Genomic DNA, 120925 nt, shown 5'->3' on the forward strand with positions numbered 1-120925 from the left:
TTTCTCCAAGTAGATCTGCTCTCAACCCAAACCCATAGCAGAGGGGTACAAAAAGATCAGTGCAAGAAACAAACAAATTAAAAAAAAAAAAATCCAGCAAAGCAAGATGAAACAACCACAAAATCCCCTTCAACAATGTGTGCGTGTGGATTTCCTGCTGTGTCCCAAATCAGCCTGGAGATGATGAAGCATCCTCTGCTTGCCAGCCCTCAAAGGTGCTCTCTTTCATTCCCAGCCACATGGACAGCAGTGGCCGTGTTGTCCCCTGCTTTCTTGGGCTGCTTGAGGAGGAGACACACAGGCAGAGATGCCAACGTCTCTATATATAACCTCTATAACCTCTTCTATAAATGGGGGCCTCTTATTGATGACGGCTCTAATTAGCTCCAACACTGAGTATGGTCTCCAGACCTTGTGAGCTCAGGATCCACCCCAGGTCATGAAAACTTTCTGGTTTCAAAAGAACCTACCAGGACTTGTAAAGTAAGACCCAGACACTGCTTTGCACTGCTCCGATGCCACAGGGGAGTAGTTGCATCAATTCCAGTGGCGCAGTGCCAGATTCACATTGCCATAGGACAGAGCTGAGCCCCAATATTCATTTGTAAAGAATATAAAATTTGTCATGTGTTAACAAAAGCGTACAACTGTTTGGAATAGTCTGGGTTACAAACTAAAAGCCTCTGCAAAAACTGAGAAATACACAAATGAAACCCATAGGCTGCAGCTGGCACTCTACAAATGGCCAAAGCCTTTTTTAACCACTCTAGCTATCAAGCAGGGCCATCTCAAGCTGGAGAAATTTAGGCATGTCTGTACAATGGAAAATAACTTTTTGGTTTATTTTCTCATGCCTGGAGGCAATCATTTTTTATTTTTTCTCAGCTTCTGACCCAGGATGTCCAGTTAGCTCCAATATGTAACTGTGTTTGTGTGTCAAACCTATATTGCAAAGGAACAAAGGCTTCTAAAGGAGAACAAAAGGAAATCAAAGTAATATACTGTACAGATCGCTGTAAAATTGAGCTGTAGTGTAAGAACTTGTGCTTTAGAATTCACTATCAAGGATCTCAAATGTGTATCATATTTATTTATTCTGGTAGGTAAAAAAAAAGAAGAAGAAAAAAAGAAGAGTTTATATTCATTTCCAAAAAGCTGCAGCATGATGCTATGTACCAATTGTGCCAGTCCTGCTTTCTGTAAAATTATTGCCTGTTTTCATACTCCGCTAATAAAAAAGGGGAAAAAAAAAAAATGAGGAAAATTTATTTTTGCACATCCTTCACAAACAAGTACCCAAGTGGATTGGCAGGGTGCAGCTGCGAGCAGGCAGACCTCTTTTGCAGCCGAGTGGTGCCACTGGTAGGCTGTGAGAGGTTTTCAAGCCCCAAAAACCTGGGCTTGGGGCAATGTTTGGGCACTGGTGCCCACATCAAGACCACAGTCCCCTGCCCCATGCCACCACCACATCCCTGCAGATGGTGACAAGTGCCATTGACCACCAGCTGGGGAAGGATGGGATGGCACCAAAAGGCCATCTGCATGGGGACAGAGGAATCAAATTCATTTGGTTGGGGTCACAGCCTCCAGCTGAGGTGGCAATGAAAAGCCCCCTTTGGCTGAAGGACACTGAAGTGTTGGCTACAGCACCTTGGGCAGGGCAAGCACAAGGGGCTGCCCTCTGGTCATCTTCCAGCACAAGACAGGAGACAAAGTCAAAGGAGACAAATGTTCTCAAATGATTAGGGCTTTCCCTAATTTGGGGGATTTTCTATTCCATTTGATGGAAGACCAGTCCCCTTTTCTAGGTCTAGCAAGCCGGGGTGGGCTATGCTTAAAAAGACAGCAGAAAAGCTTTTTCAAAACTCATTTCTCTGTAGTGCTGCTCCCTCAGGGTTTATCAGAACATCGCGTGGATGGTGGAGCTTCTGTCTGAGCAACAAGTTGGTGGTGGTGTCAAGGGCTTTCCATCTTGGCCACAGGTCTAATGTGGTGCCTGACGAAGCTGATGGGAAAAAAAAAAAAAATTGTTCTGAAATTATTGAGATTTTCCTGGAGTGCTCTGTTAATGAAGCTCTTGAAAAAGAATCAAACTATTCAATTTCAGAATGTCTTCCCTACAAACCTGACCAATATGATTTCCTAGATTCCTTCCCAACTGTAGAAAAATTGTATGGGGGGGGGAATGTAGTAGGGAAAAAAGTAATTGGAAAAGAAAAGCAAGAGCATTTGTAATAATGATTAATAACTTTTCTGACATTCTCAAGAAAAATGATTTTCTCTTAGACCAGGCAGAAAGCCAGGAACAACAGGAATATGGACATAGTCTGGGAAGCCCCCTGCCTGCAATATTTTTAGTTCTAATTTCTTTGACCCATTTCCATCAATGCCTTCAAGGACCATTTGATCACATGCACCCAAAATGTGAGTCATTCACAAGTGTCTTAAACCACTACTATTGCTTTTTGTTTCCACAATGAGGGGATGGGCCATGTAAAATCTTATTAATCGCTACGTTTCCATTTTTGGCTTGCTTTGAATATTAAAAACCCTGTGGTAAAGAGAATCTGTGAGCTTTGAGGCTGCTGAATATTTTGCTCAATACCTACAGGCACCCAGCAAGGCTGGAACACTGGTGTCTATGGTACACGACCAGCATCCCTGTGCAATGCCAAGGGGAGTTTGTAACAAGCACCAGGACACAGGGTCAAACTCAGGATGCGTGCATAAATTACCATGAGGCTTCCACAGAAATAGGAGCAGGTCTGCTCTGAGCTGGAGATCAAAGCTCTGGGGGGGTCCAAGTGGCACTCCCACTGATGCATCCCCAAGGGGCAGCATGCACTGTGCTGTACACAATGTGCCCACCTCTGTCACCAGGCTGTGCTTTGGGGAAAATGGTCCATTCCTGCCTCCACTGCGAGGGAAATGAATGGATGAGCTGTGCTCAAGTCCTCTCCTGTCATTACATGCAATTAAGACTTGATTTTGCCTATGGCATAAGATCAACAAGGTAAAATCAAACACCCACTAAAACTGGAAACCAAACTTCCAGGAAGTTCAAGGTGATATTTTGGCCTTAAAAGCCATGTCCGAAAGTTTGTTCCAGAAAAATACAATGTGAGGGGAAAAATAAGATTTGAAAGAGCTCCAGAGCTCAGTATTAACTGCACATGTGGCATTTTGATCCATTTCCATAAAGCATAACATAATATTTGCTAAAGAAGGAGGAGGAGAAGGAAGGGGGAAAAAAAGACCACGGTTAATATTCTGCTTCGGATCCCCCATTTGCTGATTACTCTGCAAGCTGTGTAATTGGGTGTCTCTGGCAATATGATGAAATGTGCCACAAACATCAAAAAACGGTGCTGTATTAAATCTGCTTTTCATAATCTCTTCTCATTTCCCAGACCTGAGACATTTTATTCAATTTCTCCTGACTAAGTTGATATGTAAAGCCATATAAACATATCAATGCAAATAAATACATATATATTTTTCAAACACTCATCGAAATGCACTCGTTACAAAGATTTGCATCAAGAGTCTCTCACAAGGTCATTACCCGAAGTAACTCATTTTTTTAATGTTGCATTGTTTTTAAAAATAGTTTATGGACCTACAGGCCACTTCTTTGTATTTCATTAACCACCCCACCTCTATCTATCATGTTTCAGCCTTATCTTACCTGATTAGAAAATCATTTTCCTGTTTGCATTAAGGGCAAAAATCTATGCAAAGTCCCCATAATGTTATTCAAGCCCTGGCATAGCAGTGCAGATCCTATTACACACTGGGGCTGTCTCTGTTTTCAGGAGCTGCAAGTCCAGAAGGGGCCATGCTGCTCTTTTATTCCAGCCTGCTGCAAGGCACATGTCAGAGAAACCCATCTCGCCTTTGACAACGCAAATATTAAAAACGCCTAAGCGACTTAAATACCTGCAACTTTTGTCCATATAGCACTCGAGGCTTTTGCATACATTTTTCTTGGTGGCTTCAGGATTTGTAGCCCCTTTCTGATGAAGGCTGGCTTTCTGTGCAGCCCTGGGAGATCCTCCAGCTCCATTCCTCTGGTCATTGGCGCAGCCAGCCCAGTGTCCCCAGGCCAGCATGACCCTCACTGCGCTGGAGCCCAACTTCCATGCCATCAGACACAGATGATCCTTTGCCTCTTAATTCCTTAATTCCTTAATTCTTAATTCCTCTAGTGCCAGGATAGCATTCAAGTGAAGGATCCAAGGTAGGACTGCATCTTGCCTATGCTAGGCTTGCTAGGGTAGGCCCAGAGCCCAAAAGGTATTTAGCTGTCTGACTGCCACAGGAATCAGCAAAGTCTGATTCCTTCAAAGCACCTTTCTCCAAACCCTGATTCAGCAAGGACTTGTCTGGTAGGTTCAATCAAGGCCTGCCATCTGTCCCAGTCTCACATCAGCATTGCAGGACTGGGAGCAGGATGTCCTTGCAGCCCTAATATTGCTTGTCTTTCACAAACCTTCACCCCAAATAGTTCTCTGCTGGGTGCCAAGTCCCAGCTCCACTTCTGGAAGCCACCAGGGCAGTGGCTGTGATTGCAGACCTTCAAACCCCTGCTCCCAGAGCATCGACTCTGCAGGGTCAGCGATGCTGAATTTGCAACATCTCAACGAGCCCTCAGCAGGGAATTCAGGGACATAAAGCAGCATTAATTCACCAGCAGCCAGAGGCAGAAAGCATGCACCATCCACCAGCAAGGTACGGATTTCCTTCATTTTGGACTTCTTTCAAACACATTCCCTCTGCATTAGTAAAGCGAAATATCAGAGTTGGATTGCACCGTATCCACAAGAAAACACATGGGAGAACTGATAAACAGGGGTGCAAGGTTGTTTCAATAAACACAGCAAAAGGTCCAATAAAAGATGACGTTGGTAAGATTTTTCATCTCCTTGGAGATCAAACTTCCTCCTTATGTTCTTCAGAGGGACCGTAATGGAAAAACACATCATGGGATGACTGGTTTGCTCTAGGACGTGACCGAGAAATCTGGGTATGTTTATAACAGCCAGCATAAAACAATGTAAATGTAAAAAAATCTTGTTTCCTAAAGTGCATTGTTAGCCAGGGAACTCATCTGCACAGAGCACTGGGAGGCTAAAAGTCCACGGGATATTGGAGATGGGGAAGTGCATGGGGAAGGGATGAGGCTGGAGCTATTCCCTATGACAAGATGCTTCCTCCAGCCCAGGGAGCCCTGCAAAGCAGCAGAACCAGGGGACAATATTTTGGGGAGGCTGCAGGAGGTCATGCTGCCCCAGGCCTGGTCAGGTGAGAGGATAACCAGCCCCCAACAGAGCCAGTTTCTGCTCTCCTTGGAAACTAAAACCTCTCTGTACTTCCACCCTGCCTTATGCTCACCTTGGCCTAGAGGTCTGAGGACCTCTAGGACTGAAGGATGCTTCTCTGTGACAACCTCTTGTGTTGCAGAATTAGGAGCAGCTATAGCTTTCTCCATCAGTTTGCGCAATGATGCAGCTCAGATGAAGGAAACTGAAGAATACAGAAAATATTGGGTCTGAAATAAGATTGTGAAAAGGTTGGGCACCCATGAGGTCATTTCACCATCAGGAAGCCCTGGTGAGGCACCTGCTCTTCCCAGAATTACTTTGGAGCCAGGATTTTTGCACAGCAAACTTAACTTTACGCCACCCCTTATTACAAAGGCAGCTGCCAGCACAATTTAATCAAATCACAAGTGCAATATTTATGCTAATTTACCCATTCTTTCTTTTTTATGGAGTCAGTTAATAGGTCACAAGCACCACAAAGGCTGTGTGAGTTAAGCCAAGTGGCCCATCTCCATGGCTTGGGGCCCACAGCCTGGGTGGCTGTCAGGGACAGGAGACCATTTCTCCAAGGACTTCACAAAAAGGAGCAGAAAAAAACAAAGCAGGTCTGAAAACAGCTTAAAACCTCCACCCGGGTGTTCATATCTGCCCAGGGAAACATGTGGGAAAAAGTGAAATCCACCGTGTTACCCTGTGAAAAACATTGCTGATGGATTTCCGTGTGTACAGACTTGTTCTTTGGTTAAAAAATGAACTTTCTCCTATAACAAGATAAATCACTTGCCTGGTGGAAGTGGCTCGGCTCCCTTCAGCTTGTGGTTGTTAAAGGCAAAAAAACACAACCCAAAAGTTATGCTTCAGCTTCAGTTTTGCTTCCTGTCGCCAAAAAAAAAAAATCTCACTTGACACCCACCCTAGCCTTCTCCCTTCCCCGAATGAAATTGGGAACTTTTAAACTCCTTGTGATTGCCCTGTGGAGACCACCAAAGACGAAATCCTTCCCTTGGAGAGATTACCTGCCACCAACGGACCCGCTGAGGAATTAAGGACATATTTATTGAAGGGAGAAGCGTTACGGTTCCTCAGCATCCGCCCCACTCCACCCCAGCCCTCTCCCCCAGCTAAGCCACCTAGCATGTTTGCCTAACCTCCCCGTAACAGGCACCTTGAAGGAAAAAAAAAAAAAAGAAATCCTTCTGATCCGCTCTGAAACATGAGATATCTCTCAGCCCTCAATAACATCTTAATTTCCTCTCCCCGCTCTCTGTGCTGGAGACGATTGCTCGGGCAGGAATGTTTCTGAAGTAAGACAAAAAAAATTACATTGGCGGGGAACAACGGAGGGGAGACCTGATGGAGCAGAAGAAGTGAATTAGTTTTGCCTTTGGAGACACCCACAGAGAAAAGAAAGGTGTCTGAGGTGCCTCAAAGTAATTCCTCCTTGCACAGAGCTCCTCTAACTGGCTTAAACAAAGGGAGATAAGTGACGTGCTTCTGATTTTGGCCACGCTTCCCCAGGTCTGTTTGTTTGCTTTGCCCCCACCTGTGTTTTCAGGTCCCTCCACCTCCCAGGGTGATTTCGACCTTGGCTTCCCACCAAGAAGAGGGGAAGTGGCCACATTTTTGGTGCTGCCTACAAGAAGATGCTGTGGGCTGTGGGCAGGGTGCTCAGCACCCCCGGGGGATCCAAACCAGCACGTGGGGCTGCGGGGGTAAGCAAAGGGAAATGGGAAAGCAGGGAATGGAGGGGAGGTTTTGTGTAAGGAATATGGAAGGGTTGATATCCCAAACAGCAAGAGTGTTATCTAAATACTTTATAGGTCCAAACAGATTAGCACATATTTTTTTTCCCCATTTCAGATCATTTTTAACTGAAAAAGTGTTTCTATCCAAGTGTTTCATTTTAGCATTAAGCAGAGCATTGCTGGTGGACCATTTTTTCAAACAAAATCTGAAAAAAATTGCTGTGCTCCTGCCAAATAATAATAATAATAATACACCCTCTATTTGCCTTCACAAAGCAAAATGTTGAAGCTAAGCCCTTGGAGCTTGCTGCCGAATGAAGACCTCTGCTCGGCTGCTCCAGTTGGCACTCAGAGCACCACTTTTTGGCACATCTCGCAGGGGACAAGGGGCTGCTATCTGGTGAACCTTCAGACTGCCAGGGCCAACAAAAGCGAGCACGGCTCTCTTTTCTTAAGGATGAAGTGGAACACACACCAGCCAGGGCGCCTTGCACATTGAAAAATTCCTGTGCTGTCACGCTTAACTAATAAATCGTTGAACTATGTAAACAGGGCCAGGGATGCTAGTTATTTATTTATTTGCTTGAAAGGAAAAGCAACTTGTCTGCAGGTTGCTTGCCAAGTGCATGTCAAGCAGTGGGGGGAAGAAAAATCAACAACAAAGGAGTTTAAAGACTAAATATTAAGAACCCCAAATTGGGTGAAAATTGCTTTCTGACAGATATCACCTATTGCAAACGAGACAGAAATACAAGTAATCTTGTAAAATGAAAGCCAAGGACAGACTTGTACCTGCCTTAGATGAATAAGTATCCCATTATCTTGAAGAATGAGGGCCTCGGGCTGTGATTATGCCACTATTGTATTCTAAACAGCATGGTTTGTCAAATGGGATAAATCCTAGCAAAATCAAATAAAAAAAAGGGGGATCCAATTTGAAGCTCAGCACACAATTTATTATTTTGTTTAATGCCACCCTCTCGGTGTTACTGATTATTGGGCAAATAGCGCCGTGTTTAAGCATGTGTTTAGAGCCTCCTGTCCCACTTGCAGGCTCCCAGCTGTCACCCTGACTGTCACCCTGTGCCAGCTGTTGGCTGCTGCCTGTAGCCACCGCCAAGCTCAGCAAACCCAGCCAGGCTGGCCATGGTACAGGCCAGCAACACATGGAAATAATTCAACATTTGGGTTTTGTTCTATTTGGATGAGTCCTGAGGTGACTTTGAGTGATGCAATGGACAGTGCCTTGTAGCACCTTGGCAGTACCAAACCAAACTGAAGCTAGTGGCAGGCACTTTTGTCATTCATTTATGAGGTGGAAGGAAGTTTCCCACTGCTCTTGCTCTGTTTTATGGGTCTGGGGTAACAGCCCATATCCCAGTGATTGCTGAAAAGGTTTCTCCTCTTTCAAAGCTACTTTCCCTTATTTTATTATGTCACAACCTTAGTTAAAAAAAGGAAAGGAGATGCAAAGGGCCAATGAGATTACACACATCATTGAGTGTTATAGAATAAATACTTGATAATGCTTTATCTGCTGGAGTCACTGGGTGGGACTGGACACGAACACTGGAAGAAGTTGCTTAGAGAAGCTGTGGATGCCCCATCCCTGGAAGTGTTCATGGCCAGGTTGGATGGGGCTTTGGGCAACCTGGTCTAGTGGGTGGCACCCCATGGCCTTTAGGGTCCCTGCCAACCCAAACCATTCTGTGATTCTGCAACATGATGATTGTAAGGAGTAAGGAGCCAAACCCATTCCTGCTTTGGATTCAGTTGGCTTCCAAAAGCTGTGCTGGTCACCTGGAAAACCCCATGGAGAGCTGCCCGTCTCCCCATTGCTCTTTGGCAGTGGTGTTCGAGAAAAGATGGTACAACTACAGCCAAGTGTGAAATGGAGAGAAGGAGCAGGCTTGGTCGTGGGCACATCCACAGGGAGTAGCTTGCTGGTACAGGTGCATTGATGTGGCTCCTACCCTGACACACCTGGACAGAGCTACTGCAGTTTGTTGGCATGGTTTTGAAGATGCTCTGAGTTCCCCAACTGTGAGAACAACCTAAGGACTCTGCCTTCAACCTGCAAAATCTGTACATCATGTTTTCATCTGTATAAACCCCTCACCTTCCACAAGGAGTTGTCTTTCATATTCTAATACTTAAAATGACTGAGCATTACTGGAAGTGTGAGTTTTAGGTGTGGAAATACCACAGTTTGTCAGCTTCTTGGGGCAGGAGCTCTTCCAGCACACAAGCAGATCGTGCACACAACAAGGGCTGACCACAGCAGGGAGCGGCGTGATGAAGCTGAGGAGCAGGAGCAAAGAATGATGGATTTAAAGAGTCAAAATAAGAGCGGGCATATTTTATTTAGGCAAAGTTCCAACTGAAATCAATAAGAACTACAGAATGTAGCCTTGTAGTTGGACTTGAAAGCGCTATTTGTTAAGGACTATGAAAAATGGAGGAATTTTTAAAATCTAATTTATTTCACACCATTTTGTGTGGGCTGTTTAACTTCATTGAACCTCATTGCTTTTGGACATGGCAATGTCATTCATTCTCTGTTTCACTTCAGTTTCACAGTATTGCCAGCCATGAGCAACAAAATAGTTACTCTTGAATCCCTAAAATAATTAAAGAGATTTTGTCATATAAAGAACTCTTTGACTTCAGTGTTCAGCTGTCTAATTTCTGGAAACCAAAAGGGAGAAACTCATTTAAAAGCCAAGATGGCCCCATATTCACTGGGCTCCAGGAATTAGGCTTAAGCACCTTTGATTTTTATCCCTCTCACTCCCAAGAAACTGAATTCTGGGGAAGAAATTGTTCCTGCTGGATTTTTAATGCTTCCACTGAGCACTTTTTAGTCAACATGTCTCCTAACAAAGTTTTCCTGAAACTTTAAAACAAGCAAAGGCTGCAGAAAAGGCTCAGTACCTTGTTATAGAATAACTAGCTACATGTGGTCATGATCCAGAAAGCTAATTTTCTCCTTTTCCCGGCTATTTTGATCAGCCCAGAAATGGCATTACCTGCACGTCTTCCAACACAAACCAGGAGCGATGGCAAGGCTTCTGTTTGCTTTGTGCAGAACAAGTAAAAAACATTCCACACCCACACTGTCTAAATACATTAACCAGACAAAACCCAGATTTCCCTAAATAAATCTGAATATCTTACCAGAATCGCTTCTTTTCTACCAGGCTTCTGCTGGAACAAACATGATAGAGAGGACCGATGTGGCACACCCAGTGTGTCATGGTTTGGGGAAGGTGAGCACCCTGACACCTTCAAAATCTTCCCCATTATCAGGTCCTAACCTTTAAAAAGGGTATGAGCAACTTACAGGTGGCAGCAGGAAAAGCCTGTGTGCCCCTAGCTTTCTGCAATGAGACAGGAGCGTTTCCCGGGGGAACTTAATCCCAGTTGATCCCACAGCCCAGGCAAGCTCAGTGCGTTTGCATTTTTTTTTGTTTTACGTGAAAGTGTCTTCAAAAGTTGACAGTTAACTTGAAGCAAGTATTTTTGCTTCTATCAGTTTGCAAAATACATTTCTTGATTTTGTTGTTGTTTTCATTTTGTTTTGTTTTGTTTTTCCTTCTTATTTCCACAGTCTTCTGCTTTGCTGGAACTTCTGTTTCTTCACATCTGGAACAGTAAGAAGCAAGTCCCAAATATTAATAAAATAAATAAAATAAAATAAAATAAAATAAAATAAAATAAAATAAAATAAAATAAAATAAAATAAAATAAAATAAAATAAAATAAAATAAAATAAAATAAAATTAAAATAAAATAAAATAAAATAAAATAAAAAACCCTCAAATGCCTAGTGAAAGCCATGAAATCACATGCAAAATAATAATAATAATAGAACAATAATAATAATAAATTAAAAAATCAAGAAGTTGTGCTCAGGACTTTCCAAAGGGAATACGCTCACTTTACACAGAATTTTGCACCTTAAAACCTGCCTGCCACCTCACCATTAACCACCACCACCTTTTTTTATTTCTCCTTCCCCCTGCCTGCAGGGAGGGAAGCTTGCAGCCCCCAGAGCAGGCAGCAGCCCCCCAAGCCCCCTCCCAGCCCAGCGCCCACCTCCCCACTGCGGGCGGTGATTGTGCTCCCACCACCGCGCTGAGAACCCCGTGCGGAGGGGAGGGAGGAGAATCCAAAGGGGCTCTGGCACCCCGGCCCGATAAGAAACTTTAGTCCCATTCAGCGGCTGACAGCCGCTTGTAGAATATGATCTTAATCCTGTTTCCAACATTCTTTCGCCGTTCGGCCCCCCCTATTCCAGGCTGTATTCTTCTGCCTGCCGCTTTAGCAAATCCCCCAAATAGAATTACTGGGGGAGATAAACATCAAAGGGAATCCAAGAAATCTACAGTAGGTTCACACAGTGGGGGAAAGAGGGGCAGGTGGGGGCTGGTGGAAAGGGCTGCCTCTCCCCTCGCCCTCCGTCCCTTGCTGGTTGCATTCCTAAGGGCTGCCTCACTATCACTCTGCAGAGCGGCCCCACAAACCTGCTTGGCAGCGTGATACTTCTAGGATTTGTTTTTATCCTGCTTGAGTTTTGTTTGTTTGTTTGTTTCCTGGAAAACTGGAGATGTCCTCCAAAGATCCCTTCCCACACAAATTATTGCTCTAAATACTCTGATTCAAGAGGAACCGTCTTACAGAACCACCACTTGCAGCTTGGGAGATTTGGACTTAACTTTAGGAATTTCTGACGTTGATGGTGGTACAGCCCAAGGGCAGGACACCAGGGGTGGTGGCGGTGGTGGGTGTCTCCATCCTTGGAGGCTTTCAAAACTTGGCCAGACACAGCCACGGCCAGCCTGGTGTTAGCAACAGCCTTGCTGCTGACAGGTCCTGCATTTGGAGAGTCCAGAGAAGCCCCAGCACAACCCAAGGATGTCCCTCAGTTACTCATGGGCCAAATGTTTAAAAAGCAGTTTTATTCTGAAGAAAAAAAAAAAATATATATATATATATATATATATTAATTAATAAAAAATAAAATGGTTTGAAGAAAACGCTTCACATTCTTAGTTCTGGTTTTCCTGTTTGTCAAAGGAGGCTGAAAACCCTGGTATGCTCATTGATGCTCAATGTTCCCAGCTCACCAGATTTACCCCAAGACTCGGGAGTCCAGCCAGATTGCAGTATACCGTCACCTGTTATCAGGGTATCAGCCTTGGCAGAGGCTTTCCAACTCTTCTGTCACGCAATTGTATGTCAAAGCTTGTTTTAGTCAATGTACAAAACCTCTGAATCTAGCACACTGATGAAAAGGGCCACCTTACAACAGTTATTTTGCTTCCTCTTAACACATGTTGTGGTTTTGGCATCTCGCCTCTGCAGAGAAAGATGAGGGGGAGGAAGAGGCATTCCTCAATTTCATCACATCCAGCAAGGGGAAAAAAAAAATCACAAAAGCCTGTGCCATTTTCAGCTTACACAACTGCTGCCACAGATTTTCAGTTAACTGCTTGACTGTAGCTGTATGGTAACCATGAGGTACTTTTACAACCATGAACAACCCTGACAGAGCATGTAGGATGTGGGGATGCATCTTCTCTTTACTTGTCTCTGGCTAGACCTGAAATTGGAAAGCATCTCTGGTTTTGAGCGCCACTTCAAGGAAGATGTCTATTAGGTGGAGAGAGTCCAGAAAAAAATAATGAGAATAAGTGGAAAATATTATCCATAAAGAAAACTAGGAATATTGATGTTGTGGTACCTGGAGAGAAAAAAGCAAATGGAGTTTCAGACAAGCTACATGAGGAACAGGCTGCTAAAGAGCAGGAACTACTTTCTTCACTCTCATCTCCTCAGAAACCAGAGCAAGTCCCAGGCTAAGGAATTTATTGTTTGAATTTTGCAATCAAAATTTGTTTGTCATTTGTTTTTATGCCCTGTGAGAAGTTCTTAGGTCTCATATCTTGTTGGGATATGCTCTCTCTCCCACGTTATTTGATATGTTGGGAATAGCTATTCACTTCTCACACTTTGTGTGGCCTGGAGACTCAGATATTGCCAGACCGTTCCCAAATCTCTGTTTCCAGATTCATAATCTAGTCTGTCACCCTGCACATCACAAGCCAAAGGACTTCACTGAAATAACTCCCCCTTGAAACTGGGAATCATTTCTCCAGCCTGAATTCTGCCAAGAAGGACAGGCTTCCCCCACTTCACCTTCAGCAAACTGTTACTGTGGTTAATTACCATCCCATGTTAATCTCTCTATGAGATCCTGTCTCATCCTAAGGCTCACACCTCCTTCTCGAGTTCCTTGAGATTTCACCCCTGATTGCTGATGGCATCCATTGTCCTGCTGATTATAAAAAGCTCAGCTAGATCAGTTGCACGGGGAGGCTTAAGTGTTTCCAAGACCATAATGAAAATTCCTTTCTGTAGAAACTGTGACCCAGACATGAAACCCAACCCTCAGTGGGAGACTTCTAATTTCATAGGAGACAAAAGCCAAGCACACTAAAAAGAAAATAAAAATTGTCACTGGCTTGGAGAATGGGGAATTATCATTCAGGTATGAAGTGCTTCATCGCCCTCCACCCATGGCTTTGTTTGGGGCTGAGGTTTTGTTGTTATTCTTGGGATTTATTTTAAATCAACAGAGTGAGTTTGGGAATACTTTGTGTCTGCCCTGTCTGGACAGTGGGACAACTGAGAAGTTGGGCTGTTTTCAGGATCCAAGGCACTTTTCTAGTTTCATCCTGTAAGTGTTTATTAGGACTAGGGGCTTAATTTGGTGAAGATCTGGGAGATTTAGAGGGCCATATGGGACAAGAAGTGCATTTGTCTCCAGTGACAAGGTCACAGCAGCCTTTCAGACCATGAGTCTTTCCGGCTCACCCCATGCAGCTCTGCCTGATCGTTCACCCTGGCTCTGTCCAGGGACGCTGAGCCCTAACGTGCCCATCCTGGTGGCAAACATCCAAGGCTCCTTTTATCCAGAGACATTCCTCATCAAGCATCACTCCTAGGGACTCCACCAAGTGGGGTGGCCACCACACATCACCCACGAGATGGTGCCTCTAGGCAGAGACCTACTGTGGGGAGCACATCTTATCCACAGGGATGAGGTGTTCAGCCACCTCAACTGTTAGTCCCATTTGTCATTTTTCAGCACCACAATCTCCATCACACAGAAAAGAGTGAGAATATCCATGTATAACTCATTGTTTGATTTCATCCATGACAGCGTTAGCTATGATTTACATTTAAGTAGAAAAACATTCCCACGGGGGCTGAGCCTAGGGGGTAAAATAGCCCCCAGAAATCCTCAGTCCCATGTTCCTGGCGTGTAAGGAGAAGGTATATGTCCATGTTACATGTACTTGTATCTGATTTATTGAGGTAGGTGTGATATCAGGAAGCCAGGAATGTATTAAGAGGATAAAAATCACCATATGGTCTCCATCTGAGCAATGACCAGGCAGGGACAGGGGCCCTCAGGGGACATTGACACCCTTCTACCCACAAGTAGACCTACAGCCCATGGGAGAGAAGCAGGGAGTCTGTAGCAGTGAAACCAGTTTAGGAGATGCACAGGCAAAGTCAGGATTTGTTGTTAGTGCAATTCAGATCAAAGAGCCATGACCTCTGACATCTCCCACCCCACGGGTCATGGTGAGCTTAATAATGACCATGAGGAACCAGAGAAGCAGCACGGTGGTACAGTCCCCATACCAACACCATGGTTTCGTTTTTAAGAGTCGTGGTGTAGCTTTTTTCCATGAAGTTCCCTAATGATCATCCTATTATATCCATTATCAAGCAGGGCAAACAAGACTGTGCCCGTATCAAAGTGCTGTAGAAATGGGTTACAAATCTGGTCAACCAGCAGGTCCAACACAAGAGATTCCTTGGTATGGCCAGGGTCAGGACTGATTCTGCAAGCTCAGGCTCTGGCTACACCACATCCATGTCTGGATGAGTCCCAGGGTGCTCCAACATTCCTGCTCCCCTTTTTCCAGAGCCTGGGTTTCCAAATAGCCCAACAGGATGGTTGGGGAGCAAGACTACATGCCATGCAGTGGGCTGAGAGCTGCAAGGATGTCCTTGTGCCTGGGAGGCTCGCAGCCTTTCTCCATACCAGCCCATTGCAAAATCAGCTTCTGGGAGGACTGCTTCTCATTTATTTCTCTTGGGCCCATCCATGCTTCCCCCATTAATCCTGCCAAATTTAAGTCGGTTCTTAAAACAGTTTCAATTAAATGGCTTTTCAATCAGTTTGATCAAAAGTGCTCCTGCCAGAAGTACGGCACACCCGTGTAAGCAGGAATTTCCTGCAGGACAGCTACTTTCTGAAAAAAAAAAGAGTTTGGATTTTCTCTTGGAAAATGATCAGCTCAAAACAGAACTATGTGGCCTCGTAGCCAACATTTTCCTTTTTATTTCTTCCAGAATTTGGAGTAGACGCTCCCCCTCCCCCTAAAATTTCATTCTCATCAAAATATTTCATGGAGAAAAAGCAAACCAAAAGCACTCTGCCCTGGCTCAGAGTTCAAACGCGTGAGGATTTTCACACAGCCCAGACCTGGGGCTTGAAAACGCTCTGCCTTCTGGCAAAGCCCATTCAGCAACATAGCTCAGAGTGCCCACATTTGTCCAAGGCACACCTCCAACCAGCTTAACACCAGGGGAGCTACCCTCGTTCTGATAATTTCCAATACGGATCTGCTGAGGCTTTGTTTTCCAGTGATTTTCTTTTTCCCTTTTATTTTTTCTTAGCAGTGACTATCTGAGGGACATACTTTCAGGGCTGGCTCTTTCCCCCTTTCCCAGCCTCCAGACGACCACGTCTTGATTCGATGCTCCTCTTGTTTTCCCCTTGCTCGCCACACACCAGCCCAGAGGATCGCTGTGAATTATTCAAGCTACGATGGAGCGCCCGGCGTTTGTTCACCAGACCAGATGGATGCGAGATAGACGAGCCAGGCTGCGCGCCTCCCTGCTCCTAATGCTGGGAGATTAGATGGGGAAGCCAGATAGCCCGGGTTTGGAAGCAAGCAAATGAGCAACCCTAAATACCTTCCTAGACCCGGTGACCGTAAGTCCTTGGCGGTGGCTGGTCCTTGTGGGATAATGCCAGGAATAGGCATATTAAGCACATGAATGTCAAGTCCTAATTCATCTCTTTAATGTTGTACAGTAGCAGGACTGTACCCCCCTGCTGCGGTGTAATTTCACGCTGAGGAGTCTGATGGGGCTTCCTGCAGACTGATCCTTTATGGATCAGAAAACTCACTTTCCCTTTGTGTTAGAGGGCCTGGAGATTATCTTATTAACCTCCTCCCTGCCAGAGCAAACTAAGCACCAGGCTCTGCCTCTTCTGAGGACTCCTATTTGTGTGTCTTTCCCCCTCCTATCGGTTCACATTGCAGAGGTGAAGAACATTAAAAAGCCAACTCACTGCCAGCAGGTCTAGCACTTATGTGAGCAGATGGGCTGGTTTGCATTTTCTTGGCTGAGATGCGACACTCGCCTTGCTTGAACTCTGCATCAGTTCAAACAGCATGGGGCGTCCACATTAGGGTTCCTGTGTCCCCCTTCCTGATTCTTCTTCTCTCCTCTCCCTCCCCCAATACAGGTGATGTTAAAACTCCTTCAGAGCAGTGCCCTGCAGACACCACCAGACCCAGAGCTGCAAGCTCTGCCGCAGGAGCAGGTTTGCCTTGGGCACTGAGCTTCATGCAGACTCCTTCCCTTCCAACTTCTTGGTCCAGCAAAGCATTTGAGGCTGCCAAAACCTGCACCAAGCATTGCCAGAGTCAAACCAAGCCAGCCCTTAGGCAATTTGCAGGAACATCAGGCAGCCTGGTGGAGGGCTTGGCTCAGGGGATGCCATGGTCCAGCAAGACACGGCAGGGACTGGCCAGGACATCCCTGTTCCTCCTGAGAAGGTCAGGAAGGGCTGCAGGACGGAGGCAAAAACCCCAACAAGTTCTCAGGGACTCCTCAGATGGGAGATTTTCCAATCAGAGGAGACAAAAGCCTTCTGCTTTCACCTCCCTGAATGATGCCAAAGGGCCACCCTGTAGCCACGTCCCAGCGTGTAACAGGGGATGATAGTTTATAATCTCATTTTCTGGGCTGGCTGCCCTTCTGGTGCCCCTCATGCTCCATGTAAATCATCCGGAGTCTGATTTCTTTGGCTCACAGGACTGTTTTCCCTCATCTGCTTCTAACAGGCTCCTGGATGAGAAGGAAAATTGTCAGCAAAGCCGTCCTGGTCCCAGGACAGTCCCACCAGCACACCTGAGGGTCGGCCTTGTGTGGATGCAGCACTGCAGCTGGGGCAGGATTCCCATCCTCACACAGTTTTGGCATAATGGGAGCTCCCTTCCAGCTGCCCTCGGTGAATTTCAATTATTTTTTTTTTAGGATATTGTTCATAACTGCTCGTGTAGTGGCAAGCCACAGACCCCGCGGCAAGTTTCGCCACCACCACGGGCCTTCTTGCAGCTCATGAAAAATAACCTACTTTTTATCTGCAGAAAATAGCATCGCCTGGGTCTTATCACGGCAAATTCTTTAACAGCTCTCCAAGCATTGAATAGTCCTTACCTGTCTATAAGCCCCCAACTACAGCCACTGCTGCCCCGTCCCTCCAGCAGGGACAGAGCTGCCCCTCACCTCACTGCAGGGCATCCTGCATCCATCCCTGGATGCTGCTATGTCAGGAGCTGGTTTTAAGAATTTTATCAATAATAGGGGTGGTTGGGTTTTCTTTTCTAATGGAGAGAGCAGAGTTAAAATCTATTAGTTTAGTTGTGATGGTATTCTCGTTTTTGTTTTATTTTTCCATAGGAAAGAAAAAAACGCTTCACTTCTTTCTACCCCAGCTTTGGTTAAGGTACAGCAATATGGAAAAAGGACAGCAGCTGAAACCTTTTTCCTTCCTTTCTTCTTTCCTTCCTTCCTGTCTTCCTTCCTTTCTTCCTTCCTGTCTTTTTTTCCTGCAAACAACCTGCTTAAGAAGGACCCTGGGGGAAATGTGCAACTCAAACCCTTTATTTCTGCATTTTCTGTCTGACAACTCTCTCCTCTGCCCACGTGAGCTGGGTCAGGTTTGGCTTGGGCTTGGGGCCTTTATGCTCTTTCCAGCCAAGGATTTGAAGGTGACAGGGGAGGCTTTTGAAGCTGTGTGGGGTCCTTAGGTCCTGTGGGATGGAAAGCACAACCTGCAGCTGAGAGGCGGCACTCCGAGCTGCAGAAGCAGAGCTGAAGCCGTTCAATAGCAGAGATGGGTGCAGGTTACAGCAAAGTAAACAGGAAGGGAGGTGTAAGGGTGGCTCATGTGTGTGCTGAGCTGCTCATTTGCTGCTGCTGGATGCAGATCCTGCCTCGCTGAGCAGCAGGTGTGGAGCTGCAGGTCCCCTGCCCAGGCAGCAGCGGGCAGGAAGAAGGGGACAAGCAGTGAAGGCAGCATCCCTGCAGCATCCCCAGGGAGCTCCAGTGCAGGCTTCACCCCGCAAAGGGGGAGATTTTCAGTGTGAATAGATGCAAAGCCCCCTGTTCTGCCTGGCATGGTGGGTTTCCCTGAGACTCAGCCCCTGGCTCAGGACCCTTTCCAATCCGCCAGCCGCCAGATCCCCGAGCAGCAGGGAGGGCTGTTTGTTCAGACCTCTGTGGGTTAGGCAGCTCAGGCTTTATTCGTGAGCTTGGATAGGTCCCCGAATGAAAATCCAATCATATTTTAAGCAGAACGAGTTCCCATGAAAGTCATTTCCAAACCGCCTGGCTCACCCTACCTGTCGGCTGGATCCTCCATCCCCGCCGGGCTAAGCCTGGTGTAACAGCACTGCTCCTGGTGGTGTTACTCCCCGGAGCAGAGTCCGGCCCGCGGGACAGCACCCGCTCCTCCTGTCTTAATGAACACCTAAAGGGACGAGAGGCTTCCGAGCAGCAACCCTCCGGTCAGGAAGTTCTCCAAAGCAGCTCGGAGAAATAATACTTTATTCCTGGCGGTGCGAAGAACTGATAGGGACTGGCTAAGAAGGGTTCATGCAAATACTCCCGAATTAAGCTCCGTCTGAAGTGAGAAAGGGAAGATGATAAACACACCAGGCATTAAAACTGCAAAATATGCTTTGCAGGCATGAAACCGGAGGAGTAACAAAACTATCTGACATCACATTAAACAGCGAAGCATTTCTTATTCTCAGGGCTGCAGTTACCTAAAACCAGAGTCCCATTAAAGAGTCCTAACTATTATTTACATTTCTAAATCTTAAAACCATTAACAAAAGCCACTTAATTCAATTACTTTCCCTGGGCGCCGATGTTATTACATTATTGTCACGAAGCCGAGTTCGGCTCTGAGTTTCTCTTTTTTTTTTTTTTAATTCATTCCGCTTTTCTCCGCTCCGAGAGCCTCCCCCACCTCCTCGCCTCCCTCTCCCCCGATGTCATTGTGTAGAACTAATGGGGTAAACTGAAATGGTATCTGTCCTCATTGACAGGTTTATGAGAATTTAATAAAGCGTGGCGCGGATAAAATGAGATATTACAAGGCCACACAAAGCTGATTGACTTCTCCACGTCAGCATTTTTATTCGGTTATTTATTTATTTCTTCCCAACGCAGGGGTGATCTCGCTAGGCCAGGGGAGAGAAGAAGGGGAGGACAAGGCAGGGGGGTCCGAAGGGCTGATCAATCGATCCACCTGCTCCCTGTGAGCATGGGCCTCAGTGCTTTGGGGTTTTCTGCTTCAGGAAGGGGACAAGTGAGGGCCATCCCCACTCAGCATTGGTGCCATGCGAGCCGTGTGTCTGTACAGGTGTGAGATTGGAGATGGTGATAAAACGGGCCCTCTGCACCCACCCCAGACCCAGAGCACACAGGGAGGTTTATGTCAATCGACAAAGGGCAATCACAACCCAAATTGGGACTCTGAGGGTCCCCGAGGGGATGCCACCCACCAGCTCCAGCAAGGTGCCTGCTCTGTGCCTCAATTTCCACTCCTGCCCCATGCCCATCCTGTCTGTGTAAATGGGAATTGCAGAACACCCCCAGGTCTGCACAGACCAAACCTTCCCTCCAGGACTTCTGAGGAAATCAGTGGGTGTATTTAAGTGTGTTTGCTTTCATCCCATGGCACACAGAGCTGGAAATTCGGTCGGTGCGGTAACTGGCTGGCTGGCTCCCTCTCCTGGCCTCTTCAGAAGCAAAGCTCAGTAAGAAATTAAAATAAATAAAATAAAATAAAATAAAATAAAATAAAATAAAATAAAATAAAATAAAATAAAATAAAATAAAATAAAATAAAATAAAATAAAATAAAATAAAATAAAATAAAATAAAATAAACCCCACTTAAATTTTGATCCCAAACAGTGGAATAATTTTTGTTTGGAGGAAGGCTGTCAGGATGGAACTTGGGGCTGCTCCTGTTAGACTCAAAACCTGGCTTCACACACAAATAAGTGCAACCGTGTCTGCAACACTCAGTCAGAGTGGGTGGCAGAGACTTCTCTGCTGATCCCAAAGCGCAGGCAGTGTGCTGGATTTGAGGCACGATCCTGGGCACTAGAATAAATCCTCGTGGCAGTGATGCTGTAGGTCTCTGAGCACTGACAGATTTCAGGATCAAGCCCTGCTGAGATATTCTGCTTGGCACAAACAGCCAGGTTGAGACAGACCAACAGCAAATCTTCCTTCATTGTATAAGAGCACTTAAAACCGCGTGAAATCAGAGTTCCTCCCCCAAAGAGCTTGAGCTGTCCCATCAACAAATGAGCCAGAAAAGAGCCTTCTGCTCCTTTCAGTGCCCTTTGCAAATCGAGGGCACACTGCAGGTTTTTAGGGCGCAAAAGCCCCCGGGCACCAGGTTTCCACCAGGACAGCAGCTCAATCCTGCTCTCTGGTGGCTCACACCCGAAAGGCCAAACGCAACCAGCAGCGGTATCTTTCGAGCACCCCTTCCAGTCTGTTCCCCGATTTTTTTCTTATTTTTTAAAAATTAATTTAGCTCATTATACAGCTCAGAAGGCAGCTTTTCAAAAAAAGGTGGAGATCATCAAAAGTGATGATAGTGGGAGGGTCTCACGGGCTCCATAGAGGGGCTGCAACCTACCCCAACTCATTTAAAAGCCTCCTCCAAAATCCTTTGCACCACGGGAAGCATCCTGCTGCTCTGCACAGACTGCTCACAGCCCCTTCAACAGCCTTCCCAGGGCTGAGCCTGCCTACGAGCATCCTCCCAGTGCCGTGTCTCCTTGCTGAAGGGCCACAAGGTGCAGAGCAAGCACTTCTTGCAAAGTTCCTCACCCCATCCCCACCGAGATATTTATTTTCTGCCAGCCCCACTGATGTGGCAGCACAACACACTCATTCAGAGGGCAGGGCAGGAGGAGATGTCCCTTTTGGGGGTACCACCTCTGCTGTCCCCACCACCACCATCTCCCAGAGCTGGGCAACCACCGCTTGAGACCCCAGCTCTGGTTTTATCAATCCAACACACCATGAGGCAGCATCCATGAAGCCTGGGCTCCCCCCTGGCTGTTCTGAGAAGCATTTGATCATCTTCTCCATGCTGGCTTCAACCTGTAAAGTTCTCAGCACAGAGATGACCCCCCGGTCTTCCCTCTATAATGCACATTAACGAAGGGGCCAAACTTGACCACCCTTCGCCAACTTTTCTGCTCTCAGTCCCAAAGCATGAGAGATGCTCAGCGTGAAAATGTTTGCAAATCTTTGGCAGTATCCGCAACAGCCCCATATCTCCTGCTCTCTTTCTGTCTCCGAGCTGCTGGAGTAATTACAGTGTAGCAGTGCCAGCACGAGGCATTTCTGCTGATGAATGCACTCAATCTAAGCACAGTTTTATGTATCATTAATTCCTTTAGCATTCAAAAAAATAACTTTTTTGATGGCAGATAATACTGTAATCACTCACAATTGCCAATACAATTATCTTCATTCAGCTGTGTAAAACAACTACAGGAGTAATTTTAGGCACTAAAATTTTCTCTCAATTTTTTTTTCTTCCTTATTTTTTAATGTTCACAAGCTGTTTGGACTTGGGTTGCTGTAACATAAACACTACAAGAAATTAATCCCCATCCCCCCATTTTTGTAAAGAGGAGGTTTTCAGAGCCTGAGCCCAGTGCTTGCAAGGTGCATTTTTTGCTTAGGGTGTTTTAAACAATCCTAGGGGGCTCTGAAAAGGTTCTTCCCATCCTGGGGACCCCACTGCTAGGACCTGCTCGACTTTTCCTTACTATCCATCAAGCAACCATGCAACAGCTGCTCCACATTCAATACAGCACAGCTGATGAAGTGAGAACCACTTACCAAAATCCTGTGCCCTGTTCTAGCTAGAATAATTTGGCACACGAAATGGATGCCCCTGTGCCCATTTATTATTGTGCTTGCCCACCTGAAAGTCACCTGGGCTGGGATTCAGCCCTGAGAGAGCAGCACTCCACAAGGCCAGAGGGAATACCTACCACTAAGGATGTTTCTTCTTCCAGCAGGAATCAGCTGCTCTCCTGTGGGAAATATTTCCTGTAGGAAACATTTTCAGGAATCTCACTGGAGCCTGGCAAGAACCCCAGAGCCGGTCTGAACCCAGCTGGCTGCAGAGGGAGCAGAGCAGCAGAATTTCTGATCAGGGCAGCAAAATTTGCTATCAGGGAAAACCTCTAGTGGGCAGGAGTCCAATGTGAGCTGAGCCCCAGCTGCTCACAGTGTCCCCAGGACACTGGCCAACGCCACAGAGCAACCCTTTCTTCTGGTTTCTGATTTCCTGGCCACGTTGCAGGTAGCAGATGCACAATTCACCTTCTGGTTGACTTCCAAGGTGTTGGCATGGAAGCAGAGAACAGAAGACAAAGGGCAGTCACCTCTCTGGGCCATGAAGGCCACCTTCCTGGGCTTATTTTTTAAGATCATGTTAGCAAAAAGAGAAAACCCACTACTAGCTTCTGGGAGATTCTCTGCAGTTTCCCATTTGACCCCAAAAGTGCTCCACCTCAGGCGTTCCCTCTGCAGGCCCCTTTGAAGAACATCAGGAGCTGAACACTTCCCCTGGAGGGCTATGGCTGATCCATCAGCCTGAAGCTGATCACTATTGTTTTTAAAAACCTCCCGGAGCTAAACCAAGTGTGACCATGGCAAATCTTTTGCAAAACACGCCTGGGGTTACCTGGGCACAGCTTAGTGAGGAACAGGCTTCCTCGTGCTCAGTCCGGACAATATTCCTGCAACCAACAGCTGGTGTTTGTTCAGCTTTGGATGAACCTCATCCAAGGCCCACAGCAGGACTTTTTTCCTCCCTGGTTAGTGAGCTAAGTGCTGTAAATGTAAATGCTGGACCTGCCTGCAGGGGGGCAGGCCCTGGAGGGAGCTGGCAGCTGGTGGCAGAAGCAGGTTGTTAACCGCTGGGAAGCCGCTGAGGAGCACTGGGGTGAAATGGGAGAGTGGAAGCGTATCAATTCTTGGCTGGAGAGAGCACAGTTGCTTATTCTGACACGAAGGGCAGCAAACGAAGTCAGCCAAGGACAGCAAACAGGAGGTGTTGCTTCCTCCAGCACGTGGATAAATTGTGGCTCTCCCCGCTGCAGGACACTGAGTGCCAGAAGGGGATTGCTTCACCCGAGAAGTATCTGCACACGCACAGAGCTATTTATTAGTCACTGAAGCCCAACCTCTGCCTTGAGAAGCCAGAGATCTCCCTCCAGGCGCCAGGAGATGGCGTAGGAAAAACATTCCTGGGTGTTTACTATGGCCCTGGTGCCTGCTGTCAGAGGGACTGGGGCTCGCTGCTCCTCCAGCCTGCGCTGGGCCTGCCGAGCTCGTGTGATGTGTGATGGCTGGGAGAACAACACCTTTCTGCCCCTCCTGTGGGAAACACGGGGTGATAACATCGCTGGGACACGGTGATACCGCCCGTCTGCATGCTGGGTGGTGGGGGCAATGGGGACACAGGCTGCGCTTCTCCACCTGCCTTGCCCAAAGGCTCCAGCCCTGCCAGGCAGCGGGGGAGATGCAGGGGCAGGAGCATGTTAAAATCCCATATTAAAATATTTCAAGTGCACCTGTTTTCGCAGCCTGCAAACATCCTTATTTCGGCGCTTATTCCGGCTGCCAAGAAGTGAGGCTGGTGCTGCAGAGGAGGGTGTGCCGGCTGCAGCACGAGCAGCAGGGAGGAGCAGAGAGCTGTCAGGGTGTTCGCCTTCATCCTCCCTGCAAGGGCAACCCCACCATGCCTGCTTCCCTCTGAGCAGTCTGTGCATGGGACTGCAGTGCCCTTGGAGCTCCCTTTGCTCTGTGATCCTCCGAGCCCCATGGTCTGAAATAGGGGGGGGAGGGAAATGAAAGGGAAAGAATGAAAGAAAGCAGGGTGGGGAGACCCAAACAGGCTCTGGGAAATAAAGGTTATTCTTGCATGTAATTTGCTTGACCCAGATAAACAGAGAGCTGCTTGTCCTCGAAACGAGAGCAAGAGGCTGTCAGCGATGAGTTAAGAGAGCTGAGTATTCCCAAGGCTTCTACACCCGTCAGCAAAGCTGGTGCCAGGACTCTGTACACACAAGGCATTGCTCACCACGAGAAGCCCAAAGGCTGAAGTGTAGCAGGTGGCCTGAGCAACAACAGGAGGAAAAATTAGGTTTGGGGCCACGCAGCCCTCCGTGGTGTTTCCTAGCTCGGCACTGCATCTGCCAGGGGTGGCTCAGGCACAGCAGGATCCTGCTGGGAGGCAGCAGGGAGATCCCAAACCCTTCCCAGCAGGTTTTCCACGAGAGCGTGAAATATTCGGGCATGAACTTTTTTTTGCAGACGGTGAGGATTTTTAAAGTCAGACCCCACGGAAGGCTGGAGAGAAAGCAATTTTAAGGGAGTTTCCCTGAAAAGTGAGCGCAGGGCCCCAGCGAGCACTTGTCTGCGGGTGTTTTCCACTTTGCAGGCTGCGGCAAAGCAGAGCACAGCCACACACCCGTGCTGTGCCCAGGATGAAGCGGGCTGGCCGGGAGGTTTCTTCTCTGTTTTTCTTTTTTCCCTCGCCCAGCTGCCTGGCTGCGGGGAACACGGAGGAGCCAGGCATCGCTCCTCCGATGTGCCCAGCCAAGTTTATTCCCCGAGAGCCGACAAATCCCAGCGCAGCACTTAAGACAACCGCAAATCCCAAGCTCGAAGCCACACCGGGAGAAAGACAAACCCCAGCGAGCCTTTATCAGAAAGAGCCCACCCACCAGCAGGGAGCGAGGGACGCCTTCTCAGCTTCTTATCCCTTTCTCTCCCAACCCTCCAACCTTTCCCTTTTTGCCAAACCTCCTCCTCCCAGCCCGTGCGGTGCCTCGAAGCGGTTAACTCCCTCCCGAGCCCGTCCAACGCTCGGCTGCCGGCCGCTCCTCCCCGGGGCTCTGCCTCCCCGTTCCCCGCCTCCCCGGTGGCCGGAGGCAGCCCCGGGAGCCGGCGGGGAGGGAGCGCGGTGCCCCCGGGGCCGTGCCCAGCATGCGGCCGGCGCCGCGCTCCCTGCCCGCGCTGCTCTGCTGCTGCTCCGCCGGGCTGCTGCTGCTGCTGCTGCGATGGAGGCGCTGGAAAGGGCTCTGGGAGAAAGTGGAGGCGGCCCGGCAGAGGCAGGAGGAAGGCTTGGACAGGATGGACAAGGCTGTGAGAAGCTTTCGGGAGCAGGTGGGTGCAAGGAGCCGCGCTGGGCGATCCAGCGGGGAGGGTGAAGGTGGGCGCTGGGTCGGCGCCCCCGAGCTAAATGGGGTGGGGATGGATCCTGCAGGGTGTAAAGGGGGGCAGGTGGGTGGTATTTCTGCAGGGTATGGGCAGGTGCTGGTGTGCAGCTCGCTGCAGAGGCTGTGTTTTGCCTGGGAGCGAGGCGGGATCCTGATTTCTCATCTGAAGTTATCATTTTCTTTTTGACCACGTGTGCCCACACCCCCCGGAAAGGCAGCGATCCCCTGCAGCGGGAGCCCCGCTGGGGAGCATAGCGAGGACGGGAGGAGGCAAGGCGTTATGGGGTCGTGTGGTGGGGGATAACAGGCGGCGGTGCAGGAGTCAGCAAAAAGAAACGCAGGCAGTGAGAGGAGGAAAATTCCAGCCTGTCATTTAAAAGTGCTATTTCTGCTTCCACCTCTTCCGCCATGGCAAGACAGTCAGCCCGATTGTTAAGGAGGCTGTAGGAAGTGGCAGAGGTGACGTTTTGTACCAGAGGCCAAAGTCCAGCGGCACAGCCAGGAGGAATGGGGAGCTGCTCGTGCCGAGGCAGGCTGCCATAAATCCAGCTCAAGCGTGCCGTTCCCTCTGCGGTCCCACTGAGCTGCCCGGCTTGTGGTTCAAGAGGGCTCGCTCGGGTTCAGCGCCCAGCTTGAGGGATGCGTATGATGCACTTGTGTGCTGTTTAGTAGATGGCAGGGAAATTTCTGCCAGCCCAAAATGAACTCTCTGCTGTCAGCTGAGGCTCTCGCTGGCGTGCGCCTCCCGGTTTGGTCATTTGGTGGTGCCAGGGGAAGAGCTGCCTGTTTTCCTGCCTCACTGGAGCAATATCGAATAATATAGCCAATTCCCACTGGAGTTCAGCACTGCAGCAGCTCCTCCAGGCCCCGCCGAGACCTGTCTGAACAAGGCTGGAGAAAGGCTTTCTGCAGGGGCTGAGTAATACCGGTCTGGCCGGGAAGACAAGGCTCTAAAACACTTGGGCTTCTGCTGGCCCTGCAGGTTTCCTTCCATGCTCCCTAGCACTGGGGCAGGAGCAGGACTCCAGTCTTGGGGCAAATATTGCATTTGACCACTAAACAGCAGGCACTTTTAGGATGGGATACACTGGGCACTACTGGGGGAGGAAGAGCCAGCAGCAGTGTGTCATTCCCTGCTCATCATTTCCCTTAGCATCCCTCGGTGAACATGGTGTCCATCCTCTCTCTGTCTCTGCCGGAGCTTTCCAGGAAAATCCGGGATGGTTCCCTCCCTCCAGAGCACGTCTTCTACGCCTACCTGAGCAAGGTGAGGAGTGAGGGCAGCAGGGCAGGGTCTTGCCCAATGTTAGGGCTGGTTCTCCTGGCAGAAGCCCAGCACAAGGTTCAAATGCTGGTTCGAGCCTGGTTCAGACACTGCTGAGCTGTCACTACTTGGGGAGGTTGTAGAGTGCTGCTGTTGTCCCCCCATCATTTCCAAATGGGTTGGCAAACCTCAAAGATTCAGTGTGTGCTTCCATTCTCTAGCCAAAGTGCCCTGATCACCTCCTGGGTTTGCACCTTGGGGTTATCACTTTATGCCACCCTACAAGCATGATCAAGAAAACAGCCTTTTGTAATCTGCTGTGCTGAGTGCCTCTATCCATCATGCCCCAGCTGGTGCTGTGGCCTTCCTGTGTCCAGACAATGGTTTGGGGTTTGGCACAAATTCTTCTTGGAAAAGACCAAAAAGGCCTGCCCTGATGCCAGCTGCCCATGGGGAGGTGGAGAAGCAGGGAGAGGCAGGTGTGCTTTGCAGAACAGAAAGTGCTTGTGCAACGCTGCAGGCTGCGTCTCACCCATGGCTTTGCCTGCTTCCCCCAAGGCCCTCCAGATCACCAGAGAAACCAACTGCATCACAGAGTACATGCAGGAGAGTGAGACCCAGCTCCAGCAAGCCAGGCCACCGGGGAAGCCGGGTTTGCTTTATGGGGTGCCTGTCAGCATCAAGGACTCCATCAACTGCCAGGTACCAGGAGCACAATACCGCGCGTATCCTGAGATCCCTGGGGTTTAAATCTGGTGGTGGGGGGAGGTTTAACCTCAGTGTCTGGCTGGACTTTGTGATAGCTGATGGCAAGTAATAGGATTTTCTGCCCATCTCCCATACAAGCCAACGGAGAAGGCTGGTTAGGTTTTATTACCACCACACCATGTGGTGTGTACGTTCTGGATGTGTTGCTGGAGGTGCATGCACGTGTTTCTAGATTTAGATAAAAATACTGGGGGCAGGGAAAGTTGCAGTCCTTGATCTGTGAACCTGGTTGTACTCTGCTCCCAGGGCCATGACTCCACGTTAGGGTTCGTGAAAAACATCAACCAGCCCATGGCCGAGGACAGCGTGCTGGTGCAGGTGCTCAAGAGACAAGGGGCAATTCCCTTTGTGAAAACCAATGTCCCCCAGTCCCTCATCAGGTACGTGAGAGGCCCAGGTGCCCCCTCCCCATTCCTGCAGGAACGGCAGCTCTCCCTCCCTCCTCTCCATCAAGGGCTTCTATCAAGTCTAATTCTCACTTCCCACCTCTTTTTCAAGAACAACACCCAATCCACATTCCTAGCGTCTTTAAGTTTTAAGGCTACTCAGAACAATCATTCATTCTGGTTTGAAATAAAGAAAGAGAAGAGGAGAATAATTGCTGCCTTTCTTTCTTGTGCTGGCTGGTTTTGAAGCCACCTTTAAAAAAAAAAAAATCTAGTTAACCCCTTAGTGGCAGTTCTGTCACTATACAGTACCAATATAAATGTACCCAAAACTTCCTGCTGTGTCTGCCAAGACCACTCGCGACACCACTGGCGTGGGATGAGGTGAGGTGTGCTCCCCTGGGCAGCCGCTCTGCTCGTGTCCCCCTGCCCTGCCAAACGACCTTTGGTAGAGCAGCTCCAAGGACAGCTATTGCCCAAGCCCTACGAAGTGCCTTGCCTTTCTTAACCGTGACAGGGCAACGACTGACCGTGTTTTTAAAAAGCCACACAGAGGGGTTGCCCCGGGGATTATCAGATTTTGCAAGTCACTTTTTTTGTCACACTTTTTTTTTCACACAGATTTTGCAAGTCAAAAAAAACTTCTCAAGTTTCTTTTTTTGAAGTGTGGGGTCCACATCAGCAGATGTCTGCATTTCCCTCATTTGCACACTCTCTGTCTCTCTAGCTTTGACTGCAAAAACTTAATCTTCGGTCAGACGTTCAACCCCCTGCTCTACACCAGGACCCCCGGAGGCTCCTCGGGAGGAGAAGGGGCACTTGTAGGAGGAGGTGGGTCCATCCTGGGCTTTGGGACAGATGTAGGAGGGAGTCTGCGTTTCCCCGCTGCCTTCTGTGGGATCTGTGCGCTCAAACCCACTGGGAACAGACTCAGGTACTTTGAGTAATGCTGCAACCTCTCTGGGTGAGACCCCACGGTCTGCTCTGTCGGGATGCTCGGGCTGCTGTGGGCAAGGGGAAAGCTGGGAGGTAGCGGGAAGGGTTCACTTCTCCCTCCTGCCCAGACATCTTCTGAGGACTGAAGCACCAGTTCCCCCAGAACAAAAACAGAGGAAATCTCCCCACCTGCACGCTGGGGACAGGGGGGAGCAGTTGTTCCTGACTGACCAGACATAAACCATTCTGGCTTAGTTTGGGTCTCCCTTGGGCTTCCCCTTGACCTCTCCTTCTGCCAGCATCTGCGAAAGGAGGGCAGTGGTTTCATGAGCACTTCCTGCTGCTTGAAGCCTTGTCCTTCTCTGAAAACTCAGCTGCTGTCTTTTTGTCTCTTTGCAGCAAAAAAGGAGTCATTTCTGGTATCCCTGGGCAGAAGTCAGGTAGGAACTGATGGTTGCCTTCCAGGGAGGGGAGAAAGGCAGGGCTGGGAAGGACCTCGAGCTGGCTATGGGGTTCCGTCTCCAGGACATGCAGAGAGGGAAGCAGGTTCCTTTTCAGGGACTCTTTCAGAGAGCTACCCCAATAGCACAGTTCCTGAGAAACGTGCTGATGTGTGCAAGAGCTGAGAGGAGCAGCTTGTGTAAGACATAAACCCAGATCCACCCTGTAACCCTCAGGGTGCTGTGCTGCCTGCCCCAGCCTGGTGGGAGGTGGGGTTAGTGGTCAGGGGGGGATGTTCTGGTGCTGTGATTGATAAAGCTTTTTGCTCACTTTGTAAGGCATGCAATGGAGATGTCAGGGCGCATATCAATGGACAACAACCATGGGCCTGTTGGTGGGAAGGGACCTGTAAGCATCCCAGCCCCATTCTCAGAAGGGAGCTGTTGCTAACACTAGGCTAAGTCAAAGCGATGCTGAGAGGTCCTGCTTTCATACAGGACACGCTCCGTGTAAGCCATAATCAACCCTTAGCCATAATCACACTCTTCTGGTCTCCTCCAGTGGTCGCAGCAGTGGGGCCGATGGCCAAAGACGTGGAGAGCCTGGCGCTGTGCATGCGAGCACTCCTGTGTGAGGACATGTTCAGCCTGGACAGCACGGTGCCCCCCCTTCCCTTCAATGAAGAGGTAAAGGACCTGAGAGGGGCTGAAGGGCTGTGAATAAAGCTGCTGTTCCTTTAGCTCGTAACGCTGGTGGCCCTGTGGGACATGCCAGCCTGCCACGTGGCATGTTGGTGAGGCAAGTGCTGCTTTCCAGGCCTGCAGCATGGGTGTATGGCTGGCTCCCGACACAGCTGAAATCCTTCCAGCTGGAGCTTTTCCTTGCTCCGCAGGTGTATTCCAGCACACAGCCTCTCCGCATAGGCTACTACGAAACCGATTTCTTCACCATGCCCAGCCCTGCCATGAGACGTGCCGTTCGGGAGACGAAGAAGCTTTTGGAGGATGCTGGCCACACGGTAGGATGCTGCACGAATCCAACTGTCATGCTCAATCTGTGCTTCCCTGGCACCATGTGCATTTATTCACGGCCAGGCCAAGAAGCACATTGTGTTGGCTGCTGTACAAACCAGGTCCTGAGGCTGTCTCCTCAGGGAGCTTTCAGTCGTGATCTGACAGTGCTGGTCTGAGCCTCAGGGAGCACCTCTGCTGGGTGGCTGTGATCAGCTGGTGTCCAAGTATTTCTGTAGTCTCTTCTCAAGCCCATTTCACCTCTTCTGTATGATGGCCCTTGGCAAGCAGTGCCACAGGTGCACTGCACACTGCATAGGAAGCCACCTCCTGATTGTGTATGTGGAAACAAGGACCTAGGGAGAAAAAAGGCAGCTGCAGGTGACAGCTCTCCTGTAGCCCAGTGGTCAGACCCTTTCCTAGCACCTCAGTTTTTTCCTCTCCCCCATTTCAGCAAGTGAGCTGCTGTTTATGAGGCACCGTGGTGGCTGCACGCCCTCCCCTGCCCTCACAAAAGGATGAGGAGGGAAGCAAGGAGCACAGACTCCTGCTCTCTGTCCTCCCCTGCTGGTTTTGGAGAGACCTTTGTGCCCTGGGGCTGTTCAGGTGATGATGGTGGCAGAGCCCACCTGTATCTTTTGACAAATCAGTGACTGCTCAGAGGGAAAACTGAATTTTCAGGGAAGGATGAATGGAGAGGGCTCATGGCAGGACTCCTCAGCCCTTGCAGGAAGGAGCCCAGAAGCCCATGATGGCTTCTCCCATGCAGCTTGGTTGTGCTTGCACCGACACCTTTTCTGTCGTCCTTCCAGCTGGTTCCCTTTGAAATCACGAACGTGGACTACGTGACTTACAACTTCTGCGTCAGAGGAATGTTTGCAGACGGGTGCACCTCCTTCCTCAAGAAGTTGTAAGTGCAGCCCAGGATTGTTTGTGTGATTGGTGCCTCTCTGGGAAAGCCCTCGCCAGGGAGGCTGGCCGGTGTCTGGGTACGGGTAGCAGATCCGCTGGATACAGACAGTGGCTGATATGCAGAGGGATTTACTGGGGAGCTTACATTCAGTTGAACCTTGGGGCCATTTGGGACTGTTATCAGCCCCGACAGATCAAAGGAAACTGGGTGCTGATAGCCTATAAATACCACGGAAATCTGGGGAGCTGAGAGGAATGGAGAAAACCTTTTTGTCACTTAGGTATGCTGTTCGAGGGGTTGGTCCTCTGCAAGAGATCCACTGTAATTGCTTCCCAACACTGCTCAGCTAAACATCCTCTTCTCTTTCAGTGAAGGGGAGCTCGAGAGAGGCAGCATGGGGACATTCTTCTGGTTGGCGAAGTTACCAAACTGCCTGAAAACTCTCGTGTCCTGGATTACCAAACCCTTTGTAAGGCCCACTTCTTCCTACCATAATTGTAGTCAAGCAATAGGTGTCTCCTGTTGCAGTAAGATTTTACAAGAGGGAATTCTTTAAGCTTTGCTTCCTGGCTGTGTTTTGACACATCTCCAAACCCAAGAGATGCTGTTTCTGTTCCCCCTCTTCCCTTTTTGGGGAAAATCCACACGTCCTGCCTCAGCACCGAGCCAACAGCTTGCATTTGTGATAGAGCTGTCTGAGAGAGCAGAGCTGGGATTAATGTAAGGTATTTTCTTTATCACTTCCTCAGGTGCCTCGATTGTCAAATATCATAAGAAGTATGAGAACAAAGTGAGTAAACCTTAGCCTAACCAAATGTGAAGATTTGGGTTTCTCCTCTGGAGCGTGGCAGTGTGTGCTACATTAGGGATACTTCCCTAGCTGCATGCATCTGTGGAAATGCAAGGCAGAAAATACAAGGGTGGGAGCAAACTGAGAGCTGTTTATGTCAGCCTCATAACCCTGAAGGGTTTGGCCAACTGTTCTGGTACTGAGGATGGGAATAAGGGTGGGGACTCACAGCCTGTTGCTTATGAACTGGATGAAGCCTGTGGGAAGGAAATATGCTGGCAGCTTTGGTTAATGCATCTTTCATGCAATGACGTAGGGGCCCCAGAGGGTAAATGAGAGGTAAATGAACAGGGAAGGAGGCTTGCTCTTCCTTGCTGCAATGCTGATGTTGGGCAGTTAGGGGTGAGAAAGTACTTAAATCGTGTAGTAGAGAGGGTGTGTTTTGTGCTGTGCCGCTATGACACAGTACGTCTGTCTTCATGGTCAAGGATCAGGCTGTCTTTCATTGGCTTTGCTTCCTTTTTCAGCACAGTGGATGAACTCTGGGGTCTTCACCACGAAATTGAGGTAAAGTACTGCAATTTGGGCTTAGATAGTTCTTTTGTTTTATTTCTAGAAACAAGTTTCAGTGCTCACCAGCATTAGGAGATGACCAAGTTGCTGATGTGAAGTAGGAACACGTGTCACTCCTGAGCAGATCTCTCTTGGCTGTGCAAGTTTTCAGCACACTTAAAGATTAGAACAACAGCAATTCATGCATTCACAGTCCTTAATCAGGCCTGAATTTTTTTCTTGTACACCTGGAAATGTAGGCCAGCAGCTGCAGCACCATTTCTATTCTGTTTTTCTCAGAAAAAAGCCCTTATCACAGCTTGCCCCTGCACTCCCCGCCTCCAGTTTTAGCAGGGGATAGGCTGCTTTGTCCACTGGGAGGACTGCTGGCTGAGCAGCGAAGGGTTGGTGGGTTTTAGCAGGGTCAGGCCTGATACAGCTCACCCCACAACTCCTGGGGAAGGGCCAGGAGCCCAGCGGGGAGCCCAAGAAGAGCCTCAGCACCGGGGCAGCACATCCACCCCACTGACCACCGGTGTGTTTGCTCCTCAGGAGTCTTGCCACCAGTTCATCGCCCAGTGGAAGAAGCTGAACCTGGATGTCATGCTTTGTCCCATGCTGGGCCCAGCTCTCGGTATCGGCTACCCTGGGAAGCTCTCAGGTAGGAGAAGGAAGCTCTCAGGCAGTGGCCAGTGGTGGGAAGAGCTCCAGCCCGTGGGGTGCACCCAGGAAAACCAGCCTGGTGTCTGCAGGAGCCAAGGGGCCGCTTTCCATCCTGCAGCCACTGCCTTCCCAGTGCACACAGCCGTTAGCTGGAGGTGGCGTTGGGTGTTTGCCCTGAACTGAACTCCTTCTCTCCCGCAGTGGCAGTCAGCTACACCATGCTCTACAACTCCCTGGACTTCCCGGCCGGGGTCGTCCCCGTCACGATGGTGACAGACGAGGACGAGAAGGAGCTGAAGGGCTACCAGGGGTACTTCCGAGACTGGTGGGACCGGACCCTGGCAAAAGTAAGTCATGTCACATCCCTTTGAGGGCACGAGCATCCCCACCCCACCCCAGGATGCCTCCCTGCCCTCTCCCCACTGTGTTTTTGCCACAGGCTTTTCATGGCAGCGTGGGGATGCCCGTGGCCGTGCAGTGCGTGGCCTTGCCGTGGCAGGAGGAGCTGTGCCTGCGCTTCATGAAGGAGGTGGAGACGCTCACCCTGAAGAAAAACCAGCTCGTCTGAGTCCCCATGCTTGCTGAGAGCAGGATCTGGGCTAGCAGAGGTGCAGGCTGTCCTCTCGTCCAGCCCACCCGCAGGACAAGCGTTCCTGCCTGCGAGGTGGCACTGATGGCTGGAGTGGCTGCCAGCCGTGGGACGCACGGGGAAAGCGAGACGAGCTCTGCTTCGGTGGAGCACTTCCAACAATTGTCCTAATACAGTATTTTTTTTTTTTGTCAGTGGAAAGTCTGTTATTTCAGGTGTGTGTTTGTGTGGACGTTTGGGGTGGAATTGAGCAATCCTCTGAACACCACCCAGGGAAGTGCAAGAACATTTTCCTGTTACAAAACGGGGACACTGAGGCACGGGGACTGGTTTTGTCCAACATGCCCAGACTCCTACTGACAGTGCCATAGGGAAAAGGTTTGTCCCCGTAGTTCTCAGCTCCACAGAAGCTCCCTGAGGAAGAAATTAAGTGTTTTCCCTGCCACACACCAGCAATTGGAGGTCAAAACTGAGCCTGCAGCCTCTGGAAAGCAGGGAGGGAGCTGGATTGCTTCCCACACGGGGGACTGCTGACACCCTGCCAGCACGGGTGAGCACCAAGGGGAAATCTGGAGTGTGTAGCAACTCCCCAGTCCCATAGACACCTATGTTGCTTTCCACAGAGCAGAGGTATAAATTGCTTCATCCCAGTGCATTGCACTTACCAAGCAGCATGCCAGGCTCTGCTGCACAGAGGGAGCCAGGGCAGGTTTCCAGCGAGGTTCCCCAGCCGCTGGCAGGCACCTCACCAGGATCTGCTGCTGCTCCCCGCAGGTTTCCAAGGGTGCCTGAGAAAGGGGCTCCACAATGCAAAAGCGTCTTCCCAGAGCAGCAGTTCCCAAAGAGATCATAGCCAAAGCTTTGACAGGAAAAGGTATGGGTGTTTTTGTTTTGTTTTTAAATGTGTTATTGTTTAAACCGGAATAATGCAAAAAACAGTTTGTTTTTTTCAAGGGCTGGGCAAAGAGTTTACCCTGGCCTGTCCAGGACCCTGATTCTCTATCCGAAGGCTTTAAAAAAGGAGTAAGAGAGGAAAGGGGTGTGTGTGGGGGAACTCCAGGCATCCCAGGACTGAGTGCTATGTAACTGGTAGCTCCAGAGGATATTGGACTGAGTTTTTCACCAGTTGTAGGCAATCACTGCCCACACAGAAAAAGCTGGACAGGGATTTTCTGTTTGCATTTTAAAATCCAAGCCTGGGGGAGATTGTCCCAGGAGAGGCAATGCCAGGTGCTGGCCTGAGCTGGCTGGATGCAGCCCACAGCCCCAAACAGCCAGGAGCTGCATTGCCTCATTAGTTTAATCAGTCTCTCCTTGGCGTAGAGGTGGGCAGGGTACAGGAGTCCAAGCGATGGAGATGCCAGTGGACCTGAACCAGTAAACACTCCTCTGGAAGCCCCGAGCAAAGACCTCCAGCGAGCTGTGCCCACTGCCAAGGATCAGTGCCAAGGAACAGTGCGCAGTACGGGGCTGAGGCTGCTGCATGGTTTTAGGGGTGTTTTAGGACTTGAGGTGGCCAAAAAGGGAGGTCGTGGCCACCAGAGTGGCTTTCAGCCCCCAAACAAGACCCCTTCATCAGAGAGCACTAATTACCCAGGACACAGCCTCCTTACAAGCTCTGCTGTCCTACTGCCTGCAGCAGAGGCACGATCCTACACACCTGGCAATGCCGCCTTGAATCTTGGCAATGAACTTTCAGAGCCATCCCCCATCCCTTTCCCAGGGGCTTGCAGACCCTTGTGTTTTGAGAGATGCTTGATTTTCCAACCCCCTCTATCCTCATGCACTCCTTGGGAGTGTTCCTATAGCTATGGAGTACCTGTTGTGAGGGGCAGCTCCTGGGGCTGACGTGATTGCATGGTCCAGCTCCTTTGCCTCGTGCTGCCTGAAGGATGGCTTAGAAACTGGGGAGTACATGGGATGCTGGGCCCGTCAGAGGGGATTTCTATGGTATGGGTTGCCAAAAGGTTTGTCGAAGAGGCTTGACTTGGAAATGACACAGAGCAGTCATACTCCTTGGAGACATCTTCAGATAGCTCCATCCAGACTGCCTTTCCGGAGGCACCATATCTTGCTTGTGCCTAACCTTCACTCCAGCCCCTTCGTCCTCCCGAGCTCCCTGCTCTCTGAAAGATGTGATTTCACTCCCTGCCCTCTGATCGATGTGATTTCACTCCCTGCACCAGGTCCCCCAGGGCAAGCAGGGCTCTGTTGTCCCAGGCTCAGAGGGCTGCACATGCTGCTGCCAGGGGAAGAGTGATGACAGCTGGGCGCTTCTAGTTAATGTGCTTAACTGCTAATGAATTATTAGTTGTGGGGAAAGCCCAGACCTGGCTTTTGCAGACGTTCAGCCCCATTAATCAGCTCTGTCTGCTCCGTGTAGGAGCAGCCAGTGGCCTGGGGAGCTACAGCCTTGGGGACATCCCTCCAAACCCAGAGTGATCCGAGCACACTGCTTGCAGCCCGACCCACAGTGGGCAGGCAGACCCTTTCAAAGTCCATGGTCTAAAAAGTCCATTGCTGGACTTTGTTAATGCAATGCTATCTCAGAGCTGATCTTGCACAGGAGGCAACCGAGAGATCTGCATACATCAGCTCTCCTTAGGAGAAGGGGGGAGAGCCAGGCGCCTGTAGCTGACCCAGAATAGGAAGGACTGGGGGAGAAATTATGACCCAGGAGCGACTGTGGCAGGTCCTAGACCCATCATGGGCAGATCCTCGCATCCTCTCAGCCTTGCTCTGCGGTTCAGCTGCAGCCATTGTGCTGCTGAAACGGCTGGGGCACAGAAGGATCCAGCAGAAGATGGAAGAGGCACGGAGAGCACGGGATCTGGCCCTGGAACAAATGGAGAAGGCAGCTCGCAGGTTTAAACAAGAGGTAATTTGGGGGAGAGTGTGTGTGGAGGGAAGGGAATGTATCTTGGGTAACTGAAGAAAATGGGGAGTCCTAATCAATGCCTCTTTGAATAATGGTGAGGGCAAGAGCAGGGATGTGCATGTTTTGGATCATCACCAACCTTTTCTGATAGTCACCGCGCTGTATTGTCACCGAAAAGCCCCAAATGGTAAAGGCAGCATAAAGGAGGTATTTCTTAATACTGGCCTGTTGTGGGAATCCTAAGGGTGAATGCGGGATCCAAGCTGGGGACGCTCTGAATCATGTCACCAGCTAAGAAAGTGTTCCCAGACCTCCCTATGCCCTTTTCTCCTCTCCCGTTGCTCCTGCCAAGCCTTTCTGCTCCTATCCTCCTCACTCTGCCACTCGATAGGAACCTGTCCACCCCATCACCCTCAAAGTACAGGTCCCTCCAGCTTCTGCACATCAGTGACCAAAGGCCACTTCACTCTGCCCACCTAGATTTTAGGAGGTTCAGTCCTTGGGTTCAGGATTTGCCTTAAACCCCAAATAAACACTAGCTGCTTTTTTTTTCTTGGGAAGGGGCAGGGGGAGGTTGCAAAGAGGCCACACACTTTTTTTTCCCCCAAGTTAATGATAAATTTTGTAAAACTTTAGCTGGCTTAGCCGCCATCCAAAGCATTGTCTATTAATTAGGGTGGGGCCATGCAGGAGAGTAAACAAAAACAGGTCAGACCTCTCAAACCTCTTACAGATTCATGCAACTCTCTGGTCAAGAGGCAGCTTTCTGCCTGTTTTGGATCTATTTTTACGAAGCGAGACTCTGCAAATTCCCCATCAGCAAATTCCCCGCTCCAGTAGACAGAGTGCTATGCAGCAGGTCTGCATTTCTACGGGGAGTGTCTTTTAAAAAATCTCTGTTCAAGGTCACTGCTGGGCAGATGTTAGAACCGGGGATTCACAACCTCAACACCAGCCTTTTCGGTCATGTCCATCCCTCTGTGCTGAATTTCTTACCCTTTGCAGAACCCAGGCACCCAGACCGCACACATCCTCTCGCTGCCCATGGTGGAGCTGGCGGAGAAGCTGAAGGAGGGGTCCCTGTCCCCGGAGAGCGTCCTTTACTCCTACATGGGCAAAGTGAGTGAAATGTACAGCGTTCAGGGCTCTTCTGCTGAGGCAGCAGAAGGGGCTTTCAAACTGAAAACCAGCCCATTTTCTGGGAGAAGCAGCAAGGCCGGAGATCACAATTTGTCAATGCTGAGATGGATGAAGAGTGGCTTGTGGGTGAATGAGTAGAACAGGGATCCAGGGCAGAAAATGATCCCAGAAATAAATATCTAAAGTTTATGTGTAAGGTCTGAATGCTGGAGGTTTGAGGACATTGAATACTCATCTTGAAAACTCAATTTAAATGCTGTTTCCTTCCTTCCACCTACTCACTTGCTTCTCTGGAGAGGCTTTGGAGGTGACTCAGGAGGTGAACTGTGTGATAGACTTCATTCATGGCTGTGAGGATCAGCTCCAGAAAGTGAAGAAGCAGAAGGAGAAGGGGCTGCTCTATGGCATTCCCGTCAGCATCAAGGACCACATTAACTGCAAGGTACATCCCTAATACCCTTATCCTTGGTCTGGAGCTGGGAACAGAGCAGGATGTCCAGTCCTCTGCCCTCATACAAGGAATCCAGCCTGATCATTTTAATCTCATCGCTACTAGCCAAAAGTTCCCTCAGGCAAGGATGTTCTGGACTATTTATTTGTGGGGTCAGCAAACCTGTCTTCTGACAAAAAAACAGTTTTCTTGGAAAATTCCTAACTTGCGGTGATCTGGTTTCCCTCAGGTAGGAAAGATCCATTCTGGCTGTGAGAAAAGTTAGGTGGGAGCTTTGTCACAGGAGGTGTCAGGGCTTATGTCTGTAGTTGTTACAGCTCTGAACAGCATCTGTCCTGGTAGCTAAAGAACTGTGCTTCCCGTCCCCAAGGGCCACGTCTCCTCTGGTGGGCTGGTGAAACTTCTGGGCCAAGTGAAGGAAGAAGACAGTGTCATCGTCCAGGTTCTAAAGAGCCAGGGGGCAATCCCCTTCGTGAAAACCAACATCCCTCAGACAATGATAAAGTAATCTTGTGTTTGCCTTTCCGAAAACACTGTGTCATGCAGCTCTGTGATCTAAGGGTGGGTGGGGCCCACATGCATATGCTCCCACTCTTGTCCAAACTAATCATGCACTGTGAATTAATTGCCTCCTTACTTTAATCTGAGTCATTCTATCCTCGGTCTTCCTGCAAAATACTACAGGGACATTATATCTCTTATATTTGATGCCTCTTTCTTCATAAACTAACTGTCCCAACAAATCTGCTTCACACTGATCCTACCCTCCAGGATTAATTCCACACTCATCCCTGTGCAGATGCTCTGTGCCTTGCATTTATGGTTTGCAGAGGCAGAAGTACCTCACTCACCTGCTGGTTTTCCCTCTCCCCAGCTATGACTGCAGCAATCTGATTTTCGGCCAGACCCTGAACCCCCTCAACCACCAGAAAACCCCCGGAGGCTCCTCAGGAGGGGAGGGAGCTCTGATCGCAGGGGGAGGCTCCATCCTGGGCATCGGCTCAGATGTGGCTGGCAGCATCCGCCTGCCATCCAGCTTCTGCGGGCTGTGCGGGCTCAAACCCACAGGCAACAGGATCAGGTACAGCCTAACTTCTGTCCCTTTCTCCACCCACTGTGGAAGCTGAAGTGTCCCCCACCATGCATAATCCTACACAACAGATGTCCGTGTTTTCCTCCAGGTTTAAGTTACCAAATTAATCTGCCTGCTCCTTTTCATCAGCTAGGACTAAGGACTCTGTTGATGATCTCCATGACACATGATGACCTCCAACTGTTAACGCAATAAAGACTTAATTTATGAGTCACAGTCGGGAAACTGAAGGGAAATGCTGCAGGAACATCTACTTTTTAGATACTTTCCAGCCCTAGCATTGTTTGTAAGAGTTCTCTCTGTATCAGAGCTGGTTTACTCCCACGTGAGGAATTTCATGCACCAGGGAAAGAAGATAATAGCAACTATCTCTAAACCCTAGCAGCTCACAGCCCCTGAAAGTCTTCATTGTCTAGAAAGTGTCAAGTCTTTGTGGGACCTTTCGTTCTCTTGTATGTTGCCTGGGGAGAATTAGGAAGTCTGCAGCCCAGCATGGTGACTTGCCTCAAAGCAAGAGCTGCTCCTAATCTGTTTCTTCCATTACGTTCCTAGCAAACTGGGTGTGGTTTCTCCTATCACAGGAATGTACTCAGGTAAGTCCATCCAGATGATACATTGCTACTGTCAAACCTTCACTTCTTGCATCTCCTTCCGTTGCTGTGATGCCAGCTCAGTGTGCTTGCTCAGTTATGTGTTTCGCAACCAATTTAGACAGGTAATCTATTAGACCAGAGCCTGCCTCATGCTATTACATTTTTGCACCATTTATTCTGTTCTGGATTGTGATTGGGGTTAACCTCATCACAGCAGAACTGAAGCAACAGATGTTCAGTTCAGGCAGTGCAGTGCATAACAGTGAGAAATGGGAGATGTGCATCTCAAAGGCCTGGAATATTTCACTGGATGGTTTGAAGACTCTGCTGGCCTCAGTTGCTGCCAGGCGGTATTGCTGTTGGCAGTATGGCTGCAGTTCGTGCTCCTCTTGAGTGGGACTTGTGCCTGCAGAAGCCTGGCCCAGAAGGTCAACCTCAGTAGGTGGCACTAGGCCTCTGCTCTGAGACTTAGGGGCTGTTGCTGCTGGGCTTTCTTGCTCACTTCTTGCACAGACATTGCCTTCATTCCACATTCCTCTTCCCTGACCTGAATTAAACTGCTCTCTGCTGAGTCACCACCAGTTACTAGAAGAGAGCTCCAGGCCCATCTGCCTGCAGTGATGGGATCTTTGTGCTTGCAGTGACAGGGACGCTGGGGCCGATGGCGAGAGATGTGGACAGCCTGGCCCTCTGCATGAAGGCACTGCTCTGTGATGAGATGTTCCGGCTGGATCCCACCTTGCCCCCCATCCCCTTTGATGACGAGGTAAAGCTCAGAGCCACTGTGATGCCTCCATTTGCCCATCACGAAAGTGAGATTTTGGGAGATTCACAACTGGTTTAATGTCTCAAGATAGTGAAGGACCTAGAGAGGCAAGTCTGCTTTGGAACTGAGGGGCCCCACATGAGCAACCACAAGAAGCCACACAGCTGGCTTGCCCTGATGAGACCTGCTTGATACTGACCCCTTACCCAGCAATAGCCAGGACAAGTTTGCTGGCTCCATCCTGGCCCAGTTTCTAAAGAAGCTGTTTTTGTTCTGATCAGAGAAACACCTCTCACTCTTTTAATGAGAGTCTGGTTTAACAGTCACTGACTTAAGAAATCATTGCCCTTTTCTGTTAGCTCTCTATTTCTACCATCTGATTGCTGCTTTCTGGCTCAGGTCCTAAGATCATAGTGTCCTTCAGTTGTCCCTGATATATGGACAATACAGACCAGTCAATTACCCTCAAGGAACAGGCTGTAGCCAAGTGAATTGTTCAGATGTTATCACATCTCCTATCTCAAAGTTGGGACAAGTTCACATGGCAGGACGTAGTGTCTTTCTGACCACACCAAGACCACTGCTGAAGCTCTGTCTTCTGGTCAACAGTGCTTTCCACCAGCCCTATTACTCCTGTCATTCCTCCAACTCAGGACACCTCAGATGCTGCCTTCCTGAGCCCTAGAATGGTCTAATCTGGTACATCTCACATGTCAAGCAATGGCTCCTCTCCTCACAGGTTTACACCAGTTCAAAGCCACTCCGGATTGGGTATTATGAAGGAGATGGCTACTTCCAGCCCTCACCCAGCATGAAACGGGCCATTCAGGAGACCAGAAAGCTCCTCCAGGAAGTGGGGCATACGGTGAGTTTTTATGCCTGTGGTTACCAGGAGCTGCTGTCCTTCTGCTTCTTACAGAATTCGGACAAGTCATTTCCCATCTCCTTTTTCACTGCCCATCAAATAAAGCCATTCCTCCCTGTCAAAATGCAATTGTCTGTTTCCCAAACCAAAGTGATCTCGCTTATGTTTCTGGCCTAGCAGACAGGAAAATCACCTTCAGATTCAGAGTTCACCTCCAAGTCTGTCTTCTTTAAAGCAGTGTGGGGCATGTTTTTTTCCCATCATGTTTGGTGTCCCCATAAATATCAAACTCACAGCAGCCTCCATAACCCCTCAGCTGCTGAATACAGTTTACAGATTTCTTGGTTGGTAAGGGTTTTGGAGCAGTTGACCTGCAAATAGACCCTTTCTAGCCTAAATTATACTGTGATTCCACTGATGGCAATTTGTATATGGGTGCTGCTCCAGTAATTAGTATAAATTAAAAGTATTTGGTGTTTTGAAGCCTCTAGATATTCTTCTCTAAGGAGTGGAGAAGAGGAGCCCATGCCAAGTCACATCATAAATAAGTGCTAATGCCTTGGAGACAGGAGAGGACAGCTGGCAGATGGCAGCAGCCCAGGTCCCTCTGAAAATGCAGAGTGGCACAGCCCCTACTGCAAGATCCCCACCTCCATCCTGCTCTGCAGCCCTAGGCACTGGGAGCAGCTGGTGGGTGGCCCATAGTCACGGTGCCCAGCTGTTTCTGGCACGTTGCTCCACAATTGTGTGAGCCCCAGGGGAACCTGAGGCGAAAGACAGTGGTGTGAGCTGCCCAGAGGTGACCTACCATGTCCCTTGTGCTTGAGAAGGCATCACAGTGGTAGGCTGCAACCCAGCATGACCCAGGCAGGGGTGCAAAACTGCTGGCCACACATTCCTGCTGTGTTACACCTTCCCACCACTTCCCACTCATCTCATTGTTGAGTCAGGAATGTTTAAAGAGGGCTCTGTGAATCATTTGTCTTTCTTGCATCCTGAACGCGGATGGTTTTCCTGCAGCTTACTCCCTTTGCACCGCCCAAGATTGACTACGTGGTAGATGAGCTGTTCACCAGAGGGATTTTCTCGGATGGTGCTGCTCACCTGGTAGACTGCTTGTGAGTAAATCCCGCTTGCTTTCAGTGCTGGCCCTGGGACTTGACACTATATGGCCGGTGGATGCATTCAGAGTGTTTTTATTCCTGTGGGTGTGTACTAAAGAGTGGGCAGCACAGGAGCTATTTTTGGAAGGGTAAAATTAACATGGGCAGCAGCTAGTTCAAGAGGGTAGGTCATACATGTATGCGTCAGTAACCCTGTGCAGTAATAACATGCCGTGTGTCCACAGTGCTCTGGCACTGCGTTTTTATGCAGTTAGCTTTTGGTGCAGGGGAAACACCACACACTGTAGGACTTCCCCTGGAGGTGGGTTAGACCTGGAGGGCAGCTCACTCCTCCTAAGCAGGAATAAAATCAGATGAGACAGATCGTGGGTGAGGATAAAGACAGGGAGATTGCTTACTGATCACCATCATGTACTGTGTTTTTGCCCTTTCTCACGTACACATTCAGAAAAGCACCACCAGTGTTGTTGAGGGGCCCAGCCATGCCCTGAAGTGGGCTGGTGGAGCTGGCCAATACCAGCATGGGGCAGCCCCGGTCTCTCCTCACAGAGCACCAGGCAGCTCTCCCTCCACACACCACAGTGGGTGCTGAGGCCATCCCTCTGCTCTGTTTCAAGGACATCTACCACAAACATCTACCACTTGGCTCAGGGGTAGCGTTGGCCATCCCCATATCAGGTACCCTCTGGCACAGGTTGCTGTTCCTCACCACCCCTTCACTCTCTGCCCTTCCAGCAAAGGAGACATCGTGGATCCCAACCTCAAATCCCAGTTCAATACTTACAGGCTTCCTGCTCTGGTGAAAAGGATCTTGGCTATCATTCTGAAACCCATTGTAAGTATGAGGACATTTTGTCTGTGTTATAGGAGTTGTGCAAGGTGGGAAAGCTTCCACGTGAAGGGTGGTGGGCTGCTCCACTCAGAGCTTTGCTGCTTCGTGGCAAAAGTCTGATGGTTTTCAAAGAAAAATATACTGAAGTAAACTTAGTCCCTAAGCAAGGATCTAAACAGCATCTCCACATCCAGGAGATGCTCTCCAGGGCTAGCAGTGTTGTCTAGAGCCTTATTTCCATGGGTTGTTGTGATTGAATGTATAAATTAATGTTGGAATAAAACCACCTCATTGGAAACTACCTGTTCTTCAGAGCCACTTCTGCTAGGACAAGAAGTGTGCTCAAAATACAGTGTCATGGTAGCCTATGTCATGCTGGCATGCCAGCAGCATATTTTAGATGCACTGTTGTTGACTAATCCCAGATTTTTCCTCTTCCCTCTGAAAGTACCCACGAATTGCTCGGGATCTCAACGCTCTCTGTGGAGTGGGGTAAGTGGCATTAAAATAGCTCTAAAGGAAGGGATGTACATGAATATGTTCACTGGGTTTGTGGCATCTATCTAGATGTTAACTTGCTGGACAAATCCCCGTCATGAGGCTGTGCAGCACAGGCTAAGCCTGCATGAATGCACGCTGCCTCAGCACCACCTGGGCTCAGCATGGTGTTATCCAGGGCTATGCAGCCAGAGATTATTTTAAGAGCTCATCTTGGCAGGGCTTGGAAGTCTCAGCACAGGCAGATACAGGCTGTTTTCCTCAGTGTCAGGGGAATTCTGGTACCCAGAGCAGCATGTACCAACATGATGGAGAGGTATCTGCATGTGGATGCAGTATGGTGTGAAATACAGACATCTATGAGAGAGGCAAGAGAAAAAAAATAAAAAATAATAATAATAAAAAAAAAAAAAACAACTGCTGAGAGCAGCTGAATGTAAAAGACCACCATGATTTTTGTCGAGGTGCCAGAACAAGTGGAAGCATGGTGGTAAGCTCTTGTGGTGTACCTGTAAATACTTGTGAATCTGTGCAATCATCTAGGTGATACTATAGCTTCTTCCAAGAACAGTCAAACAGTTTCCATAAAAGTGGGCTAGAAGCGTATTTTTAAAAATGTTTTCTGTTGCTACAGTCCCATTGCTGATTAATTCTGCCACCTTTCCAGGTCTGCCAAAAACCTCTGGGATCAGCATGCAGCAGTAGCGGTAAGATGATTTCTTTTACCTTACTAAGTATAGTGATATCCCTAAAATTTCTGAGCAGTTGCTTTCAGCTCTGTGATTGATTTGGTGTTAGAAATTGATCATGAGGAAATAAAATGGCTGGGCTTTTCTTTGAAATTCAGTCTTTACAAAAAGCGGTAAGAGCTCAAGACAATAGATAGTCATGTGGATGTCTCTGCTTCCTGGAATATAGGGAAGAAAAATTATCCAGTGCCCTGCATTTTCTAAGCAGAAAGAGCATAAAAACAACCACTGAAGATGAGGCTTCATTTTTAATGCTTTCCATCTCTTGGTGTAAATCCTTCATTTTAGACATTAGGTGCTATTATCATCAGTTAAAACCATGCTTGAGCAGAGATGCTCAAGCAGAGATGCTGGGAGTGTGTTATGGTTTAACAGGTTGGGCCACTAAGCACCACACAGCTGCTCACTCACTCCCTGCTGCAGAATGTGGGAAAGAACTGAAAAAGCTACAAGTGAAACAACTCACGGATTGAAATAAAGTTATTTTAATAAGGAAAAAAAAAATAAAAGTAAAAGCGATGCAAAACATTATTGCTTGCCACCAGCCAACTGGTGCCCAGTTGTTGAGCAACAACAGCAGCCCCCCTGCCAACTCCCCCCTGTATTTGTTGTTCCATATGGCACACACGCTATGGGACACCCCCCTGGCCAGCTTGGGCCAGCTGTCCCAGCTGTGTCCCCTCCCAGCTCCTTGGGCACCCCCAGCCCCTCGCTGGCAGGGCAGTGTGAGAAGCTGGGAAGGCCTTGGCTCTGTGCAAGCACTGCTCTGCAACGACTGAAACATCAGTGTGCTGTCAACATTATTTTCGTTCTAAATCTAAAACATGGCACAATACCAGCTGCTATGAAGAAAATTAACTCTGGCCCAGCCAAAACCAGGACAGAGTAAAAAAACGCATTTGTGAACAATTTGGCTCAGGTGTATTTTGTATGAACTCGTTCTAGTTCAGGAATAAAGGACAGGAAGCATTGTCCTGGACAACTGAGTCCAACACTGCTCACAAACCAATCATATTCCTCTTCAAAGCTAGTTGGATTTTGCACCTGTATTTATTTTATTTGGCCATCTCCTCTCTTCCCGCTCTGATAATTGTAAAGCTTTGTATTTCCCTTGTTTATTCACTTGCAGTTTATTCTCATTTTATTCCCGTCCTTGAGATTAAATAACACCTCTCCTCTCTGGTATTTTCCACTGCCTCCCTTGTCCTTGATCTATTTATAGAGAGCAGTTGTATCCCCGTTCAGCTGGTGTTTTGCAAGGCTGAAGAAGCCGAGCTGTTTTAGTGTCTCCCCACAAGCCAGGATCCATGTTCCCTGTTCCTCACAACCCTTCCTAGAGAACAAACACAGCCCCAGAGTGCACCATGCAGCTTCCATCAATGTCGGTCACGAGATGGAAGTGCATGCTCACTTGCAGCAGGTCTGACAGACCATAGATCATAAGAAAAACTTCTGTAAACCAGCCTGGGCTGATGGGAGTATTTGGAAGGAAAAGGTCTGATTGCTCAGTGTTGGATTTTTCTTTTTATTTTTTAAGGTGAAAACAGATCATCCTTCCAGCACTCCTATCCCTTTACTGCTTCCCCCCCCAAAAAAATAAAAATTTAAATTTAAAAAAAATCTCAAAAAGCTTTGTCAACCGCAATGATATTTCAGATTGTTTTGCTTTAGCAAAACCATTATTCACAGTTTCTACTGCAAGCAAATGCTGATCCAAAAATTTTGGCTAGCTACCAGCTTTCCTTTCAGAAAAAAAATGAGATTAGCTGCATTGACTGTATTTCCTGGAAACCCTTTCTTTTGTCAAACTTTCAGCAGGAAGGATCTCAGACTGCTGGTGGAATTTGAGGTCAGATAAAAAATAGCCTGGTGGTCAGGGCTTTCATAAATGATGTGAGAGACCCTTGTACAGAAAAGTTGGGGTAAGATTGCACAGAACAGGGTCTGGAACATGGGACAAATGTGTCCTATAACCAGGGTAGGCTGCGGAAGTAGCCACACTGGTCTGTCTGTATCTATTTACTAAGAGAAAGTGGAACAGCTCTTTTGAGGGTAGATTCATTCATTGCCTGATGTTCAGCAAAGGTGTAGAAATCCAAAATGCAAATCTAGTTCTCTCTTGGATGTGCAGTACAAACCCAAAGCTGTGACTCCTACATCCTAGAGGAGAAGACTACAGGCTTACCTAACCATCTCTTGCTGCTTCTTTTTCTTACCTATAACCCAATGCAGAATGAAAGCAGGTTTTGTGAAAATATTTGGAATTCATGTCTTCTATCCAAGTTTCTTCTACCAAAATAACAAAGCTTTTAGGAAATGGATTTTTTAGTGAGCTGAACATGATTCTTTGTATTACTGTTGATTTCCATTCAATCAAATCTGAAGATAAAACTGTACATAAGAAGGATTTGGTTAATACTCAAAGGAATCAACTCTGAAATGCCCACATAGCACCATGTCTAGGTCTGAGCAGGACATGGTATTCTGCCAGAAAACCTAGAGTTGGAAGAACAAAACCCATTGGCTCTTTCAAAGCACAGCTCAGATTTGATTTGATTTTTCACTTTTATCCAAGCAGGGGTTTTTTTGTCCTTTTTCCATGCTGTAGGCGTTGATCTGCCACTGCTGTCCAACAAACATTGTTCATCATCCGCTCTGTCTTTCCCTCTAGGTTTACCGTACCGAGTTCATTGCTAAATGGAGAAAGCAAAGACTGGATGTGATTCTCTGTCCTGCACTGGGTCCAGCCTTTAACCATGGCTATGCTGGGAAGCTGTTTGGTAATCTTCACTGAGATGTCTCTAGATGCATCCACAGTGGTGTTTACGGGCACAGCAGGAGCAAGATATTTTGGTCTCATTAACATTCCCCAAGCCATGTGCAGTGCCTGCTCTTCCTTCCAGGGAAGATAGCAAAGGGACGTCTCCTCTGGGTGGGCCTCCCCATGCCCCCACCCCATCTGAGCTGCAGATGTTTGGATTACTATGGAACAGCATTAAGTGACTCATCTGTCCCAGCCATTACTGGGTGACATTCCCTTGTATCATCTGTCCTGCAAAGTGCTTGTGAGGATAGTTGTTAGAGTTCTGGCTGCCCTTAGCACCAGAGCAGGCTCTTCTGACTGTGGTTATCTATGTTCTCCAAGACTTTAAAAATAGCAGAAAGACTAAGTTGCCTCTGACTTGCAGAAAGAGGCAATCTAATAGCTTCCTGCTGTCAGGGTCCTCCAGCCCTCTGAGATCCAAAATGCCCAAGATGGTGGTGTACTCCCAGACCTGGACATCTGGATTATCTTGAAAAGATAGCCAGGGTTTTTCTCTGGGCTATGGTTGACATAGATTCAGACTTTGTCACAGACCTAATCTCCACCGTGACTGACAGGTGAAGTCATGGGGCTCACTCTGATTTCAACAGCCGTGCAGCCCTCAAACTTCCCCACCAAAAGTCCCTTTAAAAACAGCACGTTCCCTTTTAAAACAGCACGTTTTCATTGTCTCTTTAGGTCCAGCAACTCCAGTTCAAAATCCCTTTAAACCAAATCGTCACCTGAAAGTCCTTGCTGTCCCAGCACCCTTAAATTTTGCCATTGTGCATGCTCTGTGTGATCTTTTCCAGCTGCAACCTCCTATACCAACTTATACAATGTCTTAAACTTCCCTGCTGGAGTGGTGCCTGTCAGCACAGTCACAAAAGCTGATGAAGAAGAACTGAAGCATTACCGAGGGCACTACGGGGACCCTTGGGATAAGAGGCTGAAAGAGGTGAGCAAGGAAAGAGCTTAAGTCTTAGCAGAAGGCTATGACTGGCACAGTGGCACATTGTCCCATATCTTCTCTCTATCTCATAATGAGAGTGGAAACTTCTTTAGTGATGTGGTTGCATATAACGTGTTACCACCCTGAATGTGGTACAGATAAGCTGGTGTACACCAGCCTGCCAACTGTCCCCTTGCATATCTTTCTTCGACTTTCTTTCTTTACTGCCAAAAGACAGCATTTTCTTCTTGTGCAACACCTTGGGTGCTCTGACTCAACACCACACTTATTTTTTTTACAGGCTGTGGAAGGAGCTGTGGGGCTGCCTGTGGCTGTCCAATGTGTGGCTTTGCCGTGGCAGGAGGAGCTGTGCCTGCGGTTCATGAAGGAGGTGGAGACACTGTCCCGTGGCACAAGGAGAAATGTGTGATTTATCAGGATCTGCCTCCATGATAACTTTTAATTCCCTGTCCTCCTCTCCAGTCACCTTCTACCTAATGCACAAAGCAAAGTAGATAGCGAGCTGCAGACTCTGAACCACCATTTCAATAAAATGACAATAAATGCTCTTTAAAAAAAGTCAGCAAAATCTCATCTCTGTCCAAACTGTTTGTTAAATTGGGACAAAAGTAAAAGAAAGAAATGAGAGTTCACGTTGGACCAAAGGAGTCCAATAACTGTAGTGAAGCTATATTTGTTGTATGACATGAGGCTGAAAAGGTGTTTACGTCATTATTTTGCTTCCAATAGTGGGAGTAGCAGATGTTTGTGGAAGAGTGTAACCTACTAAGTGTAGGATTCTTTCTTTAGCTGTGCCACAGCGAAAAGCTATCACAGCTATCTTGGCTTAGATACTTTTTGGCAAAAACTTGTAGTCAGCCCATCAGTGTTAATAGCTGCCAAGAAAGCTGTCCCTCATGAACCTGTTGGCTCCCTTTTTAAAGTTGTTACTTCTGTTGGTCTCCACACCATCGAACGGCAGTGGGCTTTACAGTTTAATTGGTCAGTGTGTAGTGGAAAGCTTCATTTTCCTTGTTAAAGCATATGCAATCTGAAGTGGTTACTAATCTTCCTCTGCCCCTTGTTCCTCATTGTTTCTTCCAGTTAAGCAATGGGAAAATGAGGTTGTTTTTTGTTGATGCTTATTTGTTTTTTTAATTTATTTGTTTTGTTTTTAATTGCTTGTAAGCACATAAGGAAACAATTCAATAATTTCTGTGGCTATTTTTAGGCCATTTGCACTTTTGGTACTTCCAGCTTTACTGTGAAAATTGTGTGCTGTTTCTTGTTCGTTGCACTCCAGGTGGATGAAGAGGCTGGGAGGGAAGGTGCAAGCAATGAAGGGAAGCAAAAAGCTTTGAATAAGCAAGTGTGTCTGGAAACATGACATCAACCTGAGTGATGATCCGTGCCTGCTCCAAGCCTGCATGTCTCTCCAGGTTACAGGGGCTGGAGATGGTACTTGCTAACAGGAAGAGAGGCACAAGGCCAAGGGGCAATACAACTCCTGTTATTTATCTGCCATCAGCCCTAGAGCCTCCTCGGGACTGCACAGGGATGCTGTGGTTGTCCAGCAGCCTCACATGCTCACAAGTGGGAAGATGGGAGCTCACTGCTGAAATAACCTGGCTAGGAAGGGCACCGAGCGATCTGGACAAGCGCAGACCTTGTTTTGCAAGGAAGGGATGTTGTCCTGTGCTCCTGTATCCCTCCCTGTCAGTGCAAGGCTGAACGAAGCAAAGGGGTGCTGTTCCTAAAAGGACTTTCCGCCAATATTTGCTTTTTGCTTTCCAGCTACTCTCTGTGGGTGGCTCTGAAAAGGCCTTACTGTTCCTCCCACTCTCCCCTCTCCAGCTTCCAGCCAGACACTAGACCCCAGGATCCAGCAGTGTTAGCAGCCGTTCCCAGGACCCATCACCCAAAGGGCAGGGTCACCACCATGCAGCAGCCCTGCCTGAAGCTGAGACAGCCCCAAGGGTGCTCTCAGACATGGTCTGCGGCTCAGTTGGAGCCCTTCTGGTGCTGAAGCAGATGAGGTGAAGACAAGGTCCAGAAGAAGATGGAAGAGGCTTGGGGGAGAGAAAATCTGGGTTTGGATCAGATGCAGATGGCTACTCAGGAATTTAAGGAGCATAAGGAAAAGCAGAGATGCTGAGAGAAGGCTGGCGAGTTTAGGCACTGAAACTCAAGGAGGGAAAGGCCTTTTGTAGGGCATAACCTTATGTCTGCAGGAGACTTCTTCCAGGGCTGGAGAGAGGATGTCAGCTCCCTCCTGCTCCCATGGGCACAGTCACTGTGCTTCAAACCTTTCTGCAGGCAGCTCAGGCTGTGCTGCCCTCAGAGAGCTGCACTGCCTGTTTGCACTGTGTTTGCCCAGCCTCCTGGCACCAACTAAAGTCCAGACTCTGGTCTGTCTCAAAGAATTAGGTGGAAATGCTGCTTAAGCCAGGACTTTGTTCCCACTAGTTGCCAGTTCTGCTTATCTCCAGCACTGTATCTTGGCTGTAGTCTTTGCTTTGATCATTTTTCCTCCTCCTGATTTTAATAAGGACTTAAGCCTGCTAAATTTTCTCTTCAGTTTGGAGGGTAGACTTTATCTAGTTGCAACATCATGAGCAAATAAACTCTCCAGAAGAACTGATAGGAGCCGAATATACATTGTTTAGACACGTCACTGGTCTCTTATAATACCCAAAGCAGGCAGAACCATCTGTGGTGTAACATAACAGAAAGTGGCAGGGGATATTAGAGACATTGAGGCCCCCCGGATCCTAGGATTACTTAACAAACAGGGTTCATGGGAGGAGGTAGTTGAAGTAACCAAAAGCAAATGTTTGGAAATAGGTGGCATGAAAGCACTTTATCGTAAGGAGGTTCATCCTTGAAACACAAATGGAAAATGTGAGAATTATGACTGGGCCATCCTTCACTCTGAAACAGCTGTTTCATCTTTCCAAGCATGATTTCAATCTGCTCTTTTTTTTTTCTCCCTCTTTTTTTTTTTTTTTTCTTTTTTTCCACCTGCTTGCACAGGATGAGACAGACCAATGGAAAGCCAGACTTCTCTGGCATCTCTGTAACTGGAGAAGTAAGTAGGATCCATAAAACCCACTTTCCTATGAAAAGGCCCAAGGAGAACAGTGGTTTCACCCATAGAACTGAGAAACCTGTAGGGATGGTCTGGAGAGAAAGCAGGCAAACCCTGCTATCAGAGGAGTGAGGGTTGGTATGGGACATTTCTCTCCCCATCCTATTGAAGCTTATTCAGGGAGAGCCAACAGGGTCCTGGCTGAGTAACATGACACAGGGACGATAGAGACACCTCTCAGATGATCTTCTCGGTTGTTGGAAAAGTGCAGATTGAATAATGGGAAGTTTCTGATAGGCTGTTTTGTCTGGAATTAAGTTGTCTCTTTTTATGAAAGTCTTATGATTTCAATAAATATTTCTGGGTGAAATGAGTCAGAAACTGGAGAGTGCCCAGAAAGTACTTATTCAGCCCTGAGTCAGTCGGAACAACTTCTGCAGAGGGGACCAGCCCATTTTCCTGTGACTTCAGCAACTTCTGAAGTACCTTTAAAGTTGTTTCCGAACAACGTAGTTAACACACTTCATTTTGTAAATTGTTTGAAAAAGCACATCAGAGCATTTGGATCCATAAAAACACGTATATGGGATATAATTCTTGAGGTTCATTCTTTGTCATTTACATCCAAATGGAGTCAAAGCTGACCTGACTTTAATAATAATAATAATAATAATAAATATTATCAATTTTGAGGGAAGACAATTTAATTATAGAAAGATTCTAATGGAAACCAGCCTGCTTGAGAACTGAAGGTGTTGTGTGGAGTGTGATAAAAGTGAGACAGTGTGGTTTTGCCTCTGCAAGTTGAGCTTTGCTGGGGACAGGCGTGGACAGACTGGGTTGGTCCAACTGCCTACTTCTGTGGTGGTCCAAAGTGAAGGAAATGTGGATGTCACAGTGAAATCCCAGATCAGCTGCCTCTTCTTGTTAAAGGGTCTTGGCTTTCATTTTAACTCCACTGGTGAACTTAATTAAACTGGGAAGTTAGTTTGCATCCCATCTTAACCTCCAAAATGGATTTATCTACATAGGAAGTTAATCTGGATTTGAGGGGAGTGCAGATCTGGAGCAGAACAGCCACTCTCATTCATATGGGTATCAATCCTCTTCTGAAGTTGTCACACCCAGGAACACCATACCCACATGCATTTTAAAGATAAACCTCTTTTGACAAAGTATTTCATTGGTGCAAATCAGCCAAACTCCATCTGGGTCCACAGAAATAGGAGAAGTAATAATGGTGCCATCTGCCCTAGGGGTCAGATGAGTACTGAAGGGATGGGGATTCTTTCCTTTCTGTTTTGCCTCCAGTCCATGACCCATTTAACTATAATTTCTATTAGTTTCCCTGCATTGCCCAAGATCTAAAAGCCCCAGGTGGAGTCAGGTAAGTGTTTTTATCTTTCTATACCAGTATAACAGCAAAAGGAGGAAACTGTGGAAAGGACAGGAAGGGAAATCAGTTAGGTGATTATCTGAAAACCTATCTCTTCTGTGTCACCAACACAGAGCGTGAGGCAGCAGGTCAGTGATGCAGTAAAAAAATATAAATGTATCTGGAGACTGCGTGATGGGACTGGATCAACTTTGCCTCCTTTAAGCTGATGCAGCTGGGACAATATCTAGAACAGCGTTCAAAACTGAGAGAGGTAGATGCCATTGGAAAGCCAGGATCTAGGATGTTCCCCCTTTTGGCATCAGGGTGTTATCTCAGTAGTGCTGAGGAGAGTCCTGGGATTTGGGTGTAGTTTCTTCATCCAATTTTGAGAACCTAACAGAGGTACAATGAGAATCTGTGGTTCTGAGTTAAAGTGTAAGGAAAGTGCTTGGCAATAAATGAGGCACGATACTGTGGGACTACCTGTGTCCCATCTGAGCACAGCCACAACCACTTTGATATTGTGACCTTGGACCTAGATTGAGTCAGGTCATAAAAATATTGCGGAAACATTGAACTTGGCCTTGGTTGTTTATCATCAGTGCAGTGTGGAGGAATGAACACAGCACTGTGAGTCAGGCAGGCAGGCTCCCCTGCTAGGGACCTGAGGTTTGAATTGTGACATTCTGCAGGACATTACCTGCCTCCGTTTCCCCATGAGAAGAGTGGTCTCTCTCAGCAGACTTTTCTCTGAAGCACCCCTTGCTCCCCTTTGCCTAGTCATAGGTCCACACAAAGCCTCCCTCACCCCAACCCAGCCCATTCGCCTTCAAGTAGCTGCTCCCTTCATTGTTTTGGCTGGGCAAGGGTTATTTTTCTTCCTAGTAGCTGGTATGGTGCTGTGTTTTGGATTTAGGATGAGAACGATGCTAAACACATACCAATGTGCTAAAACTAATCGGGGACACAGCTGGGGCAGCCGGCCCAGACTGGCCAGAGGGATGTGCTGCACCATATAACACCATGCAGAACAATACAACTGGGGGGTGTTTTCCACCAACCCTGCCATTCGGGTACCTTCCACGATGTACAGTTCTGCTACACCCCAGACGGGCTGCTCTCCAGCCTTCAGGGTCTGAGATCTGATCGGGCAGGGCCTGCTCATACTCACCCTTTATGCCTGCTGCCCACTGCCAACAGAGGATTGATTTAACGTTAGTTAATCTTAAACCATAGCTGAGCCAAGGAAAAAGCTAATCCACTGCAGAGATCAAAGGTTACACCCCCCCAGCAACCCCTGGAAAGCTCAGATAGGCTTTTCTCCAGCTGCTGTATTTATAAGATAAAGTGACTGGCAAGTAGTCAAACTCAGCTTCCTTGCCATGTTCTGATGTGGGATTGTTGAGGTTGAGGAGCAGCAGGTGCCGATCGCTCCCACAACGATGTGCCAGCAGCAGCACCGCACCAACCGACTCCCTGATTCCCAACCATGAGCTGAGGAAGTTTTTGAGAAAGGGAAGAAAATATCCTAATCCTCCTGAATGCTGGTTTTGCCGTAAAACAAAATAAAGTCTAAAGACCTGCACAAGAGATCCAGTTTTTATAAATAAAATGGCAAGAGGGACGTCATCAAATCCTAATGGACGTGATCAACAAAATAACAGCTACCTCCCCAGCAGATAACAAACAGGAAACCCAAACTTTCCTAGGTGTTTTTCCTACAGGTTTTTGGAGAATGCACATTCCAAACTACAGTCTGTTTGCAAGCCCTCTCTATTGAGAAGCCTTTGAATAAATTAAACAGGAAATAGTTCATACAGAAGCCCTTGGCCCAGTCCAAGCAGGACAAGAAATAAAACTGCTTTTTACGCCATAACTGGGGAGAAAGGTCCCACCTGGAGCCTCTGGCAGAAAGCACCAGGAGAGACTCGAGCTCAGCCCCTAGGGTTTTGGAATAGGGGAAAGAATGGATCTGAGGCCCGCTACACGCAGAGACTGGCAGCAGATGAAGGGGTTCGAGCTGCTTCAGAAGTGGTTGGTGCTGAAGCACAGCTCCTCCTGGCACCCCAATGCTGGGATGGGTGTTCAAAGGGAAGGTCCCCTCCGCACATCACACAGCTGATGCTGCATGGTGTACGTGGGTCACATTGATCCCACAGGGGTTCAGATAGGAAACCCCGGTCACCCAGGAATCTTGGAAGTGATCAGAGCTGCCTGCCAGGTTAAACTACAACAGGACTCTAATTTCACATGGCTTTTGGAGTGCCTCTACAGCCCAAACTCTACTCAGAAGGTGCAAACCAGGCTTCGATTTTGAAACCACCCCATCCCTCTGGGTGGATTCAGCCCTCACCCCCCTCCAGTGGCTCTTCACTGCCTGTGTCCCCACTGCAGGCTGTGTCAGCACTGTGGGGCTGCCCATGGCCAGGCAGTGCATGGCCTTGCCGTGACCAGAGGAGCTGTGCCTCTGGCTCATGACAGAGGCAAAAACACCAGTCCATCGATAAGGAAAGGGGCTTCCTCAGCAGCATCCGGACACCCGGAAGCACAGCTGTGCTTGCTAATAAAACCACCTTCTGAAATCCTGAGCTGGTTTGGACACAGCTGGCTTTGTCTCTGTTAAACATTTGCAGAATGTCTAAAGGGCAGGAGCAGAGCACGGGACCCGGTGCGCAGGCGGATGTGGGAAGTCCATGCCCCGATGCCTGCCAGCACAGGGAAAAAACTCCCACATCCGCTCAGCCCATCGCAGGGTCGTGTTGCTGTCGCATACACAAAGAGCTCACCTCTGACTCAGGAAGCCTTTGCATGGGTCCCAAGAGGCTGGGAGAGGATTTGGGTATTGATGTGGGCTGACCCTGTTCGCATGCACCTTCCTGAGGCACCTGCCCTAGCAAGCACCGTGCAGCAGGAGCTGGGGGCACTGCAGACATGTCCCCGTGCTGCTGCTCTCAGAAAAGGAGCAGTTCACTGAGGAGGCATCCTCTGAGCAAGGATTCCACTAAAAGAAAGCACAGAAAGTGGCCTGCTTAATTTGTTACCGCCTAGCTAATTGCCATCAACTCCAGACTATTTCTTAGAGGATGTCAAAGCCAATTTTCTCCACAGCCCCTCATACATTTCCCCAATTAAAAACAAAGAGAACTCTCCCTGCTGACACCAGTTTGAAGAGGAAACAGTGAACTTGTCTTAGAGCTAATGATGGACATGACAGTGGATGGCAACTTAAGCATTAGAGACTGTCCAGCCCTCGTGGGAGAAGGCTCCACCTTCCTTTCCATACCCAGTTCCACACCTTGTTGGAGCAAGATCAGATTCTGAGCTTCTGGCAATCGAGTGCAACCTTGTGAAATTTTGTAATGCACAATCCCCAGCAGCCACCTAACAACCTTTTCCAAGATGAGACCCATAGGAGGACCCGCCAGCCAAAACTGGATGACCATGCCAGACCATGGCATTGGTTTTGGGGCTGATGTTGGCCGGGCTCTTGCCTTCAGCTCAGAGCACAGTTCTTGTGTGCTTGTAGTGAGAGGCGTCTGTGCTGGAAGGACCTCAGCAGTGGCCGTCTCAATATCTGATGGGAATATTTTGCTTCTGGATTGCAGTGTTGTGGGATTTTCTGCTCCTAAAGCAATAACCACATGCTCTGTCATGGGGTGGACCCACCTCTCCTGGTTCGTGCAGGCATTGTGGCAGAGCTGAGCCCTATCTCACGGGCCTCCTGAAACTGCCTGTGGCTGCTGTGGTGGATGAGTGGGTACCCCACAGCCACGCATCCTCTCGTCATACTGTCCTCATTCCTGTGCAAGGAAACCTTGAGAGTTCAAGCTGTTTTTTCCCCTTCTTCCATTGTCCTCCTAGGCTACACAGGAAACAGGAGTGAAGCTATTTCCTTGCTTCTTTTGACCAGCTGATCCCCCAGCCCTTCCTCCCCACCAGAGAACTTCCCACAGTCCGGAGAGCCTGTATAAACCCAATACAGCCCAGGGTTCACTGGCTGTGCAAACTTAACCTTTTGCCTTTCTCCATCAATCATTCCCCACTTCATGCCCCCGTGAAGCCATCTCTTGCAGGGGTCAGCTTTGGATTTATAAACTACTTGCTGAGCTGAGACGCTGGTGCTGGAAGGAGCAGACCTGGGGAGGCAGGGAAGCTCTCTGCCTTGCTTCTCTTTCTCCCTCCATCCTCAGAGATCAGAGGGTCGAGCAAAATTATCCAGCAACAGCTGAGACAGCTCCTGCCAGAGCCAGAAGTGGCTCCTGCTGCTGCCCTCGGCCTTCTCTGTGGCTCAGCGGTGGCCGTGGTAGTCTGGAAGTGGCTGGGTGAAAGGCAGATCCAGCAGAAAATGGAAGAGGCTCAGAGGACCCGGGAGGAAGGTGTGAAGAAAATGGCAGAGGCTGTCCGGCAGTTCAGGGAGCAGGTAACCCATCCCTGGGGTAGGCTGAGTCCCACCAGTGTGTCTTCTGACGTTGTTCTTCAGCTCCTGCTGCTAGCTTTTGTCACAGAGAGCCCAGGGGAGATGTTCCAGCAGCCTTCACCAAGGGGAAAGGCTGCCTTGGGAGGAAGGGAGATCACTGCTTTTCTCGAGCTGTAAGATGTGGTGGGAGCCTACAGCCAGGGAGATGTGAATTACACACTGGAAGAGGTTATGGGCAACAAAGGTGATGAAGCACTGGATTTTAATCAATTCAGATCTTCTCGATCTTTAGGGATCTATAAATATCTCTCGCCTCTATGTGTAGAAGCAAAAAAGCTTTTTCTCTTCCTAACTCTTAAGTTTATACATCCATCCACACCCCTCTGTCTTTGGCTCTAAAACCTGCCTTCTAGATAGCTCTTGGAGAGTCTTCAAAGGAATAAGTTTCACCAGGATTCCCAGCAAGTGAGGCCTCCCGGCCCACCAATCTGCCCAGAAGATACTTGGCCTAACTTAACACTAATGAGGCACAGGGCACTTAACTTCTCCTGTGAGCAACCAGAACACAACACGGGGATGAATGAGGCAGGCACCCAACCAGCATGGATGTGGCCCCAATTCCTGCAGTTCAGCAGCACTCATTTCTAACCCTCCTTTCCCCCCTGCTCTGTTTGCTTCTGCGTTTGTGCTGGTTCAGCCAGATCATGTCTACACAGGTAATGCATTTGGAGACAAATCAAAGCAACCACAGTGATATATATCTTTACAGTCTTTTTTCTTAAAACTTTAAAAATACATATTTATATATATATACATTAGAAAAATGGTGTCTCTGAGAACTGCCAGTTGTGTTCACCTAAGCAGAGTTCACCCACCTGTGAGTCTTTATTGATTTCTTTAGTTTGCTTGGCCTGAGCTATTAGGTGTTTATTGCCACCCCAGGTTGATGCCAGGGCTGTCAGCGCAGTGCCTGTACCCATACCAAGGGATGAATGGCCAGCCTGAGACTTGTGTGCAAGGACTTTGGTACCTTTAAGGCACAAGTTGGACTCAGTGATCCTTGTGGGTCCTTTCCAACTCAGGGCATTCGTCTAACCAGGTTGGTTTGCTCAGATGAGATTAACTCTGAGTCAATGGATAAGTCCCACAGTGTGGGAAGGGAGGCTCAGATGTGATTGTGAGTGTCCCTCACTGCAATGGATGCATGAAGGTCTTCTACACTCAGGTGAAGCAATCATCAGTTCAGAGTCTGAGCCCCCACATGCGTGATCTGCCTTTCTGGCAAGCTCTGTTGTTAACGCTGGCAAAATACAAGGGACTTATCTCCTATGAGACATGGCACAGACCCCTGCCATGGGTACCTGGAGATGCTGTCCTGCCATTCTTCCTCATCATCATCTTTCAGGTCCCCATTGCGCAGACAGATACCATCCTGTCCCTACCCCTGCTGGAACTTGCTGGGAGACTACAGGAAGGGTCCTTGTCCCCCAAGACCGTCCTCTACACCTACATAGAGAAGGTGAGTGCTGTGTGCAGCATGAAGGGCTGTTCTGCTTGCTTTGGAGTATGGGCTGGTGACTGAGAAGACTTGTTGGAGCTGCTGATTATAGCAAGTCTTTAATCCAGCAGATATCGGAGGAAAGATATGAAAGGACAGGAATACCTCTTACTCCTGGGTCGTGCTCATAATGAGATAGCCATCTGAGATGGTCTGAGCTAGGATGCTCTGGGAGGGGTTACCACTACTACTTGCTTCGAAGATCCAGATAGTTATTGAATGCAGTTATATCATTAAGATGTTCTTAACTAACACCTCTTCCTCTGTGTGTCTGGCAAAGGCCCTGGAAGTGACCCAGCAGACAAACTGTGTGCGACATTTTATCCCAGAGTGTGAGGAGCAGCTCCAGGAAATACAAGGGCAGAAGGAGAAGGGGCTTCTCTACGGCATCCCTGTCAGCATCAAGGACCACATTGGCCACAAGGTGCTTCCCTTTGCTCCCCTGAAGCATCCCATCATGAGCCAGGCTGGGTGGCGATGTGGGGGGACACAGAGGGTGGGGAAGGGGCCCGATCCCTCCTTTGCTTATACCGCAGGAAGCCTGGCTGGGCCTGGGGCTGTGGCCCCACATCTCATTGCAGCTGCAGCCCTGGCAGTTAGGAGCTGCTGATCCCCTCACATGAGGTGCGTGGATCTGGTGGGTGCTTTCTTTGAACTGAGTTAGGCCAGACAGAGTCACTGAAAGGGCAGATTTCAGTGACTCCACTCGTGCTGGTGGGAGCAGACTCGGCATTGATCTCACAAGCAGTCCTCCTGCCAGAAGATAAATCCTGAGCAAAGGGCCCCAGCTGCACATCTGTTGCAGGGCCTCCATCAATGAAAAACCAAATGATTTCTCCTCTGATACATGGGTGAGCACAAGCTGGGCTATGTGGTATTTTGAGCCATAAGTTGGACTTAGGCTTCAGGGTTTGCTGTATGATTGATAGGAACAGGGCTCAGCTTCCAAAAACTCACTGGCAGCAGGAACCATTAACCTTGAATTCCTGCAGACCTGTAGCTTGTCCGTTGAGCCCTTTAGCAAAACAAGACCCAGGTACCAGAGCTAACTGAAAAAGGACCACAGGTTCCAAAGCAGCCTTAACCCTGTAAGTGCATAGCAGTCCTCTGCTAAGGATGGAAGGAGAGGGAGTGCTTGGCCCTTCATGAAGAGGAATAGATTAGTACTCCCCAAGGGGGACAGCAGATCTTCCTTCCAAAACTGCAGGGGAACCGTGCTGACCCTGTCCACTGTCCCTTCTCCTCTCTGCAGGGGCAACTGTCAACTTGTGGGCTTGTGCAATACCTGGGCACTCCAGAGCAGGAGGACAGCGTCCTAGTCAAGGTTTTGAAGAGACAGGGGGCCATCCCATTCGCTAAGACCAACGTGCCGCAATCCCTCTTCAAGTAACATAAATCATTAGAAATCTCTCCTCTGGCTGTGCTCCTGAAACCAAAACCCATCCTTTAGGTCATGGACAGGCCCCTTCCTGTCTCCTAAGATGTTTCGCAGATGAGTCCCTCTTCCATTAGCTGTCACCCATCTCAGTTGAACTGAAAATGGCTTTTCTGTAAGATGAAGGGGAAAAAAACACCGTGACATAAGAAAAACTAAGTGCACTTGTGCATGGGAAGTGGGGGCTCATAGGAATGAGCCTTGTCCCAAAGGGTATATGGGGTGGACGGAGGGGTTGGCTATGCTGCATAAGCCCAGTGCAAGAGAGAGACGACAAAGTAAAGGTGCTAGACTCTTCCAGACAGCTTGTTTGCTGGCTTTCTCTTCAGCTATGACTGCAGCAATACCATCTTTGGCCAGACCCTGAACCCCCTCAACCACCAGAAGACCCCCGGAGGCTCCTCAGGAGGGGAGGGAGCTCTGATCGCAGGGGGAGGCTCCATCCTGGGCATCGGCTCGGACGTTGGTGGCAGCATCCGCCTGCCATCCAGCTTCTGCGGGCTGTGCGGGCTCAAACCCACGGCCAAAAGGCTCAGGTAGGTGCAGAGATCTGCCCTTCCCACTCTGCAAGGAGCCTGCAAACCCACTCTGCTCCTTCCCAAGGCACAACATGTCCCTCTGAGCTCACACCTACCTTGTGCCCTACCCACCGTGTTCAGGGAGGGCTCAACACACGGATGGGTCTGCTGTCTGGTCACACAGGACAGCGTGTCCTTGGTGAGGAAATGGGAATTCAGACCTGCCTGAGAGTCAGTCCCTAAATCTCTGAAAGTAAATAAAGGGAAAACCTAACTTATAAATTAGAGACAGAGAGAAAATTCTTTGGACCATACAGTCAAGTTGCCCTCAAGCTGCAGTTTTGGAGGGACGGATGCTAATTGCCAAATTCAGCAGAAGGATGATGTACACAGCAAGTATTTGAGGGAAAAACAAGACAGTTTCATAAATGCTGGCTTGCTTTGCTCAAAACCTTTCCCAAGAGGCAATATTGCTAGGTTCTGCCTGGAAACAGCAGTGCTTTCACTGTAAAACTGACCTGGAATTTAAAAAGAAAGAGGGGCTAAGGTGGTTCAATAACTCCAAGATGGAACATTTTTGGTTAAACTACAACTAAGAGTTGTTGTGGTTTAGATTTTTTATTTATTTTTAATTTCACAAAAATTTTCTGTTTTACTCAGCTCAGATCAAATACTTTTAATAATTTATTTCTGGTTCAGGTCCTGAATGGAAGATCACAATGCTCTATTCAGATGTATTGAGAATATCTCCCTCTTACTGGAATTACAACATACTTTTTTTTTTTTTTTTTCTTTTTACGCAGCCTGTCTGGAGTGAATGGCCCAGTCAGTGGGATCCTGTCAGGTATGTGAATTTCAATTTTTTTTTATATTTTTTTTTTCTATATGCTGTGACAAGCAGGAAGAGTGGAATGTGGTGGCTTTGTAGGGCAGGATGAGACTCTGGCCTGGGTTCAACAAGCCCCAGTGCAGACTGCCATGGCTCCTGGGGGTCACCTCAGAGAAGTTATATCACCTCTAAGGTTTTAAGTCATCCTCTAGACCTGAGAAAGGCCTGAGGCAGCCAAGACCTGTGTGGAAGCCACCTAAAACACCCCACCTCATTGCTTGATGGTTCCTTGCAGTCACTGTGGCCATGTGGAGGGACAGACCAGTGCTTGGCACACTCCTTTGCTTATTATGGACATTTCCTCTTGTCCCATACCAGTTCCCTCTGCGCTGGGGCCGATGGCGAGAGATGTGGACAGCCTGGCCCTCTGCATGAAGGCACTGCTCTGTGATGAGATGTTCCGGCTGGACCCCACCGTGCCCCCCATCCCCTTCAACGAGGAGGTGAGCCTGGTCCTTAACAGTCCTACATGCCTCAAGGATCCAGTTAGCTTTATAGTCCTGGTTTCTAGTAACTGGCTAGATCTCTTTGAGGGCACGATTCATAATTATCAGGGGAAATAAAATGGTGAGCAAAAATAAGCAGTAATTATTTCCATTCTCTCAACTGGAGTGTGGTTTATCTGACTGAAAGACCCCAGCAAAGGGTGGGGAGGAAGGCAATGTCAGACTGGTGTCTCCTTTGCTCCAGGTGTACTCAAGCTCTGCTCCTCTGCGGGTCGGGTACTACGACACCGACGGCTTCTTCCTGCTGCCTCCTTGCATGCGCAGGGCGGTGCGTGAGACCAGGGAGGCTCTGCAGGCAGCAGGGCACACGGTGAGCACCACCACCCCACACTTGTCCCCACAGGGCGACCCCAGCTTTGCCCCTTCCTGCTGTAATCAACCTTCAGAAGCTGAACAGAGCCACCAGGCCCAGCTGTGGGATAAATAACAGAGGCGCTATCTTAAATTACCATGGCACTGAGGGGAGAGTGGTTGCCTGGAACAGGGGGGAGGAGGAATGAGGAGGTCTCAGATCTGAGCCAAACAGCTGCCAGGGACAAATAATCATATGGAGAGATGGCTAAAGGGCTGAAATGGGCCCCTCCACCAGTGTGTGGAGCCCAGGGAGGCTTCTGCTCTGCCTGTGAATATATCCCCAGTCAGGCCTTGGAAATTATTCACATCCTCAGGCTGCCAAATGATTTTGTGTTTTGGTGCAGCTGGTGCCCTTTTCTCCACTTCGGATCCAGTATGTCATGAATGAACTGTTTCTGAAGACATTTTTTGCTGATGGAGGCCGTGCTTGGTTGGATGAGTTGTAAGTAGGAGCCCTCTGGCAGGAGTGCTCTAAAACACCCCTATCCCCATGCCCCTGAGCACAACACACAGGCACAGCTCCTCTCACACCCCAAACAGGAGATATTTGGGTTTCTGAGAAAGGGCAAACAGCTCCTCTGGCATGATCCCCTCCTCTTGTCATCTCTCAGCACAGGAAATATTGTAGATCCAAGCTTAAAACCACAGGTGACTTGCTACAAGATCCCAAGGCTGGTGAAGAAGCTGCTGGCTCTGATTCTTAAACCTCTGGTGAGTTCCTGGCCTCCAGCTCAAAGCAGAGAGGTGTCAGCAAGGCCCTGAGATGCTTAGAAGTGTGATGGTGCTGGGAGCCACCTCTAACTGCAAACACGGGGATTTTAGGCCAAGGCACATGCTGTCACTTTGGAAGGTCTTTTGTAGAGCCCTGATGGGGTTTATCCAGTGCAAAGGGAAATGAGAAGAGGACCAGCAAAGAGCTGTAAAGAATAATGCAGAACCCACAGCAAGTGGTTCTTCAGATGCTGTATCTAGTGGTGCCCAGTTTCCTACAGATTTATGCGTTGGGATTAGTACAGCAGGCGAACTCAAGTTTGAAGCTCTATCCCTGCTTTGAGGCCTTCCAAAGAGCACACCTTCACAGTGATTCCTGGTGATTAATAAGAGCTGATCTGCACTGCGGCCCCATTTGTACAATAAACATCCTCTCGTCCTGCATCCTCCGGTTTTCACTGCCCTTCTCTCCAGTTGGGTTGTTCTCAGCTAACAGGATCAAAAATGTAGCAGTGTGTGGGAGGCAACCAAAATGCTTGCAGAAATCTTGTTTCTATGAGACACCGAGGGAAAAAAAAAAAAAAAAAAAAAAAAAAAGTTTGATTTATCAGAAATAAGTGTCTTGGTTCAGGTCAGTGCATTCCTCTGTGAGTAGGAAATAGTGAGCTGTAAGGAAAAGGAAAAAAAAAAAAAAAAAAGAAAAAGAAAAAAAAAAGGAAAAAGAAAAAAAAAAAAAAAGGAAAAAGAAAAAAAAAAAAAAAGGAGAACCAACAACAAGAAGTTGGAAGCCAAGCAAAATGAGAACCATGTGGAGCATTCTTAAGCAATGTTATTGACCCTTAGCGCAGCAGCCCCATAGAGTCAGGGCACGAGCAGAGGTTTCCTGGGATGGCACAAATTACTGCACCCTCACACCATGCCCCTAACGAGAATCATTTGCCTTTCCAGTTTCCCCGCCTGGCTGACTATCTGAATGCCTTGTGTGGAATGAGGTAAGACAGCACTGTCCCAAGGGATGCTCATGGAAATGAACTATGTTTTCTCCTCTAAGTGTCCACGATGGAGTGGGGGGCACCAGGTTCACAACAGGCTTTCTGCAGGAGGTTTCTCTGTCCTGGACAAAGCTTCAGCCTTAGGAAAAGGTCTCCCCACTTCCCTAGTGTTACACTGCCCCTAGTGTTACTCTGAAAGGATTAAGGGACTTGGACAAGGTCGTACAGGAAGCTTGTGGCAGAGATAAGCACTCAATCCAGACTCACAAGAGAAACCTTCTCTCTTCCATTTCCAGACATTTGTTGCTTAACAGCTTGGCTAAATGCCTAAGGAAACTTCAGAGAAATTGAGGAAGATGTATTGTTTCAAATAATTGCTAAAATCACTGAGGCTTATCAACCTGGAGGATTATTTAAGCAGTTTCCCCTCTTCTTAAAGCTTAAAAAAACGTTACTATGATTTCCGCTTGCAGGTCAGTGAATGAATTGTGGAATCAACAGCATCAAATAGAGGTATGTTTTGAGGGCTTTTCTCTCAGGCATCATGCTATGAGTTGAGGCATTATGGTGTCAGTTTGGCAGAGAGGAGGAGGGTCGGTACTTAACAAAGGGGTTATGCAGTGGGGTGCTGGGGAAAAGACAAGGGGAGAGGCACAAAAGAGAGGTAAGAATGGACTAGTTGGGCTTTTTGGTTCAGGACTTCATGGGTTACAATGCTCACGCCCAAATGCCCACATTCATTGGTCCCAGAGCAATAAAGGCTGTCCTGAAAGCAAGTCTGGCTGAAGAGGAACCTTGCCAGTTCCATAATTTGGCCATGTGCTGTGGAGGCAGACACCTGCACATAGTGTGGGTCTCCCTTTGGGGGTATCTGCACTACAGGCTGCAAGAGAAGAGTCCATGACACCAATCTGTCCAGATAGCACTGCAACCCAGCTGGGGTTCCTCCATGGGGCAGACACGCTGTAACCAGCCCTTCCTCTGCCTTGCCTCTGCTCTGGTGCACAGCCATTCCACAGCCTGGTGCATGCCCCAGAGAATCCGAGGTGTTCCAGGTGTGGACATGGCCTCAATGTCATCTCCCCTCTCCTCCCACAGGCATACCGCTCGCAGTTCATCACCCAGTGGAGGGAACTCCAGCTGGACGTCGTGCTGTGCCCTGTCCTAGGGCCTGCCTTCACCGTGGGATTCCCAGGGAAACTCCTCCGTAAGTGAGCCTGGGACCTTCCTGGGAGGGGAGAGGAGCACCGTGGAGCTTCACCACCAAAGCATTTTATGGGCATTAGGAAGGAAAAATAACTGCCATAAAGCTTGGCAGACACCTGGCTGAGGTGGATCTGGTGGCAGTTGTTTCTTGCAGTAGGACTGGGACTCAGGGATGACCAGCCCTGGGCAGTTTTGCCTCCCAAAAGCAGCTGATTCTCAGGGGCTTCAAGGAACACGTCTGAAACTGAGTCTGTAGCTGCCTGTGTTGTCTGTTTTGCTTCTCTCAGCTGCTGTCTCTTCCACGATGCTGTACAACGTCTTGAACTTCCCCGCTGGGGTCGTGCCCGTCAGCGTGGTGACAGAAGCTGACGAGGAAGAACTGAAGCATTACCAAGGATGCTACGATGACTCCTGGGACAGGACACTGAAACAGGTACGTGACGTGGAAAGTGGTGGAGCAGACTTCTGGTGGATATTCAGGGTAAGTGTTGCTGAAATCCGTGGTTCCTAAATGTCTGTCAATATGGGCACAGTGCAAAAAAAAGCACTTCTTGAGTTCCACCAGGTAACCCCTCGCTGTGTCCCCTCTGCAGGCTGTGGCAGGAGCCGTGGGGCTGCCCGTGGCCGTGCAGTGCGTGGCCTTGCCGTGGCAGGAGGAGCTGTGCCTGCGCTTCATGAAGGAGGTGGAGACGCTCAGCCGCAGGATGGGAGCAGCGTAGCCTCTCCAGTCCCAGCTCTGCAGGGCCAGAGGCAGCCGAGATGCAAACAGGGCGGCTCTGCATCAGTTTCCCCTTTTGCAATCCGAAGGGCATAGATTCCAGCAAGGAGGGAAGGAGGAAAGAGAACACATTTCCTGCCCTTCTTCCTGCTGACAAGCACAGATCCTGTAAAGGACACAGCAGTTTCCTCAGTAGTCATTAAAAGGACTGCAAATCTGCCTCGCTGTCCTCTGTCTTGGCTGAGACGCTGCTGGATTCACCTCTATAAACAGCTCAGCAGCTGAGGCAGAGACCAAAACATCAGCATAAATCCTCCAGCACTTCATCATACAAACCCTTCACAACACCAAACTCCTTTGTTGAAAGGAAACCCTGCCTTGCCTGCATCACATTCTTCCTTGGAAGAAAAATGAGAATATCTGAAGACTCCAGATGGACAATGCAGCTTCACATATTATCCTGCCGTCTGTCCCCCACCTCTCCTGCTGCTCATTCTCCTTTCTCCCTGTTTGCCCCAGTAAGCTGATAGGGCTGAAGACAACCAGTTCCTTTTGCTGCATTACTGACTGTGCAGTGTTCCCCACCAGCACACTCTGCAGCCACACTGGCACTCGTGATGTGATGCAGAGGGCTAGAATGTCTAATGTTGGGTTCAAATGATCAAAAATCTATGAAGTGCACCTCCCTGAAACAATGGGTATGGGTGGGAGCTACCCTCAGCAGTATTTTCTTGCTGGCACTGGATGTAAGCATGGGCTATTCTGCTGAGGCTAACAGCCCTGCTGGGAATACAGCGGTGTCTCTCTACCCCCTCCATCACTATTTTACTTGAAAAAAAATAATAAAATACAGGTATTAAGCAAATGTTATTGTAAACTTGAGTAACCCTCTGCTGACGGATGAGATCATATGAGTGCACGGTTATTCCTCAAAATCATGCAGCTCCCCACTGGACATTAAGTGGCATCTAGCACCCATGGCAGTGCTCACACCTCTCTGTCTGTGGGAGATGGAAACAGTCACTTGCCTCTCCACAGCACTAAGCTGTTTCCACCAGCAGCTATCAAGCACCACAGGTGTATTTTCAAGCCCAGTGAAGCAGCATTCTTAAGAACCTCTTCTTTAAGGACCTCAGGCTGCTTTTTCTAACAGCAGAGAGCTGATAAGCAGAGACAGATTATGCAGATGGTGAGATCTGGGGCAGAAAGCCTGAGATCCCCAGATGGTGTTTATTATCCTGAACCTGCTCATGTAGCACAGAAGCAGTCAGATGCAAGGGAGAAAACAACATCTGCACAGCACCATTTATCCTGTTCTGAGACAGATGAACTGTTCCATCTGATTGAGACCTCTCTTTCCTAGATTAAAGTCCTCAAACAGACAAACAGGCAGTAGACTCCACAGCAGGTCTTTCTCATTTATTCTCTGTCTGCAGTAAAAAGACTTCCTTAGAGATATTTTAATACAAAAAATAAATATCAAGTAGTTTTTCTTTCCCTGGAAATGTAGGGTATTTCATTACAGCCAGCAACGGGGAAGCAAGTTCCAATTGAGATGGCCCAAAGATGTACAATGAGGAAGCTGGAGCTGCCCAAGAGCCAAAATCTGCCACCCCTTCTATGCTCGGTGTAACTTGCAGAAATAGATAGGTCCAAAGTTGGCTGTGAGGTGAGGAAGAACGAGCTCCCCCAGCCGGCAATCTGAGGAGAAAGAAAATGTGTCCTGGAAGAGTGTGCGGAAGTGGCTCAAGTCCTCGGCGTGGGTCGTGATGTTGAACTGGGTTTCTGCAATTTCTATCGCTCTCTCGATCACGTATTCGTTCTGCAGCGGGGAGAGGGAGCACGTAGAATACACCACGTCTCCTCCTGGCTTGGTAGCAAGGATCCCAGAACTAGGGGATGAAGAACAAACACACCGTCACAGGAGGAACAGGACAGTGCAGGACACTGGCACTGAAATCAGGAAGCCAACACACAGCACATATGAGGTGGGGAGAGCTTTGTACAGGTACACACAAAGTAAGAAGAGGTTTCAGTGCTGACAGGAACGAGAGCCGCTGTTGTAACACAGATAACAACAAAACAGTGTCAAGCTCACTCACATCAGCAGCTGCAGCTGCAGCATCGGCAACATCTGACGCTCCTTGGTTCTCCTTCTGTGGAAGATGTTGTTGTCTGTCTCCATCACAGAGTGCCTGTCTGTTGTGCAGGGCACGTCCACGAGGACCTGCAGCAGCAGAGATCCTGCATCATTTTTGGCCTCAGATTGAGCTCGGTCACCCAGCACCTCACCCAACACCTCCAACCCTGCCATGCTCCAGGTAATAAAGCAAAACTCCTGAGGGGACACCTCCTGGTTTAACAAATCCTCCTCCCCCAAGCAGAACAAACCACTAAGGGGCCAGCACAGCCTACCAGGCTCCTGCCTGTCAGGGGAATGGGTACGGGTTGAGAAACAAGAAGCAACCATCTAAGTTTCATATCTAACCCCTTGCAAGTGAAGAATTAGGATGGGATATTTACGGATCATACAGACAGATAAAGGTACAGCTCAGGATGCCCATACTCACCAGATGCTGCAGAAGGGTATAACTAGAGGAAATACTGCTCTGTATGTGGCTTAGTCTCAGCTTTTCAGGCTGTGCAAGACTATACAATTATACTGTTGGATGAGCTGCTGTCTTCCTCTGAAACACGAGGAAACTAAAATAGCTGGGCTAATCTTCACCGGTTTTCAATCACTTACCTTATGGAAAGTTCCACCTTCCAGCTCTGCCCAGTCCCTTCCGTCGTACGACGTGACACTCACGGCTTCCCTGACATTTTTGGGAACGTAGCTACTGAGAATCTGGTACAATCTCTTTGTGCGGGAAACGGAGACGTCGTTGGCTGCCAGATGCCCTGGGGCGAGAGGAGAAAACAGCATGCTGAGAAATTCACTCTGGAAAAAAACACACATTATTCCCAACTCTTATAACCACAAAAGATTAACAGGCAGACAGGCAGCGCCACATACCACAGCACTCTTTCCCATCCCAGTTTTACTCGACAGCCCCTTCGCTTACCACAAGCCCCAGTCTGCAGCAGAGCCAGAGTCTTGCCACCTGGAGCTGCACAGAGATCAAGGACGAAGTCATCCGGCTGCACGTTGAGGGCCAAAACGGGCAGGAGGGATGCTGCATCCATCAGATAGTAGCTGAGGAGCCCCAGAGAGTCTGGCCTGGAAACCACCATTACAGAAAAGCAAGAAAGTGAGGGAACAAAACAACTGGAGGGTAGGAGGGACACATACAAAAGAAGCTGGTGCTAACACCCCGACAGTGGCAATGGCAACTCTGGTTTGTCCTAGGAATGGTCAATAAAATATTATTAAAGGCCTAGCTGGGGATAGTCTGGCACCTCTCAAAGCCAACTAAAATTGTTAGTTTTTTTTTCAAAAATGCAACTTCTTTAGCTAGTTGTATCTCGTGTGCTACATCTGGTTGATATCAGTGCAAAGAAAACAGGAAAACCATCTCACCAAGCAGGACGAAAGCGCGTGATGTCCCCCCTGGGGAAGGTGTAGCACTTGATGTTGGAGCCGATGGGGGCAGGTGGTGGCGGTGGTGTCGGCGTCCCTGCCGGTGTCACCGTCCTGCCTCCACCATGCCCCTCCTGGGGCACGCTCTCCCCCTTCTCCACTCCTACTTCTGAGCCCTGCAGCAAACTCTGCGCCTTTCTGGCAGCTTCGGAAATGAAATCGGCGGCGTTGTGCAGCTCCAGCTCCTGGGCGACGTGGTCGGCGGAGGCGAAGCTGTTGAGCAGGGCGCCGTACTTCTGCTCGCACAGCAGCGCGGCGCGCACGGCCGGCCAGCGCTCCCCCAGCTGCGGGCTGTAGCTGGCGTCGAAGTGGTGCAGCGCCAGCCGCGTGGCGGGGATGCGGGGCGCCGTGGCAGCCTGGGGAAGAAGATTTTGGGGTGTGTGTGAACAGATGAAATCTCCAAGAGGCAAAATCCCCAACATCGCGGTGACCTCCAGCCACTGCGCTTCACTCGGTGATCTCTCTGCTGCCATGCAAGGAGGGGATGGGCTGCAGGGAAGAGGGGAGCAGCGAGCATGCAGAAGGGTGGGGAGGAAGGAAGATAAAGGGGAGCAGCAGGGATAAAAGGGGGTGCTGGAGGGCTGAGGGGGGGGAAAGCCAAACTACACGGTGCCCGGGGAGCGGCGGCGCCCTCACCCACTTCTCCTTGTGGCGGTGCCGCCGCGGCGCCGCGCCCAGCCCCGGGGTCCCCAAACCCCATCGCAGCAGCGGCAGCAGCGGCCGCCCCCCCAAAACCATGGCCCCGAGACCCCCCCACAACCCACGGGCACCTTCCGGGGCGGGCCCGGTACCGGCAGCGGGCGGGCGGAGCGCCGGGAGGCGGCCGCAGCCGCACGGGGGCGGCAGCGGGATGGGGATGGGGATGGGGGAGCCCCCCTGCAGCAGGGTGACGGCCACATGCTTGCAAATCCTGCACCTCCGGGGAAATGGAGAGGGAATAAAGTTGTGCTAGGGTTAGAGAGGTGCTGGGGTTAAGCTCTGTTTGGGTGCGTTAGGGGCTGAGCTCGGGATCCGTCAGAGAAAGGGTGATGCATTTTGGAGGCGATGTTGTGAGAGCTGAGGAAGCATTTGCTACACACCTAAACATCGCTGTTCGTTCCCTGCTCCTAAATATCCTACCCCGAAGGGAAACAGCGTGATTTCATGAGTTGGGCTCAGTGATCCTTGCAGGTCCCTTCCAGCTCAGGACATCCCGCAATTTATGAACGCGACCCCACTGCCCCAGGCTGGTGCTTACCGATGATGCCACCTCACCATGCAGCAGTGCCCAAGTCCCCAGTGCACCACTCAGGCATCGTTCCCTGTTCCTGCACTCGGTATTAGGGGGAACCACCACCCTGCCTGTCTGCAACCCCATGGTCAGTCATACTGGGACAGTGGGACAGGACACAGAGCTGACCACAGCAGAAGCTTCTCCAACCTCTGCTAGCAACCCCTGAGGAGCAGCTGCCAGTTATCCCCAAAGGCTCATGAAACAGAAATGGCTTCACCTCACAGCTTTCTGAGGATGAGAGTCAGGTATCAAGTTTGGGAATAATTAGCACTAATGAAAAAAAAAAAAAAAACTGTCTGAAAAAAAAAATACTTCAAATTTTTAAGTAATTCTATTTAGCTGTTCAAGAATGTTACAAAAATCATGTTTCTTTCCTATAAAAAGTCAACCTTTCATGCTTTTCCTCCGGAAGGCAGCATTTTTGCAAAAAATGGTTTAGTCACAACTTACCAAGTAAACAACACTGGTCTTGTGGGGCTCAGAAATGTCTTTGTGGCTTCAACAAATTCTTATCTATCACAGCAGCCACTGGTCACTGAGCCTGCACAAGGAAATTCCCACAAGTGAGGAAAAGTCTCCCCATGGACACACAGGTGGGCTCTGACCCCCACTCATTTCATCTTAATCCAGTACCAGTACAAGTGAGAACCAGAGACTAAGAAATAAACCAAGAGCATTTCCACAGGAACTTTGAATGTTTATTATGGAAAATTACAGAACATCAGCATGGGTTTTCTGTAGCTGCACATCGTGCATGAGAACAGATGCAGTGACATGCTGGCAATCGGTCACTGCCAGAAAGCTGCTCCGCTTTTACTTCACATTGACAATAAACAGGCAGGAAGCAGAACTGTGAATCCATGAACCGACGAGAGCTTTCTGTCAGATTATGGAAGCAGATGGACAATCGCTCCAGTGTTCATTTCAGCTTGGTAAAGAGCTTGTGAGCAACCTGAAAGGGAAGACAAAGCACACAGTGACTGATAGTTCCTCTTCAAAAGGGCTGGAAGTCAACAGGGTTTTACCGCCCGTCTCTTGGTTTTCTGGGCCCTCTTGCAAGAAGTCATTCCAGAGAACTAGTGAGATTTCTTACAAAGCTGCACCTCAGATGAAAAGGGGTTAAATTGGGAAAAGCAAATACAATACTGAGATAGCAAAGTGCCACCTGCATGGCAGAAACATTGTTTGACATTATTGTTTAGTAATCTACAGAATTTAAGCTGGATCTGCTGTAGCAAGTAGGAGAAACGTTTAATAAGAAAAAGCACCGACATTCACAGCTTTTTGGAGATTTTGGCATGACTCGAGAGCTACCGAGCATCACGCTTTCACGCTCAGGAGCCTGTCTGAGGGCCGGCCTGCTGTGCACTTACGCAGTGGTCCCTGGCGTGCAGGAAATCGAAGAGCTCCTCGGTGCACTGCTCCTCCGTCTGGGACCTGGAGGACACCCTGGCATCGCACAGCTCCAGCCGCTCCCTCGCCTTGGCACACTTCTCCGTCTGCTCGCAGTGCTCCCGCAGGGTGGTCAGGGGGTCCTGGGGGGGACACACAGGGGCTGTGCTGAGCACGGGGAGCCCCGCACCGAGCCCCTCACGGCTCGGACCCAGCTGTGAGGCGAGGCGAGGGGCCCTCAGCCCCGACTTACCACCAGCTCCTCCTCCTCCTCCTCCTGCGGGCAGAGCACAGCACAGCCGTTAGCGACACGAACGGGCACCGAGACGTTTTTTGCCCCATCCCCATCCCGTCCCCGCTCACCTCAGGCTCCCCTCCGCGCCCGGCAGCTCCGTGCAGCCCCATGGCGGCCCCGAAGGACTTCCCACGGTCACCGCCGCCCGCCCCGGCAGCGGAAACGTCCCCGCAGCGCCCTGCGCCCTCCCCGCCCCTCTTCAGCGCTTCCCCTCCCAAAATGGCAGCCGCCATATCCCCTCTTCACAACATGCCCCTCGCTTTTCCCCTCGCTGCTCCTCGCAGCCGCCGGGAGCGGTTTGACAGCGGGGCTGCCCTCAGGGACCCGAGGCCGGGGCCACCATGGCCGCCGTTCCCCTGCTCCCCCTTTCCCGCCTTGACCTCCCCAAGATGGCCGCCCGCCGCCTCCCCTCTCAAAATGGCGGCGGCGCGGCCCGCCCCCGCCCCAAGATGGCGGCGCGGCGCGGGGCTATGGCGGCGGAGGGGCCGAGCAGCCTCCTGGCGCTCAGCGCCGCGGCCGTGAGCCGCAGCATGGCGGCCCTGGAGCCCGATGTGTGGGGTAAGGAGGCGAGGGGAGGTAGCGGCATCAGGCACGGGAGCGGGGCGGAGGGCCGGGGGCCGGTCCTTCAGCTGCCGTCGTCTCCTTCTCGCTCTCCGCAGCGCTGCCCGGGCACCTCCTGAGGGGGCTCCTGCCGCTGCTCTCCGTCTTCCGTCTGGAGAGAGCCGAGGCCGCCGCGCGGAGAGCAGGTGCGGCCGGTGGGGATGGGGGGGGGATCGGGGGACCCCCAAAATTAAGCCGGTGGGGAGAGGGTTCCTCGCCCCGGCTCGGAGGGGGGGATCCCAAATGGCAGGGATCCCCCTCACGGACCCCAAAGTGTAGGGATCCCCCCCCCCGACTGACCCCAAACTGTAGAGATACCCCTCAAAGGACCCCAAACTGTAGGGACTCCCTTCATGGGACCCCAAAACCGTAGGGACCCCACACACACACACACTGACCCCAAAGCTGTAGGGACTTCCCTCATGGACCCCAATTTGTAGGGAGCTCCCCCTCATGGAACCCCAAACTGTAGGGACAGCTTCACGCTGCCCAACCAGACAGGGATACCCCTGTCAGGAGGCATGATCCCAAGCTGGAGTACCCCTAACTTTTAAATCCCACTGTCTTTACCTCCTCACATTCAACCTAAGGACCACAAAACACCTTCCTTGTCCTTGCCCGAACCCCTTTTCCCTCAGCTTCCCCCTCAGACAAGCACCGAGGGGCTGAGCTCTGCAGCAGGATTTGTAGCTGGTAAGAAGAGGTGATATGTTTGTGTTTGTGGGTTTTTTATAGGGCTCTCCACGCAGCCCGTCTGGCGCAAGCTGTGGGATGACGTGATGAAAACCAGGCCCCCCAACTCGGAGGTGAGGGAAGCGGCAGGGCACTGATGTCCCGATTCTGCTGTCTGCTGAAGGGTTTCGCTCTGGAGCGTGCTGCTGCTCCTGGTCACTGCTGGCATTTACGTATAGGTGTTTGTAGAGCTCAGAGACGTGGCCCTGGTACAGAAATCATTTGGGGAAACAGTTTATAATGGGACACACAGCGTACGCAGCCTTGATTTCACACCAGTGAGTGTGCTGAAGAAATAAACTCTGTCTTTTCAGATGCAATTCTTAGGGAAACAGAAGATAAAAGCCAGTATCTCCTGTCACACTCACACCTACGCTTGCAAAAATGTGCTGATGTATTAGAAGGTGCTGGAAAACCCTGACAGAAGAGAGTGAGTTTGAAAGAATTGTTTTGTGTACGAAAACTAAAGTTCCATCAATTCAGGATCACAAAAGGATGGTCAACAACCAACTTGTGTAGCCTATAAATAGACACTTGGGAAGAAAATTCCCAAGTTTTGGTTTCAAAACACTGAAATATATTTAAATTAAGCCAAAAGCAGAATGAAAAGATAGTGACAAGAGCAATTCAGTTTTTGAACAATTAACACGGGGGGAAAAAAAATGGATGGAAAGAAAAGGATGCTGAAAGCTAGGAATACAATCTGAGTTGTGCTAGCAGTAGTGTTGTTGGACACTGTTTACCAGTGTAGCAGACAGCAATAATTTGATTTAAACAGAATAAAAGAAATTATGCCTGAGTTTTTGTTAGCGTGGCGCTGTTCAGGAGTTTTTATCCTGGTTGACTCTGAGGTAATTTCATTGCAGAGTATAACCTGCTGGAGGAAGAAGTTCCTTGAAACGTTCTTCTCAAATGTCCTTCACGGTGTCTTGGATGTTTCCTCTGACTGGCGCCTCAACGACCATCATTTCTCACCACTGCTCCACAGTTCACCACACGTCACGCAGCTCACCCTGTGCAACATGCTGCAGGGCGCCGTGGAGCTCACTGCTGAGCACAACCAAAAAGTGCTCGAGAACCTGGCCCACTCCCTGCGGATCCTGAAGTTCCAGCACCTCCTCTCCTCAGACCAGTCCGTCAGGCATTCACTGGTTTTACTTCTTCACCGGCTGATTCACCATGGCTCAGTCAGCCAGTTGTCCATATATTCCTGGCCTGTTCCTGACACGGTTCTTCTCGTTCTCATTTTGAGCATGAGCGCTGGCTTTTGGCGGTCAGGAAATGCTCTTGCCTATCGCAGCAGCCCGTGTGGCCTTTGCAGAGAGGAGGGCAATGCCCAAAGCCAGGGGTCAACACGAGAGCAACCAGAGAGGGAGTGGAGCGATGGGGAGAACCTGAAGGGATCCTGCGGGGCTCTGAAGGAGGCTGATGTGCAGGTGGAGGGGGATGGACAGGGAGCTGGCCCTGGCCAGAACTCCGGCCTCTCCAGACTGAGCTGTCCTCTGCAAAACCGAGCGTGCGAGGAGGCAAGCAGCAAGGTGTCCTGTGACCACGCCAGCATGCAAGGAGGGTCTTCTTGCTGCTCCAAACAGCTGTCCTGTCACCCGGTCCTTCGAAAGTCTCGCAGACGGCTGAAATCTGCAGTAGGGAAGAAACGCCGCTGCCTCAGACGCAGCAGGGGACTGTGTGCTGACCCGGATGACCTGTATGATTTTGTTTTTACTGTTGCTAGAGAAGACAGTTCAGGACTACTTGACAAAAACAGCATCGCAGAGGGAGAAAACGCTGGGAACTGGACTAGTTCCTCCAGTGGATATCCATGCTCTGGCAATGCTGGCTGTAAGAAAAGAGGAGGATCTGCTGGGATCTTTCCTCTGAAAACTGCTCCCCGCTTCCGAAGTGTGTCCACACTTGAATTGTGCTCCATCCCTTTGACTGGGGACATGTGTCGGACTCTGAGTAACCTGCTAAGCTCCTGGGTGTCTTTAGAAAACCTGGTTCTGTCTTACAACGGTTAGTGGTGCGGACAGGACGCTTCCTTCCAGCTGCTGTCTAAGGGTCTGACTTACTGCTCAGGCTTACCCTGATCTTATTTGTACTGGAAGGGGCAGTATTGGTTCCTGATCTTGAGAATGGCATTGGTAGAGAAGTTTAATGAGAGGGAGGACTTGTTTGAGGGCAAGAGGAGTAAGAGAGGACCCTTTATTTGTCAGAGGAAATGGTGCTGAGATGAAAGCATGGAACTGCAAAAACATAGCACATCGGGGTGGAGAAAAGAGAGGTGCAACATAAGCCCAGTAGGATCACAAGGGCAGATGGGGTGGCCAGGAAACAAAACAGAAGATGAACCAAAGCCTGGTCAGATACCAGCTACACTTTCCTGGTGGGGAAGTGAGGTGGGCCCTGAGCCTGCCAGTTTTTCCAGGCTGGTGGATTCCCCTGTATGCAGTCAGTGCTGTAACTTAACCTGTGGATAGGGCGTACCTAGGAGGAACCCCCTGGCAGTTTGTGAGTTTAGCCTTTGACTGCAGTAGCTTGGCTGGACAAGTTGAGCTGAAAGCTCTGCTGTTGGTGGAGCTCCAGCTGAGCGTGCGTGGTGCCTCTGCGCAGGCACATCTAACTCCTCTCTGTACAAACGCTGTTCCAGGCCTGGGTGCGAACATCTTCTGCATCCTCTCGGGGCTCCGGGCCCTTTCCCGACACCCGGACTGCCGCCTCCACGTGCTGCGCGTGAGCGACGTCTTCTCCCACATGCCCTGCATGGAGCTCGTTCGCTGCATCCTCAGCACCCTTCCCCAGCTCCACACACTCTCCGTCAGCTTCGACCTCAAGAACCAGCTGGAGGGGAACGGCCCAGAGGGGAATCCAAGCTGCAGTGATGCAGAAATCCCAGGTAGGAAACAGATCCTGAGCGATGCACAGGATGTGGCAGGCAGATAAGAGTTGTCTTGACATACAAGAATTGAGCTCTGCATTGTCACAGTGGCGTGTAATTAAGTGATTACAGCCTCACCTTCCTGATTCAGGTGGTGGTGGTGGTGTGCACCTCATCATTTCCAGTCTGTGATGCTCTCTGTGGAGCCAGAGTTTTGGACAAAGCACCTTAATGCCACACCAGCCTGCCACAACATTGGCTTTGTACAAGACCAGACCCAACATGCCCAGCAGCCCACAGGGAGCATATCCCACCAGATCTTTAAATTGTTCAGGAGCTTCTGCTGTGCCCATGCCACTGACTGTGAGGCTTCAAGACTTATGACTTTTAAGAAGAGGGCAAGCTTCTCTTGATGGTCACAGCACCAGAGGAGATGGTAGTGCTGTACAAGCTTCTGAGTAAGTCAGGGAGCTGCAGCAGGGTGTTCTCAGCTCACAGGTCTCTCGTCACCCTTATTAGCTCCTGAACAAACAGGGTAAAACTAGTAACTAACCCCTGAGTCAGTATGGAGTGGGGTCAGTGAACGTTGTGGTCTGGGAAGAAACTACAGGTTTGTGCATAAAGGGTGGCCTTTTCTCAAGGACTGTTTCACTGCCAGAACACAGCAGGAATTGGTGGTCTTGCAGGATTCCTGAAATGAGGGGTTTATATTACCACAGGCCTGAGTTCCCATATGGTGCTATGGGGCCAGCACTTGCCACCAACCTAAATGAGACACGTCAGGCACACGGATCCTTGGTTGCCCCGGGACCTAGCTGCGTTGAAGACAGGTACTCCAGACCAAGCTCTTTTATCGTTGTTTGTTTTTCTTGCCTTAGAGAGCTGCCTGGAGCAGCTGGAGATCCGATTCCCCAGGGAACCTCTGCACACCATGTTCCTGCTGCCAGTGCTTAAGGCTTCAAAGTCCCTCCAGCAGTTGTCTCTTGACAGCGCCACGCTGCCCTCTTCCCAGGAGCTCGGGCTCCTTTTGCAGGCACTTAAAGGTACTCTGCTATCCCGCAGGTAGCTTAACTGTGACACAGAGCAGTTCCTTGCTGTGCTCTTCCATCCTAGGAGTGGCTGCTTGCTTTTTAGTTGGCTCAGACTCTGCCAGAGCCTGTTACAGCTTCCTCTTGCTGGCAGTTCTGCTGGGTGAAGCTTCAGTCTAGAAGCAGTTTGGCTGCATTTGTGGGACTCTGCTCACAAACTGCTAGGGAACACCCAGCAGCAGTCCTGAGGTGCTCAGGTGCCTGAACCTCCTGTATCTAAACTCTGGGCTTTTGCCACGTCCATGTCTTGCCAGTCTTTTTAACATGGAACCAGTTCAGGTGGGTGCGTGGCTTCAGTGTGAACATCCTTGGAGTCATGAGAAAAGGAAGTGGGTGTCAGCCAGCCCCTTTTCTGTGCTGAGCTCATGAATGCTCTGCACAACAGGATGGTTTCTTTTTAATTATCCACAATCCAGCACAGTTTATCCACTGCCGAGTAGTTTGTGGGTGTTAGCTGGTTTTTGGGTCAGATTCTTTTTATCCTAAGGCCGTGCAGTACTTGACCTGAGAACTCATTTTGTTTTCAGAGTGCAATCCAAGCTTGAAGAAGCTGAGCTTTCACGATGTGAACCTGGCTGACCACCAAAAAGAAGTTCTGCTTTTGCTTCAGGATCCCGTCTTGCAAGGTACAGCAAGCTCCTGGGCCTTGGTGCCACAGCTGGCTGTTTTGGTTGGCTGGCTGATGTTTAAGAAATGATCTTCAGAAGGTTTGGCCAAACGTCAGTGTCCCAGGAGCAGAGCTGTAGATGCTGGCAGAAGGGGAATGTGTTGGGTTCTATGTGCCAGCAGGGCAGAGAGGATCAACTGCAAAGTTAGCCTGTGCTGCAAAGAGGTCTTAGCTGTAAAAAAAGGCTTTTAACCTGCAGAAGACATCAGCCTTTAACTGGGTCAGCTGGCAAAGCCACCTCCCTGGTGCAGTGACTGCTATCTTCACGTGACAGAACAGCAGTGATGTCGTGTGGTCTGCTGCCAGGGAAGCTTTGTTCTTGCACATGGAGCTATATGCAGGATGTAATTAAGGAATAATGAAGCACACAGGGAGTTACTAACGTGTGGTGTCAATCCATTTCTTCTGTAGAAATCTCATTCTCTTTCTGCCGGCTGTTTGAAAGCTGCACTGCTGAGTTTCTGACGGAAATCATCAATACAGTGAAGAGAAATTCATCTTTGAAGAGCCTCAGACTGCCGGGGAATCGCCTTGGTGAGTGTTGTGGATGTTGGTCATGACCTTGGACCAGCTCTCCTGGAGGTAGCTTCAGGTTGGAGTTAGAACCATTCCTAGCTGGTGCCAAACTTAACAGATGTGTGAGCAGAGTCAGCTTAGTCACCATTAGCTCATAAAATGAGGGGGCTGAGAACTTTTTTTTTTTTTTTTTTTCAGTAGCACTCAGCAATGCACCAGGAGTCTTGGTGCTACAGGGACATTACAGTTATTTTTCTCTGTAGCTAAAGCACGTATCAGCAGGAGTTCAGATCTGCTGAATGCTGATCTGCTTCAGCCTCTGACAGGAATGGATACACCAGCAGATGCACTACTTTTCATCCAGAACCACAGATTTTACCCAACTTTGGGCCTTAAAAGCTTTAAAAACTCATTAGGCACTGGAGGGGTAGGAACTAGTAAAGGTTATTTTAAAGAAGTAGAACCAAACCTACAGCAGGAATTGCCTTTATGGATTACAGACCACAAGAAATGTTTGAGAAATGAATTTCACGTCCACCCAAAATATTGTTTTCTGATCTTTTAATGAAATAAAACAGGAAAGCTTGGGAGCACCTGAAATGCACTTAATTGTCAAGGTTTGTGTTTAAGCCTCTGCTTTTGTCTGTTTCAAAACACAGCTGAATTTTAACTTGCAAAACAAAAACCAGGATTTTTTTCTAGTAAAACAACCTGTCCCATAAGCAAACATTTCTAGCACCTCGAATACTGTTTGGGGGCTGAACTCACTTGGGGACAAACTGAAGATAAGTCCTTTGTGTTGTCAATGCATCTTCAAAGCCACCTTTCTGCACTGCTCCCACCCCCAAAACGCTTTAAATATTGAGGATCATTCCCAGTTTGCATCTAACAGTTGCGTTTCTCCCTTCTTAGGGAATCACAGGCTGGTTGCCCTGGCAGACATTTTCTCTGAAGATTCCTCCTCTTCTCTTTGCCAGCTGGACGTCAGGTATTCTGCTGCTCTTAACACACTGTACTTATTGTTTCAGGAAGTCCAGGAAAAGCCCAAGCAGGGTTTTGTTCCTTCCTTAAGGGAATGTGTGCACAAGAAAAGCTTAAAGAATGCTGCACTGTGGCTAGAGAATGGGCACTTAGAACCTCAGAGATCTCCAGTGTCTCTGAGGCCAGGCCATACTCCCTGAGGGGTTGCCCTGCACATTTATAAATGAGTCAGGCTCCATCTTCAAAGCAGCTTTCATTTTTTTGCTCCCCTGGGAGACTGCTGCATCCCCTCCTTGCTCTGAAGGTTAGAACTGATGGATCTACATACATCTATTCACAGGCATCAGCATGAACAGCTCTGTTCCCACCACCCCAGCACAGGGAGTGAGCGCTGTCATTGCCCCTCTCAGATCCTATGAATGCCTCTGCATTCCTTTCATCATCTTTGTTCTCAACCTGAACTGCTCTTTTTTTTTGAGCCTGAATGGCCCTAAACAGAGGCAGTAACCTGCACTACTGTGTTTATTTTTTAAACTGACATTAAGGGATCATTCCTACTTTATACTGTAGAAGGAAGCTGTATTTTACACTGAAACATCCTCTCATCCTTGCATGAGTAATTACTAGAGGGGGCAAGTGATTTAAACTGCTCAAATTGCAGCCTAGACTCTTAATGAGTTTTTCGTCCTCCTTTTCCTGGAAAGCTCAAACTGCATTAAACCTGATGGGCTCCTGGAATTCACCAAGAAGCTAGAAGGCCACATCCAGCAGAGAGGGGGACGGATTCAATTCACCCACCTCCGCCTCTTTCAAAATTGGCTGGATCAGGATGCTGAGACAGCTCAAGAAGCCCTTCGGCGTCTCAAAGCAGTGTGCAGCGTGGTCAATGACTCGTGGGACTCTTCCCAGGCCTTTGCTGACTACATCAGTGTCATGTGATGGACACAAGAAGAGAAGACAGATCAGCTTGAACTTGATCAGTTCTGTCCATGGCCAGTAAGACTTAACACAGGTAGGGTTTTCTTTCCGTGGTTCAACCAAGGTGAAGCTGTCTTGTTGCTTTTCTGTTCCTTTGAAGAAGAGGTGCCACAGCAAAGCAATAGAGGTGGCCATTTGTGTCAACAGCTGTATTTCCAGTTTGTCTGTCAGTTCCAGTTTTAGACTTTAAATGGGATAGATGCATCAAATAAGCTTCTGTGACATCCCGCAGATCTCTGGACAAGCAGTTATTTATTTCACTGGAGTTTTGTACAAATTCCATGTTGGTTCAGCCAATATCTCATTAATAAATATCTCAGTCCTTCAAAACAGCAGAAACTTTCTAGACATGGACCCTGACAACTTGATCTAGGTTACCCTGCTTTTGAGCAGGGGGGTTGGACAGAATGACAGCCTCAGCCAGTGTGATTCCTGAAATAGGAACTCCTCCCTCCACTTCAAATTAGTAATTTAAAAAAGCTAAATAAAGCTCTCACATTTGAGCTTTTGTTTGGAAAATTTTACTTCTTAAGAAAATTAAACAGCAAGCTGCTTTGTATATAATTTGCAATCATTTATCAAGGTGTCTGGGAAAAGAATTCTTCTTGCCTCTACTCCATATCTGCACTCATTTTTCAGGAGTTTTGAATAGTTTGTTTTGTAACATTTTTATAATAAAAATAGAATTAAGACCCATCATGTATCATGTGTGTGAATTTTATTACTGGATAGTAATAAATTAAAACACTCTGCTAGATCTGGGGATCCCACCCATAATAAAGCAAGTGGTTTTAGAAATGGATTGACCTTAATTGAGCCTGATTTTCTACTGCCTGCGTGTTCTCTCAGGCAAGATGCTCAACATAAAAGCAGAGGGTTTTTACAGACCCTTTTGTTCCTGAGTAATCACCACGGTTCACATTTCATGGCAGAAATGGATCCCGCATGTTTTTCCCCCTGCAGCTTTGAGTAACAGCTATCAGTGGAAAAAATGTGACTGCACCTGGAGTGCTCTAAACCTGCAGGCTTACCACAAAGCTGAAGGCAGGACTTTGAGCAGAAGGCGTATACCGTCAGCATGAGAACCAGCACTGAATCCGTGATCAAGCGCACAAGGTCCAGTTATTCCCAGTGCGCTGCTTCTCAGGCATAAAATACAGCAGCAGAGAAAAAGCCCTGAACTCATTGCTGTTGCAGCAGACACTGACCAGTGCTAAGGGCCTTCCAGCCTCTCAGAAACCACGCTGTTCTGCTATCCCACAGCTGTGTAACAAATGTTTGTGTAACAAACCAGCATGTACTGCTATCCACTGCCCCTTTCCTTGAAAGGGATTAACGTGCCCCCACAGGGGGACAGTAACCTGTTAGGGAATTCCTCGCTGCTCCTCATGGGAGTGGTGGTGAAAGGTGAAGGTGACGGCAGCATCCCACACAGCCTTCAGCACGGAGTCCTGCAGCCCCCGCTTGTCAGCGCAGTGCTTCCACTGCGAGAGGTCAGAGGTGCAGTCAGAGCCCTCTGGAGGGGGCCGGACCTGGTGGCCGTTCACGCAGCGACGACACTTGATCCTGGAACAGAGGCAGCGCAAGGTCAGTGCAAGGTTCCTCAGCTTGTTTGGCTTATGGGTTGTTTAAAAATGCAGCCCAGTTACGTCTGGATTGCCTCTCATCTGCAACCCTCTGACTGGACTATCAGACAGCATCAATTACTGCTGTGCTTCATTTAGACTCACAACCGAACTCTGGCATGGGTGAAAGAGATGGAAGCATTTTGGAAAACCTCTAGTTTGGTTTCTAATGGTGCTGCTCCCTGCGTTTAGCTCTGTAGAAATGAGCCAGCAGGGGCCACAGTTAAGTTCGAGATGTGTTTCCCTTGAAACGTGAGGAATGTTTAGAGCCAATCCCAAACGAACATCCCTGCTACTAACACATCTTTAGCATCGTGTCAAGCACCATGTCAAACCTCCTGAGCTCAGGAGAGCACGCCCTGCTCCAGACTGCTCCATCCTGGCTCCTGCCACAGCCACTGGGTTGTGCTCAGGCTGTCCAGGAGATGCCAGGTTGAACAGCTGCACAAGGGAAAGGAACAGCAGCAGTCCTGCCAGCAAGGCTTGGTGCCACACAGACAAGACACTTACACAGAGCTAAGCTTCGAGTCAGCTTAAAACTAATCCTCTTCACTTCCTGCTTGAATTAAGTCTTATTAACCTTCCCAGTGAAGCATTTTCCTGCACTGTCATCTTTCTGGTAGCTACACCACCACAGGTCTTGGGGGCTGGGGATACAGAAGGAAGGGCAGACAATGGAGCATAGGATTTTTGCCTGCTCAGAGCAGCACTTGGGTTGGCCTCCTGAGCTCTTAGCAGACAGAAAGCACTGGCAGCAGAATTGGGCAAACCATAAAGAGAAGGAATGGCAAGGAAGGACCGAGCTGGGCTCCACCAACTTGGAACAGTTCTGATCAATCCCTCTTTCTCAGTATTTCACAGCCTCCAAACAAAGGCAGCTAACAAGATAGCTTGCTCACTCATCAAGCAAACGCAGCTCTTCTAACATAAAAGTAGGAAGACAGCACGGAACTGCTAATCTCCAGGTGGTTAACAGCTTCAGAAACAGACACTTGAGGCTCTCCCTCTCTGAGCTTCTTCCTGCTGCCTGTAGCAGCACTGAATCAGTAGAATAAAGTGAGGAGTTCTTTGCTGACCCCCTGTGTTACCCCTTATACCACCAGTATACTCACTTGTCATGGGTGTCACTGGTGGTGGTCTCATTCAACGTGAACAGCTCCTTGAGCTCCCCGAGCGAGAAGTGCCTCTCTACATCCTGCTCTTCATCCACCACACAGCTGCTGAGTGCCTTCTTGTGGGTCTGGCGCTGGAATATCTTCTCTTCTATGGTCCCTGTCTACAGAAAAGAAGGTCAGAGTTGAAGCACAGTTGGGATGCTAGGGGAGGAGACGACATTGGGAAGTGTCACAGAGCAAAAGGCAATCAGACATAAGCTGCTGGGACCACTGAGTGCCTTGCCAGACCAGTACGGATGTGAGGCACGTGTTATCAGCTGTACTCTGACCGTGTCCCATGTGGTTACTGATCTAACCCAACTCTGCTTCTCTTGTCTTTCTCTGTGGCTACAGAAGTGGATCCCACTGGGATACAGATGAGGAAGAGGTGGAACTGCCCCTTGTGTCTGGAGCTCACACACTGCACCAGGTGATGTTGATGGGAAGAAAGGGAAAGCGCCTCCTAACAGAGCTGCCAACATACAGAACTTGCACAGCACAAGCCTTCAAGTCATGAAACAACAACCCTGGTGACAGCCCAGGCCACTGAGGTCAAGGCAAAAGTTTGCTCCCCAGTTCCTGCCCAGCCTAAAATTCCTGCGAGCAGCTTTCCTTTCTAGCACTTGCCCAGTTCATCACGAACATCCTTGCCAGAGGAGGCTCAGTAGTATGGGAGCTAACAGCAGCACTGTTTGGTAGGATCAGTTGGTAAGCTACAGGACAAGACATGGGAGAGCCATGAAATGACTAGCATTGCTTAGCATCGCCTGCTTGGACTGGAGCACTCTCACAGTCAGATGCTCCAGGGGCCAGATGACAAAAACCAAAAAGCAGCAAGAGCTGGCCCTGGGTCAGAAGAGCATCAGCAGTGTTTGCTGATTCACCCACACACAGATCAATCCCACGCTGTGTCTGGAGGGAGATGACTACTTCTAAAGCAGATGTACATGGAAGTCAGTATGTTACATTTTTAAAGCAAAAAATAAGAGGAAAAACATTTGTTTTGCAAGCAAATGTAATACAGAGGTAGGGAGGGGTTAGGTCAGATTTGCAGACACATTTGGTAGTCCTAAAAGCAAAGGAGCTGCCTGCTTCCAGGTGCAACCAGGTCAGAGAAAAAGTAGAACACCATAAGGAAGAAAAGGGCAAAGAACATCTATTTTGTCAAAATAAAATAACTATTCATCAAGGAACACAAGTTCACAGAAGAGGTCATCCTGAACAAGATGAAGTGAAGGTTAATGGAGAGGTAAAGGTGAACGAGGGCATAGAGAAGACTTTTCTGAAGAGTAATCACTGACACTCCCATACAAATTGTTCCAGCAGTGGCATTAAATCTTAGTCTGGGCTGGCACCAAGGACCCCACAGGGAGGAGGTGAGAAGATGAACTCACCGAAAGCAGCCGATAGATGTAGCACATCTTCTTCTGGCCGTCCCGCCACACACGAGCCATGGCCTGTTCATCGTTAGCAGGATTCCAGTCTGGGTCAAACATAACCAGCCTGTTCGCCCCGATCAAATTCAAACCGCAGCCGCCTGCTTTGCTGCTTAGCATGAAGATAAACTCAGGGCTCTGGGGAGAAAGGGAGGCTTGGATTAAACAACAGAGGCAGCTTCACCGTACTCACAGCTCTAAGAACTGGCACATCTGCCCACATCTGGCAGGTTCTACTTACTGAGGGGCTGTTGAATCGCTCCACAATCTTCGCTCTCTTTTTAATGGACATGGTGCCATCCAGCCGGACGTATAAATACCTAGAATATACAATGTTTGCTACCATCTGACAGCTGTGACCTTTAGAGCATCCCACTTAGACAAAAATCTTCCCCAAACTGCCTTCTAACAAGGGCCTAGGCTTTAGAAGCTTTTGCATCAGGCTAGAGCTTTTCTGCTGAGTGACCCCAGTAGCAAGAGCACAAGCCACATTAGTTCCAATTCCAGAACATCTGAGGTACGTGACAGGTCAAAAGTTCCTGCTGACAGAAGCTTTAAAAATAGGCAGTTTCTTTTACAGTGTAAGCTTCATGTACAATTTTGCAGGATTAGACAAATGAAACCCAGAGACAAACCTTCTGCTCCTGCAGAGCTTTTCAAATAGGTCCAATGTCTGAGTGTAGTTAGACACTAAAACCACCTTGTCATTACTGGTGCTTTTTGTAACTGCAAGGATGTAGTCCAAAACCAGCATCTTTCCTGGATAAAAAGAAAGAAGAAAGCAAGCTAGAAAAGAAGTTCTAAAATTCCTGACCTTGGAGGGTCACTTGAGAGGACACTACACTCTTCATGGTTGCGTGTTAGGCAGCACATTTGCACTGCTGAGCTCCACAGTACCTGAAAGCTGGGGCTCCACAGATTTGGTGCTGTAGCCAGCAGGGAACAAATCCAAGGCTCCCATAAATCCTTCTTCTTCTTCCACACACTTATCATAAATAAGGGCAGGGTCTAGAAGACAAACAGAGCTCAGAGTCTGTGGAATGCACAGAGACACAAAAAAACACCAGTGTAAAAAAGACAACAAGCCCATTACACCAGTGGAAGAACTCACGATTGCAGAGCTTCTTCAGGGAAGTGATGGAAGAGAGAGATGACACACTGATCTTGCCCTCCTTCAGCTCCTCCACTGGCTTGGCTTGCTTCAGGAAGTTCTTGTAAAGCTCAGCCTGCAGAGGTGTCAGCCTGAAACAGAGTAAGAGCCCTGCAGTCACCCTGTCCCCAAACCAACACCTCTCCTCCTCCATCTACACAGTGGCTTCATTTTAGCTCTAGCACCCCTTTTTAGCTACAGCCCAGACAGCCTAGAACTGCCTCTGATACTGGTGGTGGATTGCTGCTATCTCTGCCCAGAGCTGAGAAAGCAGCTCACAGATACTCAGCGTAGCCCAGGGCTCTGCTCCACACAGCTGCCCAAAGCAGGCCGGTCACCTTGCAAAACCCCCAGCTGTGGATTGTCCATCCCTGCTTCAGGAATTGCAAATGGTGTCAATCTTATTCCCGAGGGTAGCAGTCAGCACAAGCACAGAAGTCACTGCTTTTTGCAGCTTTTTAATCCTTCTTGTTGCTCCCTCACTCAGGGCATAAGCTTTCTGGTACCTGCAGCAGACCACCTGCTCTATCTTCACTGGCAGGTATTTGGAGAGAATGTCCGAAGTCCTTCGGATTAAACACCTGCAAAGAAGAAAACAAAGATCAGATAAGATGCACAACAAAACCTTGTTTTATCAGTATTTTTCCTCATGAGCTCAACACAAAGCTTTGACATCTTATCTCTAGAAGTCTGTGACAATCCAACGCATGGCAGAAGCTGGACACCCACCACCCACTAAGCGGCTTCATCAGCCCACACTACAGAAGCCAGGACAGCCCACTACCTCTGCCAGGCTCCCAGCCTCATGAGATTTGGAGGAATCAAGCATAATCACACCTAAGAAAGCCCAGTCACTTTGCAGAGAAGTTCAGCTCTTCCTCAAACTACCAACAGCATTATCAACTCACATGGCACCAGATCAATGGCATGGACAGCAAACAGGGAAAGGATTTAACCATCACACAACAGACAGAGCCCAAAGCAGTCAGCTCCTCCGGTAACTCAGTAGCCATCCTCTGCCAAGATGGATTCATTGTCTGGCCCACAACACGAGCTCACAGCATATCCTCTAGGGCTCTGGAAATGCCCCATGGAATAGTTCTACCATACTTCAGAAAAGATGGCATGGACTAGAAAAAGTGCTGAACTGAACAACCAGAATTTAAAAAGTGCAGAAACCCAGTTCTGCCAGGAAATATTAAAAATATGATGTTACAAAATCCACAGAAGAAAAGACAGCAGGGATATATCACAGCTCTGAAATCTGTCAAAGGTTGTTAAAGAAAGGAATAATCTCGTCTCCAAACCCATAATCAGTAGGATGAAAAGTCACAGGCTTAAACTGCAGTTAGGAAGATTTAGGTTACACATTAAGAGCATTTTCTAACCGCAAAGACAGTGATGCCCTGGAAAAAGTGTCGTGAGCAATTTGTGAGGTCTCTGGTGCTGAGTGGAAATTAAGTTATGGGATGCTTTAGGTCTACCACCCTCTGCCTTGGTACAGCAAGATGGATTAGAAGCCTTCTGCAGGGCATTCCAGCCTATGATTCCACATATCTTTGGATCACTACCTCGTCTGTAAATCCAACCAATTCACCTTGCAATTCACGCATTTCGTTTTCCTTGTTTGTATATTATGATTGTTACACAATAAAGGAAAGGACACAGACCTCAACACAGCCAGGCACAAGCATTCCTGAACACACTTTGACACCACATGTGGATCAGCTAAAGAAAAAATGCACCTCAAGAAAGAATAAGCTCTTCTCCTAGCCTTTTCTTTCTCTCAAGTCTTCTGCAGGCTGACCCGAGTCAAGGCCATGGCTGTCTCTATAGAGAGGCTATACTGTGTGAAATTCAATTTACCATGACTGTGAGCAGCTAGACTGTATTTGTAATGGGTGCAAAAGCTAAGATTAAAAAAAAAGAAAAAAATGATGATGATAGTACCGCTAAGAATTCAGAAGAGTATCTAGTAAGAGAACTGCCAGCAGATGTGGACACACTGGTTGTATTCATCAACATAAAACAAACCAGATTTAAGTACATACTAAAAATCAGACAAGTAAGATTGCATTTTGCTTGACAAAGGTGCTACCTAGGGATCAAAAGGTACGTCTCTGATGCTATTATCCTAATCCCATTAGCCCTACAGAGCAAACAGCTATGAAAGTACAAGCTGGACTCTTCTGTGACTTGGGCATCACCAGCAAGCTAAGCAACACTGCACACACTGTCTGCTACTCACAGCTGGGTCAGGTGGATCTGCAGGCTGACCCCATCTACGCTGTAGTTCTGTTAATGCAAATGAAAGGATGCTACCTGACTGTTCAGGCACCAAGAGAAAACCAAAACATAAGAGCCAAATCACGAGTCAGTATCTGAGTACATTTGCTCGGGGGTGACTGCAGCTAACTGTGCCATTTCAGTGTGCTGCTTTTCAGACTAAAGATACATGTCACATAGATTCTTAGGCAATAAACACTTGCACAATCACTTACTGAATAGACTTAACTGGCAAGGGAATTTGTTACAGCTACAACTTTAATTTGGGAACGTATCCATGCACCAAGGGTTTATGCAAAAGCTCTAGAAAGAGAAGAGGGATGAAGTTCACCTGTTCACGATGCTGATCAGCTCTTTAAGCCTCTCTTCTCCTTTTTGTCGCTCAGCATCACTTGCATCTGCATCTCTGCCTTTCAAGATGGGTAATTCAAAATGTCTTTTAAATTCCTGTGCAGTCCCTGCACAAACAGAGATGAAAAGGTGACAACTCCTACCAAATAACCTTTGATCAGTACCCCCACAGCGCCAGTTATCATACCATAAAGCATGTGGCCCAGCAGATAAAACAAACTCTTGCCCCATCAGTGTGATTTGGTTTTTGTTCTATCCAGGGAAGATTCAAACAAGGCAGGCAAATCTGTACAACAGCAGATTATTTTCTATTGTAACAACACTGCACTGCCAAAGCTAATAAAAGTTTAGTTAAACCCAAGTCCCATCAGGCACATACTGATTTGCTCACATTCCAACTACAGTTTTACTCCCAGAGTTTATCCTTGCAAATAACAGCGCAGACATTACGTGTCTGTTTCAAAATTATTTGTCATCAGTTCCTTGTTACTGCTCACAGGCTGAAAGTGGGAAAGTGACCACTGCATGCATACAGCTCTGACAGCACTGCTTAGAGTATTAGCCTCATCTCAGACAGAAAGAAGTGCAAGTACAGGGAGACTAGTTTTGCCCAAAGCACAAGTCAAGGGGCAAAATATTTTATTAAAAAATAAAAAATGAAGCACATGGAAATAACACATGCCACAACATATACTGTATCACCATGCTCTAGTCAATTCAAACTCCTATGCCAGATGGGTACAGGGACAGCAGGAGGAAGCTGTCTTCCAGGCCACCTCTGTACTCAATGCAAAAAACATGTCACGTCAAACCCTGCTCTGGACAGAGCCTCCCCCACAAAGGCATCATTCCTGGCCTAGATTGCTACTTTGCTATCGCCTTTGAGCGTTGTGGGGAGTATTGTTACAAGCTGGCTCTTCCAGCTCAGCAACTCCTGCAGTATCTCCAAACACTTATCAGAAACTCCTAGCCTAAGTGGACACATTGGCTGACCAGTATAGCTACTTAAGATCAGCCATGTAGTACTCAGGGTCACGTATCATCTTACCTTAATCATTAATAATCCCTCTCAAACTGTTTGATTCAAATACTTTAAACTGAAACAGAGCTCTAATCACATACAGCCTCTTGACAAGAGGATCTTGACCTAGACTTTTCTAGACTCAAACTGAAGGAGAATTAAGACTCCAGTCTGCAGGTGACCTTTCCTCTCACCGATGTCTTGCTTGCTGCTCTCACCAGTAATCAGGGGAGGCCTTGCCAGCAACCTCCTCCTTCCTCATGTCTCACACGTTTGTATTTCTTACCTAGGATGCCGGAATTAACGAAGTGCACCAGGCTGAAATATTCAAGCAAGTCATTCTGAATGGGGGTGCCTGAGATGAGGACTCGCCGAGGTGTGTTTAAGCTGTTGAGAGCCTGGTATGTTTGGTTTTCAGAGTTCTTCAGTCTGTGGCCCTTTGAAAAAAGACAACACAAATGCAACTGATAAATCTAGTGGTCGTGATGGGAAGCAGCTTAAAGACACTTATCAGGACTGACATGTCATGATTGTTACAATCTGCCTCATAGCTTGTCCCATTCCTGTAACAGAGTAAGTGTTTTACATGTATTCAGCCGTTGTGACACACATCTTTTAAAGGCAAGAGCCTGGTGGGAAACCTGAAGTCACTGTGATGAAACACGGCATTTCCATTACAATATTCCCAGACTAGGGACATCTGAGTCACCCCCAGGTGAAAGCACCTTCCATGACAATGCTGACAATTGCGAGCTCCGAGAATTGTTTCCCAATCAAAGCCAAGGACACTTCCAGTTACCAGCATCAGGCACTGAACTCTTGGCCTTGCATCATCCAAGGTCAAGATCATCAAGTCGTTCACACCATCTATACTCAGAACTCCCAGGCCTTTCCACCCTAATAAAAGGGGTTCTGCATCAACAGCCAGTAATCCAAATATGGGCCCCATTTCCCAATCCAAAAAGGGGATGAGGCAGAAAACAAATTGCTCTACACCAGTGTTTCACAGCCTGTGTTCCACGGCCTGGAAGAACTGGGAGGTAAAATGAAAAATGACTTTCAGGAAAAAGAAAAAAACAGGATTAAGAAAGAAAACGTCTACAAATACATGAGCAAATTAAAAAAAAAAAAAAAAACACACAGAAGTGGAACAAATCTTTTTTTCTTGCTTTGATTTGAAGTCTGCTTCATTTTCCACAAACTGTTACTGTACATACACTCTGTATGTACACACTTGGAACTGCTGAGGCCTCTGATTCCCAAAGGAATGACAAACAAAGCCCCTGCAAAACCCTACGAGACAGCTAGGAAAAGCAGTTCTATTAGCATCTGAGTGTTTTGATGTAGGACAAAGCCTACGTGGAGAGATGCTTGTTACAGGAGCCAGGTTACTTCAGAGACAAGTATTTATTGGGAACACAGGGAAGATGCAGAGCCAAGGACCTGCATTCCCAGCAACCCAGCTGCTGGCCTGCCCCAGGGGCACGGGGAGGTGGAGGCAGTCACAGAATCAGTGCCTAAAAGGCAGATGCAAGTTGTCTGAGTCCTGAGGGCACTTTACATTCCTCACAGCAGTTCCAGCACATACAGAACCAAACCACCGGGTGGCGCCACTTTGTAACAAATCTCTAACTGCCCACAGAGCGAAGAGAGCTGGCTGAGGGCCCCAGCTTTATCATCTCAGGGAGGCAGAGGGCATTTGCTTTTCTTCAGAATCTCTTTGCCCCTCACTAACTGTGAGCATAAATATGTAATGATAGAGGAAAAAACTCCATTTCAGCCATATGAAAACACAGCTTGAGGACTCAGGCTTGGCAAAGCTGGAGCCAGCAGCCAGCAAGCAGGGAGTCAGGCAAGGTCTGCTTGTTCTTGAACAAGCAGCACCTGAGGTACCTCCCAGATCTCCTCCCTCTGCTGCAAGCAGTAGGCTCCACAGAGGGGAAAAGAGTCCTGCCATGGGGGAACCCTTCAAACTCCCCCACAAGCACAGAAACAAGCCTTCTGAGCTTGTGACTCCAAAGAGCAGGGCACTCCTACTCCCCCTATGCCAAGGGAACCTTGGGAAACAGGACTGCTGGTTAACTGGCTCTCCTCAGGTCCTGACCCTAATTCCATGAGCTGTCCGTTGTCCCCTGGAGAAGCACAACAGCACCTTATTACCCCGTCCTCAGCAGGATTCAAGCCTGGACAAAGAGCCTTAGAATATAGAGATTTGGGATGTTACAGCTAGAGCAGCAAAGCGGCCTAGCAGTCAGGGAGTAGGGAAAAGAGTGAATAAAACCTGGGTTCAACAACTGACTTGATGCACGGCCCTCAATCTGAGCAAAAGGGACCATGACAGATACCTTCCTCCACATCACAACTTGAGACTGCCAGACAAGGGGCTGAGGGCAGCCAATATGACACACAAAAGCATGCTGAAACCATTTACCTCAGGAGTCTCCAGCCCAACTTCTTGCTCAAAACATAGCCAAGTTAAAAATTAGTGGGTAGAACATAAAGCTCAATCACATCCCACCTTTTCAGAAGCAAGATTTGTCCTAATCTCAAGAAAACATCAGGAATGTGTTCTCCTTAGAAACTCCCCCATACCTCATCACATATGACCAGCCCAACACTGCCCTTCTGTAGGGCCTCAGCATGAAGTCGAAAGGTCTCATAGGAGATGATCAGGATGGGTGAAGGCACTCGCACACCACGCTGGTTCATAAAGCCAACTGTGAGTGGAAAGGGAGAAAAGGAGAAAGGATTAAAACAGAAAAAGGGTCCAAACTCTGCAGTCAAAATCAATCCTTTTGCACTAAAAAACTAGGAAAACCTTTCCATTTGTTTCAATGCTGCTGAACCCTGACAAAGAGCTGGTTCCTCTGTAGGCATCCTTTCCACCCACATATAGCAATGACACTTCCCCCATAACTGCTCCCATTTCCAACCCCTTCCCACCTCTGCCCAGTCCTGTCCTAGATTCTGTCTGGAGCAAAGACAACACACAGGAACTGCCCTGTCTTAATCACACGGCTGGACTTGGGTTATTGCAAAAGAGCAAGCATTATCAAACAGGCAGTGACCCTATCTAAACATGGTACAAGGAAATTTTCATCAGTCTCCAGAGCTCTACTGACAGCTCACAGCTGCTGTAGGCTTCTTCCAACAGAAGGTTTTGACCTAAGCCAGCCAACCGCACCATTTGTAAACATTTCTGTACCTAGTTTGTGGTCAATTTCTTCTTTGGAGCCTCCGTCAATGGCCAGTGGCTGGATCCTTCCCCCCAGCCATTTCTCTACTTCATTGTACCAGTTTCTGACCAGGCTGGAGGGAGACACCACCATGGCTTTCTCAATTTCAGGCTTGCAGTCTGGACTCTGCCGGAGAAGCGTCCACATGAGAGTGATGCACTGCAGGGTTTTGCCCAGCCCCATCTCGTCTGCCATGATACAGCCATGACTACCAGGGATCCGCCGGCTCGTCACGCACTCCCAGAGGAATTTCACTCCCTGCCATGAAATTGTTCTGTTAGAGCAGGACGAGGACAGCCACAGAATGACAACTTCATTACAGCTTTATTACTGCATTGCACAGGACTGATATTACAGCAAACAACGTATCCGTGTAGCACGTCCCAGGGGATGTACAGCACTCTAATGAGACAGAGGGAAATCACCCAAGACACAGCTAAAATTCAGCCCCACCTGGTCTGAGGAAACGTTACTGCTGCTGACAATTCGTAACATGCACACAATTTCAGTACGTTTTTACTGTGTAGTTATAACTAGCTCCCTAACTTGAATTCCCCAACATTTCTACCCTTGGCCAGGCTAGCTAGGCCCAGGCCATCAGCTAACCTGCATCAATGAACGCAAATATATGTTAAGCATCTTAACAGCACCCAATGGAGCGCCCAGTCTTGTTTCTACTCCCTGATTAACTCTCAGAATACCCTCAGCAACCCTCAAGCCTTCTGCCTAGAAGCACGGAACCACTATGACTCACCTTGGGACTCAAAGTCCAAAGCAGATTTAGCTTCAGAAAAGGAACAGAGCTGAGGTTATAGCTCATGTCACGTGGTAGAAGAGCTCAGCCCGTTTGCTAGGCTTTGACACATAACCAGGACAGATAAAAGGGGAAAAAAAAAAAAAAAAAAAAGACTCTGCAAACTGTTCTATCATGTGATGATAGAGAATTAAAGAAAACCTGGGGCATTGTCCTGGCAATGAGCAAGCTCCCTGCGCTGTCAACTGAGCAGGGAGTGACAGACAACTTCAACACACCGACAAATTCACGCCTGTACTTTCCACTGTTCGGGACCAGAAGACAGACCACTTGCAAGTCATTTTCTTCCTTTCTCAGGCTCTTAAGAGCATTGAAGCTTATTAAGTAATTGTTCAACTGGTTCAAATATACTGCTGACCAAAAAAATGGAAAAAATTGGCTGGGGAACCAGTTCGGTAACCTCCCAGCAACAAGGCAAATTACTTGACAAGGAGCAAAGCTGTACCACAGGCTGGGAGCATCAGCTGAAAAAGCAGCACAGGAATCTCAGCAGGCAACGACTGATCAGTCGGACTAGAACAGAGTCTGCTTTTTGAGCAGCTGTCAAAAAACAGACAATGCGCTTAGGACACCAACGTAACTATCAGTACCTGACAAAAAAGCCAGCAGGCAGGATCTTACCCAAACAGAGTGCCTCCAGCTATATAGCCAAAGGCCAGCATTATGATGGGTCATGGGTTCAGCACCAACTCTGAGACAAAAGAACAACCCAGGAGCAGCCTACAGCGCTCTCAGAGCCATCTGAAGATCTCCCATGCAGGGAGACAACAGGCTTGACCTGCTTAGCCTGAAGATCAGCAATAACAGCTTCCACCAGTGCTGCCTCTAGGCTTAAAGGATATTATACTGCATCTGTGATGAATCTCAAACTCTGCAGATATCTACACTAGATATTTGGGGATTAGCTTTAGCTTCAATATTGTGATGTTCCACATTTTATGGCATAAGATGTTTTTAAGCGCTCTCCACCTGTAAATTCCAAGTCTCCCTAGGTCACTGATGGCTCACAAGCACAAAGGACGCACAGGACTGTTGTAACACTCCCAGCACAGCCTCTTGCATAATGCAGGACACAATATTTACACCATACAGGCCTCTAAGATGATGGTTAAAACAAGCATTTCACTTTGTTTTTGTAACAGACTAAAGTCTGTTGTCCCACGCTGCTAGTTTGTGAGGGCTGTGCAGACCTCACAGTTGGTGAGCAACAATTACAGCAGAGGGACTACAGCTTTCGGAAATGCACCAAGTCCTCCAGCCATACTCTCATGTCCTGGTAGAAAACTTACTTCTCTCTGATGAGGCCGTAAAACACGGCTGAGGACAGGATCCACCACAACATGGACAGGTACTTTGTCCCTGCAGGAGAGAGTCAAGAAAGATGACAGTATGATTACTTCACTCGGCACAGCATGTGTTTAGGTTTTGTTTTTTCTTTAAGTCTCACTGCTATTCTGAGGACTCCTCAGTGGCATAAAGGAAACAACTACCAAAGAAAGTGAAAAAAGGATGAATTCAGTTTTGAGAACAGAGTTGCACAGGCCTCATCTACTATCTAAAGTGTCCGTGCCCTAGAACAAGGGCAGAACATTATTCAGAAAGGCATTTAAAAGTCATTATTTTTTTCCTTGTCTCAATAAGAATACTGTAATTGCATTACTGGAGAGACCTAATCAGGGAACACCCCCTTCTGTCTACAAATATCCCAGCTGACAGCCTTTTAAAAGTTACAATGGCACAGAAGGAACTATGGCAGAATAAAAACCATTAGGCAGCCTAACATCTGACTGTCAGCCATCTCCTTTTTGCTGTCTCCATACACTGATGTTTCCTGAGCCACAAGATTTTCTAAACAGCTTCTACATGTGTGCACCTGCATTCCCTGCAACAGGTTTTAATGTTTGATGAGTGGGAGATCAAACAGGCTGTGGAAGAAGGGAAACAATCTGGCATGGGTGTATGCCTTCCTTTGACTGTTGCCATACCTGAAGCAACTCAGAGGGAGAATACTTGGAACCCAGCTTGCCTCGATGTCCAGATCCCAGCTCAGACAAAAACAGGAAGAAAGCACGCAAACCTACATGTGCAAAGAGGTCAGAGCTAAAGCGTTTGCACAGGTGATGACTCACTTGTCTATTTTCAGCTGTTCGTGGGCACTCAGCGGTGGGGGCTCATATAGAACCAGAGCTCCTTCCTCAAAAGGGTCATGGAGAGGACTCCTCAGCCCTGCCCGTTTGATGCCCAGCGCCCGCAAGCCCGTTGGCCCTGAAAGCAAACAAAGGCACAACTCAAAGAACTTCTTCCAGAAGAAAGCAGAGCCTTGCAGAAGTGTCTGATTAAGTTTGGAAACGGTGGATTAACTGGGTGCAGTGCTAAAGTGGAGAAGACAACAGTTGCAGACTGCAAATCCACGAGGGCACTTGTTTGGCAGCACTCTGCCTGCACACAGCAGGTAGCTCTGCAAAGATGCAGAGGCGAAGATGGAGCAGTGGCACTGCCCACACTGGGTGCAGCAGATGCCAGCTATGCTGGCATACAATAGGACAAAGTAACTTGCAAGGTGACTGACACTGTCACACCAGATCAGAGCCACAAACAGGCACAATGCTTCCCTCTGGGCACCACAGATGCTCCTAGTACTTAAAGGTGGCTGTTTCTCTTTTTTGAAAGACTAGCAGGATTCAAGCTTCAGCAGCTCAAAAAATACGTTTCCATGTACATTGTATGTACTGGGACAGAGCCTCTTTTTGTATCCTCTAATCCAAGCTCAGCAAGAGCTTTATCTTTTGCACAATGTCAAGAAGAAACTTAGACATTAAGAAGTTCTACAGTGTTACAGTTAGAACCATACTGCTGTTACGTAAGCAAGGATATTATTTTACTCTCCGCTGAGCAATAGCAGATGTTTGGCATTGTAGCCAATCTCTCAGAAAAGTTAAAAAAAAATAAAATAAAATAAAATAAAATAGGAGGAGTCCATTTTCCTAGTGTTATATTTTGATTGTAGTTTTGGAATTGAGATTAACATAGAAAGAACACAGACAAATCACTTCTCCTGTCGAAATTCAGCTCAAAGACATCTGAGACAATTATGCTCCCAGGATTGATTTTGCTTGGGAAAGAATCAAGTGGAATCAATTCCCCTACTGCTTGCAAAATGGGAGCGTATCACAAGTTGAGACAACGATGCCTCCCCATCAAGAAAGGGTAAAGGAAGCAATCTCCACTCCCAGTTAAGAGAGGAAGCCAACAGTCACAGAAATCAGCTTTTACAGTTATAGGTCCACTACAGTCTCCTGATAATTCTGCTTTTCCTACAAGCTAAGAACTATGTCAAACAAACTCTTCCAGGGCCGCTCATTTAATATGCAGCCTGGCTGAACATGCCTCCAGACATATTTTATAACTAACGTGTGAGTGACACTGACTGACCCATCTTTCAAAATTTCAGCTGGATAGCGAAGGGAAAGAAGGGGTCAAGAAAAGCTCCTTTTGTTTCTGAGATCTTCCGATCCCTGATTCAAAACCAGCTGAGGCTTTCAAGTTCAAAACTACCCTTGCTTTGAAGATCACCTTGAGACTCAGCACACCAAGCAAAGTTGAAAGAACTTTCTTTTTCACCCTAGCCTTCTGTCTGTTTGTACCATCAGGGTATTATTTAGGTGATAAATTTCCATGGATTAGAATTCATCTTGCTTTTGTATTTGCAATGTGGCATACAACCTCTTGGCACTACATCAAATACATAACCATAAGAATACAAAATCCAGTTCTGAAATGCAGGATTATCCAAACTAAACACAAGTAAGAAATACGAAGACTTTGTTAATACTGGTGTATTTTTCTTTTGGAGTTAACTCAGAGTTTTTGGAACACATGCATCATTCCAAACGAAAAAGAAACACCCACACAGTAATCCCCACAGACATATTTGACAGGCCAGAGCATTACCTATTTTACTGGAGTCAGAGAACACAGACAATCCTTATACCTCCTCATCTTACCTTTATAATTTGGAATGGGGATTCTGAAGGGTTTGGATAAAATGCTGCGGATAAAAGCCTCCTAAGAATTCAAAAAGAAAACATGCTTCAGAAGTTTGAAATCAGAGATTGGTCAAGACAGCAAGCTCAAAATGTTTTTTGAGAACTCAGTTTTGCCAAGTGTTGAGAGTCCCTCTACTCAATCTTCTCAAGCTCCAACCCCAACTATTTTCAAAAATATCCAAAAGGAAGAAAGTAACAGAACAGCACAACTTCTCCACCAGCACCTCCGCTTCTCAAAGCTGTTTTCCTTTGGGTTTTCCAACACATGAAACTGACTTTCTTGACTCCGTCTTCTTAAATCCACTGTCATTACTCACTTCTTTAAATCCTCCCTAACCTCAGTAATGCAGTCAGGCAATTAACACCTGCAAAGGGGCTGTGTTCCATCAGTGGAAGCCCAGAGAGCATAGAGCAAGCAGACAGCACCTGAGACGTGCGCATGGAAAGCCAGCCACGTATCTCAGCACAGTCCTTCACCAAGGCCCTACAGAACTCTTATAAAAGTTTTCCAGTGTAGTAAGTACCCCCACTACATCTCCTTCAGCACGACATGACTGGAACAAGCAGAGGTCCCTCCTAAAAACCACGCAGGGCTTCTGTAACACCTCTGAATGTTACATATAATTGGGATTATATGGGTCCATAGAAGTCCCTGTGCTCCCCATACACAACCCAGGCCAGCAGCACACCCACTCACATGCTGACTGCTATCCATGCAGCGGGGCCCGTTGGTCAGCTGAGCCAGGGGCTTACGGAAGGGCGACCTGTAGCATTCCCTGCTCTCCGTCTCACCACCAGCCTTCCTTCTCTTCTGAGCCTGAAAAAAACAAAAACAAGACAAAACTTGAGGGGCGTCTGGCAAGACAGATGTGCCACTGTCACGCTCGGTGAGCGCCCAACCACACAGAAACCCCACAGCTGGCTGAGCTGACCCCATCGCCACCACTCACCTCAGCTGCCAACGGACAGCACCAGGGTCACCAGACCCTACAGACAAGGCTGTGACCCCCTCCTCATCACAAAACAGGCCCCAGACCCCACAAAAGCATCCCCCAGACCTCAAAAAGCCCCCCCAAACCCCACAAAAGGCAACTTTGCCCATACCAAGCCCCACCCCACAGCCCCCCGAGGCTCCCCCACGACTAGCAGGCGCCCCCCCTGACTGAAACCCGCCCCAAATCCGCCCGGCTCCGCCACCTTTCCCTCACACAGCGGGGGGAAGGCGACCCCTGAGGGGAAGGGTTGGGGGGGGGGGGTCGCCCCTCACTCACCGCCGGCGGGGCCGGCTGCCAGCCTTCCTCCTCCTCATCATCCTCGCCGCCCGCCTTCCTCTTGGCCAGCTGGCTGGGGGCCAGGCTCCTGCGCTGCAAGAGAGGGGCAGGGGGTGAATCGTGAGGGGGGCGCCGGGGCTGTGGTGGCCGCGCTCCCCCTCCTCCATCCACCCCCCCCCCCCCACTCACCATCGCCTCACGGAGAGGGGGGGAAGGGGGGGGGGGGGGGCGCGGAGCGTTGGGCGCGCGCCGTCCCCGAGGCGGGAAAAGCGCGGGCGCGCTGTGGCGCCGCCCCCGCCCCCGGCAGGGCGCTAGGCGCGGCCGAGCGAGCGCCGAGCGGCATCGAGCAGCTCGGTGTGCTGTGGGGGGGGTGGGCTGCTGACAGACTGACAGACAGACAGACTGACTGACAGACAGACTGGCCAAGGAGGGCTGGGGAGGGGCGGCTGCCCTCCCTTTATAACCCTGTTGAGAAATAAAGTGCCGATTCCGCGCCGTTTCGTCTCTTAGTTGTCCTTCTGGCCATGCAGGAGAGACCAGGCTCTGTGAAATGAGCCGAATTTTGTTGTTGTTTTGAAGCATAACAGCAAAAAGCCAAATTTGCTCTGTAATTCAGTTAGTCAGCTGTAGACAGGGCCACCACCACCCTGTGCAGGAAATCCCACCTGGAGCAAAACATGGCCTTCAGGGCAGTCTAACAAACATTTAAACAGGTAACACACCCTCAGCATAGCTCTTAGAAGAAATTTGTCTTTCCTTCCTCCTCCTAAGATGAAAAGGAAAAGAGGGGAGAAGGATGATTTCCCATTTATTGATTGTTTCACTGGTAAACTTGAGAAATAAATACAAAAACTTTGGTCACGGTTGCACAGCTGACCTTAAATATCAAGAAACACAAGAAGCCCCTTTGGTAGTATCCCCACTTCACATTACCTAATAAACTGAATAGAAAAATAGTAAATATCTATGTGAATACATTTATTCACCCTTAAGGCATGGACCATAAAGCAAATCAGATATAAAACAAAGCTAAATTCTTGCAGCTCCAGGACATCTGAGGTGGAGGAGGGCAAGGACTGCCTGCAGCCATTTACACCAGCTGAAGATCTGGTACCTTGATTTAAAAGAAAAAAAAAAAAAAGTTCAAAACCATTTGTCAGTATTTATTCCAGAAGTGCTTTCAGAGCTCAGTGACAAATGTTAGATGTTGCAATTATTGTTTCGCTGGGCAGAGAGTGGTTCTATAGGAAGGTAATGGCTATTTTTCCTGGCATGAATAATATTCACATTAATCGCCTTCCTCACCGTGGCTTAGGGAGCAATTCTGCCTTGTGCTTTTTGCCTGCTATGGGAACAGACACATTTTCTGGCCTAGGCAGTATGGATCAATAATAAGAGGAAGGGGAGGCAAAATGCTCTTGCCTGCTCTGTGTAGAGAACTGCTCCAGCAGCAAGAAAGGTCTCAGCCATCCTACATCCAGCACTGAACAGCTGAGTCCTATGATGGCTTTTCTTTGCTAACCATTCATGGAAAGGCCCAGAGGGAAATCTGGGGAGATGCTAACATCTGAGCACAGTGGTAGGCTCACTCATAAGGGAGCCACACCACAAGCCTGGAGCAAGGCGGGCAGGTGTGTGGGACAAGCCCTTATGCTGGGTACAAACACTCTTTTCCACTCTTCTCTCCAAACTATCACCTTCAGGCAGAGCTTAAGTCATCCTCTCTTTTCCCTGCCTAATTACACAATTTACTCCTTCTCTGGTTGTAATCAGCTCCCATTTATACAGCCCTGAGAGATCACAGGATAATCACCAGGGGGAATAACCCTGCGATTTCCCCTGCTGCCTCTGCAGAAGTCCCTCCAGTGAGAGGGGGGGGTGCCAAACTCCTTCCTCAGGGACTCTGCAGGGTTAGCCTGGCGTCCCTCTTCTCCCTCCTGGTCCCTATCCCACCCAGTCCCAGGTGGATGCAGTGACTCTCCAATGACTCCCCCAGCTTGTGGGATCTTCCTTTTTAAATTCTGCGTAAACACTTTTTTTTTTCTTTCTTTCCCTAAGGCTCTTTCATTTTGCTCTGGAGTTAAGAAATGCCTAGCAGGAATCAGGGTCTCATATTTTTTTCTCAGCTCTTTGCAGGCACCAGGCAATGAGGACAGGTTCTCCCCAAGAGAGCTGACAGCCTCCTCTCCCCTCAGGAGAGCTTGTGAACCCAGGGACTGGCCAAGAACAGCATGAGGGAGAGGTAATGTGACAAAATGTCTCCTGATGGAAGCAAGCCTCAGACCTCATCTAACAGCTTCAGCCATTCTGCAACAAAAAACAGGCAAAAACCTGTCATCATGCTAAGGAGAGCAAAGCTGTAGCTTTAGCAAAATTAAACAGTGCCATGTGGATCTTCTTAGGTGAAGCTCTGAAGGGATCAGGGCTGCAGGATCAGGACCCCAGCCCACCGGTATAGTTTGGACATACTCAGCTGGGAAAGTAATTAGAAAGTAATTAAATATCCCCAGTTAATTCCTGAACAAACCACAAGAGGGAAACTGAGTACGGTCATACCAAGTTGCTGTCAGCTGGAGTTGTAATCCCATTTCATCACTGTCAGAGGCAGCTCAAATGCCCTTCCACCAAAGCCACTTACTGAGAGAGAGGAAACATTAAGTGCTTTAAAAATATTCACTTCAGGGAGAGAAAAATCCTGTTCCTTTCCTGAGGTCGGATGCCGCTCACCATGCAGCCGGGCTGCACGCTGAGTGCCGGATGGAGGCAGCGGTTCAGCAGCAAGGACCCAGCGCTGCAGCCGCTTTTGGCACATTTGCATGAATATCACCCAAAAGAAAATTGAATATCGAGCCCAGATTGGTTCAGGCTGGGTGGCTGGCATGGTTCACGCCTCGGCTGTCTGCCTGCTGAGCTGCCCCAGCGATGAGCACTGGGCTGGGGCTACACCTGCAGTGCAGCACCCATTGTACAGGTGGGAACAGCCAAGGCACAGCCCTGGTGCCCCCCAGTTTGGGGGCACAGTTGTGCAGCTGCTGCCTGCTTTGATCTCGAATCCCTTTGCCACCACGTATGAGATTTCATGGTGCCTTTCGATTCATTTATGACTGCTGTCCTTTTGGCCCAAGTGGTACCTAATCCTTATTACTGCTAGAGGAGAAAAAAAATAAATCTCTGCTAATCTCCTTTATTTAAAAAAAAAAAAAAAAAAAAAAAAAAAAACTATTTTCTTAAAGCAGAAAAGGCAGATGGAACAGGGAGATCTGGGGCTGAGAAATGTCCACAGGCATTTCTCCAGCGAGCTCTGAGCCCCAGAAATGCTGCACTCCCCACTCCCATGGGTTTGGGGCTTCCCTCTCCAAATCCCTCGTTGTCTCTGTGGTGGAAAGCAAGCCGACCACCCCTCCACCGTGCTGAGCCACATGCCATGGCAGGGGAGCCATGAGGTGGAGAGGGGGCTGGGTGGCCTCCAGGAAAAGCAACAACCTCCTCCAGGGAGGAGAGCCCGGGGCAAAGCCCTGGGCTTTCTTCTTGCACTTTGTTGCTGCATCCAGCACTGCTTGCGGCTCTGGCCCTAATTTGGCACAAAGCAGCTGATTCCTTTGCAGGTTCATGATGCTGGCTCACAAAGCAAGAGACCCCCTCAGAGCCCCCAGGACACTGCTCCACTCCGTGGGACCACTTTCAGGAACCAGTCCTCCATTCACAAGGAAGGCTGTCCCTACCAGGGACTTCCCCCCACATTCACTTTTGCTTCAAGGTTGTTGTTTTTTTCCCCAAGAAATATTTTTATGTGCGCACAAATCTGACTCAGGTTTTGAATCAGCTCAAAACATTTCGTTTGATGCAAAGCAAAATGTTGTATTTTGTTTACAAGCTAATTAGCCAGTCTTATCTCCCTCACCTTTACAAGCACAGGCAAGCCAACAGCACAACCTGCAAACGTTAAAAAGGCTGGATTTAGGAAACATCATACGCAAGCTGTGTTGGCACTTCCAAAAACACATCCCTCAATTCTCAAAAGGAAGAGGGGAGGCTGAAATGACTTCCCAAATTCAGCTTGATTTTGCAAATTGGCTTAGCCCTGCTGAAGGCCCCTTTTTTCAAGAAATTTACAATCAGTTGCAATTTTCCTTGCCAAGCTCAGACACTTACAGAGCACTCAGAGAGCTGCAGAACAAACCCATGGGCAAATCTCAGCCTTACGAACCAGACCCTGGTCCCACTGGGTCCCCTGCGACCCCACATCACCACCACCAGAGATCTTTGGGGCTGTGTTCAGGATGCTGCCCGTGGGTACGAATGCACCTCTACGTGAGTCCCAGTGCAGGACCAGGACTGAAATGAGTCCTGCAACCATCTTAACAGCTTCTACCTCCAAAATATCACAAGTGTGAAAGCTGAAAGACAGAATACTCATGAATGCATAGTATATATATATATGTACATGCTTACTTTCTAGGTAGGTAATCTGCTAGGTTTTACAGGACAGACAGAGCATCGTTTTGCTCAGCCAGGTGCTCTGGGGCTGAAAAGGGAAGTGCCACCCCCAGCTACTCGTCACTGCTTTCCCCAGCTGCTGTGCCTTGCCTTGGAAGAGCCCGTCCTCTGGCAGGAGGCAAAACATTATCCTCCCTGCCCCGTTATTAAATCTCAACAGAATTACAAATAAAAATAAAAATAAAATCTGGCTTCTATAAGCAATGGCGCAGGACAGAGGAAACATCATTTCATTGGGGCAATTAGCACAGGCTAATTAAACCCTAGTCTTCTGATCAGGCTCTGCTGATTAAGTTGGTTGCAGACACTCTGGATTATATTAACAAAATGAATCAGTTAATTACACGACAATCAATAAGAACCAAAAAGTAGGACAAGCAATTTGCCTTTAAATGACCATCTAAATTCATCACCATGATGCGTGTTTGTAAATGTTAAGGAAAGGGGCAGACACGATGGATCTCTTAGACGCTAAGATAATCATTTCTGATAGCTGCTATTCACAAAAAGCAGGGAATTTACAGCATCTCCCTGAAAAAAAAAAAAAAAAAAAAAAAAAGTAATTATTTTCTATAATAGTTTACAAAGCAAGGAGGGCACAAACAAACACAGCTACTGGGGAAAAAAATACAAACAAACAACTCAGCTACTGGGAAAAAAAAAAAAAAAAAAAAAAAAAAAAAAAAAAAAAAAAACCCTACCTTCACAAACTTAGTCCTTTAATAAACTGAAAGTCTTCATTTGGAGTTGTGACCTAAAATGATCAGCATTGCTTTGAAGCAGAGACATTGTGGTCTTGAATGATTATCTGACTTAGAGCTCCCATCCAAATTGAAAACCTTAGTGAAGTGGAAGCTGGAAAATGACATTGTTAAAGAAGCAATTTTGCCCTGAAAAGCTTAAAGCCTGAATGGAAGGACTTAAAAAAATAAAGAGGAAAAAACTATTCTGTGAAAAGAAATATATATATATATATATATATCTGTTGTTCTCATTTGGCAGAGTTCAAAACAGGCAGACCATGAGGGATTCTGAGCATTTGTAATGAGTGCTTTTAATCATTAAAAAAAAAAAATAAAAAGCTTGATCAAGATGGCTATTGAGAATTTCTTCTCTCTGAAAGCTGCTTTTCAGTCAAGCTAAAAAGCAGTAACATTTTCAAGAAAAAAAAAAAAAAAAACAGTGAAAATGTCATAAAAAATGAAACATCTGACAAGCATGACAATCTCCCCAACCTTGAAAAAAAGGGAATTGGGTATTTTATTTTTGACTCTTTGCTTTATGCTTTTGGCTGCCAGGATAATGCAGAATTAGGAAGGTGACTTTTCCTTCTTCCTGGAGACCTCGGGAGCAGAAAGATGAGCCTCACCCAAAATCGTGCCTGTTATCACCGTCTCAGGTGGGTGAGGGGAGACCTCTGGAGGTCTCTGTTCCAAACTCATGCTCAAAGCAGGGCCAGCATCAAAACTTGTTTGCTTTGGGCTCTGAAGACTCCAAGGTTGGGTGCTGCAGCACCTCCCACCACCCCTGATCTCAGGCAGAGGAATTGCACCCAACTTTTCTGCCTCCAGCATCAGTGCCCTGACAGGTGCCCCTCGCTGCCCTGAGATGGCCACGGCAGAACAAAAGCAGGGGCTGCACACTTAGAGGCATCTCCAGTCACAAGGGAAAGAGCCTCAAGAGCTTTTTGAAGGCTCTGGTCCATGGCCTTCAGTAGGACATGAGAAGTGGAGAGCAGGTGCTCTCCAAACCAGCCCCTTCCAACCAGCCGTGCTGTGGACACTCAGCCCCACCACAAGCCGGCCTCCAAGCCATTCTCCAAAACTGCCATACCTGGTTTCTCTTCCAGCTTTGTTTTCTCCCCTTTCAGTCTGCTAGCAGCTGTGTTTCTGAGGGCACAGCGGTCACTTACCAGTCCCTGCAGCACTAAAACAAAGAGGCAGAGCTGCAAAGCCACAGACTGGCCTGCCAAGCAGGGAATCTTCCACATTTGTGGGCAATCCCTTGCCACGTGCCATTTGGTGTATCTCACACAGGGAGCAGATCAAGCTACCAGGGGACCTTCAGCTCTAAAACCTGCTAAAAGACTGAAACTGCCCAGGAAGAGAGTGGATGGCTGCGAGAGGGCTCAGCAGCAGCTCTCCAGGTTCCTGTGATTGCTTTCCCAAAGCCTCTCAAGCTGTCTGCTGAGGTGGAGCCTGCAGAGAGTTGAGGCAAATACCTTTCATCTTTTTTAAGCTCCGTTTCTGAAGGAAGCAGAATGCTGCTGCTTTTCTCCTTTTTTCTTCCTAATAACTTTTAAATCCTTTGGCTGCTCGCACCAGGTTTTTCACAGGGGGGCTGGAATAAACAGGCAGCCGGGGAGAGGAGGGAGAAGCTCTGCTAGTGCAAAGTGCCTCTCGTTGACAGTCACATGAAACATCTCATCCTCTGAGCAGAGCCAGGCCTCCAGGATAACTCCGTGGGCAATGGGCTGCTCTGGCTCAGCCGGCTGAGTCCCAGGCAAGTTGTTCTGCTTCATGGAAGGGCTTTGCAGCTTAAAGAAGCAGGCAGAAAGAGCTGATTTGTAGCATGGAAGGAGGTCGTGCCCAGAGCTTCTTCAGTAAGGAGCTGCTTCAGCCACCCCACGTGCACCTGCTAAAGAGTTGCAGCCCAAGGAGATAGAGGTTAGAAATTAAGGAAGACCTTGCCAGGAGGAAAAATAATTCTGTCTGGCAGGGAGGGCGTTCCACCTTTCTTAAGAAAAAGTAATACACCCTTCTTTTAGGGCTATGCTTTGGGTGCAGGTAACCCCTACACCTTTCCTGACTTAATTTCTAATGTCCAACCTAATTTCTACTTCTCTGTAAGAAAGCCACTGTCCTTGAGAAGACCACCAGTAGGTTTATGCACTGCCTGAAGTAGATGGGCAACAAACAGACCTGAAAAGAGAGGGTGACAGTGTGACAGATTTTAGGGTGTGCATGGTGCTGCACAAAGCCCAAGGACAAGCCCTGTCCCATTGCTCCAGACAATAAGGATGCTGCAAATTCCAGGTGGTAATTCATGCCTACATTAATGCCAAAATTGATGTATGTGCTGGACATCTACCAATGCTCCTCTGAACATTGAGAAGAAGGCTTTTCTTCTTCAAAGGCATCCTTGTTCTCCTTGGAGAGTCTGCTTTGAAGGCACAAGGACCCTGAAGTCAGGTGATTGTGCCACACAGTCACATCAGCAAACCTGGCACGTTTGTGTGCAGAAAAGAAAAAAAAAAAAAAAAAAAAAAAAAAAAAAAAAAAAAAAAAAAAACTTGATCACTACTTGCATTTTACCTTAACTAAATCCGCCTTGATCTCACAAAACCCTGGGTGCTTGAGTACAAAGGCACGAGTTCAAAGAGACAGCAAGAAGATAATCTGAAAGCAAAAGGAAGCTCTTCAGGAAGTTGGGAAGAAGTAATTAGAAAGCACTGCTATTCCAAAGCTTCAAAATAAATGACATCAAGTCAGCCATTATATACTCACTAACCTAAGAGCATCCTCTTCTCCTGTCAGTCAAGAAAAAACAAGCCTGTAGACCCATGGGATTGCAAAGGCAGGAGCTGGGGCTCCTCGCCACCCTGCTCAAGCAGGCAAAGACAAACACTGCAGGTGAGGCAGGGACCAGAGGCTTTTTGGGTTTAATTGTGCTTCTCCATCCCCGCCACCATCAGTGTCCACTGTGAACTCCATGAGCTCCATGAGCTTCAGCATTCAGTAGCAAACGTCCCATTTTCATGATTTCCATCCAAAATGTGCTGGCTTTTCAGTTCAGTATATTAATTATTATTTCATTTCACCTTCAGAAACCATAGCTTGGCCTAGGAAGCCTGGTGACAAATCAGAGGATACCTCTGTATCTTCCAGCCCCAGTTAAAGGTAACACCAGAGCTGCATTCAGGATCCTATTGCTTCAAAACTGCAGCAGGTTCCCTGGACTGGTCACACAATTCTTCCCTCTCTAGCCTCCCAGCTGTACCACACCACTAATCATTGCACAATTTCTGTCCTCTCAGACTGAAAGCTCCGGGGGCTATCCAAGGACACCACGCAGGAGGAGCCCCTCCATCAGACAACCAGGGGCTGACGTGCTTAAGCTGAATGCAGACAAGGCTGGCAGCGAGGGATGGCATCTTTTATCAGGAAAATTGATCCACAGAAGTGAAGAGGAGCAGTTTTGTCTCCAGCAGGCAACATCAATACACACATATGGGTGCAGAGCTAGCATTTCTCCCGCAGCATTTCACCATCCCCCTTCCACATCCCTCCCTACCCCTCACAACTGGTCAGATCCCTGCTCCTACAGCCCCATGTGCTGGTGGTGCAAACCCCAAACCCCTTTCCCATGCCAGGAGGATTGTGGAGGTGCTGAGCAGGCTCCCAAGGTGCTCAGAAGATGCCCACATGAGCGTGTGGTGCCGCTCTCTGCTGTCAGCAAAGCTCCACGAGCCTCCCAGGCTGGGGCTGCCGGCAGCAGTAGGAGCTCAGTCCCCTGCCATAAGCACTGATCCCTCCTAAACCCCAAAGTGATTGCATTAATCAGTTTGCTCCGAAGTAGGCCATGCTGAATGTGTTTGAGCCGGGCTGATAAAATAGGGAGAGGAAGAAGCGCAAGGAGATTAGAAAGGAATCGTGCTTAATTTGGGAACGTCTCTGAAGATTTATTCCAAAGCATGAAAGCCACGGGGAACGCTCCCGCCCGGAGATTAAAGATGCTCTGACTCACGTCTCCGAGGCCTGACAAAAGCCTATTCAGGAGCACTGCCTGCAGCCACAAGACAGGGGATACAGTTTTCCCAAAGCATTTCAGTTTGCGACAGAAAGAAAAGAGGAGATTTCATTAGTTTCACCACATAACACGAGACACGATGGTGCCCAGTGCTCCCACAGCTGGCTGTAGATCCCTGCCCTTTTGTGGGCCTGAGGGGAACCACAGGCAGCAGCTGGGCACAGCTTCTGAATCCCCACTTTCTGGTGTTTCCTATCGCTTTTGGCCTCCAAAGAAAAGCAGAGCAGAGCCAGGAGAAGGCAACCAGAAAGAAACAGGGTGAGCATCACCCCGTGCCTGCTGTGCCCCCTCACGTCACCAAATTTCACAGAAAATAAATGCATCGGGTACATGGGTGGTGCTGAGGCCTCAGCATCTCTTCCCCTGCAAGCACATGAAGTCTGTGCCAGCTCCAAGGGAAAGAAGGTGGCACCTGCAAAAGGGTGGGTGTAGAAACTGGTCTGGCATTTTCTCCTTCTCTTTGAACTTGGGAGCGATGGGATGGCATCCATAGGGACCTGTGGTGTTGCTGCCGACAGACTGCCCGTGCTGCAGGGCCCTTTGTGGTGCTGGTGTAACCAAGGATGAGCAGCACAGCTCCAGGGCATTGGCATGAAGGAATCAACACTTGGCTGACGCAGGGACAACTTGAACATCCCCTGTTGCAATCACTGTAAGCACAGCCCTGTGTTTTTGCTCACAAGGGCTTTTTGGTGGATAACCCAGTGAAGAGCTTGTGGCTGATCCTATTAGCACCAACACCATCGGGGTGAAGGCTAAGATGGGCTACAGCACCTTTAGCTGCATTTGGGAGGTGGCAGCTCATGTTTGGGCCTGTGGCTGCCCATGCCTCCATGCACAGGACCACACAGCAGGTACTACAGCTCAGGGCATGGGATACCAGCAAGCAGGAGAGCAGACGTGGCACCGTGCTGCCTCCACGTGAGATGTTCCCCTGCATGGCAGTGCGGCAGGTTGTCCTCAGCACAGCATTACAGACGGTCCTTTCTGAGCAGCTGCGATTGCTGCTCCTTGTTCTGTTCTCCAAGACAGCTGGAGCTGAGACAAGTCCGGCACTGTCTGAGCCTCTGCAGAGTTTGTTTTGATCTTGCTGCTGATGGGGAAGGACAGCCAGAGCCTGCTGAACAGAAAAGGCTGTGTACCAGCTCTCAGCGTCCAGGTAATTGTACTCATCTTCCATCCATCATCCTGGGAATGGCAGGCTCTGTTGCAGGACCTAATGCCCTTTATGCCATTTCTTTCATGGAACGAGCTTGAAATTGATTTTGAAACAGAAGCAAGAGCCTGTATCAATTTTCCCTTGGAGGTGTGACAGTGTGTCTGCCTTCTGCCAGGTTACTTTATTTTTGTTCTCTGCTGTGCGTGTGTTCCCCTCCCTTTATTCACCGAGACAGGTAGAAAGGATCCCATTTTTCTGCAGTCAGGCTGCTGGGGGAGAGGAGATGACTGATAACACGGGACAGGAGAACGACAGCCACCCACACACTTCACGCCGTGTCCATCACCATCACCCTCACCAGCTTTGTTTGCCATGGGAAAAGTTCAAGGAGGAGGTCTGAGGCAGATCTGTTCTCTGTAGCTCAGTCAGGCCTTTCCAAATCACAAAATCTAGCTGCCAAATTGTGGAAGGAAATCAAGTTTAAAGGCTAATGCACAAGGGGCTTTAAAAGCTGCAAGGGGACCCCATTAAAAGGCACCCACAGGTTTCTAAGCAGTGCAGGGTCGTAGGACTGCTTTTTGGTGTCATTCTTGAGCCTCTGAGGTTCATGCTTCAAAACTTGTCTCTCTAACAAATGAACCTGTAATGATAACATGCAAGGAAGTGACAGGCATGTTCACAGGACTGCTTTTGTGCAGGCGTGGAGCAACATTATGAACTCAAGATGAAGCCTGAGGTGGAACTCGACCCTACGAATCCCTAACAGAAGAAAAGTGCATCCTCCAGTTGTCAACAGAATCAAAAATCAGAAGGATTTATTTGTGTTTGTCTGCTTTTTTGTTTGTTTGTTTTTCTTCCAGATCTGTTTTGGATTAAATACTAACAGAGCAATCAAGATTTCCCCCATGCTTAAGCAGAAACCTTATAACCATCTGATCTTGAAGATTCCTGTTAGCAGCACACTGTCAATCACCAAACACAGCTTCCAGATCTGGTTCAGTGGCAGCTTGAGGTACTGCCAACTGCTATGGACCTGGTATGGTTTTCATGGCCCTTCATTGGACACACTCAATGTGGTGTCCACCAGGAATCCCAGGCCCTTTTCTGCCAGGCTGCTTTCCAGCTGGGTGTCCCCTGGTGTGTCCTGCTGTCCTATTCCTCCCCAAGTGCAGGACCTTCTCCTTCTCCTTGTTGAACTTTATAAGGTTCCTGGCAGCCCATTTTTCCAACTTGTCCTGGATGGCAGCACGACCTGCTGGTGTATCAGCCACTCCTTCCAGTTCTGCAGCATCAGCAAACTTGCCGAGGGTACATCATCCACATAATTTATAAAGATGTTGAACATGATTGGGCCAATATTGACCCCTGGGATACACTGCTAATTGCTGGCCTTCAGCTGGACTCACACCAGTGACCACCACCCTCTGGGCATGGCCATTCACCCGGTTTTCAATGCACCCCACTCCCTGCTCATATACAGCAGTGGAGATTTCTTCTTTTTGTCTGCAAAACCATTGTTGTGCTTCACTGTCCTTTTTTTTTATTATTTATTTATTTTTTTCCTGCCTCGCTGCCTTTTGAAACTGACTTTCAAACAGTCCATATTGGCACCTGGTGAGACCTTGTTGCCACGTACAGAGGGGAGCAGGGAGAGGTGTTGTTTTTCATGATTTGCTCCGTCACCGAAGGAAACAGCAGCCTTGTAGCACAGGCTTCTTCATCGCTGTTTCATGTCCGTGCATCTGAACTTCTTGTTTTCAGATTGCTCCGTGGCTGGCTTTAACAGTGGTTGATTGAGAGGTCTCAGCACGGTTCTCGTGGAATACCCACAGAGCAGATGGAAATGTTCTCAGTGAGGCATTCATGCATATGCAATTGGTACAGAGGAAAACATCTCAGATCTCACTGCTGCTGCCAGCAGTGCTGCGTGTCAGCTGCTGGATGGACTCGTAATCGGGTACTTATTGGGCAGTGTCAGACAGCAGCACAGGTAAAAATCTCCCCAAGTCACGTAAAAATGCGATTGATGGTTCTGGTAGAAAACCTTCAAATGTTGTAAATATTGAGATGGCTTATTTTGTCACCAGGTGTTGAAATCCTGACAAAATGCTTGAGAAAAAAATAAGTATATCCTTTGATAATCAATATTTTGATCAGCTTTTACAAAAGAGTGTGATTAATAATTGCAAAGGACGTCTTCCTACTTGAGCGGGCCTTTATAATTTCTGGAATCATATGGGTAAACAAGACCACCAGCACTTTCAGAAAGAGCAGGGGTTATATGGCTGAAAATGGACACAAAGCTGTGTTATGATTAGAGGGTCATGCTTTTGGTTCCCTCATGTTAGGAGAAATGAGGCAGCGAGGAAACCAAGCAGCAAGTGCTCCCTCACCAGCTGGAAATATGCTGTGCCTGGTGCACCTGCCCGGCATGAACACATATGGATTTATACTGGGCTGAGTGAAGTGAGGCCCTATTTTCAAAATTACAAAAAAAATTCCTTTTTATTTGTAACACAATAAACCAGCTGTCCTCTCTCATCTTCCCTTCTTAATTTATCTTTTTTTATTAATTATATTTTTAAAATCATGTTTGCCATCAGTCACGTCCATTCTCTAACTCTCATCCTTGATCCAGACCATCCCTCCATTGACCACAAACAACCTATGGTGAAAAGTCGGGTGTTCTCAACAAGACCCCAAAGCCATAAATGTTTTGTTTTGTTAGAAATTGAGTTTTTCTGGACCTTCCACGTGCAGGCACAAGTTTCTGTAACTGCTGTCCTGCAGCCCGTGAAACGCTGAATGGCCAAGCAGAAAGGCAGCGGGCTCAGGCAGCGCTTGCATTGATTAGCTGGGCCCTGATTGATGTGTGGATGCTTTAGGATTTGTTCTCTAATGTACTTTCAGCAGCGCTAATAAAATTTCCTTTGAACAAGTGGGAACAGGTGATCACACAATTATGTGTGTCTTGTCTGTCTGGATGATTCAGCCTCATGTTGTTGTCATAGCAGCGTGTCCCCGCCGCGGGCTCTCGCGCGGAGGCAGGGCACTGTTGTGTATGTGCTGGTTGGTGATTTGCAAATAATAAACAAAACCCAGTCACCTGCTTTGTTAGGAGAGGGTTTGCTTTGTTGTTGGAATTGTAACTGCATATAAAGGTGGGAGGAAAAATGGAGCGGATTGTTAGCGCCCCTAGGATGCCCCTGGAAGGGTTTCCAAAGATAAAAACATAGCCCAGATTTGACTTCAGTTCTGGGAGCAAAAGGAAAGATCTGTTAAATTTGTTTTCAAATCCTCTGGAGTGAGAACCCGGTTCCCTCTCCTTCCAAAGGAGTCGAAGCATGCTCTTCGGTGGTGCTGTGTCATTTCCCACCCAGCATGGCCCAAGGAGCAGGACTTGGTTATCCAGCCAGCTCTGACACCTGGCTGCCTCCAGCCGCAAGCCGCAGACCCACACCTGGAGCTGAGTCTGCAGGGACATCATCATCCTGGCACCGTGTGCTGGGAGCTGAGGCTGGGTGCTGTGATGGCATCTCACATCGAGTGCTGTCACCTAATGCTGCCCTGGAACTTGGTGGATACCTGAATTTGCTCCTCGCCATCCTGAAGAGCCACATAGGTTTGAAAGGCATCACAATGCAAAGGCAGCGGGGGTTTCTAGAGATCTGAAACAGCAGCGTGCCAACTCCCCGTGATAAAACATGATGTAAGAACAGAGCCTGCTGAAAAGGCACAAGATTTCTGGCCTTAGTTATAGAAGTAGCCAAGCCTGAAAACTTTGGTGCTTCCAAAGCATTGTTTCCCATGTTTATGTAGGTGAATATTCAGTGGGGCATTAAATATCTGGAGACCTGTGGACAATAAAGAAGTCATGTCCATGGCTGGGATCCTTGCAAAACTGACCAACAGGAAGGTTCCACAGTGACCAAGGGGACATCGAAGCCCCAGCTGGGCACAGCACCGGGCTGTGGCAGTGCATGTGGAGGACTCAAGCATGTACCAGAGGCAGGTCCTCACTCAAGGTGGATCTCAGTCGGTGACTAATTCTGCTTGCTCCATATAAATAAGACCTGAGCAGCTGCAGGTCCATTTGGGATTGATTACCAGCCAGACATGTTTTGGGAATGTGTTACAAAACAGTAAAAGACAACACACTCATGCACACACAGAGCAGCTAAGGAAGAGAGTGGAGATCCTCGAAGATCCCTAAATCTGGGAGCAATCTGAGTGTCACTAATTTCCTTTCTTTCTTTTTTTTTTTCCCTGACAGACAGAGCCCAATACGATTCAGGTGTCTAAAGAAATTTTTGATCATGTTTTTTAAAAAAAGAAAAAGAAAGAGATTGAGGAAACCAGAAAATGGGATGGGATTGCACTGTGGCGCTGTGACCTCTGTGTGCCCAGAGCTCCACCATAAATTGAAAGAAAAGTGCCAATTAATCTGACGCTGAGGAAGGCACAGGCAACAAAACCATTTCATGTTCGCTCGTTTCCCCCCGTGACACGCGGCGCTCTCCACCTTGCTAATTGGAGAAAGCTCGCTAACAGCTCTCTGATGTGGGTTTAATTAAATACCTTTTGAATGCCTCCGAGCTGTGGGAGAAGCTGGTGGAGCCGTTCCAAGTGTGACAGGCTGAGGGATGGCTTCTTCGGCGCTGAAAAAGTGCAGATGCTGTGGGAGCGGTGCAGGAGTCTCCGAAACAACAGCGCTAGGAACTGAAGGCTGATAAGATCTGGCTGTGGAAAGGAGGATCTTCCACATCCCAACAGGTCTTGTAATGCTGCAGAGAAGGTGTTTGGTCATCCTGGGAGAGCTGCAGCAAAGGAAGGGCTCAGAGGGAGGGGGGACAACTCTACAGGGCATATCTGCAAGGCCAAACCCTCAGTCAAAGCCTTGGCCCTAAGACAAGATTCCCTGTTTCTTTAAACACCCACTTTCCCCTCCATCTCTCCCGCATCCCAGGCTGAGCACTGCAGGAAAGAATTCACAAATAATCTAAGAGCAAGGGAAAGAGTCTATTTAGCTTATCAGAAAGGAGGTCAAGAGGTGGTTTGATTACAGTGCATAAGAGCTGTCAGCGGAGGAAAACACCAGTTTCTAAAGAGCTTTTTAATCTACCAGAGAAAGCCGGAACAAGAGCCAATGACTGAGAGATGAAGCCAGACAAATGCAAATAAGACACAGAGCACATATCTTGAGCAGAGGGGGAGATAAAGGACAAGAGCAAACTCAAGGAGAACAGCGCTCAGCAACTCTGGGTGCCTTCAGCTCAGGGCTGGATGGCAGGCCTGAGGCAGGGGGAAGCTGGTTTGGTGCCAAGGAGGTATTCAGGAGCCTGCAGTACACATCAAAGATATTCTGGAGATATCCCATAGATATTCCTTCTTTCTCAATAGCAGTCCCTGAATATTCAAGTTCCTTGTTATTGTGAGGGCAGAAAAGTGCTTCATGTTCGTGGTTTCTAAGCCAAAGCCATACACTGGGGGCTTGGTGGTCTGGGAGTTTGACATTGCTCCTGCCAACCAACCAGCCACATCCTGGTGAGAAAGTCCAGTGGAGTGGAAGGAGAAGCTCCACCATGGGTAGGAGTTAATGAATGGCTAATAAAGCTTAAAAAGAGATGTACCAGAAGTCCATCTCGTCATGCACCTGGGTCTGGCAGACGTGTGAGACTCTAGCAGGGATATAGGGGGGAAAAAAACATAACTCTGGAGTGATCCTTTACTCAAATTTCTTCCTCATGTCCAGCAGTTTGTGGCTGCTGGACTCCCAAATTGGAGGTTGACACACAGCCATCAACAGGCCCTGAAGGATGTGTCTCCCATGAAATTCCCAGGCTGCTTTTGGATCTATTTACACTTTTGCCTGGAGCAACAGCATTCATAATTTAATAACACAACGTGTGAAAAACTACATCTTTCCTCTCATTTCAAATCATCTGATCTTTTCACTGAGGCTCCTATTTTTTTATTTTTTATTTTTTTTTTTTTTTGGTGTCAGGAACACAGCATTCTTACTAATTGCCTTTTTTTTTTTTTTTTTGTAGGAGTCAAGATTGTTCAGGCTTCTCGCCCACCCTCATGGGCAGAGCATCCTGACAGTGTCAGTCCAAAGTGGCACATTGCTCCATCAGGAGGTGTGTTAGAGCCAGCCCAAATGAACAGCCAGCTGGTCACTGCTGCAGACCAGAGGAGACACATCCTGGAGTCATCCTCCAGAGCTGGATTGCAAAGGGCAAGGAGAGTATGCACAAACAGCATGCCAGAAAATAGGGCTTACCCTGGGCTGGCTGTGAAAATTCTGTATTTCTTTTTTTTTTTCTCCTACTTCTAACCTCAATATCTCTGGACATCTGTAGCAGAAATGACACTAAGCCCAAGCAAAAGAACTTCCCAGAACTATTTTCTGTGTTTCCCATCTGAATTCCTCCCATTCAATGATGAAATAAAAGGAAAAAAAAAAAGGGGGGGGGTTCTAAGCCTGGATCCTCCAGCAATGTCCAGACACCTACTCTTTATTATTGTTGCCACGTTTTCTCCTTTTTCTCTGTAAAGCTATGTTGAATAAAGGAAAACTTCTAATGCATAATCCAAGCAGGCCCTTTTTGCCTCAGGGGTTATTTGCTGGTGAAACCAGTATTTAAATATTTATCACTTGAATGTGAAGGAATACCCTGGGTTGCACTGTCTGGCAAATAAGGCAGCTTATTCAGCACTGAGTTAAAGTCATCATTAAGCCTTGGAAACAATTTCATATCAGCAATGGATGGTTGCTAGCAATTGGGTAAATTGTAGCACAAATGAACCCATCTTCATCCTCCTGCGCTGCGTGGGCTGTCAAAATGAGGGTCCACAGGTGGGAGAAGTAGGCTGAACGTGGCTCACCCTGCCAAATGTTTGCCAAAGCCTGCTGAAGGCAGATACCTTGACTCAAACAACAGTAAAAACAGCAAAAACACATGGAGAAAACAATTTTGATTCAGCCCACATTCTTTTTTTTTTTTTTTAATATGGTTCTAAGAATAAAATAACCCAGCCTTGTACATCAATGCTTTTTCTTAAATTAAATGTTTAATCTTTTTAATTTAATTTATTTAATTTATATAATGCGAGTTCAAATAAAGTTTAACGAGTGAAAAAGAAAATAAAACATCACAGTATCTACAGGAAACATATTGCTTGACCCATGCTGGGAGCTAAATAGTTTGGGCGTGCGACAAAAGTCAATGTTTAGATTTCCAATCCCCTTCATGCTAGGAAAGATTTGTCAGCTCTTGAAAGGTATGTTGGCTGTGGCAGCTGCTTCCTGCATTTGTCTGGGTGGCGTGAACAGTCCTGCCTATCCAAGTCAGGAGGGATGTGTGGGAACTTTCCTTACTGCTCCTTGTAGCACTGCGTGTGTGTAGTTCCCATCTGAAAATTAGACCACCAATTCCCAGCCAGACCAACTAGGAGACAGTCTCGAGATGGAAGAGTTTGCAGGTTGAACACACAGACCAAAGACTGTTAGTCCTGTTTTACTGAGTGGATAATAAAGCCCAGAACCTTAAAAAGCGGGAATTAATAATTTCAGAAAGGGCCAGAGAGCGTGAATAGAAATTAAAATCAATTTTCTAAATATGCGTGCACCTTGGAGCAGAGAAGGGACGGACACATCGGTTTGGGCCTTCCTGTGCTTACTGTCCTTGTTGAAACCTGGAAACCTGCAGGGACTTCATCTCAGCAACATGCTGGGGGTGGCAGACGGTGGGCAAAGCACCTGCGGTGGAAGCTCTGGCGTTCAGCACCCCAGGAGGGTTTTATCCCGGGCATGGTGAGGTGATGCTTTTGGTGGGTGAGGAGAGGACTTGCTCCCTGCTGAGCTCTGAGAAAGATTGCAGTCTGCGGGCAGAGACAGGATGATTAAATAAACAACATATGGCACTGACGGCCCCAAAACACAGGCTCTGGGTAAAGGAATAGCCTATCTTGAATTTCCTCCCTTTCCTCAACCCAGAGAGGGTTCAAAAAAACCTGTGTCCAGCTTCAAAAGATAAAAATAATAATTATTATTATTATTCCTCTGACTTTCAGGGGCCAGCCCAGTTGGCTTCCAGCTGCTTTTAGTCCTTTCCAGAGTTTTAGGGAACAGCTGGGATTCCCCTGCCAACCGGGGAGCTGGGTGCAGCCCCCAGCCCTGGGCAGTTAACAGCGAGAGGCTTTTTGGGGCTTTTCAGTGAGCACAACATAAAGGGCTGTTGATTTTTTTTTTTTTTTTTTAAGGATGCTATTAGTGTTCTGGGAAGAGCCTGGGCTTATACTCATTAAGTCTGCAGTCTCCAAAGCTTTTACAGAGAGAAAAAGAGCATAACTGGCTGAAATTCTTATTGTCGTAGCAAATGATCAATGCACTTATTCGCAGAAACATCGTGTCTGCGATTAATTCATAGCCAGAAAAAATAGCAGAGCACCTGCTGTGTTGCTATTACCTTATCTCTGCCTCGCTGGTTGGATCTCAGGTACGAGCAAAACTAACCCTTAATTACTTGGTTAAAGATCCATCGGCTGCCAGGGAACAAATGGAGTGACAGAGCTGCGTTTGCTGCAGCGTTTCGCTGCTCACAGCGATAATTGAATGGAAGGAAACATATCACAAAGTCCCACAAAGGCCAGCACATCAGCACGGGCAGTAGATACCAGGCTGTGCCCCAAGAAATGGCCAGGGACTAAGAAAAGGATGTGGACAGAGGGACTGCCAGCCCTGGGGAGTGAGCTTCACACACTGGTGGGGAGCTGGATTATTTCTATTCTGCTTTCAGGAGGACTCTGGCCTTCCTCAGCATCCCCTTTGGATACTTCTCACCTCTTGCATTGTCATCATTGCTATTCCCTGTGTTTTAGAGAGGAGTTGATGTCTGGAGATGCTCCTGTTGTGTCTGGCACCTTCTTCAGGCATCTGTCTCTGTAACCCTGTGCACGCCGCTCTCCATCCAGGCAGCATTTCCTAACGCCCAAGCAGCAGATCAGAGGAGGCCACCCAGCACTCATCACATCTCTGGTACAGGCTAGGGACACCACAAGCACCTCACAGCCTCAGCCAAGCAAATTCAATCACAGCCCCGCCATCTGAAGCTTGGAAGTGCAAGGAGCAGGGAGGAGATACTCCAGGGAGACACAGGAAAGCTCCAATCCTCTCTCTGGTAGGACGCATCCACCAGCAAGATGCTGGGACAAACACCCCTGGGTGTCCTGTGATTGTGCACAACCCTGGCCGTTGATGCCAGGCCTGTATCCCTTAGCCTTGCTGGTGCCATACCCAGGCATGACTTGTTCACAGGGTCACAAATTGCACAAACTGCACTCCTCCAGGTGGTGAGAGCATCCCCTCAGAGCCCAAGATCTCAGGGCTGTGCAGTGATGGAGGAGACATTGGGATGTCCTTGGCGGGGCAAGCAGACGGGCTTGTTCGTGCTGCAGGCGGACACGCTGCGGGATGGAAGCGAGGGCTTCTGAGCCACTCTCGTTAAGGACACGGGCAAATAAAAATGCAGGAGAAAATCAGCCGTGTTACATGGTGATGCTTTTAATTGCCTCAGCTAAATGGGAATTAAATGCCGGGATCTTCAAGTCCTGTTTGATGTTTAGCATCCGTGCTCTAAAAGGATGGGTTCTCCAGGCACGGCTTTGGTGTGCCCAGGGAGCGTGAAATCACTCCAAAATTGCTCAACGTGTCAGGTAATTGTCCTCCACCACCTGAAACGCTCTGGTTGCAGGCTGGGGGAGCAGCCAGCACCTCTGTTGAGATGACGGGGGCTGTTTCCACGTGCCTGGCATCGAGGCAGGTACAGGCACCGTCTCCCACCGCTGCAGAGGAGCCACAGCAAGACAGAGATTTCCTATCCGCCCTGGGCTACGCACTTTCCATTTTCTCCTTGATATGCTCAATCAAGACACATTTGAGTTGAGATTAAGGAGGATGTCAGATAGATATTTGTTCCCTTGCCAGAAAAAGGGAAAAATCACAGGCATGCATTAAAGCGTGTTCCTGCTCACAGCACACCACGTGCCACAACGGCTGCCCCAAGCTGCAAGTTTTGTTCCCTCAAACAGGGTCCGTGATAAGGTCTCACCTGCCAGTTTGGTCTGACTCGTGGCCATTTCCACCTCCTGCAGTGAAAATCTTCTACTCACCTCCAATTATAACACCACAGACTCTGCACGGCTATTGAGAACGGTGGTCGAAGGGCAGCCAAGATGCAGCCACCGCGTGCAGCAAACGCTCCCAGATAAAGCAGCCCCATCCCACATGTTCCTTGCATGAATATGTTGCACGCCAGTGGCCATCCTTGCTGCCTCTCCCAGTTCTGCTATGCCTTTGGAGATGAGGACTTTGGGGCTGGGGATGAGAACACATCATCTTCAAGATATATGGATTTCTACAGTGGCACAGAGACAACCCCTGCTCTGCTCTTTCGCCCTTTCCTGATAACTTATT

At 48.4% G+C, this 120925-nt stretch overlaps 7 protein-coding genes across 8 annotated transcripts; 4 read left to right on the forward strand and 3 right to left on the reverse strand.

The window, feature by feature from the left end:
* The first annotated feature begins 25384 nt into the window (after positions 1-25384).
* On the forward strand, positions 25385-34296 carry LOC116492186 (fatty-acid amide hydrolase 1-like). The gene is made up of 15 exons (XM_032192739.1): positions 25385-25737; positions 26944-27057; positions 27613-27756; positions 28069-28202; positions 28936-29142; positions 29544-29584; positions 30147-30271; positions 30478-30603; positions 31408-31505; positions 31878-31977; positions 32258-32298; positions 32826-32865; positions 33403-33511; positions 33715-33860; positions 33953-34296. The coding sequence occupies exons 1-15, from the start codon at positions 25558-25560 to the stop codon at positions 34079-34081; spliced, it is 1734 nt and encodes a 577-aa protein (XP_032048630.1). The 5' UTR covers positions 25385-25557; the 3' UTR covers positions 34082-34296.
* Positions 34297-36770: 2474 nt separating this feature from the next.
* Positions 36771-49378, forward strand: LOC116492067 (vitamin D3 hydroxylase-associated protein). Its single transcript, XM_032192504.1, has 15 exons — positions 36771-36980; positions 37986-38099; positions 38419-38562; positions 38942-39075; positions 39446-39652; positions 40217-40257; positions 40899-41023; positions 41763-41888; positions 42909-43006; positions 43748-43847; positions 44293-44336; positions 45010-45049; positions 47763-47871; positions 48707-48852; positions 49148-49378. The coding sequence occupies exons 1-15, from the start codon at positions 36771-36773 to the stop codon at positions 49274-49276; spliced, it is 1767 nt and encodes a 588-aa protein (XP_032048395.1). The 3' UTR covers positions 49277-49378.
* A 7333-nt stretch (positions 49379-56711) lies between these two features.
* LOC116491877 (vitamin D3 hydroxylase-associated protein-like) lies at positions 56712-66617 on the forward strand. Its single transcript, XM_032192238.1, has 16 exons — positions 56712-56772; positions 57503-57732; positions 59135-59248; positions 59568-59711; positions 60540-60673; positions 61052-61258; positions 62044-62084; positions 62448-62572; positions 62820-62945; positions 63334-63431; positions 63601-63700; positions 64649-64692; positions 65166-65205; positions 65791-65899; positions 66186-66331; positions 66492-66617. The coding sequence occupies exons 1-16, from the start codon at positions 56712-56714 to the stop codon at positions 66615-66617; spliced, it is 1845 nt and encodes a 614-aa protein (XP_032048129.1).
* Positions 66618-68019: 1402 nt separating this feature from the next.
* Positions 68020-70934, reverse strand: NSUN4 (NOP2/Sun RNA methyltransferase 4). The gene is made up of 6 exons (XM_032192239.1): positions 70833-70934; positions 70137-70552; positions 69682-69836; positions 69363-69517; positions 68719-68843; positions 68020-68508 (listed from the first exon to the last, which is right to left on the reverse strand). The coding sequence occupies exons 1-6, from the start codon at positions 70932-70934 to the stop codon at positions 68235-68237; spliced, it is 1227 nt and encodes a 408-aa protein (XP_032048130.1). The 3' UTR covers positions 68020-68234.
* A 1211-nt stretch (positions 70935-72145) lies between these two features.
* LOC116491834 (cytochrome b-c1 complex subunit 6, mitochondrial) lies at positions 72146-73302 on the reverse strand. Its single transcript, XM_032192177.1, has 4 exons — positions 73225-73302; positions 73115-73138; positions 72843-73004; positions 72146-72421 (listed from the first exon to the last, which is right to left on the reverse strand). The coding sequence occupies exons 1-4, from the start codon at positions 73264-73266 to the stop codon at positions 72389-72391; spliced, it is 261 nt and encodes an 86-aa protein (XP_032048068.1). The 5' UTR covers positions 73267-73302; the 3' UTR covers positions 72146-72388.
* A 303-nt stretch (positions 73303-73605) lies between these two features.
* LRRC41 (leucine rich repeat containing 41) lies at positions 73606-82289 on the forward strand. Its single transcript, XM_032192240.1, has 10 exons — positions 73606-73714; positions 73816-73902; positions 74492-74562; positions 75355-76501; positions 77136-77381; positions 78242-78406; positions 78979-79077; positions 79530-79652; positions 80547-80622; positions 81320-82289. Exons 1-10 carry the CDS (start codon positions 73606-73608, stop codon positions 81552-81554), a joined length of 2358 nt encoding a protein of 785 aa, XP_032048131.1. The 3' UTR covers positions 81555-82289.
* On the reverse strand, positions 82272-99464 carry RAD54L (RAD54 like). Of its 2 annotated transcripts, XM_032192178.1 has the most exons (16): positions 99410-99464; positions 98671-98731; positions 96796-96931; positions 95956-96025; positions 93822-94110; positions 93209-93333; positions 90903-91053; positions 89576-89702; positions 87465-87539; positions 86920-87050; positions 86706-86816; positions 86444-86567; positions 86050-86128; positions 85767-85946; positions 84331-84494; positions 82272-83159 (listed from the first exon to the last, which is right to left on the reverse strand). In XM_032192178.1, the coding sequence occupies exons 1-16, from the start codon at positions 99425-99427 to the stop codon at positions 82958-82960; spliced, it is 2043 nt and encodes a 680-aa protein (XP_032048069.1). In that variant the 5' UTR covers positions 99428-99464; the 3' UTR covers positions 82272-82957. The 2 variants fall into 2 exon arrangements, with proteins under 2 accessions (XP_032048069.1, XP_032048070.1); XM_032192179.1 differs by lacking the exons at positions 96796-96931; positions 98671-98731; positions 99410-99464 and adding an exon at positions 96652-96704.
* Positions 99465-120925: the final 21461 nt, after the last annotated feature.

The sequence above is a fragment of the Aythya fuligula genome, chromosome 8 (assembly GCF_009819795.1).
Source record: "Aythya fuligula isolate bAytFul2 chromosome 8, bAytFul2.pri, whole genome shotgun sequence".
In the NCBI taxonomy this organism is placed as follows: Eukaryota; Metazoa; Chordata; class Aves; order Anseriformes; family Anatidae; genus Aythya; species Aythya fuligula.

Coding starts and splice junctions, on each gene's coding strand:
- LOC116491834 (XM_032192177.1), bottom strand. CDS start 73,266: ATGGGGCTGCACGGAGCTGCCGGGCGCGGAGGGGAGCCTGAG. Junction 73,005..73,114: donor AGGAGGAGGAGGAGCTGGTG/GTAAGTCGGGGC, acceptor TGTCCCCCCCAG/GACCCCCTGACCACCCTGCG. Junction 72,422..72,842: donor TGCACGCCAGGGACCACTGC/GTAAGTGCACAG, acceptor CTTCCCTTTCAG/GTTGCTCACAAGCTCTTTAC.
- LRRC41 (XM_032192240.1), top strand. CDS start 73,606: ATGGCGGCGCGGCGCGGGGCTATGGCGGCGGAGGGGCCGAGCAGCCTC. Junction 77,382..78,241: donor CAGTGATGCAGAAATCCCAG/GTAGGAAACAGA, acceptor TTCTTGCCTTAG/AGAGCTGCCTGGAGCAGCTG. Junction 79,078..79,529: donor TCAGGATCCCGTCTTGCAAG/GTACAGCAAGCT, acceptor TTTCTTCTGTAG/AAATCTCATTCTCTTTCTGC.
- RAD54L (XM_032192178.1), bottom strand. Junction 89,703..90,902: donor CGTTAATTCCGGCATCCTAG/GTAAGAAATACA, acceptor CTGTTTGTGCAG/GGACTGCACAGGAATTTAAA. Junction 86,568..86,705: donor TGTGGAGCCCCAGCTTTCAG/GTACTGTGGAGC, acceptor CTTTTTATCCAG/GAAAGATGCTGGTTTTGGAC.
- LOC116492067 (XM_032192504.1), top strand. CDS start 36,771: ATGACCCAGGAGCGACTGTGGCAGGTCCTAGACCCATCATGGGCAGAT. Junction 43,007..43,747: donor GCTCACCTGGTAGACTGCTT/GTGAGTAAATCC, acceptor CTGCCCTTCCAG/CAAAGGAGACATCGTGGATC. Junction 43,848..44,292: donor CTATCATTCTGAAACCCATT/GTAAGTATGAGG, acceptor TCCCTCTGAAAG/TACCCACGAATTGCTCGGGA.
- NSUN4 (XM_032192239.1), bottom strand. CDS start 70,934: ATGGTTTTGGGGGGGCGGCCGCTGCTGCCGCTGCTGCGATGGGGTTTG. Junction 70,553..70,832: donor ACCGCCACAAGGAGAAGTGG/GTGAGGGCGCCG, acceptor CTTCTTCCCCAG/GCTGCCACGGCGCCCCGCAT. Junction 69,518..69,681: donor GCTGCAGACTGGGGCTTGTG/GTAAGCGAAGGG, acceptor CTCTCGCCCCAG/GGCATCTGGCAGCCAACGAC.
- LOC116491877 (XM_032192238.1), top strand. CDS start 56,712: ATGAGACCCATAGGAGGACCCGCCAGCCAAAACTGGATGACCATGCCA. Junction 62,573..62,819: donor CCATCCCCTTCAACGAGGAG/GTGAGCCTGGTC, acceptor CCTTTGCTCCAG/GTGTACTCAAGCTCTGCTCC. Junction 62,946..63,333: donor TGCAGGCAGCAGGGCACACG/GTGAGCACCACC, acceptor GTTTTGGTGCAG/CTGGTGCCCTTTTCTCCACT.
- LOC116492186 (XM_032192739.1), top strand. CDS start 25,558: ATGCGGCCGGCGCCGCGCTCCCTGCCCGCGCTGCTCTGCTGCTGCTCC. Junction 29,143..29,543: donor CCCACTGGGAACAGACTCAG/GTACTTTGAGTA, acceptor GTCTCTTTGCAG/CAAAAAAGGAGTCATTTCTG. Junction 31,506..31,877: donor ACCTCCTTCCTCAAGAAGTT/GTAAGTGCAGCC, acceptor CTTCTCTTTCAG/TGAAGGGGAGCTCGAGAGAG.